Consider the following 126245-nt stretch of genomic DNA (forward strand, 5'->3'; position numbering starts at 1 on the left):
TATGTCGTGCTATGGAGCTTATATTGTATACTGTACTATGGAGCACACACTGCACTGTTTGCTTCAGTGTTTGCCCTACGAAAGCCAATTCATCATTTAAAAAAAAAAAAACCCACAGTGTGTCTCTCAGCTTGTGCGCCCCAGATGGATGTGAACCTGGTGGCATGCTGCTGCTGCTGCTGCTGGGTGGCATACTGGTGGAAGTGTGGAAGTATGGAGAGTTCAGCATAATCCCCAGTGTGACAAGCTCTGCAGCTACAAGCTCATTTTTGTTCCTCTGGTGTCAGTTTGTGCAGCCGCCTACCCCCCCCCCCCCCCCCCCCCCCTCTTTAAATCCAAAACTGTCCTATAAAGGAAGTGAGAACATTACTTTGGAGCAAATTCAGAAGTGGTCAGAGTCATGTACGTCTTATGATCTTTTGATTGTGTATTTATGATGATGATCAGCTCAAACGAGCATATTAAATCAGCGATGGAAACTTCATTGATGTCATTGATTAATGGGTTTTCGGTCACTTAATTGTAATCTAGTGTAGCCTATGCCAGTGGTTCTCAACGTGGGGTCCGGGGACCACCAGGGGTCCTTGAGGGGGTTCCAGGGGGTCCCCAGCAAATTGATGAATTGTTAAACTTCACTATTATTTCATTTACAAGAAGTTAACACAATTAGAGAATGTAGAAGAATGACTGTTTTGATCATAGTTTCTCTGTTATCTCTCTACCTACAATACAGATTGTCATGGGATTCTGGACAAAATCATATCTAACAATAAACATATTCTCAGATCTGGGTCCGAGAGACAAAATCTCATCAAATGGGGGTCTGTGGCTCTAATGTGGACTAAATTAAGGGTCCTTGATATGAAAAATGTTGAGAATCACTGGCCTACTCTTTTGCTATATACTAAAAAAATCCTTTTCTCTTTCTTATGTATTATATTGTTAAATAATGCTGTAATTGTGCAAAAAAAAATATAGATAGCACTTGATCATGTGTGATCATGTGATCTGGAGTCTTTTTAAACACCTGTGATGCATCGGTGCAATCAGCAAGCAAACCTGAGGAAGCAACAGGCGACATGCGTTGGGCGTCTTGACTACTGCTCAGCTTTGGAAAATGTTTTCAACTGCTATCAGAAAGATATGTAAGGTCTGATTTCACAGGGTTCAGGCGATATTCAAAATGTAATATTTGCGATACTGTGCCGCCCAAATATCGCGATATACAATATTATCGCCGGGGTGGGAGGGGGATTGTTTTGGAGTTTTTTTCCATTGTTTTTTTTGAGGGGGGGGGGGTATTTTAGTTTATTTCTTCCAAATTACATCAAATTTATAGGCTATAACAATAATTATTATTATTAACAGCCTAGAAATTTGATCTTACTATTCAAGCATTGGAGGAAACAATGGCCATTTGGTATAATTTGCTCATTCCTGCTATTTCCATAAAAACGGGCTGCTTGTGGAAAAGGGAACCCACTTGAATTAAAAAAAAATTCACTTCAGGTATGATTATTATTATTATTTTTTTACTATTGTACCACGAGTAGATTATAGGGGAAATATCGTGATATTTTGTGATAATTCGATAATATCTAATATCATCCAAACCTGTCTTTCACCAAACGTTGCACGGCTCAAATGAGCTGTGTATATATATGAAGTGTTTTTTTTCTTCCTCCATTTCCCAAATCAAATAAGCAGAGAGCATCGTGGCTTCCCGGGCGTTTACCCTGATGTGATGCCAGGCCGAGGAATCAGGGAATCAACTTCCTTTGGAGAGGGCCGTCCTTCAGTCAACAGGATAAAGACCGCAAAAACAAAGCCGAGGCCGGAAACCCGCTGCCAGCGCCCGGCTTTACTCAACCTGCCAATTAACTGACTGCGGGCCAAGCGATCGGCGGCCAGCTCCAGAACGAGCTTTTCCACAGGTTCCATCGCGGAATTCGCCTTATTCTGTGTTTGGAATACATGAAACTAGACACTAAACTCGTACATTTACGTTGTACATTTGGGGGGGCGTTTACTGCAGCTGCTGCTCTTATGCAGAACGACTGACAGATGCAGCAACAGTTCAAGCTTCAGTTCATGTATCATCAGCATTACAAGCAGCCAGTAATGACAAAACCACAGCCGCGAGACAGTAGAATAAGTAATACAGCATCCTTTGGTCCCTTGACTATTCATGTATCATCAAGAATAGACAAGCGCTGCCCGGATAAAGAAGAGCCAAGCTGATTTCCCTTTCTTCCCAAATATAAAAATCGACCTATCTGCCGTATGTGAGGCAGCGTTTTCCAACAGATTGGGGCACAAATCAGCTTTGTGCCCCGGGAAGGTGTCAGGTTGGTGAGGATCTATATTGTATTTCCAGCGCTTGCGTGGTTCTATGGTGGAAGTTTGTCTGCTTTTTTTTTTTTTTTGGGGGGCACAAAATACAGCTTCTCTGCCGGCTCTGACTGTTACTTTCACTGCCCTCTGCAGGACATCTGAGAGCTGGCACCACACACACACACACACACACACACACACACATACACACAGACTGAGACATGCATGCCCTTTTACCCTCTTGGTGTTGCTAGATGAGCGTCCTCTGCAGGGTGTTTGCTATTGGATGGCAGCTTAAATACATTAAATCACCTGCATTAGCATTTGATGACACAGTGCCTATCCTCTTACTGGCATAGATTAATAAACCAATCAACACATGCAGCACTCCCCTACCCAGGGTTAACTTCACACACACACACACACACACAAATATACACCCCCTTCTCTCGCATTCAACCTCTCTTTCCTTTCCGTTCAAAGTTCTGCGACAATTAATCACACAATGCAACATAACGCACCCGGCATGGTGTTCCCTGGGCCTCTAAATGGGGTAAATAACCCCGGCGCTCACCATGCGGGGAGACATTTTGTCAAACAAATATGATCAAAACAAAACTAATGACGTGTAAATTGTTTATGATGTATTCCGAAAAATGAGCAGGGCCCCGGCGCGCTGTCTGGGAGTAATCACAGACACGAGGAAGACATAATCAGGAGGAAATGAATATGAACATAGTCGGAGCGCACTTTGACACTCCGCAGAGTGGTCTGGAGGTCTGGGATACAAATGTCTGGCTGGGGGAAAAAAAAAAAAAAAAAAAACAACAACGCGCCCCCGGAGTCTCAGCCGTTTGCGCTCGGCGAGAAAAAAAAAAAAAAATGCCGTTTGAATAGTGAATGACTGACACAGATATGAGCGGCGTGTACTCGATTTCATAAAAAGAGCAATGACAATGCGGAGCGGAATGTTATTTGTAAAAGAAAGGGAGCCCGTATTGAATTTCCCCCGAACCGGCTTGCTATTGTACAGCGATTCAATAAACGCACGCCGAGTGTATCATTACAATAAATTTCAATTAGCGGGCGCACACTGGAAGCGCCGTTTGAAAGTGTTCGTGTAAAATGACAGAGGAGCAATCGGAGGGCAATTATGGTGCGTTAAACAAAAGTGAGTCAAACTGACTCCACAATTAAATTTGCAAAGTGTAGTTGATTGTTTTAACACGTAGACGGTCGTGTTAAGGTTACAATGCAAACACTATAGGGGTAGTGGCTAGGGTTGGACGGATGTGGTGTTTTGAAGGCGGATACTGATACTGATACTTTTGGTTGAAGTATTTTGTACCAATATTCAATGTCGTTATATTTGACCATTTTCAGGCAAAACAAATTCCAGGCTTTCAGTGTTTCCCCCAGAATTTTGGACGTTCAATAGACAACCAGTGTAGTATTGATCAATTCTACAATAAATATGTAATCAATCAAACTGCATCATATCTATCATATCAGAGGTGGACCACACTGTCTGGACCAGATCTGATTCTTAATAAAAGGCCAATATCGGCCCCATATATCGGTCTAACCCTGTTAGTGACAATGTTTTTAGTGATAGTAGTAGCAGTAGTAGTAACAGAAGCAGTAGTAATAGTAGTAGTAGTAGGAGGAGAGGTAGTAGTGGCAGTAGTAGGAGGAGTAGCAGTACTAGTAGTAGTAGTAGTAGGAGGAGGAGGAGGAGGAGTAGTAGCAGTAGTAGTAGGAGTAGCAGTACTATTAGTAGTAGTAGTAACAACAGTAGCAGTAGTAACAGTAGTAGTAGTAGGAGGAGGAGTAGCAGTACTAGCAGTAGTAGTAGGAGGAGGAGGAGGAGGAGGATAGGTAGTAGTAGCAGTAGTAGTAGGAGTAGCAGTACTATTAGTAGTAGTAGTAACAACAGTAGCAGTAGTAACAGTAGTAGTAGTAGTAGGAGGAGGAGGAGGAGTAGCAGTACTAGCAGTAATAGTAGTAGTAGTAGTAGTAGTAACAGTAGCAGTAGTAACAGTAGTAGTAGTAGTAGTAGTAGTAGTAGGAGGAGTAGCAGTACTAGCAGTAGTAGTAGTAGTAGTAGTAGTAGTAACAGTAGCAGTAGTAACAGTAGTAGTAGTAGTATGTAGGAGGAGGAGGAGTAGCAGTACTAGCAGTAGTAGTAGTAGTAGTAGTAGTAACAGTAGCAGTAGTAGCAGTAGTAGCAGTAGTAGTAGTAGTAGTAGTAGTAACAGTAGCAGTAGTAGCAGTAGTAGTAGTAGTAGTAGTAGTAACAGTAGCAGTAGTAACAGTAGCAGTAGTAGCAGTAGTAGTAGTAGTAGTAGTAACAGTAGCAATAGTAGCAGTAGTAGTAGTAGTAGTAGTAGTAGTAACAGTAGCAGTAGTAACAGTAGCAATAGTAGCAGTAGTAGTAGTAGTAGTAGTAGTAGTAACAGTAGCAGTAGTAACAGTAGCAGTAGTAGCAGTAGTAGTAGTAGTAGTAGTAACAGTAGCAGTAGTAGCAGCAGTAGTACAAGTAGTAGTAGCAGCAGTATTGTAGTTGTTGTAGTAGAATGCAGTATGGGTGGTGGTGGTTGTGGTTGTAGGTCAGGAGTCGTGGCCAGCCTGCCTCCCCGCTGTGGGCTTCCTTCGCTGGGCTCTGCTCCCGCTGCAGAGGCCTTCCCACCTCCGAACGTGTGGCACTGCAGCTGCAGTATGACATGTGCAAGACCAAAGCCGGTGCCTGCCAAGGCAGTGCATTACCAGCGCTAATCCCGCAGGCTGAAGCAGAGGATCTTACATCGGAGAACAATAGCTCTCCTTCCCCGAGTCTGACAGAGGCACACACACAGCAGAGATTTGTGGAGGTTTAGCGCGGGCCTCGGGGTGCTGCCCGGAGGGTTTGGGACTGGACGAAAGGTAGGGACACACACTGTTTTGGGAGAGACGATAAGAATACACCGTGGGACGAGTAAAGCCTCAGAACTGGGAAAACTCCATTATTTGGTGAGGTAGTAGCAAGTCAAGTCAAGTCAAATGTATTTGTGTAGCCTTGGGAAGGGGCCTCACAGAGAGGGGATCCCCACTTCCAAGTCAGTCACACCAGTCACACAAGTTGAACACCATTTCTTCTAGGGGATTGAGCGGGATGGGAATTCATCATCCAACTCATGTTATGCTTTTATTCCTCTCTGTCTTCATCGACTTCTTCATACGTGTCTGAAAAAAACAAATTGGCGGTTCTCCCCAAAAAAAAACACCACTCTGAAACACTTCATATTCAAAATTGACATCTTTCCATTAAAAGCGAGCATACGTTTAGGAGGAACTGAGCATTTCTCGTATTCAATACTGTATAATAGAACATCCTCCTTATTTCACAGGCAATGTATCACGCGCGGCGTTGCCAGATTACCATGGCGCAGATATCCAGCGTTGCCCCTACCTGTTTTGATATCGATGTAAATGGCTGTGTTTGAGGCTCGAGGAAACATGATTTCTCCGCACAATCTCCCGGCGCAACAGATGGATTTTCCCCCCTCCAGGAGCCCCGAACGAAAGAAAAAAAGAACATTCAATATGTAATTACCTTCCATAGACATCGTCACGCTGTTGTCAAGGATTCAATATGCGCCCATGACACTCGCAGCGTAACGCGAAAAGGAAATAAATGTTTGTTTGGCTTCGCGGGGGGAGGGGGGGGGGCGGTTGGGGGTGGGGAAACCACCTTCGCCGTTCATCATGGGAAGCAGGTCGAACCCCCGCCTGGCGCAAGAGGGGGGGAAACGTCTCACCATGCCAACGAGTTAATGCCCAAGTACTCCCTCCCTCCCCCCTTTTCAACACACACACACACATATCCCCCCACCCCCCCCCCCCCCCCCCCCCCCGTCTCCATGCGGCATTTTTTTTAATGGTTGCGTGAGACTCGCTCCGCAATATTTTTTTATTTTTTTTATTCTTATTAACTGCATGGGTGCAATTTATTTTCCTCTCAGGCGATGGAGGTGGTTGGGAGAGAGGGCGACTCTGGTCGGAGCTGATAAGCTGCGGCTCACAAGCAGGGGCCCTGCTGGAGGGACCAGATTTACCAGGAAGACAATGTCCACTAGGTCAGACGCACATGCATGCACGCGCACACACACACACACACACACACACACACACACACATGGTTGTATAACTGTACTTGTGAGGACCTTTAGTGGCTACATGCCTGTCCTAACCCTAACCGTAACCCCTTGAAGAAGTGAAGACCCAAATGTTGTCACTTTGAAGGACTGTCCTCAGTGTGGTCCTCAGAAGTATGGAAATACAAGGACACACATACATGCACACACACACACACACGGTTACATAACTGTACTTGTGAAGACCTTCCTGGACTACATACCTGTCCTAACCCTAAACCTAACCCTAAGACCCAATGTGGTCACTTTGAAGGACTATCCTCATTTTTCCTCATGTGGTCCTCAGAAGTATGGAAATACAAGGACTCACATGCACACACACACACACATGGTTGTATAACTGTACTTGTGGAGACCTTCCTGGACTACATACCTGTCCTGTCCTAACCCTAAACCTAACCCTAAGACCCAAATGTGGTCACTTTGAAGGACTATCCTCATTTTTCCTCATGTGGTCCTCAGAAGTATGGAAATACAAGGACTCACATGCACACACACACACACACATGGTTGTATAACTGTACATGTGAGAACCTTCATGGACTACATTCCTGTCCTAACCCTACATCTAACCCTAAGACCCAAATATTGTCATCTAGGACTGTCCTCATTTTTCCTCATGTGGTCCTCAGAAGTATGGAAATACAAGGACTCACATACATGCACACACACACATGGTTGTATAACTGTACTTGTGAAGACCTTCCTGGACTACATACCTGTCCTGTCCTAACCCTAAACCTAACCCTAAGACCCAAATGTGGTCACTTTGAAGGACTATCCTCATTTTTCCTCATGTGGTCCTCAGAAGTATGGAAATACAAGGACACACATACATGCCACACTAGGGCTGGGCGATATGGACCAAAAATCATATCTCTGTATTTTTAGGCTGAATGGCGATACATGATATATATCTCGGTATTTTCTACGAAGTGGGATAAATGTTCAGTTGTAAGTTACACAATGAGATTTTTGATAAATAATCATCAGTATGTGGATATAATGACTAAGTGGGTAAAGGCAAATAATAGAACAGCTAGAACAGTCTGGTAAGTTCAGAAAATGACATCACATTACTGTAATGCAGCCTTTAAAACCAGGAAAAGACACTTATGCCATATCACAATATCACAATATCCAAAATCTAAGACGATATCTAGTCTCATATCACGATATCGATATAATATCGATATATTGCCCAGCCCTAATGCACCACACACACACACACACACGGTTGCATAACTGTACTTGTGAAGACCTTCCTGGACTACATACCTGTCCTGTCCTAACCCTAAACCTAACCCTAAGACCCAAATGTGGTCACTTTGAAGGACTATCCTCATTTTTCCTCATGTGGTCCTCAGAAGTACGGAAATACAAGGACTCACATACATGCACACACACACACACGGTTGTATAACTGCACTTGTGAAGACCTTCCTGGACTACATTCCTGTCCTAGCCCTACACCTAACCCTAAGACCCAAATATTGTCATCTAGGACTGTTCTCATTTTTCCTCATGTGGTCCTCAGAAGTATGGAAATACAAGGACTCACATACATGCACACACACACACACACGGTTGTATAACTGTACTTGTGAAGACCTTCCTGGACTACATACCTGTCCTGTCCTAACCCTAAACCTAACCCTAAGACCCAAATGTGGTCACTTTGAAGGACTGTCCTCATTTTTCCTCATGTGGTTCTCAGAAGTATGGAAATATAAGGACTCACATACATGCACACACACACACACACACACACACATGGTTGTATAACTGCACTTATGAGGACCTTCCTGACTACATACCTGTCCTGTCCTAACAAACCTAACCCTAAGACCCAATGTGGTCACTTTGAAGGACTATCCTCATTTTTCCTCAAGTGGTCCTCAGAAGTACGGAAATACAAGGACTCACATACATGCACACACACACACACACATGGTTGTATAACTGTACTTGTGAGAACCTTCATGGACTACATTCCTGTCCTAACCCTACACCTAACCCTAAGACCCAAATATTGTCATCTAGGACTGTCCTCATTTTTCCTCATGTGGTCCTCAGAAGTATGGAAATACAAGGACTCACATACATGCACCCACACACACACACGGTTGTATAACTGTACTTGTGAAGACCTTCCTGGACTACATACCTGTCCTGTCCTAACCCTAAACCTAACCCTAAGACCCAAATGTGGTCACTTTGAAGGACTGTCCTCATTTTTCCTCATGTGGTCCTCAGAAGGATGGAAATACAAGGACACACATACATGCACACTAGGGCTGGGCGATATGGACCAAAAATCATATCTCTGTATTTTTAGGCTGAATGGCGATACATGATATATATCTCGGTATTTTCTACGAAGTGGGATAAATGTTCAGTTGTAAGTTACACAATGAGATTTTTGATAAATAATCATCAGTAATGTGGATATAATGACTAAGTGGGTGAAGGCAAATAATAGAACAGCTAGAACAGTCTGGTAAGTTCAGAAAATGACATCACTTTACTGTAATGCAGCCTTTAAAACCAGGAAAAGACACTTATGCCATATCACGATATTACGATATCCAAAATCTAAGACGATATCTAGTCTCATATCACGATATCGATATAATATCGATATATTGCCCAGCCCTAATGCACACACACACACACACACGGTTGTATAACTGTACTTGTGAAGACCTTCCTGGACTACATACCTGTCCTGTCCTAACCCTAAACCTAACCCTAAGACCCAAATGTGGTCACTTTGAAGGACTGTCCTCATTTTTTTCTCATGTGGTCCTCAGAAGTATGGAAATACAAGGACTCACATACATGCACCCACACACACACATGGTTGTATAACTGCACTTGTGAAGACCTTCATGGACTACATTCCTGTCCTAAGCCTACTAACCCTAAGACGCAAATATCGTCACCTAGGATTGTCCTCATTTTTTCCTCACGTGGTCCTCAGAAGTACGGACATACAAGGACACACATACATGTACACACACACCCACACTACCCCTATCCCTTCACTTCGCTCTCCCATAACAACATGTACGGGCGGTCCGGTAATTAACCTTTTCCGGCGAGCGAGTGAGCGATGATGATTACCGTACGTGGCGCGTGTGCGTGTGCGCGCCACATCGGCGGCGAGTTCAACCCCCGCCGCCGAGTCATGATTATTCAATTCGGCGGCTTGTTTGTGTTTATGAGTGGGACGGAAACAGCGTCGCGGCGATAAGGGAGAAAAACGACGGCGGCGCACTCCGCAGTCAGGAGCACAGAGACGTCTATAAACGAAAAGAAGCACCGCGCTGTCGGAATATGACAGCCAATCCATCAGAGAAATGGAGGCTCTGTCTAAAGCGCCGAGGAGAGAGAGAGAGAGAGAGAGAGAGCGCCTAGAAGTTTTATAAATAGTTGCCGCATTTTTAAAGGAAATTGGAAGTTGTCAGACATATGCCATCTGCATTTTTTTTTTTTTTTTTTTTTTTTTTTTTTTTCTCGAGCATCTCTCTCCGATAGATGCGCTCCTGGAACGTGATTGAAACATCACAGCATACAAAGTGGCAGAGCCGAAAGCCAAGCTGGAAACTGTTGGATCTCCTGGGGCATTAAGATGAGGGGGGGGGGGGTTCACGGCCCGGTATCAGTGTCAAGGAGTAAGGGCTAATGAATAGAGTTTCTTTGACACGTCCTAGCCTTGCTTTTACCTAACTTTAGACCCCTTATACTGTCTATCTATGTGTGTGTGTGTGCTTGAATATCTATCCTTATGAGGACATTTGAGGAAAACCCGTTAAAGTGAGGACATTTTTGCCGGTCCCCATTCTACAAAAGGGATAGTGAAGGGTTAGGACTTAGGTTTAGTGTTTAAGGAATGCTAAGGAATGCTAAAGTGTTAGCATGGAGCACTGGAGCCAGCAGTCTAGCGGGGACACATGGATGATTTTGGTGTCTATGTTGTCATCACTTAACGGCTAAATTGACCAATGGGACGAGCTCCCAAAACGTCTGTGTATTCCTTGAAATCTAAACATGTTAGTGAACTGAGTGAAAAAATGAAGGTAAACCCAAACAACAGTATCTAGTTCTCCATCTTCAATAGATTAATACATTGCATACCTCCAACAAGGTGTACTTAAATACAAAACCACTAAATAAAATCTAAATTAAAACTTGCCCAAAAACTTTCTGACACAAATTCAAAATGAAAATAAAAATACAGTTGACATTGCACAAATCACTTCTAACTGTGGTGAGCATGTGTGCACAATGGAGACTCTATGACTCCATGCGTCATACTAAGACAGGTATAATGACAACACTAGTTCCAGCCAGATGAATTCATCAAAATCAAATTTGCCCTAGTGTGCCCCACATTGAATTGAAAATTGTCAGTGGGCAGTGAAGACGTTAATATCAGCGGGAGCCACAAACTGAACTTCAAAGATGTGTTGCACTGTGTCTAATTCTCCGCTGACGAAAAAAAAAAAAAAAATGTCAGAGCAGCCATTGATTAAAGTTGACTACTACTGCAAGTGAATGCTAGACAGCCACGCTGAGGAGAGGTAGCCAGAGGGCTCGGACTAAATGGGGCTACATGAATCTGTAGGTTCCCTTTCATCTCGCTTATGGTACCATAGACAGCAGTCCAGACAAGAAGCCTTCTGTGTGGAAGAGGCAAAGTCAAGCCCCTTTGACTCTGGATCACAGCACAAACACAAAGCCGGAGAGTGAATCCCATCATCCTCGGTACACGCTGAATATTTATGCCATCAATTCCTTTTATTCAGCGCACCACCTCCAGTATTTTGCGAACACAATTGTTATCTATTAAAGCAGGTTTCATGTTACACTCCCTCAAATATATCTGAGAAGGATTTGTTGTTGATTTGGTATTGAATTATAGAACTGTGTGTACACTGTTGGTGGGGAGATAACAGTGGTGAGAGTGAACCCTAGAGGATTACAATAGTCATACATTCTCTAATTAGAGTAATTTCAATTAAATGAAACTGCAGGGAAATTAAATATTTGTCATTTTGTTGGGGAGCCTCTGGAACCCCCTCAAGGACCCCTGGAACCCCCTCAAGAACCCCTCAACCCCCCTCAAACCCCCTCAAGAACCCCTTGAACCCCCTCAATGACCTCTCAAACCCCCTCAGAACCCCTTGAACCCCCTCCATGACCCCTCAAACCCCCTCAAGAACCCCTTGAACCCCCTCCATGACCCCTCAAACCCCCTCAAGGACCCCTTGAACCCCCTCCATGACCCCTCAAACCCCCTCAAGAACCCCTTGAACCCCCTCAACGACCCCTCAAACCCCCTCCATGACCCCTCAAACCCCCTCAAGGACCCCTTGAACCTCCTCAACGACCCCTCAAACCCCCTCAAGAACCCCTTGAACCCCCTCAACGACCCTCTCAAACCCCCCTCGAGGACCCCTGGGAGACCCTGGATCCCAGTTTGACAACCATTGTATTAGATGGTAAAACAGTTTGTTCTATGCTCATCAAGTGCATTATCAGATTTACTTTAGTCTGAGCTGAAAATGACTATTCCTGAGATGTAATGTGTTTTCACAAACCCCCTCAAGAACCCCTTGAACCCCCTCAAGGACCCCTCAAAACCCCTCAAGGACCCCTCAAACCCCCTCAAGGACCCCTCGAACCTCCTCAACGACCCCTCAAACCCCCTCAAGAACCCCTTGAACCCCCTCAACAACACCGCAAACCCCCTCAAGGACCCCTCGAACCCCCTCCATGACCCCTCCATGACCCCCTCAAACCCCCTCAAGGACCCCTTGAACCCCCTCCATGACCCCTCAAACCCCCTCAAGAACCCCTCAAGAACTCCCTCAAGGGCCCCTTGAACCCCCTCCATGACCCCTCAAACCCCCTCAAGAACCCCTTGAACCCCCTCCATGACCCCTCAAACCCCCTCAAGAACCCCTTGAACCCCCTCAACAACCCCTCAAACCCCCTCAAGAAACCCTTGAACCCCCTCCATGACCCCTCAAACCCCCTCAAGGACCCCTTGAACCCCCTCCATGACCCCTCAAACCCCCTCAAGGACCCCTTGAACCTCCTCAACGACCCCTCAAACCCCCTCAAGAACCCCTTGAACCCCCTCAACGACCCTCTCAAACCCCCCTCGAGGACCCCTGGGAGACCCTGGATCCCAGTTTGACAACCACTGTATTAGATGGTAAAACAGTTTGTTCTATGCTCATCAAATGCATTATCAGATTTACTTTAGTCTGAGCTGAAAATGACTATTCCTGAGATGTAATGTGTTTTGCTTGCCTCTGAGGTAATTGGTTACCTGCAAACATTATATTGTATTAAGATAACATCGCCAGTGAGACAGCAATACAATCTGCCAGCAATTTCTCCAGATCTAGTATGGTGGGCTGAAATGTAAAGGCACTCTCATGAAAGATAAATGGGCAACATGGTGTCACATGATTTACACCATATGAATGGATAAATATTCCAATTTAAATGCAAAATGTTGAGGTGGTGGGAGGCTGTAGATCAATGGAAACATTTTTGGTACACTTTACCCCAGGATTCATAAATAACATCCGACGCAATTACTCCTCTTCAAATGAGGTTTTAAACCTTATGTGTCACGCGGCGTCCTTATAGTAATGTTTTTATTTCCTAAACCCTGTGTTATTCTTGCTCCCGATGTAATTGCTTCTGTCCCCTGGCTCATCAAGCTGACTGATATCTGTGGTGGGACAGTTTCTCAAGATCTCAGTGAGCGCTCTGCACTGGGCCTGCGAAGCCTCTCCTACGCCCCTCCTCTTAAATCAAACTTCAGGAAAGTCGCCATCTAGTTTTTTTATCGGCGGCGGTATTTCATTCTGCCCCCTCGGGAGTAATGGGTTGAGGTTAATTATCAATGTATACAGTATGTTTGGGCGCCCCATTTGTCCCTTTTAAGTGACTAGGGGACTCACTGGATTGCAAAGCATGCTTAGGTCCCATACGTTCTAATCACAATCTGCTGAATGAACAGTATGAATAGTCATTTGTTCCATGCGTGGCTTGAAGCTATTATGTTTTCTGGCATTAGGCAACTTCACACATTGGCGGCTCCAAATTGCACCGAGAGCTAACAGTTTGAACCCAGAAATCCTGTAAGATGTCGCCAGTGAACTGCACACAGCTCGCTCATCTTTACCAACCTGGTTGGTCTGTGATGCTTTAAGGTACCGAAGAGAAGAGAGAAAAAAAAAGATCTAATGTGGAGTCCGGCTTTCTCTGGACGGATCACTGCACACTGCCGTTTAGGAGACAGTTTGTAATTCGCTCTTAAGTTTCAATTTGTCACGTCCTGTGGGGACAAGTGTACACACCCGGCACCAGAATCGAATTTTCCGCATCTAGGGGTGAATCTCCAGGCCTCAATCAGTGGAGATGGAGACACTCTTCTCTGTTGCTAGCCCCAATTTGTGATTTAGGCTGATAAGACGGGTGTGTTTTTACATAAAAATCCTGCCTAGCGCAGCTTTAAAATCCCATTCTTGATATCCAGATGCTCGCTCAGCATGGTCCTTGTTCACAAATTGCATCTTCGGGAGGCCCAGTAGAGGCCAGAAGCACCTTCAGTAAAATTAAACTTCTCATCTCGCCTATTGTGTGATTTGTTATTGCATTATTCATACGCGATGTACAAGAATTGTCTTGAACTGAGATCTGGTTGGAAAGCAACTGCCTACCTGTGTGTGTGAGAGAGAGTCTGTTAAAGGAATAGTTCACCCAAAAATGAAAATTCTGTCATCATCAACTCTAAAGAACAGGTCCCCATTGACTTCAATTGTTTTGGAGAAGGCTGCTACCAAGTTGTGCTGGCAACCTCCCTGTGTGTTATATGGACTAACACATTTCACCTGTGTTTCATTTGGCTTGAGGGTGAGTAGATGATGACAGAATTTTCACTTTTGGGTGAACTATCCCTTTAAATGCACACTTGGACTCACTCGCATTATCACACCGACCTCGGCCATTTCAGAGCCGCTTCTTGTCGTTTCCTCCTCAAACCATATCGTCCTACGTAGAGCAAAGCGGGGCAGAAAAGAAAGCGATGACAACGCCGATAGCAGCGATGACAGCGATGGCTACCGCGATATCCCCAAAGTGTTCTGATGCGAGCCAATAAAAAAAAAAACTACCGCTTTTTCCGGTACAATACAGTGCCATTTGTCATCAAGCAAGGACAGTTGTAATCATCCCTTTTGCTCGCCTGCCCCATCAGTCTTCCCCTTACCGTGTATCAGGATCAATCTAGGCTCATTTATTTTAATCGTCTCCTGTTTGCTAAACTGGCAAAGTCAAAGGAGGACAGTAGAAACAAACCTCGTTTTTGAAAATGAGCCAAAAGCGGGTATCTGTGCCAGTGCATCTTTTTGAACTCGGAACTTCCCCAGCTGTGAAGGAATCCATAAGAAAATTTGCATAGGGTTATTGCATTTTTTCCGAAAGACAATAGAATCCAACCAAATTGCGGAAAGGCTGATTTCCACAACTCAACAGAATCCAATGTAGACCAGTTTTAGAATTGTTTTTGATGCTGCTGGGCAGTCCAATAGGATTGATACAGTTATATTTGGATAAAAATACTACAGGTCTTGGATTGTACAAGACTTTGTACGACTTTGATTCTGGGACTCAACCATTGGTTCCACAGTATGACAGATTCCTTTAGATTCTAAAGTATTTTACCCTATTGGATTCCCCAAATGTTTGTTTGACTACAGTCACAATCACAGTCCTTTACTTGTTCTGTGCTGAGATCTGTGAACAGGACACACCCTAAAACCTTGAGATTATGATATACAGTACTGTGCAAAAGTCTTAGGCACATGTAAAAAAAAAACATCCATAAAGCAAAGATGCTTTCAAAAATAATGAAATGAAAAGTTTCTCCATCCATATCAAAGAAATGTACTATAAAGAGCAGTCTACTGACACACTAATGCAGAAAAATAAACATCAAATAAATAAACATCAAAGATACATTTTATATAAAACTGTATTTGATATTAAAAATGGGATTTTGAAGCCCATACTGATACCAACATCGATTGAGTGAAACTGCTGATATTTTGTGCCAATATTTTGTGCTGGAATTCAATATCTTTAAATTTGACCATTTTCATGCCACAAAAAAATCATTATTCAGTGTTTCCCCCAGAATTGTATTCTTGTCAGGGTGGAAAAGCCTCTGAAACAGCATTTAGACCATCATGGGACACTAAAACCCTCCACTGAAACCCAGGATGCTACTACTACTACTGATAATAATAATAATGATAATAATAATAATATGTGGCAAATACATGGTATATCAGTCTAACCCTTTATATAATTCTCTTATAATTCAACACAAACACTCAACATTCTCATTTTACTTTACCTGTGCTCTATAAAACTATGACAAAAGTGACTCCTGATTCAGTATCTTTACTTCAGTTGTTCAAAGTTGTGAACGTAAAAAAGAACAGAGAGATAGGAGATGAGACCCTCGCTGTCCGACCACACTGATTACAGTAATCCCTGTAATGGAAGGCGACTGTGCAAAGAACCCCCAGGGCCTGTTTTTATAAAGGAGATCTAGCAATAGAGCATCCAGTCTAGCGCTTACCTATGGTTCTGTGCAGATTGCCGATAGCAGATTAAACAAATGAATGTCATTATTGCTCCCCAAATAATTCATTCAATCTAGATAAGTAAGGTGGCTCTCAGCAGGGAGGAAAAGCCTCCAGTTCTTTGAGGGATGAAGGAAGTGGAAATCTGCTTCCTATAAAGGTTCAATGATGTTTACATCTGCTGTTAGTTGCCTTATGTTGCTTTGAAAACTCACATATATATACAAGTGGTGAACTGAACTGTGATCAGTCTCACAATTCAATTCAATAGGCTTTATTGACATGAAAGTTAAGAACAACATTGCCAAAGCATTAAGATACACATATCACACTCTGTATCAGTGTGTGTGTGTGTGTGTGTGTGTGTGTGTGTGTGTGTGTGCTGGATTGACACGCCACCCTATTATGACTATCAATAGTTCCAACAGTTCAACAATGAATACAGTTCAGTAGGAATAGTCTCTCTCTCTCTCTCTCTCTCTCTCTCTCTCTCTCTTGCTTTATCTATCTGTCTAGGTCTATCTATTGCTAGAGATATCGATATAATAAAATAGAATAAAATAAAATAGAATAGAGTAATGTTTACTGAGTTTCAATTTCTTTCTCTTTTGCTTCACCACAACAGATAATGTAAGGACATTTCCATCATCTGTGAAGCACCAAATATCCTCAGCTGTCGCCATGGCAACAACATCCAGTGACGTCTGCACGTCACTGTTGTGTGTTTTCCGTTGTCCACATAACATGCTGCTAATGGGAGACCTGCCTTGTTCCCTGTAGTATAAACGACACAAAACCGATAAAGTGAGTGTTGCTTTACACATTATCATTTTCCATCAAGCCTCAGCGCGATTTTGTTCAGTGGGAACTGTCCGCATACCAATACAACAACGTTATTTGCAGACTCGAGTTATTGCTCATTAGCAGCTAGCCGGCTAAACTAGCCCAGCTATGCTTTGCGGCTAGCAGTCTGTTTTGCTAATAATGCTAATGTGATGCGTTTGACGTGTTGTTTGGTATTGTGCTCGGTCTGTTTTGGTCAGTCTAGCCCGGTTATTGTTCCATTATCTTATAGTTTTAACCTTGTGAAGCAAAAACACACACGTGTATTGTGTTCAAGGCGCTCTAAAAAGAAAGTTGACTTACGGGACTGCTGCTAGTGCTAAGCTAACTCGCTAACCAGAGTTAGCTAATAGCTACCTGGATGCGGTAGGTGGTGATACAGCTGCAGTACAGTTAGCAGCAAACCAGAAACACAATAAGGCTGTTTTACTCAATTCAATTCATCTTTGTACGCGAAGCTTGTTAAACCGAGTTCGTGTGGTGGATTCTTGGCCGAAAGAGCAAGCCATGGCTGCGGCAGTCTGCAGCCTTTGTGTTAGCTGCAGAGATACATGGTGGTGCTCTTTGTTTGCTAGCAGCTTGTATATAGCAGCCGCACTATGGATTTGAGAATTGTTTATTAATCTCAGCCCAATCACACTCTCACATTTACCTAGTATGAAAGCCTTTGGAAACCAAATTTGATTAAATGTATAGTTTATGGTTGGCCCCGGACATATTGTTGCAACTATTAGTAATGTGGTGGTAAATACAAAGGTCGGTAAACTACAACTTCCAGTCGGTGAGCATCGTAAGGAAACGACCACCAATACAGACAAAAATCAGTTATATTTTCAGAAAAGCATTAGTTTATGCTTTCCCTTTAAAGTCCTATCATATAACTTAGGCCAGTGGTTCTCAACGTGGGGTCCTTGAGGGGGTTCCAGGGGGGTCCCCAGCAAATTGATCTATTGTTAAACTTCACCATTATTTAATTTACAAGAAGTTAATACAATTAGAGAATGTAGAAGAATGACTGTTTAGATTTTTTAGATTCACTGTTATCTCTCTCCCTACAGTACAGATAGTCATGGAATTCTGGACAAAATCATATCGAACAATATAAGTATTCTCAGATTTGAGTTCAGGAGACAAAATCTCACCAAATGGGGGGTGGCCCTCATGTCTACTAAATTAGGGGTCCTTGATATGAAAACGTTTGAGAATCACTGACTTAGGCTGCATCCTGTCTTACAGTCTTATCATATAATTTACATCAGTTTGATGCTACTTATGATGATATATCCTATTTATTTAGATCTCAAGTTGTTGTCTGAAAGGGTTGGAAAACTAAATAAAAAGGAAATGCAGTTAAATCAAACTGACCCATAACCATGCCATTTCTTTGAATTTCACAGTTTCAAGATGGATTTTCAGATTTATTTGAACAGCGTATTCGCACTTTCTTTGCCCTGTCTTAAAGTAGAGAAATGAAGGAGTGCATGCTTGCGTCGGAGGATTAGGGCCATGTGAAAAATGTATTTGAGTGAGTTTAAAGTCAGACTTGTTAGATTCTGAGGATAAAGTCAGAATGTGGCTTTTAAGGTCAGCCTCTGAGAATTCTGACTTTGATCTCAGAATTCTGAGATTATTTTAAGAATTCTGAGATTAGAACTCAAATATTTCATGTGGCCCTAATCCTCTGCTGCATGTACATGTTGTCAGGACTCAGCATGGGTCAAAAATAATCTACAAACCCCGCACTGTCCTCTTACAGGGGTAGCTAAGTATTAAACTTTTGTTATGTTTTTCGGTTTCTGGTACTTGAGAATTTATTTGAAGAGAAAAAAAAAAAAATACATTGACCTCAGGAGAAGATGGTAGTGCCGCCCACCTCTTTTCCTCCATATGATGCTGCCCTTTCCCCTTTTTCTGTCTGCTGCTCCTCCCTCCTCCAGCACCTTTTCCTGACACTAGCTAATACAGTGACATGAAAGCCAACAGTGGGCGACAGCCCTGTTATTCCAATCCTTTTATTTGATGACTAATACATTTCCCGACTTACCCGATCTTTGCTAAAAGCTAACAGAGTAAACAAGCAAAGATCTTCTCCATGCACCATGTTAGCTGATAACATTAGTGCATTTGTCGCATATTTAAACCAGAGCTCTAGCCGCCTATCGCCTGGCCAAGATGTTTTTCTGAAGTGATACTGCCATAACCCACAATATACAAGCTATTACTCCTCTGATATATTGTTGGATGCTGGTCATCATCATCACTTAATCTAGGATACCTCTTTCTCTTGTGTGCAGTGCTGTACTATATCAGTAGGTAAACATTGGAGCTGTCATTTCCTGCATCTGGCGAGCGTGTATCGACTTGACCATACAGAGAATTGTGGTCATTGTAGTCATAATTACCACATATTGTGACCAAGGCAGCGGTCTAGGGATCCTATAGCTGGCCGAGAGGTGTGGCTACATGGGCCGAAAATTCAGCTCCATGCCATGCACACACTTCATGTCTCCATGAAGCATTTTGTACCAGAAAGCCTATACCCCCATAGCAGGGCCTGTTTCTTACAAATACTACAAATCATATGTAATTGTAGTTCTACAGAACCTCCAGCCTTTATGAAGGAGCAGCTCTTTCATACTTAAAGTATGAAAGAACTTCATACATTTGAGTTCATGTGTTGCAGCAAACCACACATTGGAATGACAATGACAAATGTAAAATGCAGCAAGTAGTTGTGTACCACCATAGTATTTTAAGAGTTACGATCATACAGTGGCTATGAAAATCAATTGTTCATTGTATTTGACATGAATATATATAATTCCCTACACTTGGCTGCAGCTATTTCCTTATTACAGAAGTTGTGGAAATCAATGTCTATTGTGTTTGAGTTCACAAGTAGTATTTACCATCTGAAAGCTGAGGTGAAGGGTATTTTCTAGCCGGAAGCTGGTATTTGCCATCTTTCCATATGATGTGAATGCAGTATCAGTGGGAGCATGACTGTTACTATTCAGACTAGGCAATCAGTGTGCAGTACAGTGATCATACCTAGTCAAAATCTGTTCTGGATTTGTACCATATACGATACGACATGAGAGAATCACTTTATAAGTTATTTACTTGCCGATAGAAATTAAATAGAAATTCACATAGGCAGCTACTAATAGAGTCAGACTAGAGTCTGGCTAACTATTACAAAACAGTTTTATGCTGGGGCATTTAGACCAGTGATTCTCAACCGTTTTCATGTCAAGGACCCCTAATTTAGTCCACATTTGGGCCCCGGACCCCCATTTGATAACATTTTGTCTCTCAAACCCAAATCTGAGAATATTTTTATTGTCAGATATGATTTTGTCCAGAATTCCATGACTATCTGTATTGTAGGTAGAGAGATAACAGTGCAACTATGACCAAAACAGTCATTCTTCTACATTCTCTAGTTGTGTTAACTTCTTGTAAATAAAATAATGGTGACGTTTTACAGTTTTTCAATTTGCCGTGGACCCCCTGGAACTCCCTCAAGGACCCCCGGTGGTCCCCGGACCCCCCGTTGAGAACCACTGATTTAGACCAGCTATGGGAAAATATGGGATTTTTAGGAAAGAGGGCCATTTTATGTCGAGTGTGAAAAAACATTTAGGACCTGAGCAACCTCAAACGGGTCAAATATTTGAAACCATATGCAGATTTTCTTTTTTTTTTCCAGGTTTGGCCAGTTCAATCAGATAATACTGCTTTTTTCCGAACGGTAATGATGATTGGGTCTCCACAGTGATTCCATCCCACTGAATTTATTCTCCTTTCTTAGTGGACCGTGGCTTGAAGCGCAGGCAGGTGAAGCCACTTGCTGCCTCACTGCTGGATGCCTTGGATTACGACAGCTCGGATGACAGTGACTTTGAAGTAGGCGATGCCTCAGGTAATCACAGCCTGTGTAATTTCTAGCATCCTTTAACCTATACATACATTTTTACATCCTTCATATTTTTCCTCTTAATTTGCAGGGGGCAACATAGGCATCTGATCTTTGTACTGAGATATGATATTTTTCAGCATTAAACAATAAGCACTGTAAGCTGGGATTGTAGTAATGTTAGCCAAAAGTAGCCTATGGTTATATTCCGGCAAAAACATGACATCTCATCACCTACAAAGGTAAGACTGATATACCGGTTTGCCTATATGTTTGATGACATATTGGGCCTTTCAGTTAAAATCAGATATCGGCAAATATTTCCCACTGCTGATATAATGGAGGTGGGGATATTATTTTCCTCAACAGCTTTAGAGCTGCTAACCAATCTAAACAAGTGTGGCTTTCAATGGAGAGTTGTAGTTTCCCATGATGGTCTAAATACTCTTTTCAGAGGCTTTTATACCATGACAAGAATACAAATATTGGGTAAACAGTAAATGCTTGTTAATTTTTTTTTTTCGTGAGGGAGGGGGCATGGAAATTAGCAAATTTAAATAATAATGAATATTTGCACAGAATATCTGAATATCTGAATATATATGACTTCTTTCGGCGGCCAAGGAATTGCAACGACTTAGGGTTAGGCACAGCTTACAGTGGCTTGTAATTGATATAAATCCTGAAGTCACATTTTCACTTTTCATTTTGAGACGGGTTAACTAGCCAATTAGAGCAGAGATGCAACAGAAACTTTGAGTGAAGAGTTGACATCGTGATGCAAAAATGCTGGAATAATATTGCTTTGCTGAGTACAGAAAGCGACTTTTGAAAGTAGGGCTTAACGATTTTGAAAAAATATCTAATTGCGATTATTTTGACTGATATTGCAATTGCGATATGATTCGCGATATTAGATGGAATGATCATTTTTACATCATTATTCTCATTTTCATTGGAAAACGTATTAAAATGATTATGGTGTGATTTTTGCGGGGATCTGTACCAAACAAAGATGTTTTCTTAAGTCTGTAGAATATGATGTGTAGGCCAGGACATCTCTGCAGCACCACAATATTTCCTTTAAAATGCTATTTTGACACATTTCACCTTTAACAAATATTGCGCCTCCTGCGATTTGAAAATTGCAGTAGGCCATATTGCGATTTTGATAAAATTTCTATGAATTGTTCGGCCCTATTTGAGAGCCAGAAATCTCACCACCTGGCAAAGTAATCATTGAGTCATTGGTTTTCAGAGTGACTTCATTATTCCCGTTTTGACCGTGTCATCAATGTGTTGTCTTCTAATAGGATCAGATGGCACAGGCAATGGGAGTGATGAGGAAGGGTCTAAAGCGAGTGCTGCCGGTTCAGACAGTGACTCTGATAACATTGGCTCTGCAGATGATGGTATAGACGAGGAAGAGGCCAAAGAGCTGGCCGCCGAGGACACTTTGACCGAGGACGAGGAGAAGACCAAACAGCAGCCGTCCTCAGACAGCTCCGCCAAAGACCCCCCCGCCGCCGCGCCCCCGCCCAAGAGCCGCCGCAAGAGCAAGAAGCCCCCGGACGCCGAGGCCGCCGCCCAGGCCACCGTGGCGGGCGGCGGCGGCGGCGGCGGTAGCGGTAGCGGTAGCGGCAGCGGCAGCGGGAGCGGGAACGGGAACGGGAACGGGAACGGATCCACCCCGCCGTCGGCGTCCGGCAGCGTGACCGCGGAGGAGGCTCAGGCCGAGCCCAAGAAGTGGAACTTCCGCCGGAACCGGCCCTTGCTCGACTTCACCACCATGGAGGACCTGAACGAGATGGACGACTACGACAGCGAGGACGACAACGACTGGAGACCCGCGGCCGGCAAGAAGAAGAGCAAGGCGGCCGCCCAGAAAGGAGGCACCGAGGAAGAGGACGGCGGCAGCGCGAGCGAGGACGACGATAACGACGACGACGACGACGATGATGATGACGATGACGACGAAGACGACGACGACGACAAGGAAGACGGCGATGACAACAACAACAGCAGCAGTGACAGTGACAAAGAGGTGAAGAAGCCCAAGAAGAAGGCTAAGAGCAGCAGTGCTTTTGATGAGGAGCTGACTAATGACAGCATGTCCCAGGGAAAGGGCAATGAGGTTAGTGCACCACTAATGATCTACTGAGCATCGGAGCAAAGACATTTGCATCTTCCTCCACCTTGTCCTTGTTATAGAAACCACTGCAAACGAACTTGGTCTTTGGCCTGCACAGTAGCCACTTTGTTTCGCCGCATAATACCAAACACAACAACATTCAACAAGAGTCACAAAGTCGCCGTATAATCCAGTGAGAAGTTTAGATGCTATCAGAGAGATCCCCAGAGAACGGCTCTGGCTTTGCGGTAATCGACTTAGCGTAGTGTCCATCATCATTGTGTATGGGATTTGCTAACTGCCAATAACTGGATCTGTGGTCAGAGAAGAGGGGGTGGGGGTGGGGGGGGGAGATTGTCAGTGGCTTTACTGTGGCTGTGCTTCCCGATTCCCCAGGATGCCTTGCTGGACAGAGCCCAGACCTGGAGCGCTCAGCGGATGGAGCACATCCTGATCTGCTGTGTTTGTCTGGGAGACAACAGCGAGGATGCAGATGAGATCATCCAGTGTGACAACTGTGGAGTGACTGTGCATGAAGGTAAGCGGCAGGGCGAGGACAATCGCTTTGCCAATATGTGGTGCCGCATTTGGCCTTTCGTTAAAAATCAGATATCTCCCAGTCACTGTTGTCCATTTCGATATGATGGGGGCGATATGATTACATATTTATTGCAGAATTGATCAATACTACACTGGTTGTCTATGGGAAGCCCTTAACCTGGATTAATTCTAGTGCAACATTTTGATCAAATTATGCATCATAATGATTTTAAATTTTCTAATTTAAATATATTAAATATCAATACAAAATATTAGGGCTGCAACAATTAGTCGACATAATCGACCAAATCCATTATGCAAATTCGTCAACGTAGATTTTTGTCATCGACGCGTCACTCTATCTTTACGTTTACGAAAATAATCTTTAGATTAATCAATCAGTCGAAAAAATATTTGACAGATTCATCGATTACCAAAATAATAGTTAGTTGCAGCCCTAAAAAAATGATGTTGATGTTGGCAGGTTGAATCAAAAAATATCAGTATCGGCCTTCCAAAACGCATCTTGGTTGATTTTGTTTGATTATTTGATTTTTCTATTTATTTAATTGTTCATTCAAGTTTTTGATTTGTCTTAGGCTTCTATACTGTATATATAGGTAATACTCTGGTAACATGAGAAAATGCCTTTCCTTCTTAGATTCAGCCTGTAGAATCCCTTATCCTGTGATATTGCATTATCATCATGATCAGGAACTGGGCAATAGAGACTGAGGGAGTAAACTTCCTCTTCTCGCTTTATCAGCTGATTGTGTCTCTGACTGGTTGGAAACAAAATCAATGGCTTTTTAAATCGTCTCTTGGATTTGGCCTCCTCTTCCAGACAGCCATAGTTAAGGCTGACCATGCGGGGTGGATCAATGTGACACTGCTAATTTTCAATCTCTTCATTTATTTATTTATTTGCCCTCGTTTTACTAATTTAAAGGCACCTTGAAAAGACAGGGTAAGAATATACCGAAAAGAGCGTTTCTTTTAATATGGACAGGGAATGTTGGCAGATGGTTTTTGAGACTTTTCATTTGGCAAATACACAAATATTAAATTGATATAATGACCTGAAGACTGCCTCATAATATTGTGTTCCAAGGCAAAAAAAAAACGCAGTTTCATTGAGTCACCATTTAAAAAATAAAGCAAAAAACAACTTCCCCTTTGCATAGTTGAAAAATTATGCTGTAATGGCTGACACTGAACATATTGACTGGTAACAGACATCCATTGAGATATATAATACACACACATACACACCCACACACACACACCTTGCCCTTCCTATAGAAACAAGCCACTTTATATCACCGTGATTGGCTGCACTGAATCACGGGTTAACCTTGGAGCAGCTAGAACCTTTCACGTGCAAGCAGTACTTCAGAGCAACTCATGAGATACTCTCAGACAGATAGTCTTAACACACACTCACTCACACACGTGCACTCGCACACACACACACACCATTGAGGGGTGGAAACACAGGCCTAATCACCAATTCTCTATAGGCAGACACAAGATATTAGGAGCAGGTCTTACATTTATCTTGTTCCCTTCGTTCGTTGATATTTTGTTCCTCTGAGACATGTTTAATCTCCCTGAAAAGACACAGAAGGGAGACTAAGTGGTTTGCAGTGGAGGCTTGAGAGAGAAGAGCAGGCAGCGGCGGCACTTGCGGCCAGTTCTTATCTTCCTCTCTCTGAAGACGTGAACGGTGTCCTTTTTTTTTTTTCCCGTGGCAGTACAATATGGAACTTAATTCTACCAATAAGTTTACGTTCTTGTGTTCTTACACTCAAAATTGGAATTGGAGGTTTAATGAAAAGCCGAAGCTATTTTTTGTCAAGATATATCATCTTATCCTTCTTTACTTGAGATCCCCGAAACAAGCTAAATTGAAACTTGGACACGTCTGCTCCAATTGTGTTTATTTTCCTTAGATTAAACATGGCTAATGCTTGGTTACAGTTAGAGAAGAAAATATTCCAATTTCCAAACTGTGACTCTTTGTAAATGAACTGTAATGGACATTTGGTTTGTGTTCAAATATTACTGCCATGATATTGGCTGGCTAAGAAAGCATGTAGGCCTCGTTAACTAGCGTTGGAATGCACGTTTGGTAGCAGTCCTTATTTTCTAGGGTAGGATGATCCCTCATTCCAAGCATTAACTGCTAACAAATTACAAAGTTAATTACAATTACAGCATTGGCCACTCATTCTTCGAGTGGCCTTGCTCCAATTGGGCCACGTTTGGCTACTTATCCTGTTAGCTAGGCTAATTTTCTCTGCCAGCTCTGATGTGTCCAGTAATGAACATTGCTTTTCTATTTCACTACTCTGTTAGGGGACTGCTTTCAGTCCCCCACACCAATACCTTACCCTTACAGTTCGCTTGGTGGTTAGCCAAGTTGGCCAGGTGAGCTATCTATCTGATTTCCTAGGCTAACGTCCCACTCCGAGGCTTGTCCTACATACATATTAGTATAGAGTAGCCTCTGGAAGGCTTAATAGTATTTCCCAGTGCTCCCAATCCTCCACACAGCGCCACCCATTTAGCATGCTTGTTGACACTAGGTCGATTGGCGCACAGGGGTGCTCCTGCTCTCTACCGATTGATGTTTCAGCAGTTTGGGGCTAGCTAGCTGGTGACTCAGAGTGTTCTCGCTTCTCTGCCTCCCTATCCGTCACGTAGCCCAAGCATTCTTGCTTGTTGCTATTATACAGCTATTCAGCGTCATCGCTACTTTTAGCCATTTACCATGCTTGGTTCACACATGCATGGCACCTCTCCAGGTGGATGATGGCCATGAGCTTCGTCTCATGTCTATGAGTAGAGCATTTGAAACAGGCTCTCATAGATGCTGAACGAACATGTTTAAGGTGGAAATCAGATGGCTTTGGTATTACGCCAAGGCCTAACATTTTGTTTCCCCCGAGGAGGCTCTCTTTCCAAGTTAAGTAGGTGGTCAAACTGGCTGTTTTTGGCCCCCTCCCAGGTCGAGAGGGGAGTCCAGAGCAAGCCCATTGAGAGCACTTAGGGCTTACATAGATTTTAATAGAAGTCTTAGTCGGACAGACCATTCATTTGCAATGATGTGTGCAACAAAGTTCAGCCTCTTTCTAAGCACAGGCTTTTGCACTGGATAGTGGATGTGATTTTGCAGGTCTACAAGTCCTTCCCAAACCTGCAGTCATGAAGGCCCATTCAACTAGGAGCATCTCCATGTCATGAGCTATCCTGAAGGGTCTTTCACTGGCAGACATACTATGTGCAGTGACCTTGGTTTCACTGTGCACCTTTGCCTGTTCCTACAGGGTCAGCGTGGCTGCCCAACATGCGGCTCTCCCTACCAACAGCTACAACTGCTTTGTAGCAGGTATTTGTTGGTTCCTCTTGACTCTCCTGGTATGAGCCACCCAGTGTTAAACACTGCCTCTGGCAGTCAGGAAGAATGAAGCAGAATGAGAGTTACAAATGTAACTACAATTCTAGGAATTCTGGATGACCACCAGAGTTCTCTGTCAGGGGTGTTGTAGGGGCGTTGTGCCCTACATCATCAGCTGTCAAGCTTTGTTGGTATAATTCCTCTGCTATGTGTGCACAGGACGATATTATCCAGAGATAAACACTGCCTCTGGTGGTAATCCAGCATTCATAGATACATTCCTAACTCTTGTTTTGCGGTTATTTTCTGTAGTTGGTTTAGATTACATTCTCACTCCTAACGAACCACACAGCAGTTCACTTGGAAGAGGATTGAGACCCACATCTTGAAGCGTCCTGGTGTGGTTATTTGGTGCCAGCCGAGTTCGATCAGCATTGTTTTCATGCGCCCAAATGATAAACTGCTCCAAATGCTTGGTGTGAACGCGCTCTTAGTCTAGGATGAGGCGGAGAGCAGCTCTCCTTCATTGCCCTTAGAAGCATTGCAAGCTATTCACGTTTCTACCCCGTGGTCATAAGAGTCGGGCAAGGCTGCCATCTCCAACTGAACAGACAGCTGTTCCCCTGCCAGCCGCCTATGTGCCAGCTGCAACATGCTGCCACCAACCTTAAGGGAGGAGGTTTGATTGGAACAGGAGGGGGGATGCCTTTGTGTCACAAATGCTCACCTAAGCCCTATGCACTCACTTGGAAAGGTGACTCAGAAATGGGGGGGAAATTTGTCATATATGTACATTATACTAAAATGCTGGCATGAAATTGATAACATCCAGTGCCTCTTGAGGACTCTTGCCTAGGGCTGAAACTGTCTAGAATTTAGAATTTTTATTAATGTAGACTGATGTGTGTGATTTGCGGGGGTGGGTGGGGGGATTAGAAAATGTCTACTGCTGCAGCTCAATAACAGCATTTCCATTGCAAGTATGACAAAAGACTCTTCTCTGTTGCAACAGCTAAGCCTACAGTATTCTAGGGCTGGGCAATATGGCCAAAAGCTTTATCATGATAATATTTTTCATATTGGTCGATAACCATGATTATTATTTCTGTTGTTTACAGGCTATTTGTTGCTCCTGAGTAAAAGCTGAAGAAACCATAAGATACAAACCATAAGACATATTTTTTTTCAATCCTATCATGGTTCGTTTAGTAGATCTGTAAACTATAAAATAGATCCATCAGAGTTTCACAGCGATTATTTTAGGACGCAGTCATCCCACAAATAAAACCTCAAAGAAATGCAAGGGGCTACATTAAGCATGTTAAAGGAAAATAACAGTCTGGTTAAAAGAGAGTTAGAAATAAAAGAAAAATTAATAAAAGTACAATAAGATAAAGTCAGAGACGAATTAAAACAAAATTAAAAAGGATTAAAATGGGGATATATAGGAGGAATTAAATAGATAACAGAAAAACTACATAAAAGGTTGCCTGTAAAAACATGTTTTAAGAAGTGATTTAAAAAGTGATGCTGAAGTTGGGTGGAGCCTGGGCCTGGATGGCAAAAATCTTGGATAATATACATATATGCATGGCCAGCACATGCTAAATGTCCCGGCTTCTGATGCAGTATATAGTCCAAATTCCTCACTTGTGGTTAGTGAATGGCATGTTCTTCTTCCTCCCCTTTTCTGGTAGTGTAGTAAATGTTCCAAGGTATTGCAGCCATTAATGAATTCAGGCCTTTCTGTGCATTTATCTCAGGCAAAGTTTACCTGGAATCTTGCCACCATGAGATCTAGCCATTTGATTATGAATAACTGCTGTGCTGAGGCAGGCTAGTTTGACCTGGCACTGAAGTTGTGTCCTTTCTGCTCGTAAGCAAGTTTGTTGATTAGGCCGCGTTTTTATTAGAAACGAGTTTGATTTTATGATTTTTTGAGTATGCATCTCAGGAAGTCCATGAAATGGTAGGAAAATGATTGGGTAGACAGAAATATCTTGTTTTTTTTCGGGGGTGACAAGTGTTTTGGAGTTGGTTTCTCGAAGTAAGATAAATCCTCTGCTTGTATAGGTCCGCCAATACCAATTTTTCAGAACAAGTACTAGTGCAGTCATTCATGCTGCCTAGTATAGAACAGTTACAAAAACAAGTACATCAATTGTGTGTATTGTTTTATTACCTCCGCCAAGGAGGTTATGTTTTTGGTGCCGTTTGTTTGTCTGTTTGTCTGTTAGCAGGATTACGGAAAAACTACTGGCCCGATTTTCATGAAACTTGGTGGAAGGGTGTAGCATGGGCCAAGGAAGAACCCATTAAATTCTGGAGTGGATCCGGATCCGACTCACGAACGAACAATAATAGCACGAACCTTGGCGGAGGTCTGCGCTGTCCGAGTGCCCTTCTAGTTTGATAAAAAAAAATTTAACACTGATGAAACATTGCTTATTGACAGGCTCAGACTCAGAATAGGTTGTTGGATAAAAACAGCTTTTTCAGAATAGGTTAACAGACACAAGACACAAGACACATGTTTGGAGTAAGGGGCGTGACTCCCACTTTTCCCCCACTGGAAAACTCTCGCTCTCTTGCCGTTAATAACAGCTGTCGCTATCACCATGGTTATTGCTCACTCCACCTTCACGTAAAACCAAAGGCTGGACGCAACAAGTCCAGGCGAGTTCACTGCGGGATGTCGAAAGGCATTCTGGGAAATGTAGGAAATCACTGACTGAAGCAGAAGTTGGAGAGGCAGGTTGACGAAAAGTGGATACAACAAAAAGGTAAATTACAGCATTTCATCACAAAATAACTCCTGGAAAGCAGTAAACATCACAGATTGATGATATCTAATAGTGTAAGATTATCTGAGGGTGGATTAGGTTAAAATGGATACAGACAACTTTTCAACTTTCCCCCCGTTGTCCCCCCCTAGCGTTTCCAAGTGGTATTGTTGTTTGCGCCACTGTCGCAAAGACAACCGGATCGCCTTCCCTTAGAGCCTAGCTCCATGCAACAGAACAAACCATCTGTCTGCTTATCAACTCCTTGATCATAACACAATATAGTAACTTTCACCACTGCTCATTTTTAGAAAGGCCACTGCAAGAAAACCTGTTCTTTGTTTAGATTATCGAACGGACAATGGATCATTTGTTTGTTTCTGGCTGCTAGTTGCAGCCAGAAACAAACATAGATGTTTGTTTCTGGCTGGTCCTGGCTTCCTTGTAGCTCCTGGTTCGTTTTCTGGCTGCTAGCGGTAGCGTTAGCAACATGGCTAATGCTACTGCCACCAATAGCTACCAAGGAAAACTATCCTATTCCTGTTTTGGTTGCGCAATGGATGACGCAATTCCGTTGTGCCGTAAATGGAGCCTTCATTCTCCCGGGAGATCGTACCCGGTGGCAGACAGAATTGCATAGTGAAAGCGAGGCTTATAGAGAACCAATCTAAACGCCGATGGTGTCATTATTCTATGGCCATTACACTGTGCAATCAACATTTACTTCATAATGATAAGTTAAAGCAAAAAAGTTGTCTATAGGGTCTTTAACGGTTAAAGAAACGCTTATTCAGAATAGGTTAACAGATGGAAACAGCTTGTTCAGAATAGGTTAACAGATAAAGAGCATCGGTTTCGCCTAATAAACCATACAAATGACGTAAAGTAACGAAACCAGAATCAAGTGTGCTGATAACATGTTAGCTCACACAAGGCAACACAGAGTACCTTGAGTCTGGTTGAAACCTGGCGCCCTCGACGTCACTATCATAAAACGTTAATCGGCGCACCCTTGTACGGGGAACAAGAGCGCGAGTTTTGGCAAGACCGAAGAAAGAGAGAGTCAAACAAGGGAGGACTCGTGAGGTGGAGATGAGAGGCGAGCCGTCGTTATCCGGCCGCTCTCGCCGCTCGTCTTTGTTCTCCGCCGCCCGTCGCTCCTCCTCCGCCACGAGAGGAAGAGGCCGAGACGAAAGGCGGGCGGCGAGGACCCGGGTGCGGGATCAAAAGCCCCCGACGAGCAGGCGTCCAAAGAGCCGGCCGTACGCGCGGAGCTCATCGAGGAGTCCCGTTCCCGCCGACCTGCCTTTTGATTATCCCACTCTGGCCGGAGATCATTAACCATACCGCCGGCTCTCTCATTGCTTTTATTTGTTTTTGACTGTAAATGCTAATTAAGGCCCTTTTTTTCTTTCTCATTAAACTTTTTCTTCCCCGACTGTTGTGCTTTCCCATTTTTCTTTCCCAATACGTTGCGGTTTCAGTTTTCTTATTTTGTCATTAGTGGGTAATGGTTCCCCCTGTCATTCAATGGTGGGAGGCAATAAAAAAAAAAAAAAAAGGTTCTTTAATAAATGACCGTCATGTTGTTGTTAATAGGCCTTTTCTGATTCTACCACCAATTATATGGAAGTGTATTGATTTCGGTTAGACTCTTAATGAGTTCTGGACTGTAAACTTAATTATCTCCGTAAATGTGCTCAAGTCATTTACGTTGTCCCAGCTTATTTATTCAAATTCATACTAAGTGGAATAAGTTTCAGAAGACTTTAGACATCACACTAACTACTCCATTGACTCTGAGTACATATGAAACGGAATAATTACATCGTTTTTTGTTGTTTTTTTAAATGGGGATGCATTTTGTTTCCTATGTACTACGGAGTAATAATTCACTAAATGATCTGAAAGAAAGCAGGTGGCACTGGTACTCCCATATGTCATCTACAACCTTTTTGTTTTTTTTTGCCTTTTCCCCACAACTGCTATGCAAACCACCAATTGCATAATCTAATTAGCTTTATTTAGCGATCGCTGAGGCCGGAAGCCGGATGCGCTTTGTGTTTTGCGGCTCGGCCTGTCTTCTTCCAGGCTGATTTTACTTAGGACTTCTTTATACGAGCGCTTTCGTCTGTCTTGGAAAGAAACATGTTACCACTGATGAGGAAATTGAACTGAACTAATCTAATGGGGCTCTGAACAGCTTTTCATCCTTCAGAGAAAAGGATAATCCCGCTAGAAGCAATGTACAAAGACCAATTGTGATGGTTTACTTTTCAAATATTAATTACTCAATTTAGACTTTTTAGAGATTATAGTAGTTATAAAAGTAAGAGTGCCTAAAAAATATATTAGGCTTGCTACATACTGAAATATGCCATTGACATCAGGCATCAGGGATAGTGAATGATTTCCATGTAGAAATGTACTTGAAGTATGTTAATTGTATGTATTGAGTATCACAGTCTCAGCCCTTATGATAATGGTGTTGCTTTACCTCACAGTGATGGAGGGAGACACGGACATATTATTGGGCATGTTGATAGCTATAGATAGATTATTAGTATGAGACTGCTGCCAAGATGAAAATGGGAACCATCAATGCACTGTCAGAATAACAGATGGCTCGCTCACTATTATGAGGTGCTCATCACTTTTCTTTTCATCCCATGGACAAAAACACCCCCCTTCATTACCTTCATATTGTATCACCATGCGCATACACAGACATGATTTCATATTCTCACCCCTTGATGCATTGCTTTCGTCGAGGGCAACGCAACCGAACGCAACCGAAACCCAGACCTTTCTCACTATTCAATCTCGATGCATTTAAAAGTACTACTCTCGATTCAGTCAACTCCACCCTGGCCCCCTTCTCTTTTACTGCCAAGCTCGTCATTTCCGACAAGGATAATCTTTACTTCTGGGATTACGAAGCTATCCTGTAGTCATCACTTTTTGTCAGCTTAGCTCATATTAGCCAGCAACCCGTGGCTTAGCGGTCTGAGCTTTGTATCTCAGTTCAAAAGGAACATCGGAGATTTGTGCAACGGTTCAGCCGTAAGTCGGTTAAACCAGCGCGGCGGTCGTTCAGAACCCCAGTGCCACGGTTCACAGCCCAATCAGTATTAAGTGCCCAACTGTTGCCAGAGGTATTCCAGTAATACCTTTCTTTAAGAAAATAAACGTTGAGTGGAGCTATATCGGAGCAAGCGGGACTTAGCCTCCTGACCTTGCCGCGTACTGTGTGGGGGGAAAATGGAGGTAAAGATGTGTGGCGGTTTTCTTTCATATCTCGCGTGGGTAGATTCTAAGCAGTTATCCCCATTTGAAGGTCAGGACATAGCTCCAGCTGTGCCTTAATTGCCCCATTCACGTAATCAGCGGCGTGATCGGTGTAATCCCGGCTTCGAGTTGTTCTCAAAAAGAAACCGGCAAGCCTGTAAAAACCGACAAGACACAGCCCCCAGCCGCTGAGGAGCAGGGTTCAAAATTAGCGATTCACCGTGACACGCGGCGGCCGGTCTCTCTCAATCAGAAAAGGACATGCACACGCCAAACAAAGCGCAGAGCTGAATAAACAGCTCCGTCCGCCCCGGTGTTTGCCTTCGATGGGCCACCTGACTCCCCAGCGTGGCACACAGTGACGAGCATGCAGAACACTGAGCTTTTGATTTGCGAGTCTTTCCCATCGCTCAGAAAGCCCGAAGGCCGGTTGACTGAATTAGGAGTTAGCGCGTTATCTCCCCAAACGGAGGCAGAGCACTGATTGCTGCCCTCATTGGTAGCAAGGAGCACGTTTTCTCGGTGTAATAGCCGCCGTAGAAACCGCATCAGCCGAGTAATTGTTTAGGCAACCTCAGAAAATTAACAGGTCGGCTTTAAAATGCTTTCTCGCGGCTTCTTCTTGCTTCTCTGAGGGCACTTTTTTTTTTTTTTTATCAAATGTTCAATTTGCGGTGCCGCTGCGTCATAGTAGATTGACGGCTTTAGACAAGAAAGCTGTTGGTTCTGTTTGTCTCACCTTCATTGTCCTCTAATTGGATCCCAGATAGACATAATAGCAAACCACATGGTTAGATATACTGTATATATGCACACCCCTTGATTTGAGTTAGCTGATTACGGGGCATATACCGATGCGTCATTGGCATTGGCGTTGGCCGACATTTCTCCTCTCATAGAAAATGAATGGGCTTTCTTGTAAATGCACCTTGAGGGATAACACACTTATATCGCAGTTGGAGACAAATACCCGCAATGATCTCTTCACATTCAGTTCTGGCAGGGTGGAACTACTTTTGATACAGCTGTAACTGTAGTGATTGCGGCCATATAAAGCGTAAAAATACAACGCACACATTATTTTAAACGATGGATTATGTTAGTCAAGGCAGCAGTGCGTCCCTGTGACCTGTTTTTAATGTGTTTTTGAAAGCGATGGGAGCCTCTGACTTCTGGGAGGCAGGGCAAACCTGCTGTAGAACGGACAGTAGGAGCCTTTGACTGTGGCAAATACATCACTGGGTTTAGACTTTTCATGGGCATTAATGGCGATAGGGAAAAAAACAAAAATAACACCGGTGTCATCCTTTTAAGAATTCAACGACTAAATGAGTTTTGGCAATTGGAAAAGGTTTAACCAATCACCTCAGGCACGGTGTTGTTTTTATGCTCCCTGTTTTGCAGGCTGTCTTAAAGGAATAGTTCACCCAAAAATGAAAATTCTGTCATCTACTCACCCTCATGCCAAATGAAACACAGGTGAAACTTGTTAGTCCATATAACACACAGGGGGGTTGCCAGCACAACTTGGTAGCAGCCTTCTCCAAAACAATTGAAGTCAATGGGGACCTGTTCTTTAGAGTTCCGAAACAAAAACAAGCCAAACAATCACACTGTGAATAGAAAGACCTATACACCATTATTTGTTGCAAATCAATCCGCTGTAGTTAAGATTTGCACTAAATGATGGTGTAAATATACTGTAGGTCTTTTTGGAACTCTGAAGAACTGGTCCCCACTGACTTCAGTTGTTTTGGAGAAGGCTGCTATGGAGTTGTGCTGGCAACCTCCCTGTGTGTTATATGGACAAACTTCACCTGTGTTTCAACTGGCATGAGGGGGAGGAGATGATGACAGAATTTTTCATTTTTGGGGTGAACTATTCCTTTAAAGTCCTTTGCGTGCCTCTTTAGCCGCTGAAAGGTACGAACAGTCAAACCTCGAGCCTGTGTTTCTTCTGGTTCTCGGCTCTAGTGACCGGGTTGGACTGATGTCACCTTTAATCCCGTAACGTAACGGACGTAACGCTATACCCACCCAGTCGTTTCCCGTGTTTTCCAGGGTGCTACGGCGTGGACGGCGAGAGCGACTCCATCATGAGCTCGGCCTCGGAGAACTCCACGGAGCCGTGGTTCTGCGACGCCTGCAAGAACGGCGTGACCCCCAGCTGCGAGCTCTGCCCCAACCAGGACGGCATCTTCAAAGAGACGGACGCCGGGAGGTGCGGGGGGGGGGGGGGGGGGGGGGGACACACAATGACCACACGGACAGCTACCCTTTTTTTAAACGAGAGGTGTGGAAAGCGTTTGGGAAACAAATAATTGCTATTGACCTCCCCCCCCTGGTCAAAACGCCGCAGGCAGCCCCCCAAAAAAAAAAAAAAAAAAAAAAGCTATCTAAATTGTGCATACATTCAGTATTGGAGAGAAAAAGAAGTTGGATTAAGGAAGGGGGGAGAGAGAGAGCGAGAGAGAGAGAACTAGAGTGGAGGAATGAGAGACGGGAGGGGGGGGAAGAGGGAAGAAGAGAGAGATAGAGGAAGAAAAGGAGAGAAAGGGAGTGAGAGAAAAGAGTGTGTTATGTGGAGCGTGGAGACTTCAGCCACGTTATCGCTGATAGTGCTCCTCAGCCAGGCTGCACCCGAATTTACTACTTCACTAGAGCATGAAAAACACAGCAAATTAAACTGTGAAGCGCTCGCTTGCTAGAGATGGATATCTTTATATTGGACTTCGGATTCCCTTCCCTAAAGTCCGCATTTGAAATTGTGTCACACCAAACTGTAGCCCAGAGTTTTTGGGGGGCTCCATAAATCTCTGAATCCTTTCCGCAGCCAATTTCACGACGGCAAAGTTTCTCATTGTCTGGAGTAATTGACCTCACTTAAGGTCCTAAGTGGGGAAAATAAGCCCAGTTGCAGATTTGGATCAAATTGATCGCGGTGTTACTTAAAAGCACGCAGAAATCAGTTTTTACCTGCTGTTACTATTCATCTTAAAATGTTTTCGTTTTCTGAATTTCACACTAATGCGTTTTGCAGGTGTGTGTTCTGTTTTAAACAAGCCCGGTTATCGGCCGATTTGATGTTTTTTTTTTTTCCCCTCAATTTCCTCAGGTGGGTGCATGTGGTTTGTGCACTTTACGTCCCCGGGGTAGCTTTTGGAGACATAGATAAACTGCGACCAGTGACTCTCACAGAGATGAATTATTCAAAATACGGGGCCAAGGCAAGTACTCCTTCTTCATGTTGATGTAAAATGCTGATGTTCAGTGTGAATCAGGCTGTAATGACATGTATTAAATCTTAAAATCCTACCTCATTTTACTTAGTGTATGTATCCAAGTGTATTGATCATGTATTCTTGCCTTACCGTCCACTGCTGTACATGATGTCCAGCTAAACTAGGTCACTCTCATAGGTATTCTAGCTTGAACGTATTTTTAGGGACACTTAAGCTGAAACTCAACTTTTTCCTTCGAAGGGAACGACTTCAAATGAGCGCAAGCACTTCAAAAGGTACTCAGAGTCGTTTGAAGAAAGTGCGTCTGATTATTTTAATTTTGAGAAGTCACGAGGCCGTGATCAGATAGGCCTTCCTTTCTTGCAGCCGCGAGCGTCTCTAGCAGCAGAGAGAGCAGGAGCCCGAAAAAGTTCCATCGTTTTCATTTTATTTTTCGCATTCAAAAAAAGAGCCTTCCTTCTCTCAGCCTCAACTTGAAGTCTCCCTGTTGTTGTTTCGGCTTGGCGTAGGAGTGCAGTTTCTGCGAGGACGCCCGCTTCGCCCGGACCGGAGTCTGCATCAGCTGCGACGCAGGCATGTGTCGCTCCTACTTCCATGTCACCTGCGCACAGAGGGAGGGGCTCCTGTCCGAGGCTGCAGCGGAGGAGGTAAGAGAAGCAACACGGGCCATTCAACTCCTCATCGATATTGGCTTAGGGAGAAATTCTACCTTCCCCTGGAGTTAGCGTTCAGCCGATAGGGCTTGTCGAAAGCTGGTAGAGGTATGTTTGGATTGAAGGTTACGATGTTTATATTTGATATTGTTAAATGTGACCATTTTCATACCAGAAAGTTACAAAAAAAATCACAAGTATTCAGTGTGTCCCCCAGAAATGTATTGTTGGCAGGGTGGAATTGCCAGTTAAACAGCATTTAGACAAGGAGACACTACAACCAGTGCAGTATTGATCAATAGATATGTAATCAAACTGCATCATATCCCATCTTTAATGGCAGCCCCATTAGGGCTGGGCGATATGGTTGAAATCAATATCATGATAATCATAAGGATTTTTCTCGATATCAATATATATCATGATATGGTTCATGTATGCAAAATCACGTTAAATAATCAAATGAATGTTCATCTCATTGAACCGAATGGTAATGTTAGGTGTGATGTCAAACAAAACTGAAATATTCAAATAATATTCCTACCATACCTCATTTTATGAGAGTTTTTAAGTAAAATTTGCTTGTCATCATGAATTTAGACTGCATAAATGTGTGTCACTATCAAAATATCTTCATATCATCATGATATGATTCCCCTGAAAGACAATAAATGATAATATTGAATTATCCCCCAGCCCTAAGCCCCATATATCAGCAAACTGATACTGAAACTGAACTGAACTAATTCTTGAGTTGGACCTGTATCATGTGCCCCCCCCCCCATTTTAAAATAGTAGTTTGCCAGTTCTCCAGTTACTGAATAGTAGATGAGGTTTGGGAAGCTCTGTCTAATAATCAAGGATCAGTATCATCATGCTTATCCCAACCGCATAATTAAAGTGCACAAGTGTTGTTGCTGCTAGATTCAACTGGATTAGAATGAGCTAAATTAGCTCCTTAGTCATCACAAAATAGACTTAATAAGTCAAATTATTTAGTATTATAAGTCATTTCAGCTTGATATAGGACAGTGAACGCTTTGTGTGATTTTAATCTCAGCTAAATGAGTGAACAGAATCACAAGCTAAGTGGTTTCGATATCGATATAACGTCTTTACAGTTGGACTCCTTTAACAGAACGCATTGGGTATTCACGACCACTGACCAGTCTGCAGTGCGGATCATGTATGCACCATGCATCACTTATTTCTGCACGATATAAGCATCCAGAAAAGTGCCTACCCGCCGCAAACCACTTAATCCAGTCAACTGTGCAAAGGGCCCCTATCAACAGGTGAAAGTGCTGATAGCATCCACTGAAACACCCTAAGCCTAAATGATTCCAGGAAGCCAGCAGCTGGAAAATGCCTCTTGCTTTTTTTTTTTTTTTTTTTTTTTTTTTTTGGATTTCTCTTACTCTGACAGAGTGAGAAATGGACAGGAATAGAGAGTGTAATAGGCCAGTGTTAGTAAAAGTAAAAGGTGTAAAAAAAAAAAAAATGTCCCTGTTGTTCTTCACCGCTTACAGTACCTATCAACGTGTGTGTGTGTGTGTTTCCTCAGGATATCGCCGACCCGTTCTTCGCCTACTGCAAACAGCACGCGGACCGCTTTGACAGGAAGTGGAAGAGGAAGAACTACCTGGCCTTGCAGTCGTACTGTAAAGTCTCCCTGCAGGAGAGAGAGAAGCAGCTCGCCCCTGAGGCTCAGGTGAGCTGTGTGTCACTCATCCATCGTCTTTCATGTCAGCTGCAGCAGTGGTGGAAAGTCACTAAGTACATGAACTCAGGTACTATACTTCAGTACAATTTCGAGGTACTGGTACTTGAGTATTTCCATTTTGTGAGAGATTCTACTTTTCCTCCGCTACATTTCAGAGGGAAATCTTGTACTTTTTTCTCCACTACATTTATCTGATGGCTGGAGTTACTAGTTACTTTGCAGAGTAAGGTTTTCCATGCAAAACATATGATAAGTTCATATATATATATTGCATTGTTAGTTTAAACTCCCCAACAGTATATGGAGCAGTTATACCCACAACATTAAAATACTTCTTACAGGTCAATGCTTCAATAATTTAACACTCTGACAGAATGAGTCCTTTTACTTTTAATACTTAAGTACATTTTACTGCTAATACTTCTAAACTTTAACTTTTAAGTAAACTTTTTGAATGCAGAACTTTTACTTTTAATGGAGTGTATTTCCATTATGGTATTGCGGCTTTTACTTATTTGAGTACTTTTTCCACCACTGAGCTGTAGTGGCAAAATCTTGGAAAAAGAGTGGGGACGTTTTGCCAGTTGTCACTTCTTCAAGAGGTTAGTTCAGACGGGTGGTTCTCAACGTGGGGTCCGGGGACCACCAGTGGTCCTCGAGGGGGTTCCTGGGGGTCCCCAGCAAATTGATGAATGGTTAAATTTTAGCTTTATTTCGACGTTAACACAACTAGAGAAGGTATAAGAATCTATTTTGATCATAGTTTCTCTGTTATCTTTCTACCTACAATACAGATAGTCATGGAATTCTGAATAAATCATATCTAACAATAGAAATACTCTCAAATGGGAGTTCGTGGCCTTAATGTGGACTAAATTAGAGGTCCTTGATATGAAAAAGGTTGAGAATCACTGGTTTAGACTTAACACTTGGATTTAGGGTTATGGTCAGAATTAGAATTAGTCCTTACAAGTATAATAATACAAATGTGTGTCTCCCTACCCCCCCCCCCCCCCGGCAGGCCCGCATCACCACCCGCCTGCAGCAGTACCGGGCGAAGGCGGAGCTGTCGAGGAACACCCGGCCCCAGGCGTGGGTGCCCCGGGAGAAGCTGCCGCGCCCGCTGACCTCCAGCGCCTCGGCCATCCGGAAGCTGATGAGGAAGGCGGAGCTGATGGGCATCAGCACGGACATCTTCCCCGTGGACACGTCCGACACCAACGCCAGCATGGACGGCCGCCGGAAGCACAAGCAGCCCGCCCTCACCGCCGACTTCGTCAACTACTACCTGGGTGAGGAAGCCCTGGTTGAATTCTCTTTATGATCTGAAACACTTACGAGTTTAATATTCACATGCAAAAATAGAAAAGTAGAAAACGATCAGTGTGTTTCCCCCTAGGATAAATGCTCAAATTTGACACCCGTTTTTTCATATTCCTAATTCGGTTTCCTAAATTGGAGTATGTTTTATTTCAGCTGAAATCTGATGCTTCCTCTTTCATACTCATACGCTTGAAAAAAAAATGAGTCTAAAAGCTTAATTCTGCAATTATGGGACAGACAACAAATTCAGATTATAGACTATTGTGCTCAATTTTTTAGTTTTTTAATTAGGATGTTAAACTGATAAGAGTCACATGGCCCTCCTGTACATGGCATGTTCTTCTATTTGTATGGAGAATTATTCCAGATTAAAAGCCAGGCTTTATCAATCATGCATGATACCTTCATTAATAACCATTATTTAAACAGGGAAATCACACAGCACGGCTCTCTTTTATAGAACTAACCGCTAGGCATGGGACGATATGAAAATATCATGTCACGATTATCCTGGCCAAAATAATTGCCATTCACGATATTATCCCGATAATCATCAAAATATGCTTAAAACTCTTATAATGGCACTAAAACATACTGGAATCACTTTACCTTACATTTTGTTAAGAATCAAATATTTTTATTGCGTCATAGGACACATATCTTTTTTTTTAGTGAACATCCTTTTTAGTGAAAAACAAACAAGGACAAATTCAGACTCTCGCCAACACCCAGCAGGTAATCACAATGAGAGAGAAAAAATCCATTAATAAAAAGAATCTACCTATCAACCTGATATCCAAACATTCATGGTTCAAAATAAATCAGGAAATGAATAGGACTGTACGCTAGTGAGCTAGACAGCTTTTTCAAGTCACTCATGAGGATATTCACGATTATCCCGATAATGGAAATTCACCAAGATCAAATTATCCTGAGTGTTTTTATCGCGATAAAAGATCAAATCTCATATCCTCCCATCCCTACCAACCGCACACTGTCTCCAATGCAAGTTTCACATTTATTGTGCGTCACGATAAACAATAAATGTGAAATTTTGCAAACTTGCGGAAGCTTTTCTCTTTGAATTCATAGTACTGACATTAAAAATATGAATTTGGGAGCAAACATTTGTTGGAAATTTAGACATAATACAAAAGGAAGATTACAATTGGACATAACAACAACAAAACATAAACTTTCACCTATTTATTTGCAGAAATTACTGGTCTAAAGTGAGAGAATAGGATAAGAACATTTTGCTAATTCTGATAAATCGTTCCTTCTGGCGCCAAATAATCTCGTATAACAGTGGGTAAATCTATACAGGAATGACATGTGGCATCATAATGAAAACACGGATGCTGTGTTATACATAAAAAACAAACAAAAGAAAAAACAGTCCAAAGGGGAACAGCATAGGCTTCCATCGCCTTTTGCTGTTCCTCACAGTTATTAAGTTATTGTTTCCCGCCTCTACGATAAAAAAAAACCCGAGGTAGCCCGGGCAGAGCGTGCCAGACTCATGTAGACATCCAGCATGTAGCCGTGCATAAAGGCATCCCCCCCCCCACCCCCACCCCCCACCACCCCCCCCAAATGAATGATGATGATGCCAGCTGCGGAGGAGACGGGCACGCCAGTAACCTTGAAGAGCACACTCCATTAGCCCTGCAGCAGAAGGCCTATCTGCCATCAGTACACACTCTCTCACGTGCTTTTTTTTTTTTTTTTTTTTTTTTTTTTTTCTTGTGTATAGATTGCGATCGTGCTATTGATTTTTTTTCTCCCTCCCCCCCATTGATATTCAGAGCGGAACATGCGCATGATCCAGATCCAGGACAACATCTCGGAGCAGAAGAGCCTGAAAGACAAGCTGGAGAGCGAGCAGGAGAAGCTGCATGTGGAGTACAACAAGGTTAGCAAGAACAGAGAGCCACCTTACCCCCCCCCCCCCCCCAAAAAAAAAAAAAAAAATACCAAAGGGTCATTGCAGTACTGAGTATTAAGTATCATCCGGCATCAAGCATCATTGCCTTTATTGTTTGTGAATAATGTGCGACTTAACTCGTAAAAAACTATTTCACCGCGTTAACTACTGCTTTACTGTGCAACGTGATCATAAAAAAAAAAAGGCGAACACTCCTCTCCTCTCCTCTCCTCCTCTCCTCCTCCTCCTCCTCCTCCTCAAAACACGGCGACCTCTGCGAAGACGTCGGCGTCGCTCCATCTGTCAAAAGACGCGGAAAGGGAAATAAAAAAAAAAACAGCCGGGTAAAAAAAAAAGTCAGAGGAGTTAATGTTGCGTTCAGTCTTTTCTGCCGCCGCGTGTTAAGCGTTATTAATGGAGTGTGTGTTGCTAATTGCGCCGCTCGGCTTGCTTTTACGCTGCCCCCCCCCCCCCCCCCCCCCCATACCCCCCCTTCGCCCCCGCCCCCCCGGCCTTGGGAGAGAGAGAGAGAGAGAGAGAGAAAGAGGCGGCGGCTGGAGGAAATGTCGTTAGAAGCCCTGGCTCCGGCTGATACAGTTGCGAGGTCTTAACTTAGCGAAAGAGGAGGGGCCCCCCCGTCCCCCCCCCCCCCGTCCCATGCAGACGATACGAAGTGTTGCATTTAAAGATTACGGTGGCCCCCCCCCCCACCCCCCACCCCCCGTAAACCTGGGCGCTTCGCTTTTTACTCTCCACGACTGGAATCGCTGATAAAGTAAAAAAAAAACAACCCTGGGAATGTTTGGGAGATTTACCGCGTTTCTGGATGCAGGGGGAAATAATTTTCACCCCCCCCCCCCCCGCTCCCGTCCCTCTCATTCCCGGAGCTTATCTCGTGTTTAGCATCAAAGTGACTCCTCAAGTGTATGCCACATGATTTCTTTTTTTTTTTTTTATGTCAAACCTAGGCGAGGCCCCTATAGCGACAGAGTTCTTCGCTCTTGTTCAGGGGCCAAAATGACCCTCCTGCCAAAGAGACCATAACAGTTATATTCAGTCTTTTGGTTTGGACTGCGAGCCAATCAAATCAAAACAAAGCAATGGCTCTATATGACACAGGCCTCCTGATTGGCTGCCTGTCACACTGCTCTACACTAAAGTTCTGTTTCTCTGCTGTCTGGGTGGTTAGCCTGCCACTAAACAAGTGTGTGTGAACGGGGTGTATAACCGCGAGTACAAAAGTGTTTGAATGTAAGATTTTAGAATTTTTGAAAGAGAGAGAGTGTGTGTGTGTGTGTGTGTGTGCTAATAGGGGCAGAAGCTCTACCTAACGTTATCTATGCCCTCCTGCTGTGCTCTCTCCCACGCAGCTCTGCGAGTCTCTGGAGGAGCTGCTGAATGTCAACGGGCAGCTGAGGAGCGAAGGCCAGGCCATGTGGACTCTGCTGGGGGGCGTGCTAGGCCAGGTACCCATCGCTCCCCCCTCCCCCTCCCCCCCCTCCCTCCCCCCCGTTCTCTCAATCCGCCCCGCTCTCCTCCCCCCACCGAAACGATTATTTGTTTTAAAAAAAAGTTTGAGGAAAAGGTCCTCTTTATAGATTTCCTTTTTGAGCTTAACAATGATTTGTGACGGAGAGGAATCCGGATTGCAAGTAGCAACCCACACGGCCCGCAGTGGGGGTAATTCTCCAGTCTGTAATAGCCCCGCTGTTTGTAAAAATCCTTTCATTTGCACTAACTGATTGACCTGTCATTTGCCATGAAGTCAGACCTGACTGTGAAGGTAAAAGCTGTCTCCCGCTTCCCGCTCCCATGGCAACCGCATCGCCAGGATGCGCCACCACAGGTGACGGGTCATTTAATGAGTGCGAAATGCAATCTGCAGAAGTAGACTGTGAGATCTCTGTTGTTTTGTTTTTTTTGTTGTTTTTTTTTTGTTTTTTTTTTGAGGTAACGGGAGTGTTTTGGAAAAACTTTTGAGTGTTTCTCTGACGCAGAAAGCATTCACGCACATAAGTGTGAATTCATAATTGAGTCCAGGGTCTTACAATCTGAGCTGTTACCAGCAAGTCACACAGATGTCAAGTCGTGTCCAGATGAAGGAATTACTAGAGACTCACACAACAGTTGTCTCAGTATAATCCTCATTCCTAATATAGATGGAATAACACTCATGAGCAATTCCTTTAAGGAGCATTGAGCAAAGAGTAAAACACCTTGCAGAAGTTATAGTCATAATAACAGTTCTACAGGTCTTCTATAGTTCAGCCCCAGTGATACAGAGGTTTTCCATATTGAGCATTGGATTCATTTGACTGTATATGTATCAATCCCTTCCAGGTATTTGTTATTGAAATTAAAGCAAATGTGTAAACTGATCCCCACAATATTTGTGAGAACTTGTATGTTTGCAAAATAACCCCAATTTTCAAAAATCAACAGAGCACTTACAGTTTTGGTTAATCACCGCACTTCAGTTGCATGCAATTTTCCAATCAAACCATACATGAACACACTATGTTTACCTGGGTCTTCTTCTTCTACTATAAATAACAAGCCATTGGAGCTTTATAGAGGGAGGAGATGGAGGATTCAGAATACAAGGAGTCTGAGTCACTTTGTTTTTAATTTATAGTTTCCATTTATCCGGAGCATTCGGGTTGCATGCTATCTGTCAGAAGAACATAAAGTCTTTCTCAACCATTAAGGAGCATTCTGTAAATGAAACCATACAGTTATGAAATCATGGAAAATAATTCAAACGGACTGATTTTATTTGGTTCTTACTGCGCTGCTGTTGAGCTTAAAGTTTATTTTATAAAGACTGGAACCCAAGCAGCAGTGTTTTACTTTGTCGTACCACTGAGCTCATGATTTTTTTCTGCACGTTTTCAAATTCCATCACCATTTTTTTGAGAAAGGCCACCACAAAATCAGGCATTTTCGGTGGCAAAAATCACAAAAAAATCTGTGAAATCCTGGAGATGACATTCCCACCGGAGTTCTATTGCTTACCCTTAGTCTTCTACATAGCCTCACTCCAAACACTTGTGCCCTAAAGCCCAGTATTCCCAACAGTCACGTTTCCTCTTTTTTTTTTTGCCATATTGTGTGTACATCTGCGACCCGCTCATGTCCCCGTCCCCCCCCCCCCCCCCCCCCCAGCTATCACAGTCATCCATGTCATTGTTACCAGACATCAGTAGGTGCCGCGAACTCCCGAGACTTTACAGAAGGTTATTGGAGGAAATTGAAATCATATCCCCCCCCCCCACACTTCCCACGGCTCCTGGAACCGCACGTGTAATCAATCCTTTTCGAATCCCCACCTATATATAAGCGGCATAGAAAGGCTCGATTAAAAGGCGCGGGTTGTGTTGAGAGCGTGGGCCGCACAGATAAACGGCGAAAGCGATGTAGAGGAGGACGGGGGGGGGGCAGCGGGGACGGGGCGAGGACTAGGAGGGAGAGCGGCGGTGAATCCGCAATGGCCGCCATAAATCACCTAATTAGAAACATGCAAGGTTTAAGTAGCAACATCAGTCACACCGCCGCGTGCTTTTGTGTCATCTATCTGCTACATTTTCATCTCCTATTTGTCATCCTGCCGGGTGCATTACCAGAAATTATTGATGTCCCCGACCGGGACTCGCATCCCTCATCTCCCCCCCCCCCACCCCCACCCCCATACACAGTTTTTTTTGTTCCGGACGCCCCTGGGAGTCCGGGCTCCCTCGGCAACTTGCAGAAGAAGAAAACATTAAGAAATATTTTCATCCGGACTCTGTAAAAAAAAAAACTCGACGGGCTCAAACTACCTGCTTCTCATATGAATTCGTTTGCCAGTTGACTGATCTTAGCAGTGTGGTTCTCAACATAGGGTCCGGGGACCGCCAGGGGTCCTTGAGGGGGGTTCCAGGGGGTCCCCAGCAAACTGATGAATTGTTAAACTTCAGCGTTATTTCATTTTACAAGAAGTGAACACGGTTAGAGAATGTAGAAGAATGAAGTTGCTTAATGCTACACCGGTTGTCTATGGCAGTGGTTCTCAACGTGGGGTCCGGGGACCGCCAGGGGTCCTTGAGGAGGGTTCCAGGGGGTCCCCAGCAAATTGATGAATTGTTAAACTTCATGATTTTGTCATTTTAGAATGACTGTTTTGATCATAGCTTCACTGTTATCTCTCTACCTACAATACAGATAGTCATGGAATTCTGGACAAAATCATATCTGACAATAAAAATATTCTCAGATTTGGAGAGACAAAATCTCATCAAGGGTCTGTGGCCCTAATGCGTCCTTGATATGAAAAAGGTTGGGAACCACTGGTCTATGGGAAGCTATGATTTTAATGAGATATTTTGATTTAGTGTCCTGTTATCAGTGGTTCTCAACATGGGGTCCGGGGGACCACCAGGGGTCCTTAAGGGGGTTCCAGGGGGTCCCCAGCAAATTGATGAATTGTTAAACAGCATTATTTCATTTACAAGAAGTTAACACAGTTAGAGAATGTAGAAGAATGACCGTTTTGATCATAGTTTCTCTGTTATCTCTCTACCTACAATACAGATAGTCATGGAATTCTGGACAAAATCATATCTAACAATAAAAAATATTCAAGCTAGAGGTCTGTGGCTCTAATGTGGACAACACTGGGGGTCCTTGATATGAAAAAGGTTGAGAACCACTGTCCTAAACCACCGCATATGAAACGGAACTCTCAGGAACCAGACTCACTCAGAAGGTTTTTGCGCGGGGAAGAGCCGTGCGCTACATTTCCAAAGTGACCACATCAGAAAGCCATGCCATTCACTAAACCATGCACAATGAGTGGAAAGCTGCCCAACAGCACAGGTCTAAAAATAATTAAAAAAAAAGCTGTGTGCCTGTCACGGTCATGCATATGTAAATTCTATGTAAATCTGATTATTTCCCCCCCCCCACAATATTTATTTGTAGGCGAGGCCAATGCAAACGGAGACAGTGGCCTTAGACTGTGTTCACTAACACTCCACAACACCGACAGCACATATAAGATCCCTTGAAAGGTGGAGTAAGGACTTCACACAAAGAGCATCAAACATTGGTCAGGAGGATAGGAAGCTAGAATCTCAGATCAGATTAGATGGGAAGCTGGGAAATTTCTCTTCCAGCTTGCAGATGGTGATGCAGCTATTTGCTTGTGCACCGCTCTTTTCAAGGGCTCGTTTGTGCCACGGCTTCACTATAGCGTAGATTTCTTTGCGAATAAGTCGAAAACTCTCTCGGCTCAAGCGACTGAGGCACAAAAAAAAAATGCAACGCAATTTCAGTGACTCTGAGTCCTGAGTTTTCCCTGAGGGCCATAGCAAGTCACGTGACTCCAGGCTACCTGAGATCACTCCCTCAGCTCACCACCTCCGTATAAACCGTTATGCTCCGAAGAGGCCAGATGGCTTCGGGCTGGTCCGTGTACCTGGCTGTCTCCGCTCACTATTTATAACCCATACCTTTAAACTTCATCTCTCTGATACACCCTGTTAACGATGTTCAAACCGCTCTATATCAGCGGCGGAGAGACTTTTTTTTTTTTTCCTCCTACCGGCCGGACGCGAGGAGACAGCAGCCCCACAATTAGGAGATAGCCCCCGCAGCCCCTTGGGCTCTGGTCATCCTGCCCCCCCCCCCCTCCCCATCTGTCAGGGCCCCCCTGCGGGGTAGCTCCCGGACCGAGCGCGCTCAGATTAGAGCTGCCGCTGGGGGGAAAGCTTGTCTGTTTAGTGACAGACTCGGTCCCTACGAGATAAGTTTTCTAATTAACCCGCGCGGCAGCATCGCACCCGTGATACAGGGGGAGAATAAACCGGCTCTCTGTAGGCGCCGGTCCCGTTCCACCCCCCCCCCCCCCCCCCCCGCCACCTGCGACAGGTTCCCACTGTCCGTCCTTCACTGCCACTCTCTCACGATGCTGCTCTGAAAGGAACTTTTACAGCACGGCTTTGTCTCGGCACTGAGAGCTGTTCCAGGCTGCCGAAGTGGGCTGTCACTTTTTACTTTGAAACGTTAACGCTTTAAAGGAATAGTTCACCCCAAAAATGAAAAATTCTGTCATCATCTCCTCCCCCTCATGCCAGTTGAAACACAGGTGAAGTTTGTCCATATAACACACAGGGAGGTTGCCAGCACAACTCCATAGCAGCCTTCTCCAAAACAACTGAAGTCAGTGGGGACCAGTTCTTCAGAGTTCCAAAAAGACCTACAGTATATTTACACCATCATTTAGTGCAAATCTTAACTACAGCTGATTGACTTGCAACAAATAATGGTGTATAGGTCTTTCTATTCACAGTGTGATTGTTTGGCTGTTTTTGTTTTGGAACTCTAAAGAACAGGTCCCCATTGGAGTAGATGATGACAGAATTTTCATTTTTGGGTGAACTATTCCTTTAAAGCTTTAAAGGTTCGATCAAAACCAAAGCTAGCGGTTTTAAAGATGCTTAGTTTAATTTCCTGTTTGCTTGCCTCTGTTTATCACGATGGTTCTCAAAGTGAGGTCCGGGGATCCCCAGGGGTCCTTGAGGGGATTGCAAGGGGTCCCCAGCAAAATGAGGAATAGCTTATTATAATTCACTTGAAATTGTCCCAGTTAGACAGTGTATAAGAATAACTAACCACTAACCACTCCCCATGTACAGTACAGAGTAGGGTCTATAATTCAATACTAAACCAACAACAGCAAAACCTTCTCAAATGGATCCCTGGGACAAAATCATATCCAATGGAGCCTTAGCCGTGTCTATTTGGAGTTCTGTAATATGAAAACGTTTTTGAACCTCCAGTTTATTCTTTCTTATTTTAATAGAAACTGAATGCTCCCGCTGTTCTGAAAGCCCCCAAAGAGAGGAAGCCCAGCAAGAAGGAGGGAGGAGCCCCAGGGAAGTCATCCAGCCTCCCAGCAATCCTCTACAGGTGAGCACACGGCCTCTGGGGGGGGGGGGGGGGGAAGCATAACCAGAAGGCCCGCTCCTCAGTGCCTACAGTTATCAGTTTGTTTCTGTTTATACACAGGAGTATAGAAACACATATAGCATCATTTGTTCATCCATCACGTGATATCTCTGACACCACCGGCTGGATTTTAATGAAACTTGCGTCTAAGCATCTTCAAAGTTAACACTGATTGGCTCAAAGGGGGGGGGTGCTATAATTACAGGTCAGAATAAAAAAGAAATATTGAAAATGTGATTTGCTGCACATATCCAGCTTTCTTTGCTCTACAAATTTGCCTCCAGGACCATCATTGTACGGCATTTTAATTTTCCACCATTTTCAGTTTCTTGGGAACCGTTTTTCCCCACTCAGGCTTTTTCATTTATTTACTGATTGGGTCAAGGGGTTACTGTGTCATTTGTACAATGAACCCGTATTAGGGCTGAACGATTAATCGAAATTTTATCGAAATCGCAATATGGCCTACTACAATTTTCAATTCGCAGGAGGCGCAATATTTGTTAAAGGTGAAATGTGTCAAAATAGCATTTTAAATGAAATATTGTGGGGCTGCAGAGATGTCCTGGCCTACACATCATATTCTACAGACTTAAGAAAACATCTTTGTTTGGTACAGATCCCCGCAAAAATCACACCATAATCATTTGAATACGTTTTTCAATGAAAATGAGAATAATGATGTAAAAATGATCATTCCCTCTAATATCGCAAATCATATCACAATTGCAATATCAGTCAAAATGATCACAATTAGATATTTTTTCTAAATCATTCAGCCCTAACCTATATGGAATGCCATAAATGCCACAAAAGAAAGACTACCAGACAATGTAAATGGCCTTACAAAATATATCTGAGTTGTTCCATAGCCGACTGGAAACTTTGACCTGTAGAGCTTGTCATTCATTGGCCCAAAGCGGGACCTGCATCATTGCTGAGGGGGGGGCAGCGTGTTTACTTGTTTCCTTGTCGGGAATGTTTCCCCTGCAGCTGCGGGATCTGTAAGAAGAACCAGGACCAGCATCTGCTGCTGCTGTGCGATACCTGCAAGCTCTACTATCACCTGGGCTGCCTGGAGCCGCCGCTGACACGCATGCCCAAGAAGACCAAGAACAGCTACTGGTAAGAGACACCGCTTCATACAGAGAGAGAGAGAGAGAGAGAGGGGAGGGGGAGGAGGTGGGAGATGTGCATGGGAAAGATGCAGTGTGTAAGGATACATAACACATACGCACACACACACATATGCAGAGAAACACCCACATACAGAGAAACAGTACACACAGCTTTCCTTTGCAGAGATATTCTTTATGGTGCATCAAATAGGGTTCCATCGATATGGGTTTTTGAAGGCTGATGCCGATATTTCATTATTAGATATCTTTAAATTTGACCATTTTCATGCTCAAAACATTCCAAAATAATTACAAGTATTCAGTGTCAAGGTGGAAAAGCCTCTGAAACAGCATTGGGACACTATGACCTACTCTCCCTTGAAACCCAGAATGATAGTAACGTAATAATGCATATTCATGCATTATTTGTGTGGAACCTAATGAAATTTATAGGGGCTTCCCATAGACAACCAGTGTAATATTGGATCAATTCTACAATAACTACTACATTGTATCCATTATATTGGTGGTGGACGACCCTGACACTGATATCCAGTTTTTAATAAAAGGCCAATATCAACCCAATATATCAGCAAACCCATACCTCGGTCTAACCCTAAAAGCAATACAATATAAGCAACGTTATTTGGGCAATACATATGGACTGGGTGGTGGTAGTAGTAACACATTAGGGTCCACAGTTTGTTTATTCATATTAGGCGTGACATTTCAGCCCAGTCAGTGGCAGCGGGATTATCAGATGAAGGATGCTGAGATGGTGAAAATGTCACAGTCTCGTCTTCTCAACTACCGGAGTTCCTTATCTGGCGGAGAGACACAGCCCTCTGGTGCATCTGTTTTCCCATACTTGGTAGTTCTATTCCATCTCTGTCACTTAGTAAACCACTGCTTCGGCTGTTTTATGCAAACAGAAGTCTAACCTTTTTACTCACTCTTTTGTAAATTAAGGATGTGAGGAGGAGCAGCTGGCGCTATAATACAGGGTGCGTTATTTGTTTGTGTAGCACAGTCTTTGTCTGTGACCGGCGTAATTCATTAAAATTATGAATAAGGGGAGCGTGATGCTGTTCCACTTTATTGGGTGAAAATTAGAAAGCATTTGAACGATAAAATTGTGTGGGAGCGCGAGTCATACCTAATTACAAAGATCTGCACACGCGAAAATCCAGAGAGACAGGGCGGTGCTGTACTCTTTTGTGGCAAAAAAAAACAGACAAAGGAGTGGAAAGTTGCTTGTTTTTGTGAAACTGGGATCAGCAAATTAATTTGGATGGCACTCTCCGCGCCCAGGTCCAAGTTTCACTCCATGCAGTAAATATCATCAGCAGATTCAATTTTGGTAAAGTTTGGTAGTGGTAGATATTATAGAATTTACAACACAGTATTGATATACAATAAGGGTCACTAAGTTAAGGGTTAGTTAATGCTTAATACGCGTTAACTAACCCTTAATTAACAGTTAACTAATGTGTCTGATAATCATTTACTAATGGTGTTCATGTTAACTAAGGTATTAATTTATATATTATTTAATAGTCATCTTTATAAACTATTAAATCATGTATAAATTAATACCCTAGTTAACATGAACACCATTAGTAAAGTAGTTACACCTTAATTAACTGTTAATTAACTGTTAATTAAGTTAAGCATTACAAACATACTTATTAAGCATTAACTAATCCTTATTAAGCATTAACTAATCCTTATTAAACATTAACTAACCCTTAACTTAGTGACCCTTATTGTAAAGTGTTACCCAGTAAATTACACACAGTATAGATATACATTATACAGTGTATCTTTTTAGTATTGTGGTGCATCATTATGTGAACTGAGGGGCCAATTGAACCAAAAACATATTTATTTATTAGGCAAATTATTGTGTAATGCAGAATAGAGCAGAAATGCACAATACACAAAGTGACCATAATATATATCTACAGATGTTTGATAGGGTTGTTGATCAACATCAATGAAAAGCCAAATTCTTGGCTTTTTGGAGATTTTGTGGCTTGAAGGTCCCATATGGTGTAAAACAGGATTCCCTTTGCCTCTGTGATGATAAAGGAGTTGGATGGTCTATCTAAACATGGTGAAAGTATCAAAACACACGGTCGCCAACTAAATCCACACAATCCATATTAGTGCAGCGAGCCTCTAAACGAGCCGTTTGGACTTCCGTAACTTTGTGGCGTCACAAAGGTTCGCTCATTATCATTTTTGTAAGAAATAATAGACTAACAAAGTGTTTTTTTCAAAGCGGTTGAGCGGTTGTCATTGTTTATTACCGGAGAGTTTTCCCTACCTGTAGCTGCCGGGCCGCGGCGTCTCACGTTTCACTCTCGAAACGGTTAGCCAATCGGAACAGAGGGGTCGTTAATATTAATGAGCCTTAAAGACACAGCGACAGAAACAGCCTGTTCTTGGTAAGACTCAGAGAGATGCTGGAAAATGAACGTGGAGAAATGGATTGAGAGTGTTTTTGGTTCATGACACCACACACACAGCTTTGAATGGACCTCAAGACAGAAAGTGTAGAATATGGGACCTTTAAAGATGCCAACCATTATTATGGAGCAGACGTAGTTTGATCAAGCAGGGCCTCCATACTTCTTGAAGCCACAGTGTAATGATTTCTCAAGTGCTACCTACAGGAGCAGAATCTTTAGAACAATGAAAAAATGTGACCCTCTCTTCTGTAAAAGATTGGGTTACAAGTATCAATATCAGAATTTGCAGAATCGATTCGGAATCGGAAAAAATACAATTCCAACCTATCGGTGTATTGATTTTTTTCCCCACCCCGCTCTATTATCTACCTTTTGTTTTTCCACCTCCTGATCAGAACAAGTCTTGAAAGCCCCGTTTTCTCCAGGAAAGAGTAAAGATTTTCTCCTCAGATAATAAAATCAATACGTCGCAGTTGGGAGAGAGACCGGCTCTTTTCCTTCCCCTCAGGCAATGCTCGGAGTGCGACCAGGCCAGCAGCGATGAGGCAGATATCGCCATGGAGACGCTGCCCGACGGCACCAAGAGGTCCAGGAGGCAGATCAAAGGGCCAATCAAATTCATCCCGCAGGAGATGTCGCCGGAGCCCAAGAAGCATCAAGTAAGAGGGCGCGGCGTTTTTTTAATTGACACACCGTAAAATGTCAGACGTGATCAGTAGAAATATTAACGACCGAAACCGAAAAACTCTTCTTGTTTTTCCGGGCCAAAAATCAGATCTCCATAAGCTCAGCCCGTCCTTCACTCCACTTTAGAGCGTAATTGATGTCAGTGGCCGGGCTAACGTAGACTGAAGAGTTAATTCACTGACTAATTGATGGATCCGTATTGATTACAAATAATTAACTTGAGTTCTCATTAGTCTCACGCACCCCTTAAGGTTATCAGTGTCGTGCAAGGTCACAGTATGTTCCCTTGACCACAAAATGTCAATATCGCTGTCATATAAGGGACTTTTAATAGTAAGTGTTCCAACTGTTTCAGCAGTATTTGTACAAAACGGACAAATCCCTGCACTTGAAATCTGCTACAAACTTCACTACTTTTAAGAGAGTTACCAAATCCTAGTTAGTTCAGCAACATGTCTAGTTTTCTATAGTTATGTTACTACTAAATGTGTGTTTTATGGTATCTTCTTGTACTCAGTTTACCTTTTTTTTTTTTTTTTTTTTTTTTTTTTTAAAACCTTGTGCTCTATTGCAGTGATTCTCAACCTTTTTCATATCAAGGACCCCTAATTTAGTCCACATTAGGGCCACGGACCCCCATTTGATGAGATTTCGTCTCTCGGACCCAAACCTGAGAATATTTTTATTGCTAGATATGATTTTGTCCAGAATTCCATGACTGTCTGTATTGTAGGTAGAGAGATAACAGTGAAACTATGATTAAAAACAGTCATTCTCCCACATTATCTAATTGTGTTAACTTCTTGTCAATGAAATAATGCTGAAGTTTAGCAATTCATCAATCTGCTGGGGACCTCCTGGAATCTCCTAAAGGACCCCTGGTGGTCCCCGGACCCCACGTTGAGAACCACTGCTCTATTGTATCTTGCTGTACTCGGTTTACCTTCTTTTTTACCTCGCTGTTTTAATCTCTTATTCTCACAAAAGCCCTTTAGGGACGGGTGTTGCAAATTAGCATCCGCTATAAACACTATGATACTTGCATCCGATAGCAAGGTTATTATAGTTTTGCATTTTTCATAAGTTTTTATTTTTATTTCGTTTTGACTGTTTGTTTTCAATTTCAGTTTAGTTTTAATTAGTTTTTAAAGCGGGTTTGCTAATTTAGTTTTTATTGTTTGAAAATGCTTAGTTTTAGTTTAGTTTTTATTAGTTTCAGTGTTAGTTTTAGTCTTTTTTTGTAATATGGGGTATTTGTCAGGGGCGAGATTCAAAAATTTAAAATAATAGGCTTATGTATGAAATAAATTGACAAAGACGAAAACTAAAGACATTTTCTCTATAATTTTAGTTTATTTTAGTTTGTTTTGTAAACACTCAATACAGTTTCAGTTACCTTTTTTTTGTAAAGCCTCGTTTTTATTTTTATTTCCGCTAACGAAAATGTTTTTTCACACCTGGTTTTCGTTATTTCGTTAGTTTTCGTTAACGATAATAACCTTGTCGGATAGCTGTTCTCAGTTTGTCTATGTATATTGTATCTGTCCGTATCAAATAAACCATAAATAAATGTATAATGCAGGATGCAGAAACCTCTTAACATTAGAAAGGCTAGAAAGGCTGCAGCCAAGCACTGATGTCTGCATCCACTGCTCCTGAATATCCAAAATGTTATGACATTTCTCAATTTTAATGGTTTTATGAAAAGAATAAGTATCCAGTAATTTGTGCATGTGACAGTCACAAAATTGCTAAAGGTTGCAAAAGAGGGTAAAACACAAATAGGCAATAAGTAAAATGGCTATGATTAACTAAAGGTTAAAATAATCTTAGTGATATAAGTCCACTGCTTCCTTCATGGAGTGCTTGGAATGCACTTTTACATACATACAAGTAATCTATGGAGGTAGAATTCTGTCAATAGTAAATAAATATAAAAGTATAAACGACAAAAGTGAAAGTAAAAAAAACAAGCCACAGATATGTAGGCAATATGCTGCGTTTATTTTTATGAATATCAATTTGCATTCATTCAAATGCCGAACAGATTGACAGGTGTTTTTTGTTTTTTGCGGATAATAAAATGTATTTGTTTTTTTCACTTACGGATCACGCCACACACGTTTGTGAATTATAATTTTATATTTATTTATTATTGATAGAATTCTACCTCCATAATCTCCCCTCTCGCCCTAGGCTGTGATCACGTAGGAGGTTGTTTTTTTTTTTTTGTTTTTTTTTTGTTTTTTTTCTGTTTCTCCTCATCCTCTTCTTCAAGAGCAAGCAGAGCAATTACTAATTTCCTCTGGTCCATTTTTTTGTGTTTTTCAGTATTTCTTTGTCACGTCGCGTTATGCTCGCTAAAGCTAATTAGATAGCTCGCAAGTTGTTGTCACACTCTCCCAGCTGAGCTTTGTGTTTGAGCAGGAGAAGAGAAGCCTCCTATCACATCACGGCCTCACAACTCCAACCACACAATACACATCAATGGAGGTTTGAATGAGCAAGTCACACAGTTGCCCACCACCGTATAACCGGGTTGCCCATCTCCCGTCTGTCCAGTCCAAACGTTCCTTCCCCATGCCTAAAGCCTAGAGGCCCCGAAGTCTTCATCTGCATCTCATCATCATCATCATCACAATAATTTTTTCTGAAGGCATGTCAGCAATCATATGTGTGAAATGAGTTTTGATCGTTTTGACGGCATTCACTGTCTCAGTGGATGAACGGAGTGGCCGTCTAGTTGCAGCGGAGTGCTAGAAGAAAAGAGGGAGAGACCGACACCCTGTAGGCCAGCGGTTCTCAACGTGGGGTCCGGGGACCACCAGGGGTCCTTGAAGGGGTTCCAGGGGGTCCCCAGCAAATTGATGAAGTGTTAAACTTCACTATTACCTCATTTACAAGAATTGAACACAATTAGAGAATGTAGAAGAATGACTGTTTTGATCATAGTTTCACTGTTATCTCTCTACCTATAATACAGATAGTGATGGAATTCTGGACAAAATCATATCTAACAACAAAAATGTTCTCAGATTTGGGTCCGAGAGACAAAATCTCATCAAATGGGGGTCTGTGGCTCTAATGTGGACTAAATTAGGGTCCATGATATGAAAAAGGTTGAGAATCATTGCTGTAGGCTATTGGAGAACATTGTCACAACTGTCTCTGTATTTTCCAAGTAGTTTTTGTTTTAGTTCTAAAAACGCAGGCATACACTAATAAGGCCAAGCAACACTGAGAGGTATCAGGCCACTGCTGACTTATAGACTAAGTTATGAAACCATATGCAGCACAGTGGAAAGTACAGAACAGGGCAAAACACAAACAGGCAATAAACCAGTATCATTAAAATTAACAAACTAAAAATATATATATATACTGTATATATATATAACAAACTCAGTCCACTAAATCCTTCTTATAATGCTTAGAATGCACTTTTATGTCCTGACTTTTTCCTCTCTCACCATATTCCTCTGACCAGTACTCATGCACAGCTTTGAAGTTTCTTGTGAGCAAATCTCAGCTGAATTTCAAGCGGTTGCGCTCGGCCTTCTTCTTCCTCGTACATCAGGCTTGTCACTGTCACTTCCTCCAGCGATGGCTGCATGACGCCTGCCAATATGAACAAGACACACAGCGCAAACTGCTGTTTCTACCGACCTTTTTTTTGGTTTTTGTGTAATGAATTAAACCTGCCTTGTCTCTGACAATATGAGGCGGTCTATTGTTCTGAAGGCACGTCAGTAATCGTATGCGTGAGACTGGTTTCAGTAGAGTTTTGATGGGGCTCATTGTCTCAATGGATGAGTGTAATAGTTGAATAGTGCTGGAGGAGTGGAAGGATTTTTCTGGTACTAATGAGGGTATTTTATGTGAAGAAAATAGTCAAAAACATCTGTGTTTGTTTTCCAAGTCCATTTTTTTAGAATTCTAAAATGCAGGCATGTAAAGGAAAACCTTTAAACCATTCTTGGATAGTCTTACACTGTTAGATATCATCAATCTGTGATGTTCGGTGCATTCCAGGAGTTATTTTGTTATGAAGTGTTGTGGCGATGGGCAGTATACCAGGAGGAACGATACATCGGTAGAAATCTGTGCCAAGGTTTAGATTCGCCCATACTGTTTCTGCCAGATGAGCCAGAGAGGCTGGAAGTGGACAATCTTAGGCTGGACATTAGCCATGCAGACGTATTTATGTTCTACAAACCTAAAGTCAAGCTGTTTGTCATGAGTTGCATAATTGCTGAAAACACATGGGCAGGGCTGCTTTACGAGTAGCACCCATGTGCGTTTGTTTATGTAAGCAGAGACATGGAGCTTGAGGGAAGTGAAGGCAAATTGAGTTCAAGTATACCTTGATGTATACCATTATGGTCCAACTTTTTAAACTATCATGATATAAGATTTAGGCCATATTACAAACCATTAAAGTGGTGTAATTTACTTTTTTGGTGTACCCACTTTAGGGCTGCAACTAACGATTATTTTCTCTGTCGATTATTTTCTCGATTAATCGATTAGTTGTTTGTTCTATAAAATGTCAGAAAATGGTGAAAAATGTGGATCAGTGTTTCCCAAAGCCCAAGATGACGTCCTCAAATGTCTTGTTTTGTCCACAACCCAAAGATATTCAGTTTACTGTCATAGAGGAGGAAAGAAAGCAGAAAATATTCACATTTAAGAAGCTGGAATCAGAGAATTTTGACTTATTTTTCTTAAGAAATTACTGAAACCGCTTAATCGATTATCAAAATAGTTGGCAATTAATTTAATAGTTGACAACTAATTGATTAATCGTTGCAGCTCTAACCCACTCTCCCTCAATCTGCCTCATCTACCATTTCATTTAGTGACTTCCTACAGAAATCAACCTCCACCGATGGAGCGTGAACTTGCTTTCAGTCATAGGTGGACGTGTGGTCATATAAATACCAGCTGTTTCAAAAAAACGTATGCAATTTTTTATAACAGTAATAATGAAAAACAAAGCAGTGTAATTTTTGTCATTTTAGTAATTCAACTCAGTCATAAAATTTCCAGCCATGACATAAAATGTACCTAGAAACAGGAAAAATACAAATGCGGAAGTACGTCGAGACAAGTGGTAAACGCTGCAGTGAATCCACCGAAGACATTAAAAATCAAAATTATCGGCTATTTTCTACTTACATAAAGTGAGTTGTGACTGCTGCACTTCGTTTACGGTTGATTTTAAATTCAGTTTTTGAATGTGGCCGTTCCAACGAGTTAAAACACGCGAACGCTTCCAAGTTGTAGCAACCAGATGCCGTCCCATTCTCACGCTTCTTCCCATATGACATGAATGCGGCATGGAGAAACCAGTCTCTCTCCTCTCCTACGATGGATTTCTCCCCGTATGACTGTTGAACGTCTCTTGGTGCAAAATGGCGGCTCTAGAAAGAAGCTCCTGGTCTTTCGTTGTTGTTTCAGTTGAAATAATCTGGGCATGCTGTCACGAGCCAAGACGATTGGCCGGTTATCCACAGGAATAAGAAAAAAAAATACACCACCAAACAACTAAATGGACCCAGAACTCGAGGCACATCGTGTGTGCTTTAAGGTGGATTGTGTTTTTTTCTTGGAAGGCAAAATATGTAGGAAAAGTCTTGGAACTGGATGAGAAATGTATGTTTTACATCACATTACATATGGGCTCATTGGCTGTCTAATGTTAAAGACTAAAGATTTCGGAAAAGTTGTGGAAGGATGAGTACATTTCTTTTACAATGCTGAAGAAATGTAATTACTCAATCTCAGTCTTTCTCAGTGTTTTAATGCAGTGGTTCTCAACGTGGGGTCCGGGGACCACCAGGGGTCCTCGAGGGGGTTCCAGGGGGTCCCCAGCGAACTGATGAATTGCTAAACTTCCCCATAATTTCATTTACAAGTTAACATAATTAGAGAATGTAGAATGACTGTTTTGATCATAGTTTCACTGTTATCTCTCTACCTACAATACAGATAGTCATGGAATTCTGGACAAAATCATATCTGACAATAAACATATTCTTAGATTTGGATCAGAGAGACAACATGTTATCAAATGGGGGTCTCAATGTGGACTAAATTAGGGTCCTTGATATGAAAAAGGTTGAGAATCACTGCTTTAATGGATACTCACATGCAAATGAGCTATTTCTAAAAACATCCAGGCTCAGACTATTCCGAACTCGCCATGTTGCCACAAATCCTCTAGCTGATTTCCCGGTAAGACTTTTTTTTTTTTTTTTTCCCCTTTTTACCATACAAGAGCCACAGTATGCGGCCTGTGTCCCTATTTGTGGCTGAACATTCTGTGTCCGCCAGCGAGAGCGAACGGAAAACCTTTCCACCCCTCCATGGATCCCACTTATCTGTCCCGACCACGCTCTGATCCTCCGATACCAGACCCGCCTTCCCCCGCTCCCTCAAGAAAACACTCAAGATTGATATCTTAACACGGGACGGATGGGTGGGGGGGGGGTGGGGGGGGGTGGGGGGGGGTGGGGGGGAGCTCCAACCTTTTCCTTTGGTTCTGTCTTCCTCTTCCCCTTTTTTGTTTTTACACCGTCAATATCTGACCCCCCCCCCCCCCGGCTCCCGCACACCCGAACAGGACCGACCGCTCAAACGACAAAGCAAAAAGCTCCTCCTGTTCAAATAAGAGAAATGAACAAAGAGAAGGCAGGGACATGTCTCTCCCTCCGCTCTGTCTATCCGTCTCGGAGTGGAGGGGGGGGAGCTGCAGAAGAGTGGAGGAGCGCAGTGCCAGTCTGGGGGGGGGGGGGGGGGTTAATGTATTTTTTTTCTGTTCAGGTTTTTTGGAAACCCTGGGCCTAGAAGTGCGCCGAGGACCCTGCTGGAGTACTCGGGGGGATTAAGCGGCTTTTTTTTTTTTTTTTTTTTTTTTTTTTCTCTTTCCTCTCCTCCTTCCTTCCCCTCCCCGATTTCTCTCGCCGCCACAACCGCCCCGGTCGAGGCACTTCAGTAGCAGCATTTATCTTCAAATGCAAGGCGCGCGGTGGCAGGCGCTAAAAGGGGCCCCTGCTTTGCATTTTTAATGCTTTTTTTTTTTTTTTTTTTTTTAACCAGGGCACCCAGCGTCTGGCACTCCTCTAAAGCCGTGTTTCAATTTATCGGGGGGGGGGGGTGGGGGGGGGGCGGCTAATCGACCTCCCGCTGGCCTTTTCCGAGGACGGTGGCGTGAAAAGGAAGGGTGTGTCGATGTGTGTGCACGCGCATACACACACACACACATTTGGCCACGAGGGCTAGCGTGGCCCCGGGGCCCCCGCCGTCCCTGCAGCCGAGCACTCCTCTGGCTGTTACTCAACGCCCCCCCCCCCCCCCCCCCCGGTAGTGGGGTAGCGCCTACTGGAGGAGAACCTTTTAAAGTCAACCTGTGAACTGAATTTTATTTCGCATATAAGACGTTGTTGCAGCTAGTAAAAATCAATGCTCCATAGCACACTCGTCCTGATTTTTTTACACAACACAGCCCCTCTTAAAGATAGAGCCGATCTCAGGGCGTTCTTATCTTTAAGCCGGCATATTCAGACCAAAAAAAAAACAAAAAAATCACTGAGTTTCATGCAAGAACCGCGCATTAACAGATCTGCTCTTGAATGTGCGTAATGGAAAAGAAACCCAACCGGGATTTTCTCTCAGTATATCGTGGAAAAATGTTGATAATGACCATTCCGTAGCCCCCGGATGCTGCTTTCTGTCTGTTTCATTTTCCCTTTCCCTTTTCCAAGCCACCATTTTGCGAACTTCTAAATGGGAGAAAATAGAAGCACAATCGTTCTGATAAGTGGCTGAAAGTTGTTTAATGATGATGTAATGGCACCAAGTTTGAATAACATGGAGGAAAAGTCATGCTACAGATGAAGGTTGTGTTTGGCATTGACCTACAGTACATACAGGTTTTTTTTCTTAACATTGAGGATCCGTTTAGTCAGATTCGGCTATTAACAATAGATCAATGTCCATTTCTTATCTTTATTCTTTCCATTCACAAACGATTCCTTTTACGACACGTTGACTAAAGTGCACACTTTGCAGCCAGTGGTCCTTTCACTTTGTTAAAAGTCCATACAGCACAGTGTAAAAGCGGTGTGAGATGCCAGTAATAAATCAGCTGGCAAGGAAGATACCCAGGTGTCTTGGTCCAACTCTTGATCTGCCAAGTATGAGGAAATGTAGGCATGTCCTCACTGAAGGTGTCACCTGAAGGCATGCTGCGGCAAAGAGCGGGCAATGTTGAGATTATATTAGAATACATTAAAAGTTTCACATATCTCACATTTTTTGTTTGTTTGTAATGCATTTTTCTCAAGAATTTAAATTGAAGATATTTAGAAAAAAAGAGGGAAATGTTTAAGGCTGGGTATTGGCAAGGACCTCACGATACGATACGTATCACGATACATGGGTCACGATATGTATCACGATACATGGGTCACAATACGCTACGTATCACGATACATGGGTCACAATACAATACGTATCACGATACATGGGTCACAATACGATACGTATCATGATACATGGGTCACGATATGTATCACGATACATGGGTCACGATACGATATGTATCACGTTACATGGGTCACGATATGTATCACGATACATGGGTCACGATACGATACGTATCACGATACATGGGTCACGATATGTATCACGATACATGGGTCACAATACGATACGTATCACGATACATGGGTCACGATATGTATCACGATACATGGGTCACGATACGATATGTATCACGTTACATGGGTCACGATACGATATGTATCACGTTACATGGGTCACGATACGATATGTATCACGTTACATGGGTCACGATATGTATCACGATACATGGGTCACGATACGATACGTATCACGATACATGGGTCACGATATGTATCACGATACATGGGTCACGATACGTATCACGATACATGGGTCACGATACAATACGTATCACGATACATGGGTCACAATACGATACGTATCACGATACATGGGTCACGATACGATTGTATCACGATACATGGGTCACGATACGATACATATCACGATACATGGGTCACGATACGATACGTATCACGATACATGGGTCACGATACGATTGTATCACGATACATTGCGATACGATACATATTGCGATACATTGCAATACTCTACATAATTTACTGAAAATTTACAAATACAGCTGAAAATACAGCTGTGTACCACCTGGGTAGTCTAATATGTACGCATTATATTGATAACTCAGCGGACAAATTGAGTCACAACTATTTAATTCAAAGGGATTTGAGGGAAATTTAAAGACATTTTAAATCTTTTAAAACATTTTTTAATGTATCGATACGAGGGGCTGGAAAATCAATACAGTATCATGGAAAAAAATATTGCAACACTCAGCTGTATCGATTTTTTTTTGCACAGCCCTAGAAATGTTTATGCATGGTGCTCACTGTGTTTTTAACTGAACATGGCCACTTGCATCTTCTCTTCAAATCTTCTGATATCATGCTCTTCCTAATGGGACGTGATTCACTGCTACCTGCAGCCACCCCCCCCCACGGTGCTAACATTAAAACCTCTCGTATGAACATATGCCATTAGTCAGTAGGAAATTATGAGAATGAAGTTAATATGTCTAGTTGCTACCAGTTCTTATGCTCTGTTAATTTTTCTAATCCTGTGTGAAACGATTCATGGTTGTTAAAGATGCAACGATGTACTTAATTAAAAGATTGATTTTTGCCTGAGTCTTCTAAACTGCCCGCAGTTTTTAATTTCCTCACCTGAGCAGAGCCTGTGATTAGGAGCTTGTGTGTGTGTGTGTGTGTATGTGTGTGTTTTGTCAGCCGACGTGGAGCCCGGGAAAAACCAGGGGCCCTTTTAACAGACGACTTTAATAGAGACTACTTTAACGGAGAAATTATTAAATAATGTCGGGGGGGGCCCTTTTTGTTTGGTGGCGCCGTCGCAGGAGGAGCGGCGAGGGGCTTCAGGAGCCAATTGGCAACGTTCTTGCAGTTAGCATTCATAATGATAAGTGCTCCATCTGGCGAGCGGTGGCAAGCCAAAGGCGACAGATGGAATTGTTTTCACAATCTGTTTAAATATGTTGTCGATTCTTCTTCCCATTTTAACCCCCCCCCCCCTCCCCCCTCCCCCCCCCCCCCCCCCCCCCAGCAGCTCCATCACTCGCTCGCTAGCGTCAAGGAGGAAGATGTTTGATTTTTTTTTTAAATTTCCTTTCATGTTCCGTCCCATCTCCCCCCCCCCGCCTGGCCTCTGTAGATTCGGGAGGGGGGTGGGGGGGTTGGGGGGGGGGGGGGGTTGGGGTGTCGCTATATGACTTGCTGTGTGAGCGGTCAGCCGTCAGTCCCGCGTGTCAGGCCGCCTTCATCCGGAGTCTTAAAATAGATCAGTGGTTACGCCGGATCGATCCGTCTCTCCGCTCTGTCTCGACTCTCCAGAATATGAACCGCAACACCCTGGCAGCCATTGTTAGGTTCTTCGTTTAAGTTTCCCCCTACTGTTTAATAGGCGGGATGGGTCAAGAGAGACTGGCACGCAGCCTTAAGAAAACCTACACACCGATATTCACAGCTAAAACACACCAATGATAGACATTAGTATGACACCAGACATGCCTTTATGGGACGCTTCACGTTACCTTCACCTAAAACCAATGCTTTAAAGAAGACTGTAATGTATAGGGCTATGTCAGACTGGAACAAGCTACCACTACATTTAACCCAGATTACTAGTAAGATCAGTTTTAAAAAGAAATTAAGAACAGCAATCATTCAGAAAGAAATCAGCTACATATGATATTCTGTATGTGAAGGTTGATTATATATGTGGTGCTAACTTAGGTAATGCTTCACTGTGCACTAGTAGTGTCGGGCAGTTATATATACTGATATATACCTAGTTTACTTATTCTATTATTTGCTTTAACCATTTACTGTTGAGGTTTTTTTTCTTATTTTTATTTCATTTTGTTTTGTTGATATTGTGGATTGTCCATTATGTGATGTGTGTTTGAATGTCTTGTCTTGTCTTTTGTGTGGACCCCAGGAAGAATAGTTGCTGGGGATCCTAAATAAAAAAAACAATAAAAGACAATAAACCCTGTGTTAAGGAGCTGTTAACCCACTTAAAAGAAGGTTAAAAACAAAGAGTTTTTACATACATAGACTTATTTTTTCTGCGATTCTGCGACAAATTTAGGAGCACACAGTGGGAAGATGAAATGACTTTGAACTAGTGCATCATAAAGTAAATTTGGGCATTGCTTAAAAGTCCTCATTTCTTGTTTCACAGAGAACCAGGGGCCAGAAGAGGAAGAGGGTGCCCATCTGTGAAGACAGAGACGACAAAATTGAGGTTTGTCACTTCATTCTGTTACGGAAAACGACTGCATTTCTTCCAGCTTACACAGACATCTTCAAATCCTTGATTATCGAATTCAGCTCTTCCAGCTTCACTGATATTTGCATTTCCTGACACATCCTTTAATTGCCTCAGCAATCCAGGTCTATGTTCATTTGGGTTAGACCAACATATGAGTTTGCAGATATATGGGGCCGATTTTATTAAATATCACATATCAGTCGGTGTCGTCCACCTCTGATACGATGGAGGTTCCTCCCTGACCGCAGTTAGTGAATATATTTTTATTATTATTATTTTGATATCGGAGAAATGGTTCATTGGTGTCATGTGGTGTGGGAGGATTTTACTTAACAGTAGGGCTGGGCAGTATATCAATATTATATCAATATCGTGATATGAGACTAGATATCGTCTTAGATTTTGGATATGGTAATATCGTGATATGGCAAAAGTGTCTTTTCCTGGTTTTAAAGGCTGCATTACAGTAAAGTGATGTCATTTTCTGAACTTACCAGACTGTTCTAGCTGTTCTATTATTTGCCTTTACCCACTTAGTCATTATATCCACATTACTGATGATTATTTATCAAAGATCTCATCGTGTAAATATTTAGTGAAAGCACCAATAGTCATCCCTACAATATTGTTGCAATATCGATATCGAGGTATTTGGTCAAAAATATTGTGATATTTGATTTTGTCCATATCGCCCAGCCCTACGTAACAGTCTGTAAAACCTCCAATGAAACCTGCCTCACCCTACCTATCCCACCTAAGAGAATTTCATTAGTCCGGCTTTCAATGGAGAGTTTTAGTGTCCCATGATGGTCTTCAGAGGCTTTTCCACTCTGACAAGAGTAAAGTTCTGGGGGCCCAAAAAAAAGGTCAAATTTCAAAATATTGAATATCGGCACAAATTAATGGGTATCAGCAGCTTCAAATCCAAAAACATCAGTATCAGCTTTCATAAACCCACATACGTCTAGGGCTGCAACTAACGATTATTTTCATTGTCGATTAATTTCTTGATTATTTTCTCGATTAATGGATTAGTTGTTTGGTCTATAAAATGTCAGAAAATGGTGAAAAATGTGGATCAGTGTTTCCCAAAGCCCAAGATGACGTCCTCAAATGTCTTGTTTTGTCCACAACCCAAAGATATTCAGTTTACTGTCATAGAGGAGGAAAGAAACCAGAAAATATTCACATTTAAGAAGCTGGAATCAGAGAATTTGGACTTATTTTTCTTCAAAAATGACTCAAACCGATTAATCGATTATCAAAATCGTTGGCGATTAATTTAACAGTTGACAACTAATCGATTAATCGTTGTGGCTCTAACCCACTTTCCCTCACTTACCTTTACCTTACCTTTTCATTTAGTGACTTCCTAGAGAAATCAACCTCCACCGATGGAGCGTGAACTTAATGCTTTCAGTCAAAGGTGGACGTGTGGTCATATAAATACCAGCTGTTTGAAAAGAACGTATACAATATTTTATAACACTAATAATGTAATTAAAATCGTTGGCGATTAATTTAATAGTTGACAACTAATCGATTAATGGATTAATCGTTGCAGCTCTACATATGTCTAACCCTACTGTCCATGTTCATGAATTTTTTTTTTCATGAAATAATATCGGTACCCCCCCTCGACCCCTACCCCTCTCCCAGAACCTGGGAGAGGGGTAGGGGTCGAGGGGGGGTAGGGGCCCATCCCCCTTTTTCCATCCCGACCACCACCAAGCCCCTCACACACGGCGTTCCGGTTCTAATCAGCCGCTGTTTCCATAGGAACCGGCGCCGCGGGAACGCCGGCAGCGCCAGTCCGCACTGCAGAAGAAACCCAAAGCCGACGACACCAGGACCGAGTGCACCACCTGCAAAGGGCCGGGGCGACAACGAGAACCTAGTGAGGTGAGGGGGGGGGGGGGAAACGTGTGGGTGGCGGGGGTGTGTGTGTGTGTGTGTGTGTGTGTGTGTGTGTGTCACATGTGAGGCAGCCATATCCTCCTGATGATTAAAGTTCAGTCTTCATTAGGCTCCCGCCGCCTCGGCTCCGCAGAACGAGGGGGCCGAGGGTCTCCGCTCCGTAGGCCCCCCACCCCCACCCCCCTCCCCCCTCTCTCTCCCCTCTCTCTCTCTCTATTGAACTGCCACATACATTTGCACAGTTCATTAAGGCGTAATGAATAGCACAATTTATTCCGGGCCCTCTCCTCGGGATTTCAGGCGCCAGGCACCCGATAAAACAAGATTCTCCTCCGACTTTGTAAATCTGTGTGAAAAAAAAAAAAAAATCTAGATTACAACAGGCACCCATGTCATCACACTCGTCATTAAATGAATTTCTTACATGAAATCCGTCTCCATTCCCATCAGACCTCTGTGCTCTGGATGAGTTGATGTCATTTGACTAAACAGGATTCCCTTCCCATGTTTCTCTCCCATATGGTCTTCCCCAAAACTGTCACTGGCTCATTGTAACTTTAAGCCTTTTATGACTAAATGAATTATGTTAAAGCATAACTCAAGCCATTTTTGAGCTGGATGCATAACTCCATCAACCAAAATCATGTTAATTGCTTCACTATAGAGCTATTTGTCCAATACTATACTGCTATATATTGGGTCAATGGACACTGAATCCAAAACATGCCTTTTTCAGCATATTGACGTTTACTCTGTAATGAGACATGTATATATTTACTTTTCAGTTTCTCCATGACCTGACCACTTTAACTATCTCTTTTGCCATGCTTTACACAGTGTTGCATGCAGCCAGGCAGCCGCAGCCAGCCAGTAAAGAGGGAACAAGGAAGAGCAAGGCAGCATCAAAACTGTACGAGAAAGGCATGACTTATTTTTTTTTTTTTTTTTTTTTTTTTTTTTTTTTGCACCCAGGCAAACAACATTTAAGTAGCTCTCTAGTGAAGCAATTAACAAGATTTTTGTAGTGTGATGGAACTAGATGGGGGGGGAAAAAGGGCTTTAATACCAAAAGTGTTCTGTGTTTTTATTTTTAGTGGCCCCTTAGGCAGCGTTTTTTAAGGTGTAAGGTTTGCTGGTCGGGGGGTGGGGGTGAGTGGTGTGAGGTGTGCTGCCCTGACTCTTTCTATCTTTGCATTGCACAGGTTGTGAGAGCCGGGGCAGCCACCTCACCTCAGCCTCCTCCCCCTCCCCCCCCCGTAAAAACTCGGGAGCAGACGACCTTTGGGCTTAGAGACATGAGAGAGGCAAATTGAGGCGTTTCGAAGAACGGCGGTCGCGGGCATTGGGGGGGGGGGTGTGTGTCGGGGCTGGCTTGGAGGAACGAGATGCCGCACCCCCACCCCCCACACACACACTCCCTCCTCCTCTGACGTCACCTCCCCCTCCCCCCCACCCCTCTCAACGACCTCTGATCCAAACCGGACTGGTGAAAATCGGGTGAAAAGCGTTCCCCGAAATCTGAGAACAAGGAATCTTTGAGTGTTGCTTTGAGCCAATAAGGTTTGGTTAAAAGTGGGTGACTCCGAACGGCTTGAACACACTGCGAGCAACTCGGTCCATGTGTCGCTCTGTTCCGACCTCCGACTGCATCTACAGAGTTTTCACCAAGAGAATTAAAACAAAACAAAAAAAAGCAATAAAAATGACTTCAGAGCGTGCCGTTTACCCCACCGATGGATGCAGCCTTTCCCCCAAGCATCATTGTTTAGATGTTTACTCCTAGGCCTTTTGAACGGCCGTAATCAACTTTTCCATTTTGCACCAGGCTGAGCTAATCATGCAAGCTTGCTGACCGTCCCGACACAACAGCTGAGTCATGACCTCTATAGGAAACGAACGCACTCGTTGACCGCGTTGCTCGCAGTGTGGAAGCACGGGGAAATGCTGCAAAAAAAAACCGGCTGCACTCTTCTTCATGGACCTCCAAGTGTCGCTATAACGGGCGAGGCCTTCGCATCACCCGTGGCCAAATCTGTTCTGACTACAGTATATGAAGGAGGGACGGAGCTCATGCCGGACTCTGGACTCAACGGGAAAGCAAAAGTGAGAGAAGTTTTTTCCTGCCCATCCTCTCCTATCTAAATCCTCTCTATGTCTCTAGGTGCTCACCCGCATACAACGATATATCTGAACTGTTCTTGGGTCAGCAGGCTCGTTTCTCATTGGTACTACGACAGTGCTCTGCTCTTTTGACCCCCCCCCCCCATACGGCTTCTCATCACAGCCAATCAGTAGTATCGATTGAAAGTCATCTCCTACCCGAGCATTTCGACGTAAATTCCTTTTTAATCGCAGACGCACTTGAGCCCAGGCTCGCCCTCCCCCCCCCCGATTTCTAGTGTGGTGTCGTGTTTTCTTGAGTAACCAGGAGGAAAAAGAAGTATTAGGAAACGTGAGTGTTTTTTTGTATAGAAAAAGCGAACCTTTTTCCCGGTGTATCAAGTGTAGCAGTGCAGCAATGCTACGATAAAATATCTGTAGTAGAAACAATAGGCTAGTTAAGGTAATAGTAATAGTACTTAAAATGTCTTTTAGTGTCTTTAGAAGTCTTCCTCTCTCCCTCTCTCCATATCTCGAAAGTGACAGCTGAACTGACACCTCCTCAGACAGAAGCCCAGCTCTGTCTCCATGTCCCCGGTGGCCCATAGTCAGCGCTGTCAACACACCAGCTGCTTTCCTGGTCTGTCAGGGGGGGGGGGCTCATGACAAGTGTCACATCCTGCCCTCATATGTCACTCTATTGCCCATCCAGGGTCCCCTATATGCATGCGTCCGGGAGCAGTCGAGCCCAATACGGCTTTTACTTGCTTTCAGCCCCCCCCCCACCCACCCACCCTCTGGAAAAGTCCGTCCAGAAACGAAGCCATGCTGGGTGTTTTTTATTTTTTTATTTTTTTTTTCGGAGATGAGGAAGATCCCCGATCCCCGATCCCCCGTCCCATCACTCATGCCCCCGGTCAATTTTCCCCCCAAAAAAAAAAGGACTGCTTGTCAATGCTACGATGCACGGCTAAAATCTATTTACCCCACATTCTGTACATTCATTTTAAACTGAAAAAAAAAAAAACCAAGTGATGTGCTCTTGTAGCGTTTTGAATGCCAGGTAGCTTCGTAGTGTGATGATGTGTACAGTATTTATTGAAGAGGCCGCCCATCCTTTTCTTTTTCGTGCCTATATACTTTATTCTATATCACCCGCCTTCTTGTGTTGTGAACAGAGTTGAACTCTCATTTGTGACGTCGTCTTGAAATGCCATCTTTTCTTTACTCGCATTTATTTGTTTACAGACATGCCTTTAAGGGATTATTTCTGATTTATTGTGTAATGTACAACTGTGATATGAAGTAAGAATGTGAATGTTGCTGCTGTTGTGTATGTGAAGTGTCTCGGCCTCTGGCCCCTAGCTCTCCAAAATTAAGCGGAGCTTTAATAAACTCTTGACTTTTTCACCTTATTGCCACAGTGATAAATGAGTGTCAGCCAGCTAATTAATTGTTCTGAAGGTGCGGCGGCGGCGGTCCGTTTGTGCGTGTAATGCCCTCTGTCATCTGTGATTTATCACCTGGGAAGTGGCCTTGTCGGGGGGGGGGGGGGGGGGGGGGTGGCGGCTCAGATGAAACGTGGCTATCCAGCCCGGTATACCACATACTGAACTGATCTGTCTGTTTCACCACAGCCTGGATCCTCCCGCTGCACTCACTACCAGGGTTTTCACCAGTATGGGGTTTTTGAAGGCAGATACCGATGCCAATATGCTTGGTTTGAAGCTGCCAGTAGTCAATATTCTGTATGTTTAATTTTGACTGTTTTCATGCCAAAAAAAAAAAATTGCACTGAAAGTATTCAGTCTTTCCAGCAGAATTGTATTATTGGCAGGGTGGAAAGACCTTTGAAACAGTGTTCTCAACCTTTTTCATATCAAGGGACCCCTAATTTAGTCCACATTAGACCCCCATTTGATGAGATTTTGTCTCTCGGACCCAAAGCTGAGAATATTTTTATTGTTAGATCTGATTTTGTCCGGAATTCTATGACTATCTGTATTGTAGGTAGAGACAGTCATTCTTCTACATTCTCTTATCGTGTTCACTTCTTGTAAATGAAATAATGCTGAAGTTTAACAATTCATCAATTTGCTGGGGACCCCCTGGAACCCCCCTTAAGGACCCCTGGTGGTTCCCCGACCCCATGTTGAGAACCACTGATAACAGGACACTAAAAGCCATCCATTGAAACCCGGGGTAATAATAATAATAACATATTCATGCATGCATTTTTGGAAGTCAATCAAAATATCTCATTAAAATCATAGCTTCCCATAGACCAGTGATTCTCAACCTTTTTCATATCGAGGACCCTAATTTAGTCCACATTAGAGCCACAGTAGGACCCCCATTTGATGAGGATTTTGTCTCTCGGACCCCAAATCTGAGAACATTTTTATTGTCAGATATGATTTTGTCCAGAATTCCATGACTATCTGTATTGTAGGTAGATAGATAACAGTGAAACTATGATCAAAACAGTCATTCTAAAATGACAAAATAATGAAGTTTAACAATTCATCAATTTGCTGGGGGACCCCCTGGAATGCCCTCAAGGACCCCTGGTGGTCCCCGGACCCCATGTTGAAAACCACTGATAACAGGACACTAATGACACTAAAGCTAATGGGGATCCTAACAAATAAACAAATAAATAAACAAATAAAAGCCTCCATTGAAACCCGGGGTAATAATAATAATGTATTCATGACGTATGCATGTTTGGAAGTCAATCAAAATATCTCATTAAAATCATAGCTTCCCATAGACAACTGGTGTCGTATTAACTCAATAAATATATATGTAATCAATCAAACGGCATCATATCCATTATATCAGAGGTGGACGACACTTGACTGGACAATATCGGATTTTGAATAAAAGGCCCATATCAATACATTGGCCCAACCCTACTCACTTCAATATGTTCTTCTTCTCTGTGTCCAGATAGAATAGAGAGGCTTTCATGGACAATCTGGTTAAACCACATAACAATATGGAATAGAGTTTTGTACTTTTGCAACAACAAGTGCAGAGGAGAGAAACAGAGAGATTCCGGCGCGGGACACACGGGCGCCCCGGTGACGTCCCGAGGGGCGAGATGGAACCAGCCCACCGTAGCGAACTGTAAACGCCCCCCCGATCCCTCATCCTCGACCCCCCCCCCCCCCCCCGGGGAGGTCCTCCAGAGACCTAGACGGGTGCACCCCCACCCCTCACCCCCGGCGGAGCGGAGATCAGCTTTTTTTTTTTTACTACAGCTGTGTTCCGGTTAGGGGATGAGACCCGAGGCCCGAGAGAGAGAGAGAGACACGGCGGAGGGAGGGAGGGGCGAGGAAAGAGAGAGAGAAAAGCAAGCGGGGAGGTTCTGGAAGAGCAGTAACCTTTTCCGATGATGAGTGCGTTTCCCATTACTGTTCTGACACCGGATCCGGGGAGATGATTTAATGGCGGCATTTTGTTTTTGCTGACTTCACCCTTTTTTTTTTTCTTTTTTTTTTCTCCCCCCCCCCCCACAACCACCACCACCACCACCCCCTATTAAAAGAGAAAACACAAGGAGTCGGAGGAGGGAGGAGGGGGGAGGGGGGGGGGGGGGAGCTGAGGCTGTGTGTGGGAAGTGTGGCCAAGCAGCTAAAATCTATTACTCCCCCAGCTTCTTTCCCCCCTGCCTCTTTTTTATCCCACTGATTCCACCGCAGTGTGTGTCCGCTCCGATGCGTCCTTAGGTACCGGCTCCTCTTCTTCTTCCTCCTCTTCCTCCTCTTCCTCCTTACTGGTTTCATTCTTTTTTCTTTTTCTTTTAACTCCACCGTGTCGCTTCCTACCCTCATTTTTCAACCACCACACACTAAAAGATGAACCGCAAAGCCCTAAGGGGTGGCGGTGGCTTATATCCTAATTAATTAATTGATAGCTTACCCCATCTCACACACACACACACACAGTAGTTTGAAGGGAGGTACAACATGTTTGTGGTGCTGTTTTGTGTCTTAGGGCTAGAGGACTTCACATAGCGAGGCACCGGGCAGAGCAGACTTTTTGAGTTCCCGGTCTAAGGCCCCCGTCCCGCAGAGTTAGAGGGCACGGGACCCGCTATTGATAGAAGCCCAGCGTGCTCACCTTCTCCGGGCTGCTGTGTTCCCGGTTCACTGGGGCCCCCTGCTGGAGCATTAGAGACACATCAGTCAAAAGTGCAAAAGTGCTAGGTGAGAGCTTAAGAGATCCCCCTCCCCTTTCCCTTTCCCTTCTCCTTTCCCCCATCCCAGCAGTGAATGAGTTGTGTCTAAATGAGCCAATAAAGGCAGCTGTCCCGCCACGGCTCCCTCCATAGGTCGGACTCCAGCGCGCCCATTCATTACTCCCCCCTCTCCTCTTGTAAAACAATGGCTCCTTAATAATGTTGCAGTGGCCCCAACAGTAAATCAAAAAGTAGGCGGCTTGCAAAGTCCGATAATCCACTCCCTTTCTATGGGAAGACACTAGCCGCACTTTGTCACGGATGAGAGTCAATGGCTGGGGGGGGGGGGGATGCTTTGTGCCTGTATCGATTTTTTGCGTCACGTGGGCCCCCCCCCCCCCGCTCCCGGGGTAATTGCGTTGCCCCACTTGTGATAAATCCACCGTCCTTGTTTCAGCCACTCTCGGGGCCTCAGGCGTCAGGGGCCCCCGCCAGAGAAGAGAGAGAGAGAGAGAGAGAAAAGAAGTTTTTTGAGGCCACAAGCTCACACTGTCAATACCTGGGCCCTCCTTTCGCCTTGTGCGTGGGGACACAAAGCAGGGGGGCCGTAAAGCAAAGCGAGCGTCGATACACCAGCCCACCCTCCACCCCACCTTCCCTCCCCCAGGTTCAATGTCTTTTCACGAAGAAGCTTTTTTTTTTTTTTTTTTTTTGCAATCTGGTTTGATTTCGATAAGGAAAACGGAGGAAAGTCGGGCTAACCGTCTCGTAGTTAATCCACAAAGAAGCTAATCAAAAATCGCCGAGCCAGCAGATTACGCCCCAAAACAACAAGTAAACACCATTTAATTGCATTTAACAGACATATAACCCTTAATTCTTTCTGTCTCTCTCTGTTGTGGGAGCGCTTATTATGGCTTATCTGATTCACAGCACACGGCGTGTTTTTTTTATGCTGATCAGCTGCCAGAGTGGAGAACTTAAGGGGCTGTGTGTGAATACCATAGATGCAGCTTAGTGTTAGTTAGTGTCATCATATTTGAGGTCCATGCTAATGGGCACTAGCAAATCACAAAAGTCCCCCCCAAAATGCAGATATCCTTGTGATTGGGGGTTCTAGCGGCTCCAGTTCCTCTAACTACTCCGCTTGCTTTTAATATCCAATTAAACTGGCTTAAGCACTTGGGGAAATCGATATGATTTGTCGCTCTTCTCCGTTTTTTAGAGAACGGAGACGGTTCAATTAGCGTTCCTCTCTCCGGTTTAACGTTTGGGCCACACAAGTGTAAAAAGAGCTCGCATCAATTCTGAATCGTATCCCTCCGAATCATTGATCTAATATCGCGGTCGTGTATCTGTATCAGTGTGCGATTAGCGGGTTAAGTCGACAGATCTTTTACGCGGGGGGGCGACGAAAACTCCCTCTCTGAAAAAAAAACAAAAAACGGGGGAGGGGTTGAAGAGGCGGATGAGATCAGATGAAGCTCGTCTCCACGGCGCCCGGGCCGTCGGGGGTGGGGGGGCCCTCTCGGAGCGGAGGGGTCCCGGGGTGACGCCGGAGGGGGAGCGGGGGGGGGGGGGGGACGCTCGGAGAACTTCACACAGAGATTAAACACCAGATGAAAGTGGACACGAATCGCCAAAAGCCGAGAGCAACATGTGTAGCAGACAAAAGCAATCAATCATGTCCCCTCCGCCACCTCACCTCCAATAAGATTACATCAATCAATAACCTCTTCTTATGAGTGATTGGATTTTGTCTGCTTCCAGAGTACAAGGGAGGGGGGGTGGGGGGGTGGGGGAGGTAGGGTGGGGGTGGAGGTAGGGTGGTGGTGGTTGCTCAATTTTCCCAATGATTAAAGCAGGGCCAAATTGCTTTGATAACATCAAGGACCTTGCTGTGGCTGGGTGTGTAAGGGCAGTGTTGGGAGCAGATAGAGGCCGGTGGCAGCAGGTGACTCAGACAGTGGAGAGAGCCAGATGACCGGCTGCGTTAGGTAGATCGGCCAGCCGGGATTCCGAATTACCTACCTTGGCTTTGGTGGAGAAATCAAAAGGGGCCAACCGCCCGTGTGTCTGTTGATCCACTGCATGGATGTTTAACCAGGAGGGACGGGACGATATATATCGAAATTCAATATATCGCGATACGAGAATGCGGCGATACGTATCGCGGGGCGGAAAAATGAATCTTGATATTAGCTCTGTGTTATTCTGCTGTAGTAATCACAAATGAGACGCTTGACCATGACAGTTTCACAAGCTCTCCATCCAAATTATATTATTGTCACTTTGTAATGACGTTTTTAAATTGTTGTTTACATTCTAGCGAGCCAATGACATCGCTAGAAAGATTTGTGGCTCGGAAATAAACAGAATTCTGCACAGTCAGAACTTTTATTTATTACATCGTATCGAATCGTAAACCCCATATCACATATCGAATCGGGTATTGAACCCAGCAAGAACTACATTTTCGACTCTACAGCCAGCCAACCAGCAGCCCACACTAGCTTCAGTCCAATTGAGAGTCCAGTTAGATAGATTTTTGGTTGCCAGTTTGAATCCCCACACTCTCCCCACTGAAACTCCCCAACTGTGGGTTGTACTGGGCAGCTCCCACTATAGCCACCAGTAGAAGACTGTGGCTGTACCTGGTCAACTCCCAGTGTGAATGTCAGGAGCTGTATGAATGTGACGCAGGGTGAAAAGAGCGTGGAGCTCAGTCCACTTGGACAAATAAAGGTTAAAGGAATAGTTCACCCAAAAGTGAAAATTCTGTCATCATCTAGGGGGGGAGGAGATGATGACAGAATTTTCAGTTTTGGGTGAACTATTCCTTTAAAACAAGAAAAAAAAGTTACAACCCCAGCCCTCTGCTCTCTATCCTCAGTTATGTAACTCTCCACTTTTTCCGGAAATGTTTTTTTGAAAAAGTGCATGTATTGTCATTTTGAAATCGAATTAACTATCCCCGCCCCCACCGCCCCCCCCCCCCCCCCCCCCCACCTTGCGCCCGCATCACTGAGCGGTGCTTTTACTTCCAAAAGATCTTCCCCCCCCCCACGATACACAACAAACATTAACAACGGGTTCATTAAAGGTAAAGTAATTAGGGGGAAGGAGCGCACAGAATCGTCGCCGTCTCGCTAAATAAAAAAATAAAAAAATAAATAAAAAAAAAGAGAGAAGAAGCCCTCCTGCGACTCTGGAAGGGGGCTTTCGAGTGTCTCCAGCAGGGAAGCGGAGGAGTTTTTTTTTTCGCTCCTTTTTCTCCCCCCCCCCCCCCGTTCGCCTTTTTTTAAGCCGGAGATTCATGTGAAATCAATTGTCGGTTTGTGTGCAACAATAGGAGCGCGGCTCATTAGTGGGAGCGCACACACTTTTGGGTCATTTGTCTTCTTTTCACTGGGCGGCCGGAGGGCACTTTAAATTCCCACCGTTTCCTCGGCAGATATGCCTGCTCAGCCCATCCGTGCTTCTCTCTCTCTCTCTGTGTGTGTGTGTGTGTGTGTGTGTGTGTGTGCGATCCACCTGCCTAGGCATATTCCCGCTAATGTGCAGCAGCTGTTAGCTTCTGCCTCTACAACTCATAAGATGCCAATTATCTATGCCAATTAAATTTGTACACTGTTTTTTAGTAAATCTAGCATGCTTAATTCGTAAACACGAGGAGTGTATTATTACACCTATTTAACAGGTTTCCTTAGCCCGGCGCCCGAGGCTCACCTTCAATGAGCTTATTAAGCCTTCGACCGATATGGGTTTTTTTGAAGGCCGATACCAATATTTTTTTAGACTGAAGCTGCCGATGCTGACGTTCAGTATCTTTAAATTTTGAATTTTTATGTTGCAAGGATTCAGTGTTTTCCCCAGGAGCGTATTAATCTGAAGCATTTAGAGCATCACGGGACACAAAAACTGAAAAAAAAAATTGAAACGCAGACTGATGCAATTCAATTAGGATTAGCAGCTCCTTCAGGCAGGGTTTTAACCAAAAAAAACATAATTGAACAATTAAATGTGTAAGGGAAATCAAATGTCATGTCATGTTTTTCCAGACTGTGTCTCATTTAGCTGTAGCCAGGAACAACATTGACTGAACCATATCTGATTTTTAATAAAAGACCAATATCCGCCTGTATATATATCTAATTTGAACAATCAGCCAGCTTATTCGCAGTAGCGAGTGATTCAAAATGTTTTGGATGTGTGTGTGTGTGTGTGGCGGGGGGGGGGGGGCTCAACATATAGGAACATGGCTGTGATGGAAAATATGTGCTTGTGCAATGAACTGGTATTTCCATTGATATTTTGTTTAGATTTTGTTTATATTTTAGTTCGTTTCTCTGTCTGTCTGTCTGTCAGCAGGATACCTCAAAAACCTCTGATCGAATTCCCATGAAATTTGGTGGAGAGACAGAGCTTGGTCCATTGAACGATTGATCGATCGAACGGATCGATCGACTTTGGCGGCGATCCCAGATCTGATCAGCGTTTTTCAGCCATCGCTATGAAACTTAACGGAGATAGAGACTTGATTCCAAATCCTAAGGAGATGATATTTGCAGGGTCTAGAAATGAATTTCAATTGAAGTGATAGGAATGATGTGTTTGGGTGTAACGGAATTGTTGGTCGGCGCTCTGAATGCCTTCTAGTTACTAATCCAACGCAAAATAACAACCTTCCACGAGCTCTTTCATTCTCATTCCTTCCCATGCCATAACGTCAGCCTCTTTTCATATTTCCCCCTCAATCAAACACCGAGCTTCGACTTTGCCATCCGCCATATTGCATTTCTCCGTAGAGCCATCAAGTCTGATATTATCAAACCGCTGCCTAATTCCTTTCGGCTCAGACATCCAACACAAAGCTGGCTTCACTGTCGAAAGACCGGGAATTGATACCCAAACACTCCGCCGCCATAAATCACGCGCCGACAGCTTCTTGGATACGGGCGTATAATGTGATTTCATTATATTCATACTGGAAAAAAAGCGCCCCGCATGGAAAGACTGCACAATCCAACGCGCCGCAAGAGGATCAATGTGGAGGAGCGATGAATGATCACCCATTGATTTCCCAATAAACCTTGTTCATTTTATTGACTGAGGCGTGAAAAGTGGATCAGCAGATTCCCCGAGGGCCATTGAATTCTGTGGGAATAGTTTATAAATGTGTCCAAAATCCCAGCCAGAAAACGTCTTTTATTATCTCAATTGAATGTATTAAAATGTGTAAAGTAGGGTTATTGGAGGTCTATTTTTTTTTCAGGTTTAATGTCAGGTAATGCGGGTTTATTTTCAATTGCGTTCCATTTTGATGCGGCTATAAAATTAGACAACGGTGTCAACAAAGTTTTTATATTTGGTGATATTTATTCAAGTTGGAAAATGTCATGAATTGTGTAGTTTCACCAAGAGATGTGAGTGGCTTTATTTTCCAATGTTGTACCGCATTTCTGCACTTCCAATTGGGCACATTATGCATGTCCACTCTTAGATTAATATAGAAAATCAGGCCCCTAAACATTTCATTTCCTGACCTCCTTTTTCTTATTCTGCTCAGTTTCAGAACTTTTGAGTCAGAAGTTGGCTGGTATGGCAGCTTTTTGTGTGTTTTTAAAAAAATCTTAAATCCAATTCCAGGCAGCATTAAAAAAGGTCTTAGAAGGTCTTTCTGAAATGTGCAGATAGCCTGGGTATCACAACATCCCAGAGTGAACTGCCTCTGTTGGTATGGGTGTGGGGGGAATTACTTTTTTGTGACTTGGTGGGTGTTTCTGAAGGCACATTCTCAGTGCTGGTCTTCAAAATCATCTCAGTGATCAACCAGTCCCATTTATGGATTAAACAAATTTACCCCTCAGTTTGCCATTGGAAGGATGTGTTTTAAAGCAGTACTCCACTTAGTTTTAACATGGGGGTTATTTGGCACTTGACCACCATGAAAACCAGAATATAAACTAATCACCAAGATTGGATGCAGCTGGACGAGTTTGTAGCGTTCAGATTTTTATTTCCCATTCATTTGAATGAGGCCAGAAAATAGACAACTGACATTTAAAGGAATAGTTCACCCAAAAATGAAAATTCTGTTATCATCTACTCCCCCTCATGCCAGTTGAAACACAGGTGAAGTTTGTCCATATAACACACAGGGAGGCTGCCAGCACAACTCCATAGCAGCCTTCTCCAAAACAACTGAAGTCAGTGGGGACCAGTTCTTCAGAGTTCCAAAAAGACCTACAGTATATTTACACCATCATTTAGTGCAAATCTTAACTACAGCTGATTGATTTGCAACAAATAATGGTGTATAGGTCTTTCTATTCACAGTGTGATTGTTTGGCTGTTTTTGTTTTGGAACTCTAAAGAACAGGTCCCCATTGACTTCAGTTGTTTTGGAGAAGGCTGCTACCAAGTTGACCAGTTCCAGTACCAGTACCAAGTTGGTAGAAATGTATTTTATTTTTCACAACACGGATAACTGCAGAACACTGGGATCCAATGCTGTAGTTGCACTACTCTTGTTTATTTCCTGTTTTCTTGTTTGACAGGAACATGTTCCTTTTTGGGTAGAGTGTCTGAGGACTTTTCCACACTGACAGGGAGAAATTCTGGAGGAAACAATGAATACTTGCGACATCTTTTGAGCAGGAAAACAGTCAAATTTAAAGAAATTGAATATCAGAACAAAATACTGACTATCAGCAGTTTCAGTCCAAAAATATTGGTATGAGTACCAGCCTTCAAAAAACCATATCAGTCACGGTATCCACAGGTCCTTAAAAATTTTGAAAAAATCTTAAATAATCAAATAAATTATCTAAATTTAAGGCCTTAAAAATAATGAAAATGTCTTAAATATATTTATCAGCAGTCTTAGTTTTGTAATGGCAGGTTTCTTAGTGTTGCATGTCCACTCTTTGATTAATACAGAACACAATATGCATCCTATCTGCATTACTAAACACAGTTGTCCTCTCAAGTCTTGTCATTTTGGGGCTTTTGGATTCTATCCAGATCCATTTGAATGAATAGGGTTTTTGTATCCCGTTTGCCAATTGTTCTGTTCTTAAAATGGGTTAGATAATGTAGGTAGAAATGACAAATGATGAAGTTATTGCATATTTTAACACATTACTGAATTAAAAAAATCTATATTTTGCCAACAACCATGGTACAGATGTTGCATTATCCTCACTTCACAAAGTCATGACATTCTGGAATGCTAAGCTAAGTATGACTAGTGATTTTTCTTTTTTTTTTTCATTGCAGCTTCAAAACCCATCAGAATCCACCTCAACAATAAAAGAGGCATTAATAGGGGGAATCCTCGAAAGCAAAAATAGTCAATATTAGCACTGGATGTAGTTAAAGGTATTAACATCATTAAGGAGCCAAATAAGGAATCCCTTATTTAGGATTCTGTCACGCTTGAGAGGACAGTTCATGTCCCTTAACAATCAATTTCCTGGTGTCCTTTCTCCTTTACTGCCCATTGATAGTTTCACAACTTTCATTAACTATATTCAATCAGAAACAGGCTGGTTTGCCAGCTTTGTTTCTTTATTTTGATTTTTAAAATTCAATCCTAGGTATCTTTGATAAGGTCTTAAAAGCCTTAAATTGGTCTGTCTGAAACCTGCAGATCCCCTCGTCCTTATTATTGCTCTGTTGGGTGTTTCTTTCTTTCCTCTCCTTCTCTTTGAAACGCCCCGCGCTGCCCTTCCTCGCCCTGTAATGGAGATGAATAGAGAGAGGGAACAGATTGACCTCCCTGGCTGTTATCGCCTTTATCAGATTTTCATTGTGGAGAATCTGAATCTCCTTCATTGATTAGGACATAATTGGGTCTAATTGTGGAGTGTGTGTGTGTGGTGTGTGTGTGTGTGTGTGTGTTTGTTAGGGAGGGGGAGCTTGCTGAAGGGCAGTCAGACTCATAAATGATTAAAAGAAAACTCTTTGTCTCATTCTGCTGCAATCACAGGTTCGCCTCTACTTGTTCAGATGCAGCCATGCATTTATGGCAGCAGTATATTCTGCATCATGGCAATATTGACTCTGCTTAGTTGTTTCCTGTTGTTAGGTGTTTTACTGGCTCTATACGAATAGGACATGAGAGTTATGGATGTACAGTGGCTAGAAGAAGTATTCAACTCTGCTTAATTGTACTTTTTGTACATTTTCTTGTGCTACAAAATTTGTTAAAAATAGAAATTAACACAAAATAATTAGGGATGGGACGATACATCGAAATTCAATATATCGCAATACAAACGTGACGATACGTATCGTGATGCAGAAAAATGAATCGCGATATTAGCTCAATTTTATTCTGCTGTAGTAATCATAAATGAGACGCTTGACCATCACAATTTCACAAGCTCTCCATCCAAATTATATTATTGTCACTTTGTAATGACATTTTTAAATTGTTGTTTACATTCTAGCGAGCCAATGACATCGCTAGCAAGATTTATGGCTCAGAAATAAACGTTATTCTGTCGTTATTTTATCATTGAACTTTTATTTATTACATCGTATCGTGGTTGTAATGAATCGTGAACCCCATATCACGTATCAAATCGTATCGTATCGTATTGTATCATGAGATAAACATATCGTCCCATCCCTAAAAATAATCTATCAAACTGGAGTGACAATTCAGGAAATGTATATGAAAGTATAAATTTCCAATAAGAATTCACTCCCTTTAGTCAACATATTGTCACAGAAGGAAAACATATAACATATCATTCTTCATCTTTAGGTAACAGTAAAGCATTTTGAATACAAATTTTACATTTTTTATATTTTTGAGATTTCTCAAATTTTATTCAAATTTCTCACTGGAAAGTCTTATTCCAGGTCCTTTTAGTACATATATACTATTATTATATTATATTATTATAGGACAATATAGGAGAGGAGGTGAATACTGGTGAAAACAAGGTTTTTCAGTCATTGGAATTTTGTACTTTCACATAAATTTCTTGAATTTAAAATCTAGTTTGGTTGGAAAGAGTACATTGTGTATATTTTAGCTCCCAAAATCCCAAATAAATGTATTTTGAGTTAATTTTGTAGCACGAGAAAATGCGCAAAAAAAGTCAAGGGTGAACGCTTTTTGGACGCCACTGTAACTACAGATCTTTGTTTGCATGATGGAAAATATTCGGTACCAAACATCGCTTCTGTCAGGCAAGGACAATTAAATAAAACCACGGTGTGTGTGATAGTCATCAAAACAGAGTCAATTTTCAGTGAAGTTGTTTGGACACCTCTTGCTCCGTGCCTTCAGCCGAGGACACGCAGGCCGTCCGGCCGCGGGACGCCTGACAGCCATTTATCTGACGCTAACAAGGCCTGTATTTATCCGGCCATTGATACGCACCATCGCACTACGCAGCTTCCGTGTAAGGTCGAGGGAGTCCGGCGATTAGAGGGACTTTTGAACGTGTTAAAAAAAAAAAAAATCCCATGACTGACAACGAACTGCCCCGTCGCCGTCTATCATTTCCCCCTACTGAGGCGGTTTCATCGGCCGGGGGAAGAGGGTTGCTTTTATTTATGGGGTGCGAGCCTGAGGCGTAGACACACACATGTACACACACACACACACACACACACACACACACACATATAGCCGGTATCTGAGGATTAACATCTAGCCCTGCCTCTGCCTCAGGTGTGACGAATGCCGGCTCTGCTATCACTTCGGGTGCCTGGACCCCCCCCTGAAGAAATCCCCCAAGCAGACAGGATACGGCTGGATCTGCCAGGAGTGCGACACATCATCCTCCAAGGTGAGTGTGCGCGCGCGTGTGTGTGTGTGTGTGTGTGTTTCTGGTGGGGGTGGGGTTGGGGAGGGGGCGGTAGTTGCGGTCGGGGGTTGGGGTTTGGGCTGGCCGGCTTTGGCGTCTCACATTATGAGAGCGTTAAATCGCGATATTTCACAACTTTTTCCTTCCTAGAACGTAACGTGTTAGCATGGTTGATTTTTCCTTTCCAAACTTTGACTCAATGGTACAGAACAGCAGGACTATTCATATTAAAAAGAAAAACAGACATTTTCCGTATGATATAGGGACGGGGCGATATATCGAAATTCAATATATCGCGATACGAAAATGTGACGATACGTATCGCGGGGCAGAAAAATGAATCGTGATATTCTGCTGTAGTAATCACAAATGAGATGCTTGACCATCACAGTTTCACAAGCTCTCCATCCACATTATATTATTTACACTACACTTTGTAATGACATTTCTAAATTGTTGTTTACATTCTAGCGAGCCAATGACATCGCTGGACAGATTTGTGGCTCAGAAATAAACAGAATTCTGCACAGTCAGACTTTGTTGTCATTGCACTTTTATTTATTACATTGTATCGTGGTCATATCGCATCGTGAACCGTATTGAATCTATTGTGAGATAAGCATACTGTCCCATCCTTAAAATGATATTATGGCAAGGTAAAAAAATCATGTTAAACCAGCTTTGGAAACCGTTTCGAACTGCTGTCACAAAGATATTTCGGTCCTGATTTCACAAAAACGATGCAGGCAGCAGCTATGGACGACTACAGATGCCGTCTCAGCTTTCATGTCGGTGCTTTATTTACAGGTTTTCAAACGTCAGAAAGGTTTGCTGGATGCAACAGCGTGCTCTTGTCAGAAACCTTGTTCGCTGAGAGCCACCGCAGAGTGTTAAGAAACACGTGTTCAGGTCTCCACTCACCGCTCCGACCTCGATAACCCAGCCGCTTCGCTCGCCATAAAAGCACTTCAACCCGGGAGGGCCGTCTCTTCGGGCTGTCTTAATTACAGGTCTGAGGGAAGTGGTGTGATTCATGTAGGAACGGGAAGAGCGCTAAGACGATGGTGCGCCTCCCCCGTCCCGGTCGTCGCGTCACACCCCTGCTTCCCCTATTTCTGGATGGAATATTTCTGCAAACGACAAATCGAAGACCCGACAACACGCGAGCGTCCTTTCACCCGCTGCAGCTGCATGAAAACAGATCATGACCGAGCTGTCCATCTCAAACGCTACTTAAAAAAAAAAACCCTAAAAAAACGGCAAGTCGCCTCAGCAGAACTTTACAAATTTAAATGTCTTTTTTTTTTATTGAATTACATCGCAATCAAAGGTAACATTTGGCTGCTTCTGAACCTAATTAATTTGATAAATGTATCCCCCCATTTCAATTTCTCCAGGAAAGGGCAGTCCGTGCTGCCGGGCTCTATCTATGTGGAAAACGGGGGTTAATTGATGTTGGCATAGAGGAAGTGGAACATAAAAGCCATACTGGAAATGCGGCATCGCAGGAGTAAAACATGAAATTATGAGGGAAAAATGAAAAGGTTAAAGCGCGCTTTAAGTGTTAGTTGGCGGGCAGCGGGGTTAGCACACATGCTCGTGGTTATTGCTGCTCTGGGGAGGGCATGGAGACGCAGCAGCTGCATAATTAGACATAATTGTGATTTTGCATCTATCGTGGTAAATGTTTTTTTTTCTTCTGTTTATGAGAAGTTATTTGGATGCTTACAAAAATGCAGCAAAGTCTAAAAATAGTCCTAAAAATATGTATTTGGTTTGTTAAGACAGTGGTTCTCAACATGGGGTCCGGGGACCACCAGTGGTCCTTGAGGGGGTTCTAGGGGGTCCCCAGCAAACTGATGAATTGTTAAACCTCTGCATTATTTCATTTACAAGAAGTTAACACGATTAGAGAATGTAGAAGAATGACTGTTTTGGTCATAGTTTCTCTGTTATCTCTCTACCTACAATACAGTCATGGAATTCTGGACAAAATCATATCTAACAATAAAAATATTCTCAGATTTGGGTCTGAGAGACAAAATGTCAATGGGGGACTGTATAAATGGGGGTCCGTGGCTCTAATGTGGACTAAATTAGGGGTCCTTGATATGAAAAAGATTGAGAATCACTGTGTTAAGAGTCACACTGCTCAATTCCAAGTGAACCAGAGCTTGTAAAGAAAAGTCACATGAACTCACAAGCAGCTTGTTTATTGGACAGTTTTGGTAGCTGTCATCCTGCCAGGTTAAAGGTTTCAGTAGTGGGGGAGACAAAACAAATCTGATTCCAGTCCCTTTAACTTTAGCTAAGCATGATGGACTTGTGTTTCTCTTCTTCTCTGGTGTTCATACCAGTTAAGAACACATGAAGAAATAGCTGCATATGAGCATCAGTCCAGACTTCATTTTGTTCTGCTAGACTTTCCAAGCATGAGGAACTGCTGGCTATCAGATGTCAACATCCGTCTCTTTATACCCATAATCCCTTGTGTTTTGGAGTTGTTTCTTGTACTTGGTTTGCTCACGTTCTCACTTCTAACGAACTACATGGCAGTTCTCTTCTTATACAGCTGACACTTAGTGCAAACTTATTCTTCCATCTTATTCTGTAGATTACTGGCACTTCATAGACTTTTTTATGAAAATGCCATTAAATAGTGCAATATTTACAAAAGATACAGCAGAAAAATAAGACCCAATGTTTTTTTTTAAATAATATATAGAGACGCAGAACTCCTAAGCAGACTCGTTGGGACATTACAGCCCATATTGTGCACTAAATCTACAATATGCGTCTCATAAAAAGGGCTATTATAAGTCAAAAGGAGAGAAGAAAGGCTTAAATTGGTCACCCGCTGTAAATTTGCGAGGATTGTACTGTTCTGAACAGAAGCGGCGGAGGGAGGAAAAGGAGCTTTTAACAGCGGTAGGTGGTGGAGGAGGAGGAGGAGGAGGAGGAGGAGGAGGCTGGGATTAAACAAGTCTTAGCTTTTTAAATGTGCTTACTGGCAGCCTGAAGAAACCGCCAGGTCCAGTCCAGTTTCATCACACAGAGACACACAAGAACACTGAGTGGGACTTGCACATAGACATACAGCAAATACACCTTGACTCAGATACTCTTCCCTATTGGACGGGTGTATCAAGCCGATATTGAGTAAAAATGGGTTTGATTTAGGGCTGAACAATTAATTGAAATTTTATTGAAATCGCAATATGGCCTACCGCAATTTTCCAATCGCAGGAGGCTTGTTAAAGGTGAAATGTGTCAAAATACCATTTTAAATGAAATATTGTGGTGCTGCAGAGATGTCCTGGCCTACACATCATATTCTACAGACTTAAGAAAACATCTTTGTTTGGTACAGATCCCCGCAAAAATCACACCATAATCATTTTAATGCGTTTTTCAATGAAAATGAGAATAATGATGTAAAAATGATCATTCCCTCTAATATCGCAAATCATAGCGCAATTGCAATATCAGTCAAAATAATCGCAATTAGATATTTTTTCAAAATCGTTCAGCCCTAGTTTGATTATATATTTATTGTAGAATTGATCAATATTACACTGGTTGTGTATGGGAAGAACTTCACCTGAATTGATTCTAATGCAACATTTTGGTTGGATCTGACAAGTATCCATGAATATGTTTATTAAGTATCATGGGTTTCAGTGGAGAGTTTTAGTGTCCCATGGTCTAAATGCTGTTACAGAGGCCTTCCCACTGTATGAAGAACAAAAGTCTGGGGGACATACTGAATACTAGGGCTGGGCGATATTGACAAAATCAAATATTGCAATATTTTTGACCCAATACCTCGATATTTTGGGGATGACTATTGGTGCTTTCAGAAGATATTTACATTTCACATGAGAAAATTTGGAGAAACAAGCTTTAGTAGGCTAATGTGGATATATGATGGTGAAGCAGGTAGAGGCATTCAGTGTTCATTTAATGAGATGAAATATCGGCACAAAATATCAGCTTCAATCCAAAAATATCAGTATCTGCGTTCAAAATCCCATGGCGGCCTAAACCTATTCCTCACTGTATCTGCCGCTTGAATCGCATTGATTTCCAATAATATACTATAATATTCACACATCATACTTTTACGCTGTAGACAAATAACGAGGACACAAATAGTGAGCTTTCAACCAGTCCCCCCCTCTCTCCCTCTCCCTCTCTCTCTCTCTCTCTCCCTCTCTCTCTCCACTGTGTCGTTCTACCGGCTCTCCGACATTAGGGAGTGTGTCATTCCCTCTGGAGTATCTCGTCCCTGTGAAGCGGCTCCCATCCTCCTCCTCCTCCTCCTCCTCCTCCCCCTCTTCCCTCCCACTTGTTTACATCAAATCCTAAAACCTCCCGGCTCCGGCTCTCTCTCTCCCTCTGCCCCCCCCCCCGCCCCCCCCCCCAAAGCAGGGCGACATTTCGGTCGGTGACAGCAGAGTAAAGCTCGGCGCGTTTGACGTGACAAATTAGCGTGAACTCTCTTACTCCATGCCTTTAGCAAGCGGGGCTCGCTAGTGTTCAACAGCCTCCGAGCCTATTCTAACAGTTGGTTATATCAATCTGTGCTTTTTTTTTTTTCTCTTCCCACTGCGGAAAGCCTGGTTTCTAGATATAACGCGTAAATGGATTCCGGATTTTTTTTTCCACTATTCGATTTTCGTTCATCCCGGCAACATTCGGAGAGGCATGTTTAAGCAACAAACGGATGAAAAGAAGCGACGCGTCTAAATCATTCCTAATATCACAGGGTCTACATTTTTCTGAGAGGCGGTTAGGAATGTGGCGGTTTTTTTTTGGGGGGAGAAAGCGCGGCGCACAGACCTTTTAAGGCGCGAGGTGCTCTGAGTGTCTCGGTAATAGCGGCGAGTGTGGGGAGATAATTGACTCCACTCAGGGCATCTAAAAAGCACTCTGAGATGAGAGCTGTATTTAAGGAAAGTTTTATTATCTGCTTTTAAATGCCAAGCCGCCGCGCCGTTTTTTTTTTTTTTTTTTTTTCTTTTTCTCGCCCGCGGGGGGAGAATGTTTCTTAAATGCCAGCGTTAAGTGCAGAATACTACCTGACCGCGGCGGCTGCGATTCAGCCCGCCCCGGAGGAGATAGTGGGCGGTCTTGCCTGACAGTCTGGTACAAAGAGCGGTACAGCAAGTGATTTGTCGAAGCTCCCCGCAGCCACCCGGCTCTTATCTGGAAGCGGATGATGTATGACATCTGAAGGGAAAAGGTGCACAGGAAGGAAGGAAGGAAGGCGGTAGTGGTATCTTACAGTATATATTGCGACGGCTGACCGCGGTCGCGTCTCCCCTCGTTTGATGGCCCCGGGGCCCCCGTTCAGGTGTCCTTGCGGGCGCCCCGAAAAGACAAAGTGTTCCCGAGGTTCGCTTTGAAACGGGGAGTAACACGGACGCGTGCCTGCGGTGTGATTTTTAGATGTTGGACAGGGTAGGGAGTTTGAGCACGAGGCCGACGTACAGGCACAACGTGGCTGGAGGTAGGGATAGACTGATAAGGTTCTCTGTAGTGATACCATACCGATATTTTAGGCGGAAAAAAGTGGGAGACAGCACTTTGACAAAGCAGATTCTGCCGATATATAAAAAAGGAGTCTCACTTTTTTTGCCTATTTACAACATATTATTATAGATTCCTCGGACCGGATTTCGGTATTACACTCGTTCAAACTGAAAGGTTTAATGCGGTGGTTCTCAACGTGGGGTCCGGGGACCACCAGTGGTCCTTGAGGGGGTTTCAGGGGGTCCCCAAGCAAAGTGATGAATTGTTAAACTTCACCATTATTTCCCTTACAAGAAGTGAACACGATTAGAGAATGTAGAAGAATGACTGTTTTGATCATAGTTTCACTGTTATCTTTCTACCTACAATACAGATAGTCATGGAATTCTGGACAAAATCATATCTAACAATAAAAATATTGTCAGATTTGGGTCCAAGAGACAAAATCGCATCAAATGGGGGGCCGTGGCTCTAATGTGGACTGAATTAGGGGTCCTTGATATGAAAAAGGTTGAGAATCACTGGTTTAATGAACATAAAGAAAGCGATTCGCTTAACCATAATTCAGCAACTTGACTAAGTTTTTTTTTATATGCTTTGTTCGTGTTCCTTTATGTGCTAGAAGTGTGATTTATTTTCAGACTGTTCCCCCATACAATGGCAGTGAATGGAGAGAAAAAAAAACACAATTCACCAATCGTTGCTACCGGAGCAGCAGATAACAGAATCAACAAAGTTCAGCATCACTTTAAATTATATGTCAGCAAACCAATATATCATGCTGACACCAACGTGTTAAAGGGAAGGTTCAGCGATAATTTATTTATAAGCCTAACCTATTAATCACTAATCACTAATCAAGCCCCCTCTTAGAATGTGCCGAATGATTTTACATTGGAGCTTGCGTTTCTGTGAAATCCGCAACCGCCTCCTATTATCATTTGTTAGCATGCTAGCACAAGTCAATGGGGTATGAAACATAACTCTTAACATCACTTCCAAGCCATTCCATATACTTCCATAGCTGTAGTAATAGTAAGAATGCGTAAGCACTTGAATGGGATTTTGAAGGCAATCCCATTGACTTGCGCTACCATGGCTAACAAATGCTAACAGGAGGCTGGTGCTGATTTCTCACAAAAACTCGGGTGTAAAAATGTTTTGAACGTCATAATAGTGGATATGGTTAGTGATCAATAGGATAGGCATCTAAAAATCACTGAACCTTCCCTTTAATGCCTGTAATGTGTGTACATTGCTTCGCCTACACACAGCTAGCATTTCAGTTATTTTCTGATTAGCTCATTTAACCATCATTCACTTTGGAAGGATACCTCCAGGGCTGTATTTTCATAAACGCTACTCCCTCAAATGCAGTAGTAGAAATAAAGTCCTACACTCTTGTTGGAGAAGAGGGTGCCTTATAAATGTTTAAAAGTCACCATACTGAAAATCTTTTTTCAGTAAAGCCTAATCAGCAGGTACTGTTGTGTTTTCTGTTGGGGTTTGGATTTAAACAGGGGATTTTTATATCGGTCTAAAATATCGACTTCATAATTCATTTTGAATACTTCCTTGAAAGATCCGTGGTGGTCTCAGTTATATTGTAACAGATAACATTAAAATACTTTTTTGTTAAATGTGTCCGGCATGAGACTTTTCAAAAGAGATTTCGGTAACACTTTACAATAAGGGTCACTAACTTAAGGCTTAGTTAATGCTTAATAAGCATTAACTAACCCTTAATTAACATTTAATTGTGTCTGATAATCAGTTACGAATGGTGTTCATGTTAACTAAGGTATTCATTTATACATTATTTAAGTCATCTTTATAAACTATTAATGTATAAATTATTATACCTTAGTTAACATGAACACCATTAGTAAATTACACATTAGTTAACTGTTAATTACGTTATTAAGCATTAACTAACCCTTATTAAGCATTAACTAACCCTTAACTTAGTGACCCTTATTGTAAAGTGTTACCGAGATTTCAGTAAATTATACATCCCAGCAACATGCAATGGCGCCAGTGTCATACAATCATAAAGAAAATTAATCAGTAACTTAAAAATGTTGTTACAGGGTGCAGTCCACGGAATTATGTTTTGAAAAGTGGAAAATCAATGGCATTGGCCTACTAGAATGTAAACAATAATGTCATTACAAAGTGCAAATAATCTAATGTGGATGGAGAGCTTGTGAAATTGTGATGGTCAAGCGTCTCATTTGTGATTACTACAGTAGAATAAAATGGCTAATATCATGAGTAATCTTTCTGCCCCGCGATACGTATCGTCACATTTTTGTATCGCGATATATTGAGTTTCGATATATCGTCCCATCCCTGCTGGAAAGCCCATGTAACAAAATGAAGCGAGGGCAAACCGCAGTCTGGACTCATATCCCGCTATTTCTTCATGTGTTCTTAACTGGTATGAACACCAGAGAAGGGGAAATTCCCGCGAAGAGCCCGGACAAGTCCATCAAGCCTAGGTAAAGGTACTGGAACTGGATTCTGTGACTGTTCACGGGGTGTTTTCTCTCACGCTCCTCCAGCTAAAAGGTCACAGTAAATGGGATTGTGCCTTCTGAAGTCGTGATTAATAACAAAATGTCTTTTTGAAGATGATTTGTCTCTTGTGATTTGTTTCGATTATCGAAGTGTTTGTAGAGCGTTATTAATTGTAGAGGAGCTTCGGGTTTACGGTGTCGTAGGACGACTCGGGAGCCGAGCGTCGGTGTCACTGCACGCACGTTCCCGTTGTGCGAAGAGGCAATAAAAGGCTTTATTAGACAGGCTTGAGTTCATTACAGACGCTGTGTTTCCCTCAGCCTGCCTGGCTTAGATAAACCTCTCACTGACCAAGGCCACATCCCTCCCGCTGTCACCCCGGGCCCTCGCCGAATTGATTTCAGTAATAAAGTGACAGTCTTGCCGTAATATACGGATGGCCTTTAATTCAAGCCTGTTACTGTGCCAAGGGGGGCGCTTGTTTAAGGCTTTATTTACACCCTGGTGGCACTGCCTGGCGCGCCCCCGGGGCCTCCGTGGTGAATCAGACCACAAGATCTGGGGGGGGGGGGGGGAATAAAAAAAAAAAAAGGTTTGAAATGCCAACAGCTCTTCAAAAGTCGCTCGGGCCGCGTTTTAAAAGTGCTCGACTGTGAACTCGTGTGGGATGCACTCCTTTAGCTCCACTGTGGACTCGCTGTCATCAAAAGGACCGCGGCCGTTGGAATTACCCGTCCGTGAAAGTGCGGCGTTTTTTTTCTTTCAGTTCCCCTCAAAGCCGTAGGCCTACTCCTACTCAGAGAAGCAGACGCTTGATTTTTGTGTTTTTGAAGTTCTACCGTGACCTCGGAGTGTTCGGCTCTAGTTATGCGCTCAAGGATCGGCTACAGAGCGTTTTATGAGTCAAACGTACCCTAAGTGTTTGTCTTTTTTTTTTATAGGGGCAGCAGTTAATGTACGTTTTGATGTTGTTCCCAATTCAGAGAAGATTACCTTTACACGCAGCGCCATCAATCAGAGGCTTCATAGCCTGACCTGTGAAACATTGTAATTAAGTTAGCCTAATTAACTTAATGAAGTGTCACACTTCACCGGCTTTACTATATAGCGTAAATTGAAAGAAAAATAGGCATCATTACTCATCAGATGTTATGGTATTTAGAGGGAGGCAGAGAGAGAAGCATTTTTTGCCAGCTTGTCATCCGATGGGTGTCTGTCTGAGTGGAAAAACCTAACCTATTGCCCGTTTATATATTCTCAATGAGGCATTTTTTCATTAACAGTCTGATTGGTTTCATCAGTATCTGCGGCCCCATTTATGAAATGAAGATAAATTCATTCGTTGGTTGTGATTCCAATGTGTTGCTCTCTACATTCTCCAGTCCACTGGTTCCCAACCTGGGGGTCGCCAAAGCTTCACGGGGGGGTTGCAAGACCTTCTTGGTTTTAAGGGGTGTAAGAAAACTTAAATATATATATACATATACAGTATATCTCAGCATTTCATTAATTGTTATTTTTAAAGTTTAGATGTTTTTTTAAGATATAAACGAGGATAAGGGTGCGGTGAAGACATGAACACAAGCTATATTCACTCTCTGCTAAACAGCCTCGTCCTGCATTAGAAAAGTTCACAGTTAAAACAACCAAAGAGCGTCAGGAAAAAGAAAACACTGAATTTGTCCAAAGTAAGCATAATAAGTATGTATGATAGTTAAAAATAAATAACACAGAATTGTAAAAAACATTCCTAAAAACATCAAGAAAACTAATCTCTGACGCAATATTCACATAATCTGCTCAATATTCATCCAAATTGCTCGTTTTACACAATCTTCCTGCAGTTGTTACGTTCACTATTTGGGTTAATTGTACAGTTATAAGTTGTTCTGTGCTGTTATTGTTATGCATTGAATATAATATGAAATATCCATAAAATATGTCACTTTCTCAGGGGTCGTCTGTTTACTCAGAGACAGAATAGGGCTCCCTTAAGGAAAAAAGGTTGGGAGGCACCGCTCTAGTCGATATTCACGTTTAATCTCAATACCGTACGGACCGGGCCGCGCGATCCATCCCAACAGGTTAAGGCTTTCGCTCAAGCGTGTGAAGTTCCTAAGAGCATGATAACCTCATCACCGCCGGTTGTCTTTTTTGGACGTGGCCAAAAGTTTAACCACAGTTTAACGTGATTTAAAGGCGAGCGGGGGGGGAGGGGGGGGGCAGCCAAACTAGCCTGCAGGGAGCGCATGGACATGGTCAAAGGGTGGCCAGGCTCCGCGGGGGAAGGCTGAAGACGAAGGGAAAATCAATGGGCAGGAGTCACCTCCATCACTTTAACTAGGCGCTACTAGACGCCCGCGCCCCCTCTCCGGGGCCAATTTGCGGGAGTAAACAGGAGTGTGTGATTGCCGCCGGGGGTCCCCAGTGGGCCCCGGCGCTCCATTACTCTGGGCCCCGGCTCCATTCTAATAACCCTCTTAGCGGGGGAAACGTACACGAGGCCACTTTCCGGACCCCCCCCCCCCCCTCGGTATTTTATGGCCATAAACACTGCAGCAGACACCAGGCAGCGGTACTGTAGGCCCTTCATCAAGATAACATTCCCACAAGGCCCTGGCTCCTGCTGAGTGGGTAGAAACCACGCTATAGTCTGATAACACTTTCTCCAGAGCTGGAGCTATTTTCTTCAATAAATATACATAATAAGCCTTACTTTAAGATTTCTGGTTGTGACCTGGCCAGAATTGCATATAGTGGTACTTTATCCCTATTTTTTCCCCCAACCTAAATGATTCAGACTTTTAGCCTTGTTTTTGATTTGAATTCCTATAAAACACAATGTCACTGTTGTCATGTGAAAACCTTGTAACTCCAACTTTGGTGATTTTGATGTTTTAACTTCAACTGAAGGATCATGATGTTCCTCTATAGACTGAGAAAATTCTTCAAGCTGATGAAAGCTTATCAAAACCCTCTGGTTAGACTAAAAACCAGGCTGTGTTTCTTTGTTCCTGAGATTTTTACACTTTGGAGTTACAAACTGTGACAGTTTGCTGTTGTTAAACACTCAGGCATAAAGTCATATATTGTATGATGACAAGTCCGCGGTCTTTCCATCATTCTGTACCGGTGTGATTAAACTCTTAAGAGTTGCAGCAATAATATTTACAAACACAGAAAATATAGTGTTTACATATAGTGTTTCAAAATCTTCAGATTCCTCACATAGTAGAGCACTTTCACTTTCAGCAAATTAAGTTTTCAAAATTTTGGAAATAAAAACATGGATGTAACTCACTCACTGACTGACTGTTTATATAATAATTGACTTAAACACTAGTAATACTAGACATAAGACTAGTAATAATGTACATAACATGAGTAATACTAGACATAAGACTAATAATAATGGACATAACACTACTAGTAGTGCATATAACACTAGTAATACTGGTAACACTTTACAATAAAGGTCACTAAGTTAAGGGTTAGTTCATGCTTAATAAGCATGAACTAACCCTTAATTAACAGTTAACTAATGTGTCTGGTAATCATTTACTAATGGTGTTCATGTTAACTAAGGTATTAATTTATACATTATTTAATAGTCATCTTTATAAACTATTAAATAATGTATAAATTAATACCTTAGTTAACATGAACACCATTAGTAAATTGCACATTAGTTAACTGTTAATTAAGGATTATATTATTATTAAGCATTAACTAACCCTTAACTTAGTGACCCTTATTGTAAAGTGTTACTGTAATACTTGACATAATACTAGTAATAATGGGAATAAGACTAGTAAGACTAGCAATAATAGACATAACATTAATAATACTGCACCTAACACTTGTAATAGTGGATATAAGACTAGTAATGCTGGATATAACACTAGTAATAGTGTTTGGGCCTGAGGCTATACTAGTAATGTAGTGACAATATTGTACAGCATTCATTTTTAGTCCTATAAAACACATACATGCAAGAGTTCAGTGTAATTGGATGTGTGAGCTATGAGTGTTATATTCACAGTAATTTAAGTTGTGTATTGTGTATGGAGGTTTGTGTAACGATGTGTCTAGGGTTAAGATGGGCTGCACTGATTCGCCCACAGAACCATGTGTCCAGACACACACTTACTGTACAGACACATACCGTTTAACAAAATGCTTTTGTGGAGGAGTGTGTCTCATCGATGCCATAAATCACACTAATGGGGATCGGGGGGGGTGGTGGGGGTGGGGTGGGGGGGGGACTCCTGTTCACAATAGAAAGGCTTCATAGACTCTAACCCGCCGAAGTCTCCATTCCTCTGCTACCTGTGAAACCCCCGGCTTTACCGCAGCCGTTTATGAGCAGATATCAGAGATCTTTAAGTGTCCCCCACACACACACACACACACACACACACACACACACACACACATACACGCGCACACACACCCCCCACCTGGAGCTGCAGGCCCTCTGTCTTTTTTTCTTTGTGGCCCGTTACAAGAACCTCCAGTGGGATCTGTCACCACACTCACGTTCTGGTGTTGCCTGTATCCAGTATCCTGTATACCACCGGTTCTCAGCGTGGGGTCCGGGGACCACCAGGGGTCCTTGGGGAGGTTCCAGGGGGGTCCCGCAGGAAACTGATGAATCGTTAAACTTCAGCATTATTTCATTTACAAGAAGTTAACACAATTAGAGAATGTAGAAGAATGACTGTTTTGATCATAGCTTCTCTGTTATCTCTCTACCTACAATACAGATAGTCATGGGATTCTGGACAAAATCATGTCTAGCAATAAAAATATTCTCAGATTTGGGTCAGAGAGACAAAGTCTCATCAAATGGGGGTCCGTGGCTCTAATGTGGACTGAATTAGGGGTTCTTGATATGAAAAAAGTTGAGAATCACTGCTGTATACAACTCAGTGTCCCATATAAACTGCATTAACCCCTCAGTCACCCCTCACCCAACCGTACCAAAGTCTCCTCTAGACTTATTTTCAGCTTAAGAGACGTTTTCGGTGTGTTTTCTGCTTGACATGTTGTGTCTTCTCAGCTCGATTCGGGAATAATAGCGGAGATACACAGCCAATTTGCCCACAGTGCCCGAGCACTCAGGCCCATTTATGATTCAATGCTTTATTCTAAATGCGTCAAATTGGAAACAGAGAGAAAGTAGCTCTCCTCTTCCCCCACCGCCACCACCATATATTCTCCTCTTGGAGGCATCTGTTCTTATCAGACGAGGCGATAAAAAAAAAAAAAAACCCGCTTGTGCATTTTACCTCTGATTAAATTAGGCGGCGCCTGGTATGTTCACCTCGGTATCAGTCACGCCTCACTAAAATGGAAATACGTTTCTTGGAAAGGGAAAAAAAAAAAAAAAAAAAAAAAAAAAAGGGACATTAATGAATGCCCTTTGTAATAAACGGAATGGGAATCGCAAATATGCCCAGTCATGAAATTTAATTGTGCTTTCTGGTGACTGGTTTGTGGGCGCTGGAGTGCGGAGGAGCGGTGGAAGTGCCGGGGGTGGGGGGGTGGGGGGGGGGGCAGAGGTGGTTAAATGTAGCGAGTAACGCGCCGCCGGAACAGGCTAATGAACCCACTGTTTATGACTGACTGCAATTGTGTCATCGCTCCAGTCGCAACAGGAGCTTTAAATCACGCCAGTGCACACGTATAGACACATGGACCTGCACACACACACACACACAGAGACAAACACACATGCGTTCAGAGCAATAAAGTGTCAAATAGGCTTTAGACGAAGAGATACACACTCCAGTATGTATTTCCATCTTCAGCACCATACTCCAATTTAGCACTGGCTTTATTGAATTTATCGAAGAACTCAAGCCTTCTATGGTTTTTAAAGGAACTGAACTACGGAAGAGGATTAGGGCCACATGTGAAAAACTGAGTTTAAAGTCAGAATTCTGAGAAAAAAGTCAGAATTCTGAGAGAATAAAGTCAGAATACTGATTTAAAGTCAGAATTTTGAGATTAAAGTCAGAAGTTTGAGTTTAATCTCAGAATTCTGACTTTATTCTCAGAATTCTGACTTTAAACTCAGAACTCAAATAAATTTTTGACATGTGGCCCTAATACTCTTCCGTACCGAACCCCAGTGCAGATTCTATGACTTTTTAGATGGTTTGGTAATTGGCTAAAATCCCACAAAGCTTCTCCAAGCATCTCTCTTTTATATGCAATGTTTTTAAAAGAGTTAAAGTAATAATCTGCAACATTTTCACCTAAATAAATGTCTGTTTTGCTGCTCTCTATCACCAATTGATATAATACAATGGTGATTCTTTCCCCAGTACACAGAAGAAGAACTGGATAGTTCGCATGAGCAGCGATAGCCACCATGGCTGAACAGACAAAGAAGAGAGAAACTCAAACCGCATCAACAGCAAATCCAAGGAAGAAGACTGGAACACACTGTCTGATTGACACCAGCAAAACACACGAGGATCTTGTGGATTACCACTCTAAAGGTTTTGGGAGGTGCGGGAGTCTTTCTGGGAGGTTTGATGTCTGGATGCGTCCATCTACCTGGCAGGGTGCTGCACCCATCAAAGGCGGGAGGACACAATAAAGCCGCTTTCCCCCCTCCCCCCCCGCTACATACACAACGCACGCGAGTAAATACAACGCGAGCGGAAAACACGATAAGGAAATAAGTCATACTAATTAGCCACTAATTCTTCTGAGGACTGCGTCGGCCCGATAAAAGGCGGCCAAAGCTTCTTAAAGTACATGCGGCGTTGTAAATTTAAATTCTTTTCGCGGCGTTATTTTAATCCAAGTTTACGAGGTTGATTGCGTTGGGGGTGTGTGCGGTCGGGGTGGTCGGCGTGTTGGGAGGTGTGTGTGTGTGTGTGTGTGTGTGGTGGGGAGGGGGGGTGTTCACTTCATCTTCACTGCAGTTGCATTGCTACAGGCGTTCCGTGCTGGACCTGGTCTTTGTTGCCACCTAGGGCTCAGTCTGCACTCTCCTTCCATCCCGGTGTCACATGAGAGAGAGAGAGAGAGAGAGAGAGAGAGAGAGAGAGAGATGACAACGCTCCGGCTCCTGCCCTTTAAAAAAAAAAAAAAAAAAAAAAACCCCGCCTCGACTCAATTAGAATGAAAAATGTGACATTTCATTATCATATATGTATATGTTAGCGCCATAGGGGGGCCCCGCCTAGCCTATGGGAAGTGAGTAAGGGGGGAAAAACAAACCCGCCCTTTCTCTCGCCTTTTTCTCCACTCCACTCCACTCCTCTCCTCTCCTCTCTCTCCCCCACGCCGCTCTCCCACCAGAGGGGGAACCGATGGAGATATCCCACAACGCCACAGAGCCCATCGGCTCCTCCGGGCCGTCGGGGAGGGATGGAGGGGGGGGGGGCGTCTACCTCTCGCCGCTTTGCCTCTCCGCTCTCCGCAAAAGCAAATATCACTCTGTCGGGGGGGGGGGGCACACTCTCCCTTTTCCTTGGTTCAGACATGCTCTAGTCTTTTAACGCCTGGAAAATCAAACATGTCTTGTAACAACAGCACCAACTGATATTAGGGTTAGACTGATACACAAGCCAATACTGTCATTTTTATGAAAAACTCGATATCATCCAGTCAGTGTGGTCCACCTCTGATATGATGGATATGATGCAGTTTGTTTGATTACATATTTATTGTAGAATTGACCAATACTGCACTGGTTGTCTAATCTGAACTGATTCTAATACGACATTTGCATCAGATTCCACACACGTATGTATTAGTATCGGTGATATTATTAGTATTATCATTAGTATTGTAGGTTTCAATGTCGAGTTTTAGTGTTCCATGATCTAAATCAGTGGTTCTCAACCTAGGGGTCGGGATCCCCCAGGGGGTCGTGAGATAATTTTGGGGGGGTCGCAAGATGATTTATGGGATAGGAAAAAAACATATTTATTCTATATAAAAGGTATTATCATGGCTATTTTTTCATGTTTTTCTCAAATTTTTGCTTTCCTTGTGAAACATTGAATAGTTTTCAGCCTCTGAAGGGAAAATCATTCTTGGGTTGAACTGTTCACCACTCATATGCAGCCTGTGCCGGGGGGGTCGCATGGTTCCATTTTAAGGGGTCATGAGTCAAAAGGGTTGAGAACCACTGATCTAAATGGTGTTTCAGAGAGAATAAAATTATTAAGGAAACACTGATTGCTTGTCATTTGTTTGGAATTTTTGGCAATAGTAGGCCAAAATGGTTAAATTTAAAGACATTTAATGCTGGCACAAAATATCCCTAGCTGATACACCTTGCAACTAATGTGAAAATAATGATCCCATTCTCAAAAAAACGTGTGCAGCAGTAGATGTTTCTGCTCAGCATAGTAATGCTGTCACACATTAAGGACTTGGGTTACAGGGTTATAATGTGCAGCAGCAGACTGCTGTACTGCAGTGTCTGATATGTGCTCTCTAACAGGGATTACATCCCCCCACAACTCCCCAGATACTTCCCAGGTGATATGTGTATTTCAAATATGATTAACAGCTAGTCTTCTCCATCTCTCTGACAGCTTAAATTGCGTGTCGCAGAGGCAATTTCTGTAGACTCACTCCATAAGCCTGACTATAAGGGCGGATAAATGAATAGTGGGTCCTAACGGAAGGCAATCTTGAGCTCTAGTATCGGCTCTACCGCCGCGCTCCCCTGAAACGCAAAGAAGCCGGAACATGAAAACAGATGAAGATTGCCCCGTGTCTCTCCCCGCCCCTCCCCCCCCCCCTCTCCAGCCTGGAAGACGCTCCGCAGGCAGGCAGACAGGCAGCGGGATAATGCCAGCGACGGCCAAGCGGCGCGGTAGCCGCGGAGCTCGGGCGCCCGTCTCCTCTCCCTCAGGCGGAAACGGGAATGATGGGTGGCAGAGGGGGTGGTAAAGAGAACATGAGAAATACTCTGAAGGTCCTGAGAGGCCAGGAGGACGGGTGTCACCCCTCTCCCCAGGGACAGACACTAAATCAGGGGAGGAGGGAGGCATGGGAGGCACAGCTCTGGCTTTATGAGATAGTTAGCATGCGGTGGCCCCACCTCCCCTCTTGTTTCCCATTTAAGAGCTGACTGGTCCTCCGATAACGGATGGCGCCACAGGTAATTGGAAAATTGGCAGGCTTGTCAGGGAGATTTGGTGGATGGCACAAGTGTATACGGCGGCGGAGTTCATGAGGTGTCACCCCACAGCTAGATTTATATCGCCCTATGGGCGAGCAGAAGAAAGTATCCAGAGTTCAGGAAAAAGTAACACATTTTTCTTCAGGGGAGACGGCATATCAAGATTAGTCCAGAGACGAAGACAAGGCTGCTGTTAGTAAAGAGATGATTTATGGAGCGCTCTTTGCATTAACCCTAACCCTAATTTATTATTTATTGAGAAGCCTGAACAGCTAACTAGCTCTGTGGATCCTCCACTTTAATTTATAGGCAGTAGAATCTAGGAAACACATGAGCTCCATCTTCCTCCCATTATAATTGACACTTAAAGTCTCAATTTTCCTTACTAGTCGTCGTTGAGCTACATGAGATGTTTTCCCTTTTAATTATACTAGAGCCTTCACAATCACCTGTTTTCGCCCATTTTATGAATATTGCTAGACAGTTAATTTTCAAAAGAATGCAATAGAGAATGTGAGCACAAATGGATTTGCTGAGCTCACTCTGTTGTGTAAATCTTGCACAGTCCATTGCGCTCCTCGCTGTATTCTGCCTGTGCACATAAAGGCCGCAGGTTTACAGACCCTTTACTTTTAAAAGGCCCCGATCTCTAATTGCTATGCGGCATCCCCTGTCGCAACACTGCAGCCCCATAACAGGCTTTGTTTATGTTTTGATTCACCGGATGGCAGATCTTATTTCTCTTTCAAATTGACTGGGCGAGCTTTAGATACAGTGCGTGACTGTATGACATCACTTTAACTTGTATTTTGAAAGGTTATCCGGATACAAGTCAAACTCTTAAAAGAATCTGTGCACCTAAAGTTTCTCACCAGGCTTTAACTTTCTTTTAAGATGAGATCATCTTTTGATTTGTTTTGGTATTTGCTTGATTGTTAAAGATGGTCTTATTCACAGTCAGTCATTCTTTTCATGTTTTAGAGGGAAAACGTCCTGTAGAACTGTGTTATTTGTCCAAAAGTCTAATAATACACGAGTCTGCAAGTGAAATTCTGCATCACAATCCACTGTTAAAAGATGCTATGAAGCTCTTCTTATCAAAGCCTCATTTTCCAAGTAGTCTTTTAAAAATAGCTTCCCCAAAGATCGGCATAGAGGGGCAAGGATCGCTCTTTTGAAAGTAGATTTCCCAACAATCGCTGTAGACAGGGAACAGATTGCGCCAGGTATGAGGAGAAATTATTTTGAAAAATCTTCCCTGTATATCCTAGCGAGTACACAAGAAACCCGCGCGGTACTGAAACCTCGATTCATCTGCTTTCAATCGGAATTGCAGGTGAAAGAAGAGAGGCCAGCGTGTGGATTCATGACGTGTTGCGGCCCGGTGACCCTAACTTGGTGATCGCACATTATAGTGTGTAGATGTGTTTATTAACCTCCGGAGGGGGGGGATAATTGTATCTGTCAGAGTCGTTTAATCGCCGCCGCAGCTCTCGCCGCTGTCACTTTCACTTTGTCTGCTTTGCTAAATCAGCTGGCTCCTCGGCCGGCCCGCCATGACTTATGCTCTCCGCTCTGTGGAAATGGCTTCCCATTACCTCACACGTTGCCTTCTTTTTGTTGGTTCTAGGACTGACATACATGCTTTGAGGGAATGCTGTGTTTGTAGTTACTAAAAATGAGGACTGGGACCAGTTGCACAAAACACCTTAAGTTTTCTCCTTAAGTATGACACTTAAGGCTTAATTTCTCCTTAGCTGAGGGACTTACTTAAGGGTGTTGCACAGAATCTCTTAAAAGGTTTCCTTAGTTAAGGAAAAACCTTGAGACATTTACTACATTGAAAGAGATTTTACAGCGGTAAAATTCTACAGTTTCCATGGAGACCGTTTGTTTGCTTGCACTTGCGCTTGTAATACCTGTTATCGTCTCACAAAGTTGGCCTATAGATAGTAAAAAAAATGGCAGAAGAAAAGAAGACAAGAACACCAAATTGGTCAGAAGAGGAAAAGATTATACTTCTGGAGGAATACAATAAAAGAAAGCACATACTAAAAAGTAAATCTGATCCACAAATAACAGCAAACAGAAAACAACGAATGTGGGAGGAAATTGCAACAAAAATTAATTCAAGAAGTCTGGTGAATAGGTCCATCCAAGAGGTCCAAAAAAAATATAACAACTTCTTCATTTATTGCCATAAACTCAGCCATGTTGTGGTTAAGATAGAGTCAGAGGTACCTAGTTTTTTTCCTTACTTTGGTTGCTAAGGTCTTTTGTGCAACTAACTTTAAGGGACTCCTTAAGTATAAGACCAAGATGAGGAGAAAACCTTAAATACTTAAGTGAACATTTTAAGGAAACCTTAACTCGGACTTTAAGGAAAATCTTAACTTAAGGTGTTTTGTGCAACCAGCCCCTGGTCTTTTATCGACGTCCATTTGATAAATTACTCTATACTGGGAGACTTGATCGGTCAATGTCCGCAACACACGATTTTCCAGAAACCACTGATCGGATTTTGGTGGAACTTGGGGGAATGGTACGTCTTAATAATTATACTGATGAGTTGGACTGCATCCTTGATGGGGGACAATTTCAGCTAATCTAGGAGGCCAATGGTTAGGGTTAGGTTTGCAGAAAGCTATCCCATGACTCTCCCTGCCTCATCCAACGACTGGACAGTTGTTCAGAGAGCCACTGGCAAGACCGTCGCATGTCATCAGAACGCTCCTGTCCGTGCAAAGCTCATAGATATCACTTAAGACTGGGTAATAGGCATGGTCAAGGTTCTCTGGAAGCAAGCAGTTGGCTGGCTTTGGGCATGAGGTCCCCATGGTTGGGTTTAGGGTATGACATCTGGTCGAGGTTGTCCATCCCTTACGTGGTCCCGGTTGTCCAGAGGCCAGCAGGTGGTTGGGTTTAGGCATGAGGTCCCCATGGTTGGGTTTAGGGTATGACATCTGGTCGAGGTTGTCCATCCCTTACGTGGTCCTGGTTGTCCAGAGGCCAGCAGGTGGTTGGGTTTAGGCATGAGGTCCCCATGGTTGGGTTTAGGGTATGACATCTGGTCGAGGTTGTCCATCCCTTACGTGGTCCCGGTTGTCCAGAGGCCAGCAGGTGGTTGGGTTTAGGCATGAGGTCCCCATGGTTGGTTTAGGGCAGTGATTCTCAACCTTTTTCATATCAAGGACCCCTAATTTAGTCCACATTAGAGCCACAGACCCCCATTTGATGAGATTCTGTCTCTCAGACCCGAATCAGAGAATATTTTTATTGTTAGTCATGGAATTCTGGACAAAAACATATCTATCTGTCTGGTAGGTATAGATAACAGTGAAACTATGATCAAATAGTCATTCTTCTACATTTCTAAGTGTGTTAACTTTTTGTAAATGAAATAATGCTAAAGTTTAACAGTTCATCAATTTGCTGGGGACCCCCTGGAACCCCCTCAAGGACCCCTGGTGGTCCCCAGACCCCACGTTGAGAACCACTGGTTTAGGGTATGACATCTGGTTGAGGTTGTCCATCCCTTACGTGGTCCCGGTTGTCCAGAGGCCAGCAGGTGTTTGGGTTTAGGCATGAGGTCCCCATGGTTGGGGTTAGGGTATGTCTTCTGGTCAAGGCTGGGTTAGGGTTAGGGTCTGTATTGATTTGTGAAAAAACCAACGCATTTTGGCAGAAAACCAGAAATGAGAGACAATGGATCTTAAAAATGTCATGAACCCTTGATGAAGGCTGTGCAATAAGGTACCAATAAAGACATTTTTTAAAAACCTCCATTGGTAGGGGAATTTGTTCTTCCTTTCTAACTTTTGTCAAGTTCACGCACCTTGGCTGTAAAGACCAAGGTAGCGGCAATTTTGTTTTTCATCCGCGGTGGACGACATGTTTCACAATTACCTCGTTCTGTATATGTGACAGTACGATGTTTGATCTATTTCCAGGAGGAAGAGGAGGAGCCGCCGCCGGAGGACGACGACCCCGTGAAAGAGGAAGCCGCCGAGCAGGAGATCCCGAACTGAACGGAACGATCGGGAAACGGACGCCTCCTAGGTCCTCGTGGGGTTTTTTTTTTTTCTTTCCGTTCGGACGATAGCACACGGGAATTTTTTCTACCGCATCGCACAGTCTCGACGTTCCTAGACAGCCAGCGAGAGTTAGCTTCCACTCCGCGATAGTTTAGCCACCCGAGGAGCGGCGGGCGTCTTTTTAGAAAATACTGTAATTAAAAAAACGGTGGTATGTTTAGATTTTAAGGGGTAGAGTTTGTATTTTGAAACGGACGGAAGCTGGAGACGACAACGCCGACCCCTCCTCCCCCCCCACCCCCACCTCACCTTGTTCAAACATCTTCATGAAGCAGCGTGGCAACGTCGTTCAGCCACATCTTCCACCTCTATAATCTCGGCCCCCGGGATAGATTTATGATTTCAGGGGCGCACCCACCACTGTGGTTATTTTACAGCAGAGATAAACACACGGGGGGGGGGGGGGGGGGGAAGCATTTGGTCGGACGTGTCTGACTGTTAACGGCCGACCGCTTGATGTATTTACGAGTCCGACCAGACATTTTCCACGCAATCTATTTTCATACACTAATAATCAGCATTACGGCGCGTACGCACGGAGTATCCTCAGTGTCCTGTTTACAAGACGAAGCTTACCAGAGCGGTGTTGAATTTTTTTTTTTTTTTTTTTCCCCTCTCTCGAGGCCCCGCGTTAAACACCTCTCTCCCTGCCAAGCACACTGACGTCAGCGAGTTCAAAACGCGCTCATCGATCCGATCTCCATTTCTACTGACTCTGTAGTTTTTAGGATTTTATTTTTGTATTTTACGCCTACGTAACTGTCCGTGACACGCTACTAACCGAACACGAAGGGGAAAACTCTTCCTACTCCTTCCATTTTAAATGCTGACAGTCACATCTCTATTGTGTGAACTGTTGAGTCTCATTCCAGGAGTTTTAGTTTCCCCTGTTAAAAAAAACAAAACACTTTTTACCTTTGATTTACAGTATCTACAAGTGCTACACACCAGTATATTTCTTTATTGGATTTGTAATAAAATGTTCCATGTGCAGCTTTCAGGAAACGTGTCTACTCAGAGTTTGTATTTAGATACTTTGTAAATGTTAAAGGAGAATTTCTTTTGGCCTTTTTTTTGTCTTTTTTGTTTTTTGTGTTGTTTTTTTAGCCACATGGTTCTTTGACCTGGTAGTAGTCTAAGGTCCAGGTGAACTAGTGTGGATGGTTCGGCTCTCTGGTAATAATCACTCCCACATCAGCATAGTTTAGGGACTGATAATGGCAAATTAAAGCCATAGAGGCAGAAACAACAGATTTCATGGCCAAACGATCTTCTTAAATCAACTGCAACACTTTATTTAACACTAAATGAGGTTGATTTTACCCGCGTGAAGCGTGTTCACCTTTCCCCTAACAACACCCATTCCCTACGCATGAGCAGTGATTACATTTTCAAGTAGTTTTTTATGACTATTATCAGAGAACCAAAACATGCAAATTTGATTTCATCCGGACCAGAGACTGCAGTCCGGCCAAAGAACCACCAGACTCTCATATTAAATCTGGAATTATCCCTTAAAGTGCCAATAAATCTGAATTGCAAAAATGTTTGCTTCTCTGTCATTGATAGTCAATGCACATTAAAAGCGTTCAGCCTTTTTGGTGTCGATGCCTGACTATGGTGAGATATGAGAATGACAGTCGCCATAAATTATTATTTAAAAATATGACATAAAGCCAGAATATCAAATACAACAACCTGCAGAACAGGACCCAAATTGCATTCAACATATTTGTGATAACAAATTGATTAATTGCTCACTGAATTTGATTGATGCGTTGAAGGCAGTCTCTTTTTTTTAAACATATTTTCTTTACATTTGAGCAAAATCTCAAGGTACACGTGAACCACTCTTCTAAGTACTGGAAGTAACTCAGGCCATTAGAATGGCATTTGGCAGGAATAAAAAGATAGAAAAGAAACTCTAAAATGTGTTTGCCACGCAACTCCATGGAAAATGATCATACAAAACGTATTGAGTACTAGATAACGTTTCATGAGATCGCACACGTTTCACTGGGCCTCCGAGTCAAAAGGGTTTCCCTCTTAATGCTCTTAATGTTGATGATTATATTTAGGCGACACAAAAGACTTTCAGCCTCCCATTCACACACAGGCCATGTACTCAGCGGGGGGAGGAGTGTGTGTGTGTGTGTGTGTGTGTGTGTGTGTAAGGGGGTATCTTGACAATCCTCTCACATTCGGCGCATCGCCTAATTTACACTTCCCTTCCTCCTGTCTCTGTTTTTTCACGCACCAAAAAAAACTAAAAAAAAAAAAAAAAGCTTTCAGATCTTCATATTCCATCACCTCTCAAACCCCGGACGTCAACGCTCTAGCATTTTGACATTAACGCATCGAGGGGTGTAATTCCAATTTGTTTCAAAGGAACTATTAATTTGCCCATTTCAAGGCCAGGCAGGAGGGAAGCCCTGTAAGACCGCTGAACCGTGAAAGACATTATCTGGAGGCCTCCGATTTTTGGTAAAGGGACGCGCAGGATTGATGGCGGGGAGGCGGCGGCGCCTCGCAGCCGCTCGAGCCGGGCTCCCCGCCGCCGAGCTCCCAGCATGCCATCTGAGAGCGATGTCATTAGGCCTGCGATAACAGCGATGGGCACGTTAATGACGGAGTGGCCCGCTCTGCCACCCGGTGCCCCGCCAATCTCCCATTTACACCCGCCGCATACTAAACAGGTTCTAATGATAGAGATATGCAGAGATGGAGCGGTGCTTAACAGCCAGCTCGAGAGAGAGAGAGAGAGAGAGAGTGAGAGAGAAGAAGAAAAAAAAAAAACGACTGTCTTTATTGCGTTTTCACGTTCAGATTACATCCTCGCCATCACAGCACACAGACTTTCATGGCTACTGAAGCAGTTGAATGTGATGCCTCTGCCAGCTGTAATGCCCTGATATTTCTCCTTATACAGTATTCCCCTCCCCCCCCCCCCCCCCCCAAAAAAAAAAAAGTGCTAAAGTGCAACAATAAACCTGTCTGCGAACACAACAGAACCTTTTGCACATCCTGTATATCTGCTGTAAATTCACATACTGTTTTCTCCACATTCTCATATCCTTCTTATTTCTACTTTCCACATTTTTGTCAGTTACATTATGTTCAATATCCCCTATTTGCTCTATTAATGTATTCTATTTTCATGTGCTGTATCACTATATCACTTTATCCACCTTTTTTATTTACCACTACATCACTGTATCAAATTCAGGGTATCTGCAGGTCCTTAAATATCTCAAAAAGTCTTAATATAAAGCATCTAAATTTAAAGCCTTCAAAAGTATCAAATGTCTTAAAATCCAGTTATTAGAGGTCTTACTTTTCCACCATGTAATGACAGGTTTCTTACGCTTTTTAATACAATGAGTTCTATGGCTGCATTGGGCACCGGCTACATGGACGAGACTTGTTGGGAAAACAAAATCATTGCTGATTTTGTTATTTTCATAGCATTTGTTGACGGTAAGCAATGCAAAAACACCGGCCTTATCCTTTAACACTTAATTTCCCGTTGTCCTTTTTCTTATTCTGTCCATTTATAGTTTCACAACTTTCATTAGCTGTGTTCGGTCAGGAACAGGCTGGTTTTGACAGCTTTGTTTCTTTTTGTTTTTAAATTGATCTTAAATGCAATTCCAGGTAGTATTAAGATGTCTTAAAAAGTCATAAATTTGGCTTTCTGAAACCTGCAAATTTTCAGCTATACAGTTTGCTGCTGCAAGGCCCCAATTTCCTCACGGGGATCTTTGTAGTTCCATCTTAATATATATAAGATATTGAAAATGATTAAAGAGGAGTCATTTAACCACAATATTACTGTATGAAAACAACCAAAAGCACACTATTTTTTTACACACTAGAAAAAGTCACGCACCAAAGGCAGCAATTTTAACAATTTCATATGAATAATTGTTTTGCTACTCTCTATCACTGATTGATATAACAAAACAGTGATCCAACCTATATCCAGTTCATGAAAGTTTTACATTTGCTGTTCTGAACAGCCGGTGTCTGGTTGGTCTTTCCTGGGAAAAATCCACAGGAAGTGATGCGTTTTGCGTTTCCGGTTCGTTTGGAATAAACAGAAGAAGAAGAACCGGGTAGTTGAGCATGAGCAGCGATAGCCGCCGTGGCTGAACAGACGAAGAAAAGAGAAACTCAAACTGCATCAACAGAAAATCCAAGGGGAAAAGACGTCACAGTGCTGGACACACTGTTTGATTGACAGGTGATCTGTGGGAGGCTGAGCAACAAAGATGGAGGCTAAGTAAAGAAAACAAGGAACTAGAGGATTACCACTTTAAGAACAGGCTCCTAAGTAAAGCTGTGGAACGTTCCTGAACGGGAATGCTGCTCCTGATAAGGTTGCAGATTGATCACACTGCTGGATCTTAATCAGACAGATCTTTGTTCTGACAGCGTTGACCTCCATAACTCAGCCCCGCCGCCCCCACCCCCCCCCCCCCCCCCCCCCCCCTCGCTGCTGTCGAACACGGAGCTTGAGTTACAACGGCAGATATAAGATTTGCTCTCGTGGCGACATTTACCAGAAGATGAGAGTATTTTTTATTTTTTTTATTCTGCGTTTCTCAGTTTTAATTGCGGAGGATAATTCCTGTGATAACATCTCCTCGATGTGGTAAAGGTGCTCGGGTGACCTTTTCCAGGTTTGCTGTGTTATGACAGTCTTTTTCTGCTCCTTTATTGCTCTGACTACATATACTATACTGTGTGTGTGTGTGTTGGGGGGGGGGGGGGGTCTTGTTTTACTACTGTTGTGAGGACCAGTTTGAGTTTTAGACCTTTCGGAGTGAGTGCGTTTTGTCGGTCCTCATTTCTTCAAGGGGCTAGATTAGGATTAAAGGAAATAGTTCACCCAAAAATGAAAATTCTGTCATCATCTACTCACCCTCATGCCAGTTGAAACACAGGTGAAGTTTTGTCCATATAACACACAATTTAACACAGAATTTTCATTTTTGGGTGAACTATTCCTTTAAGGCTTGAATTAAAGCTGCAATGTGCCACTTTTTTTTCACAGTAAAATAACAATAAATAAATGTGATATATTCTGTATTATCAGTCTGTGTGTTTCTGTGACCTGTGTGTTCATGCCTGAATCCTCCCTGTTGTCTGAAATTGGCTTTTCAATGATTTTGAGATGTTTTGGGGCGTGTACTGTACCATTTGGCCAGTGGTGAGCTGGTTGTGGCTATCAAGGTGAGGCTAATGCTGCGTTCCATTGCACTCGGAACTCGGAAAAAAAAACGACTTCCGACACGGAAAGTGCAACAGAACGGTCGTTCAAGTTGGAGTTCCCAGTCGGAAATTCGGGCAAGATCCATTCCACAAGAGTTCTCCGACGTAAACTCAGATGACATCACAGCAGTACGGCGGCGCACACGGTGAAAAGTGAACTGAATCCCCTTTGCATCAATTTGTACTTAATAAAACTTATTTTTACTTGATATGTAGTTTTTGTGATACGAAAACGTGTTGTAACAACTTTGTACTTTCCATTTGTAATGTAATTGAGTGACTTGTGCTTCGTTACTAGATAGAAGTCTTTGCTAGCATGTACTAGCCTGCTAACGTTACTAGAACATTGTCAGATAGCTAACGTTGGGAGCGTATCTGTGTTCCCAGGGTCCTAAGTTCCCAGGGTCCTATGTTCCCAGGGTCCTAAGTTCCCAAGGTCCTATGTTCCCAGGGTCCTATGTTCCCCAGTTCAATATTCTGTTAACACACATTAACCCTCCTATTGTGTTCGGGTCAAATTTGACCCATTTCAACTTAAAATATTTCATAAATATTATCCAGTTTTCTTTATTGGAACAAGGCTTCAAAACAGCTATACAAACACAACAAAACCAGTGGTTATCATTTTATTTGATTCTGAAGGTCTCTAACCCTAACCCCTAAATAACACTACTACTCCTACTACTACTTCCTACTTCCAAAGCAGCTGGAGCGAGGTGCAATCTATTTACGGTGGATGGCCAGTGCCTAACCTGGATAGCTCTGGTAAAAAGCCCCTCTGTTCTGTGAAACAGTTGTGGTCAGAGCTCTGGGTAAACATCTGCACACAACCAACCTAACCCTAACCCTAGAACTGGGGAACATAGGACCCTTTGTCATGTTCCCATTATGTGCCATATAAATCTGGGGAACATAGGACCCTGGGAACATAGGAATGACTCCCTAACGTTAACGGGCAAAGGGTGTTGCGACCACGTTTTCCCGAGAAGACGCACTGGAACATATTTAGATTGGAAGTCGGTAATTCCGACTCGGGAACTATCGACTTCCGCCTTCCAATGGAGTGCAGCGTAACAGCCACAGAGCAGGAAGTCACAGCAACAACAACAATTGAGGAAAGCAGGAGGAAAAGAAAGAACAGCGAGGCTAAACGTTCCACGCATGCGGAGGCTTTATGGATGGCGTTTACCTCAGCCACAGGCTAGATGACAGCTTATCAAGAGGAGTGACAGGTGCTGAGGCGGGAACTTGACCAACTGAGACCAACAATACACTTCCTGTCTCAAGGAGAAAAGTTGCATGTAGCAGCTTTCAAGTGCTAATCCTCAAGTTCTCCAAGGTCTCCATCTTTGTTGCTCAGCCTCATCGCTGTGGTGTTTCTGTATCTGCACTTCCCAGAGACCACCTGTCAATCAAACAGTGTGGGCGGAGCTTGGATTTTCTGTCGATGTGGTTTGAGTTTCTCTTTTCTTTGTCTTGTTCAGCCACGGCGGCTATCGCTGCTCATGCTGACTACCCAGTTCTTCTTCTTCTGTTTCTCCCAAACAAACCGGCAACGGAAACGCATCACTTCCTGTGGATTTTTCCCAGGAAACAGCTGCTGAAGATGGAGACAAAACTGAAAAAACGAGGAATCTGAGGATTGCCACTAGTCTATATTGAGTTCCATGTGTTGCACGGGGCTCAGTAATGGTCCCCCCACCTCCGTTCTCTCCCTTCAGATCACTCAACAGAACCAACAGCCCATAATTCAGCCTGTTCCTTTACCTGCCGCTGTTATGACAGCTCCAACAAGCAGCAATCAGAGCACTTACGCAGACCGCTTCATACTTACGATGTATTTATACAGCTGATTTTGCATAAGTTGGATAAGGGCGGTAGTTCATTTTATATAATTTGTGGCTGAAAGAGGCGCATTAGCTGAATTACAGAACTATTGTACATCTAAAAATATTCTTTCATTTTTGTATTTTATAGCTGTTTCTCTTTTATTTGTGTGGATTTGGCGTTGCTGTAAAATACCTTTTTACATTTGTATTAGGGATTCGGATTGAAGCTGCCAATAGCCAATATTCAAGATAGATAAATTTGACGATTTTGGCACCAAAAAAATTTAAAGTACTCAGTATATCCCCCGTAATTTTATTCTTGACTGGGTGAGAAAGCCTCTGAAACAACCGTTAGACAATCATGGGACACTAAAACATATTCATGCATATGTATTCAATCAAACTGCATCATATCAGACGTGGACAGCACTGACCGGACCAGATCTGATTTTCAATAAAAGGCCAATATCGGCCCCCGTGTATCGGTTTGCGTCCTCATTTTTATGGACTTCTCTTCCTGGTGTGGGAATGTGCTCATGTGGGCCTGTGAGCCAAATACTTCCCGATGTGAAGGGAGAGATGTCTGGGAACGAGGCTTGTCCTTGGTACATGTCAAATTTACACCCACATAAAAAGGTAAATACCCTGCAAGGCTGCACAGATACCAGGTGCTGATTGTCCTCCCTATTACAGCTTTATGGAAGGTGTAATTCATACAGACATCACCCACCAGTGAGCCTTAACAGAGAATTGTCTTTCCCCCCCCCTCTAAAAATTATCAGGCCGTACCTCGAGAAATACCCCGACCGGTAAAAGACCCTATAGCGAAAGTGGCTGGAGATGATGGAGAATTATGTGCTGCTGACGTTATCTGTTGCTGCAGGTAGAGTTTTTTCCCCCCCATTTCTAATACTGTTGTGTGTGTGTGGGGGGGGGAAACACTGTTAAAAGTCCGGCCCGTGTTCAGCCTCATTCCCGTTTGAAGAGTCTCCGTGAAATGACATATTCAGCAGTAGTGCATTCATTGTCTGTAGCGCACCAATACTTATCAGCCATAAACTGTATTATACAGTGGGTAGAGGCTCTCGGTTGGGGTCAGTAACACTACCCCCCCCCCCCACCACCACCACCACCACCGCCGCCACCTCCCCGTCTCATAAAACACCCACCTTTAAAGGACACAGCCGAGCATGGCGGATCAACCTAATGCCGTTTTTCCTCGCTTCGCCAAGGACAGACGCATCACTTATGTCTCCGTTCCTCCGGTTCTGCCGTCCGAACTCTTTGCCTTTCCTTAGCAAATCCTTAGCCGTATCGCCAGGGGCGGTCTTACCATCAGGCAAAGGTAGACGACTTCCTTGGGCCCCACAAAAGACAAGAATAGAATTAATGGAAACCTATTTTTAATCAATTTGTTATTGAAAAACACCCCTGTTTTCATTACAATACATAATTTCAATCCTACTCCCTACTACTACTGCTACTTGACTTTAAGCTCATTTTCATTGACACTGCATCAGTAGTTGAGCTACTACTAAGTTAAAAACATTTTTTTTTTTTTATCAAAGCTACCCAAGATTATATATAGAAAGAAAGGATTAAAAAACACGAGAGTTGGGAGTCAGGGGGGCCCATACTTGCCTTTGCCTAGAGCCCCCAAAACACTAAGTCCGCCCCTGCGTATCGCAGAGAGCTAGACCGATATAGCACTGTGCAGATACTGGCCTTTCAATAAGAAATCGGATATCGGCCAGTCAGTGTCGCCCACTGCTGACAGGATGAGTTTCCTCAACAGCTTCAGGGTGTCAGCCTGTAAAACCTGTAATGAAACTCCAATGAGCTGCTAACCCTCTTAAAAGAATTTCATTGGTCTGGCTTTAAGTGGAGAGTTTTAGTGTCCCATGGCTAATAGCCACTACTAACGCTAGCTTCTGCTTGCTATGTTAGCTAGTGTGCTAATGTGATAACAACAGGACAGTGATGGGTAGCTGACCAGAAACCATGGTTAGCTAACAAGCTGACACAAAATTGATCAGAGATATTGTGACAAAATGATCAATTCCCAGTCAAACATGTCTATTCAAATATGTATCCGGTTATCCAAGCCCTGTGGATCTCCAATATGGCTGCCAGATGGTGCATTAAGTCACTTGAAAGCCCACTATTGATCTTTAATGTCTATTCTAAATTTGTACTTTTACTTATGGGAAATCATATGTATTGATATGAATATGATTGAACTGAGCTGAATGGCTTCACCTGTGACCTGCAAACATGGGGTCATGGCCTGTGAGGCCATAAGAGGCATGTAAAAAAAAAAAGGAAATATTAAAGGAATAGTTCACCCAAAAATGAAAATTCTGTCATCATCTCCTTACCCTCATGCCAGTTGAAACACAGGTGAAATTTGTCCATATAACACACAGGGAGGTTTCCAGCACAACTCCATAGCAGCCTTCTCCAAAACAACTGAAGTCAGTGGGGACCAGTTCTTCAGAGTTCCAAAAAGACCTACAGTATATTTACACCATCATTTAGTGCAAATCTTAACTACAGCGGATTGATTTGCAACAAATAATGGTGTATAGGTCTTTCTATTCACAGTGTGATTGTTTGGCTGTTTTTGTTTTGGAACTCTAAAGAACAGGTCCCCATTGACTTCAGTTGTTTTGGAGAAGGCTGCTACCAAGTTGTGCTGCAGCCTCCCTGTGTGTTATATGGACTAACACATTTCACCTGTGTTTCATTTGGCATGAGGGTGGGTAGATGATGACAGAATTTTCATTTCTGGGTGAACTATTCCTTTAAGACCACATATGTTCTTGTGGCATAAAAAAAACTGTCCCAAGACCCTGATAATGGCTTAGGCTAATATACTGTATATGGGTGTTTTTTAATGTCTTCGCCATCTCAAATTAAAGGCTTTTTAACTACATACAAGTGCCTGGAAGAATGCATCTGTGGTCACAATATTTCCTCTGTGTCTTTCCAGTACATTTCCCGGCCTCCAAGAATCGTCGTTTGGGGAAGCCTGGAGAGTCTCTTTCCCTCTGTGGAAACATAACAGGGCGTACAGTATTTGAATCCTCATTTTTTTTGCACCCAAAGATACACGATTTGCCAAAGTAAACAAATCACTAGTTCCGGGGGCTCGTTTTTTGCCAAAGTCTGCATTTCAGTCGCAGTTGAGGTTACTCTGTCTCACTTAAGCCTCGTCCTGCCAGCGTTTGCCTGAGCACTCTTATTAAATCGCCGTAGTGTTGTAGCTCTCTCCATGACCTGCCAAGGATAAAGAATCTGTTTACTGTAAATTGCGCCCCGCTCCCTCTCAAATACCATCTGCTGCCCGAGCCGCGCTGCGCTCGCAACCTCTAAAAATAGACCTCCTGATTGGCTCCCGAGGAGATGGGGGGTCCACATCGGCCCGGAACCCCTCGACACTTGTTCAGGAGTCTGTCTGTGAGTTACTGCCGTTTTCACCCCCCCACCCCAACCTGGCACACAAGTCGTTTCGCTAATTTGGGTGAAAATCTAATGAACCTGGTGTGTTTGTATTAGGGGTTGGACCGACTTGGGTTTTGAAGCCCGATACTGACACCGATATTTTTTGGACTGAAGCTGCCGATAAGCAATATTGTGTGCATGTTTAAAGATATTGGAAAAAGTCTAAATTTAACCATTTTCATGCCAGACATTTTTTAAAATTACAAGGATTCAGTGTTTCCCCTCCAGAATGTTATTCTTGTCAGGGTGGGAAAGCCTCTGAAACTGCATTTAGACCATCATGGGACACTAAAACTCTCCACTGAAACCCAGGATAATAATAAGAAGAATAATACATGTATACTTCAAAAAATGTCTCATTAGAATCAACCCGGGTTGAGGGCTTCCCATAGACAACCAGTGTAGTATTGATCAATTCTACAATAAATATGTAATCAATCATATCAGAGCTGTATGACACTGACTTGGTGGCATCCAATTATTAATAAAAGGCCATTATGGGGCTCATATGTCAGTCTAACCCCACAGCCAGACCTCCTCCTTTATCCATCTTGGGATAGTCAATTGCCTGCCTGTGCTCGATTGGGAGTGACAGGCTTAACCGATTGTGGGTGAAGTGCGCCTTTTAAATAAATATCTCGTTTCCAGTGTGACCCCTGCCTCACTTGACCCAATATTAAACCAAACCTATTTTAGCGACTCAGAAGGTCAACTGGATTTAAGAATTAACGTGTGAATTATATGTGTTTTCCTGGTTTCTTGATTTCTTCCCAGATTGGAACATGGCTGCGCTGCCTTGAGCCTCCTCTCCTTTTCGGGTTGGTACAGTCTTAAAAATGACAGATACTTGAAAATGCCCTCTGAAGTGCAGAACTTTTCTACCGGTGCAGATAAAGCAGCTCCTAGAACGAAAGTAAAAAAAAAAAAAAAGCTGAGGAATCTATAATAATCTTCCAGAGGCAGAGCCCATATCTCCAGCTCTGCACATATTTAAAGGTCATCGGTGGTTTTACAAGTGGAGGTAATGGCGTTCCTACATTTCCATGAATTGGCTGATCTGTCACTGAAGGCTTGTTTATGAGCGGTTTGTTCCTCTCTCCGCTCCTTCACCAAGCACGGTGCTCATTCCGGCGCCCATAAAATACACAATTGCTCCGATTCATCACTGAATTAGTGGGACGCTGACAGGCCCCGCCAAGCCGGAGCGCCGCCGCTGATCCAGGTGCAGCCGCAAACTATTATTGTATTAACTGATTAGTCGAGACTGTCATCTTTGGGTAATTGCGCCGATGGGGGGGGCTTGAGCTATGCACTGTCCCGCATTCGCTACATATGCGGCTATAGTGTTAGCGTGGCCAATAAGGTCCCTGGTGAAGTGTTAATGCAGCAGTTAGGCTCCGTTCACACCGCAAGACTTTCGTGCTCAATTCTGAATTGCTGCTCATACTGTTATTGAGTCTTTTGTTACGTACCTTAAGCTTAAAGAGTAACTAAACCCCAAACCCAAATCTGTGTAAAGCCTGACATCTAATGGTAAAAAGCATGTTACTGAAATTGTCATCTGCTATTGGCTGATCCTTGGTGCCATGTGATGTCACCTTCTATAGAGTACAACAGGTGAAGATCAGCCAATAGCAGATGGCAATTTCAGTAGCAAGCTTTTTACCTTAAGATGTCAGGCTTTACACAGATTTTGGCTTGGGGTTTAGTTCCTCTTTAACATTTATAAAACTAAATAGCTCTTTATTGATTTTTAGACAGAAAGGAAAGGTCATCAAACCCACCGAAATGAAAGGAGTTGAGATAGGAAGGGTTTAAAGCGACAAATATTTAGGTGTCACTATTGACAGTAAACTGGATTGGAAGGAAGACTCCAACATTTTCAAGAAAGCACGTCTATATTTTCTTAGACAGCTAAAAAAAAATCGTTCAATGTCTGTAATAAGATGCTTCTTATTTATTTTGTTTTACAGCAGTGTGGTGTGTAGCGTTTTCAGGTCTAGATTCTAATAAGAAATCCGAGCCGTATGGACACCAAAGTTGAGAGGATTCTCCAAAATTGTAAACATCTTCTGCACTACTTTTTAATTCATCAGAAGTGCATCTTCAGCAATAGTTTATTTCTCCTGTCTGTGGCACTGAAAAATTCTGTCTATCTGCTATCATATTTTTTAACTCAGACTCCTGACAAATGGGATGACACTATATTTTATTATTGATGTGCATTTGTTTTTGTCTCTGTACATTTGTATATATGCCTTTGGTATTGTTTATTTCCCTCTATTTTGTTATTGAACTGATTTTATTTCTGTATTTTGTTTTCAAAAGGCCGTAAACATGACATGAGAACTTCTTAGGGATCAATAAAGTACAATGTAATCTGATTTCTTTGGATGACTGTGCATATTTATCCTACGATGTAACTCATATCTGATGCCAATATGAACTGACAGCGATGTGGAAAAGAGAAGAGAAAATGCAGAGTAGCAAAAAAAGATGTCACATGCATTTTTGTTTCCAACACATTTCAGAGTTTTGAGTCCATGAGCAAACTCCATAAAACATAATTAAAAAAATAATATGACAAAACTTAGGAAAAAGCCTCCGTCGGATGATTTGTGATCAGTGATTTGTAGTTTTTGGCTGAGCACCCAACCAGAAGAAAGGTTATATACGATGAGGCGCGCCTCCTATATGTTTCATTATGACAGCTGTCTCAGGTGAACGCTGGAAGATTTACATGTTGTCATGGCGACGCTGGCAAATTCCAATGCCAGCGTTCAAAGTCACATGCGGGTCACATGCCTCAGGGCCAGATGTTGTGGCACATATCCACGTGGATCGGATCAGAATTGAAAAAAAAAAGCGACTCCTTGTTGCTTTTTGCTGTTCACGCTCTGTGTCACTTTCGGCTGCAGTGTGAACGCTGCTTTAAGCAAGTCGGTGACTCAAATGAATCATATTGCCTGATTGCTACACTGCTGTGCTTCATGCACATTTAAAAACCAGAGATGATGTTGTTCAGCACCTTTTAGGGCCATTGAAAAAAAAAAAAAAAAAAATGAAATCTATATCCCCTGATCATCATGACTTTAATATCATTCAAAGTAGCCGGACTGATGCAGATTTTTTGCTCCCATGGTCTCTTTACCACAAAACCCACCGGACTGACAGTGAGGGAAAACACCCATTTAAGCCGAGCGCCGTGCGGAGGACAGATACCGACGCTCCTCCTGCCGCCTGTGTACAATATTCTGAAAGGTCGTTCTTCTTTGCCCAGCGAAGTACACTTCTTCTTCTATCTCTCACCTCCAGCTCTGCGCGGGGGGGGGGGGCGATAGCGTTAAAGGTGCGCGGTAATTTCCCCCCCCGACACGTTCTCATCTTTATCTCCCTCCCTGCTAGGTTTCGCTCCCGTACACACCCGGAGAGCGTAATCTCGCATTTGTTGTAAGCGCTTCGTTTTTAAATGGAGGCCTTTTCCGGGGGTCGTCGCTCTCAAACACCAAAGATCGGGGGGCCCTCAACCTACATCGGCCCCTACATGAGGCGGAAGCAGCCGCTGGAGGTAATGCACCATCTGTATTCATAAGGTTGCTGGAAAAGGAATTGGATTCAGTCTCTTACACATCATCGTCTTACCCCTTTCCTCCTCTCAATCTTTATCCTCTCCCCATTCAACAGTTTTCACACCACTTGGCGTGCGACTGATAAAGTCGACGGGAGGGTTAAAGTCAGTTCTGACTTCTAATCCATCATCGAATTTGACCGCTGTCAGAGGCGCGTACGACGGAGAAAGGAGAGGTGCTCAGACACTCGTACAATAGGAATCGTCTTCTCTGTCACAGGATGAAACGGCTTGGAACTAGCTGAGGATTCCACCGATATGGGTGTTCGAAGGCCGATACTGCTGTTTTGTAACAAAGCTGCTGGTGGATTTTGAGGCAATATTCAAGATCTTTCGAGATGTTCCACCCAGAATTGTATTCTTGTCAGGGTGTAAAAACCTCTGAAACAGCAGTTGGACCATCATGGGACACTAAAACTCTCCACTGAAAGCCAGACTAAGGAAATTCTTTTATGGGTAGCAGCTCCTTAAGACATGGTCACCCATCTCACCTATTCATAATGTTTTTTGTACATTTTTGTAAGTTTCTGTAACTTACAAAAATGTACACAAAACACTGAGCAATTAAAGGAATAGTTCACCCAAAAATGAAAATTCTGTTCTGAAATACAGGTGAAATTTGTTAGTCCATATAACACACAGGGAGGTTGCCAGCACAACTTGGTAGCAGCCTTCTCCAAAACAACTGAAGTCAATGGGGACCTGTTCTTTAGAGTTCCAAAACATAAACAGCCAAACAATCACACTGTGAATAGAAAGACCTATACACCATTATTTGTTGCAAATCAATCAGCTGTAGTTAAGATTTGCACTAAATGATGGTGTAAATATACTGTAGGTCTTTTTGGAACTCTGAAGAACTGGTCCCCACTGACTTCAGTTGTTTTGGAGAAGGCTGCTATGGAGTTGTGCTGCAACCTCCCTGTGTGTTATATGGACAAACTTCACCTGTGTTTCAACTGGCATGAGGGGGAGTAGACGATGACAGAATTTTCATTTTTGGGTGAACTATTCCTTTAAATGAATCAATAAAATGTGCAAAGAAAATCAAACTTCATGTCATTTTTTCCACTGTTTTTCTGCAGCTGTGATCAGGGAGGAACCTCCATTATATCAGAGGTGACTGATATCATATATTCAATAAAAGACCAATATCAGCCCAGCAACCAATATATCGGTCTAACCCTACTTGGAATGAAATCGATGGTTGCAATGGCTCTCGTTTTTGGTGTCAACACTCCCTCAACATCCCGCACGACATCTGTACAACTTGCAGCAGAACACAGGTAGGATTCAGAGCACAGATTTCCGGGCGAAACTGTGCAAGAAGCGACAACACTTGAGCATTAGAATGTGCTGGAGCGGAGTCAGCTGGCTGCGGGCCTCCCAGCTAGCGGCGGGGAGGCTCGGCTGGACGGCTTCAGCGGACTGGAAGGCAAATCACATCACACCCGCCGTCTGAGCCGCATACGATAAGGCTTCATTACCATAAGTTTATTTTCTCCTGTTGAAACGGCGGCTTGAAACAAAGGGCAGTTGATTATTTTTCCTTGATCAGTGTAGCATTCAAGGCGTCTGATTTGAAAAGGGGGGGGTGGGGGACGAGGACAATGAAATCCCTCCTAGGGAAAGGGGAAGGCTGACACGCATACAAGGCAGGGAGGACGGCTGGATTCTCGAGGTGGGATCGGCCTGTCCAGCCTCCACAATGGGCCCCCGAGACGAGACGGACACACAAAAGAGCCGAATCTGACAGTCCGTCCACTCCGCCGGCCACCGTCTCCTGAGATGACGAGCTGGCTGCCTGCTCCTCACCCTTCACAAAAGCCTCCTTCAGCATTGTAGTGAATATTTGACAGATTTGACACATTAGACACAGTTCACAGAGCTATGGCCACGCACGGGGAATAAACTCGTTTAAATGGGGGGGTGAAACTCTACAGTATGTTGATGGGGTTTTTTTTTCTCCGTGTGAGCGTCCATGCGCTGGTGTATTGAAACCGCAGTGCTTGATCTTCTGCCCTTTGTCTTCATGGCAGATTGGAGTTCTTAGTTCTTACAAATAGTTCTTACAAATACTTCTCAGAGGCAGAGCTGCTCTGGAGGCAGAAATAATCTCATTGGTCGGGTTAAACCTCAATGGGCTGGGCCAAGGAACTGCAGTTCTGGCCAATGCTTAATTTGTACCCTGGCGGAAATGGTGGTCGCAGAGCCACACAGGCTGTCTGCAGCGTCCTCAGAGGGTTGCAGAGAGTCTGTAAATGCACCTCGCAAATCTAGAAATGTTGAGAAATCGGCAAAATTCTGCAATCCAATACTCAAGAATGCACCAGAAAATGGAAAAAGCTGAGGGACAGATTTGTTAAATCAAAGAAGAAGATGGCTAAACAAAGGAAGTACATGCTCTGCACACCGAGGGTGCAATCATGGGGTGCAATACTAGAAATACAGATGTGCAAGATGCAGACAGGAGTACACTCGCATTGTGTGGTACTGTGAATCAAGAAGTGATGTTAGACTGAAGCTCAGTGAAAAGGGCAGGAGAGGAGGAAGCAAATATTAAGCCTAATGTTCTTGCTACCAACTGAAACTTGCAATCTATCCATACTAAGTTATCTAGGTTAGCTAGTTAGCCTATGACCTTCAAGTTCAAACTAGCCATACTAGCCTATAGCTATCTAAGTAAACTAGTTAGCTAGCTGCTGACCTTCCAACATCATGAATGCCATGGTCAAGAATGAACGAAAACACAAAATCATTGCCATTTATATTTTTATTTTGACCCAAATTCCTTCTTTGCCATTCAAGTTTGCCAGTTAGCTAACTTGCGCTCCGAAAAACTGGTCCTTAAGCTCCGCCCACTGAGGTTTAACTCGACCAATGAGATTATTTTTGCCTCCAGAGCAGCTCTGCCTCTGAGAAATGTTTGCATGACTAAAACTACAATCCGTTTTTTTGCAAATCTGCACGTTACAAAAGCAGACAACCAGAAGAGCGACAAAAAAACATTCCTATTCAGCTGCCGTTTGAGGACAAGTGTGGAAGTGTGTGTTTAACCTCAGAGCGCCGACTTGATGTGCCGAGGACTGATTGGCTGGATGAGAGGGCCCTGATTGGGGCCAACTCTCACTAACTACCCAGTAATTTGAGGCTTGATTGGTTGGGGTGTGAATTAGAGTGAAGGGCAAAGCAACCTGTATGACAGCCAACACCATGGACAAAGACGGAGTGTTTGTTAACAGGAAATGCACATGGCGAACTTTGACTACAGTTGATGCAGTCACGTGTGTGTGTGTGTATTGGCAGGCAGACAGCGATGTGTTGCATTATCTTTGTGCTTTGATAAATAGGGATTAGCATTATGCACGGAGCCGCTTCTGAATGGAGAAACGGCAGCATTGCTAAGAAGGCTAGAAAACAGAGGATTACAAGAGGCTTTTTGCACCGTAATTTGATTTTAAAAGAGTCTTACCTTTGTTCTATGTGCCCAGTTAGGATGTGGTGGGAGGTTGAGATTAGCAGGGAGAATCGAGTTTGTGACAAAGCCAATTAGTCGGAGTTGAAACGGGGCCAACTGCGGTTTCCTCTTTGGAAAAGCCGCATTTAAAAGTAAAATTCACTCTGTCAAGCAAGGAAATGTTTCAATTTTATATTGTAATTTCACATCAATAAAGAGATGTGAATTGTATGGCATTGTGTTGCACCGTGTATGATTAGACGCAATGCACGGCACGCATGAAATGTCTGTCTGACAGCAAGCGGCACCATTGAGAGAACACCTTGGACAGATCTTAGTGAGAGATCCAGTAGATTATTTCATCCATTTACACGTTTCACTACATACTGAAGACATTTTGGTCTCAGCAGGAGGATTGCTGTTCAGCTTCAGCTATCTGCCTTGTGGTCCTATACTGCCATCTGCTGGATAAATACAGTCCTACAAGTGAGATCATGCATTGTTCATTGTTTCTGCTACATGGAATTGAATTTAAGACCAATTTGAAAACCCAAATAAAGAAACACAGCCTATTTCTGATTGAACATAGCTAATGAAAGCTGTGAAACTATAAATGGGCAGAATAAGAAAAATGCATATTAAGATGCATATTTTACTATTAACCCTGTTCTGGATTAATCTAAGAGTGGACATGCAGCACTAAGAAACCTGTCACTACATGGTGAAAAAATAAGACCTCTAATAACTGGCCATTTTAATACTTAAGGGCTTAAATTGAGATGACTTTGTAAGGATCTGCAGATACACTGCTCCTTTACATTTGAGCCATGAAATTACACATAGCAGGGAATCTTACAGCATATCCCTTTCATGTTGTAAAGCTACAGTATGTTTGACATGCACTTCAGTTATGCCATAAGTATGTATGTGTTATAATCTGTGCTCGACTCGATGCAAATCCCCTACACCACACTTACAAGTATCAAAACTAGAAGACCTACATTCCCTATGCAAATGAATGATGACTTGCCTCCATCTTCATTTCGACTCAACCCCCTATTTGGTCTTTCTCTTGATGCAAAATTACGTATAAGTATAAAAGTATAAGTATATAATAAGTGCTCTTCTAGAAGTTCTAAAGTAGATAGAAAAACTAATGGTATCACCACTATTCATGGTTCTTTCATTTCCCCTTTATTATAAACATGATATTGCAGTAATTATAGCTTGACACAACCAATTTGCTCTGCAATAAATAAAGTGATTTTGAGGGGCACCTTGTGTGGGTTTAGGTAGCTGGCAAAACATCTTTGTAAATTTGAGATAAACTCTTCGAAAGAGAACTAAAAATATCAAACTTCTACCAAAGAATGAGGGAGAAACAGAGACAGAGAGAGCAAGAGAGACATTGAAAGTGTGTGTGTGTGTGAGAGAGAGAGAGAGAGAGAAACCGCTTTGAATTCACAGACCTGAGTTTTTACAGATGTTTGCTGCGATGAAGAAAAATGAACAGCTGTGTACAATACTTGAAGTGACTTCTGAGTCCAATCATCTGTGAACTAAATTCAGCACAGTTTGTTGCTTGATCTTATGTCAAAAACTCAGAATACTCTCTCTGCATGGTTTTCTTTGATAGAGCCGTGACTTGTCTGGACACAACAGCAGCTCGAAAGAACTATTTTCTTATCATATCATGACTACCTGGTTCAGGAAGGGGGCTGATGCCATGCTGGATTTCCATAGAGAGTGGGCCATGCTGGGAATTGTCAGTATTTTGGATGCAGATGGCAGGAGTGTTTCGTGTACCGAGGACACCCCTGTCTCGTCTTCGAAATGCTGGACAAGAGTCTGCATGATTTTATGAAGGAGCAAGACGGCGAGCCCCTATCTCTCCAAGAAATTAGACCGATTACGAAGCAGCTGGCTACGGCCTTTGCAGCTTTGAAATCAATAGGTGTGATCCACGCAGACCTAAAGCCAGACAATGTAATGCTGGTGGACTGTGTGGACCAGCCATTAAATTGACTTTGGTCTGGCCATCCCTGCCTCGGAAGTGAATCCTGGGGAAACCTTTCAGGCGCTTTGCTACAGGTCTCCAGAGGTCTCCCAGTCACCGAGGCCATAGACACGTGGGCCCTCGGGTGCGTCATGGCCTACATGTTCCTGGGCACTGAGCTCTACGATTCACGCAGCAAATATGACGCAATACGAATCATTGTGGAGATGCAGGGACTTCCTGAACAGCACCTGCTCGATGCCGGTGTCTATACTGACATCTACTTCAAACGTGACCCAGACGTCTGGAGGCTGCAGACACCAAAGGAGTTTAAAAGCGAAACTGGAATCAAGTCCAGAGCGAGCAGGACTCACATGGTGGATTGGCTCCCTGATTTGATATACCTCTACCCATAGGAGGAGGCAGAAGAGATTGAGCATGAGGACATGTGGGCATTCATAAACCTCTTGCAAATGATGCTGGAAATTGATGCTGAGGAGTCACGCCCATCGACGCTCTGCAGCATGAATTCATCACTATGAGCCACCTGAAGGACTTCTTCTTCCCTGGCCATGAACATCTGCACACTGCGGGACTCGGCCTGTAACTCAATCCCCAGTGTAACCAGCAGCGAAGAAGACGTAGAGGTCCAGGATTTCTCTCGTGACAGCTCTTCACCTGCAAATGAATCTGATGACAGAGCTTCAGTCATCTCTGTCCCGGTCGACAAGGCATCTGCTACCGCTGTCCCGGTGGACAATGGGTTAATGGGTTAAATGCAGAAGATTCATTTCCCCATGGGGATTAATAAAGTAGTATTCTATTCTATTTTATTCTATTCTAATTTATAAAGAACAATTTGAAGCAGGGAAATTGGGAGGTCGTGAAGCAGCATTTCTAAGTTTGCTGCTACCCTATGATTTGAGTCAGTGGAGGGCAGAGTGATTTACCCTAAAATCCATCCAGATTTTAACATAATCAACTCAATAACATTTATTTTCATTGGATGAGCTTAGTTCTCAAATAAAATTAAAACCTAATCAAGTGAGACTTCTCACCATAGTCAATATTTACAAAACTAGAAGGTAGTCTTATTCAAACTCAAACTGAAAAGTGACAAAGAAAACAACTAAATCAACTAACTCAAGCCTATACTCAAACTTCAATGTAACTACATATATATATATATATATATACATATATATGTATGTATGTATATAGATTATGTTTAGATAGATTATGTTTTTGTACATGATCCCTTACTTTAACATTGTCTTTCATAAACGTAAAACGTAAAGAAGTTAGAAACAGTACTGGTATTTTCTGTGCTATTTTTCCATTGGCTGAACAAAAAAAAAAAAATTCTTAACCTTTGATTGGGTGGGCAAGACACACCTTCCTATAGCCACCGCCGGCCTTGGATAAAGCTTATTCTAATGGTTTCATCATTCAGTTCTCTCATCTTAGCACTTGTTTGTTTAATAGACATGTAGGTTTATGTATGGCACTTCTGTAGTTTGTAGTTACACACAGTATGGTAGTGGTTCTCAACGTGGGGTCCGGGGACCACCAGGAGTCCTTGAGGGGGTCCCAGGGGGTCGCCAGCAAGTTGGTGAATTGTTATTGTTATAATCAGAGAATGTAGAAGAATGACTATTTTGATCATAGCTTCACTGTTATCTCTCTACCTACAATACAGATAGTCATGGGATTCTGGACAAAATCATATCTAACAATAAAAATATCTCAGATTTGGGTCAGAGAGAAAAAATCTCATCAAATGGGGGTCCTACTGTGGCTCTAATGTGGACTAAATTAGGGGTCCTTATGATCCTCTTCAGGGAGGGGGAGGGGGGGACAAGAAGCAATGAGGCTTATGGGAAATGTACACTAGCACTAACAATACCACTGGTACGGGATAGAGGCTACCAAGGTATCAACATTCATTTGATGATGATATATTGATGTTAAAATTGTGTGGTCAAAGTGTCTGGTGGGTAAATCAGATCTATCAGAGCATGTTTCTTGGAATGAAACAATTGATGAATCTGATCTCCAGTCAGTACCGCAGTTGGAATATTTATTGGGCAGTAGGTGCCAGGCAAAGTAGAATTGCCTGGAGTGCAATTTAGCAGTACAGCAGTTGCAGATTGTCACCAATGGAGGGCACACTTGTCACAACCACAGACAACCCCAAAGCACAGTGTTCAAGAAAATGAGTCTGATGTCAAACAACCCCGATCCTGAGCCACACAGCCTTTCTTTCAGTTGAGGGAATGAACTGATTTGCTGAAATGACCCTCATGTAACCTATAGGAAGCCACCAGGCCTACCTGGACCTCATGGAAACACCCATGGACTGCGGGGCTGCAGGATTTATCATTCACACATTCCAGAGGGCGTCTCTTTGGTTCTGCTAATAACTTTATTTAAATAAGACACAAGATCTCTATGTTGAAAAATACAAAATAATCAGCCACACGTGGCCATCCCGATACAGAAAACAATAAATCATAATGTGGCATCTGGGCTGGGTTTCC

The 126245-nt window shown here is 43.1% G+C and overlaps 1 protein-coding gene across 1 annotated transcript; it reads left to right on the forward strand.

The window, feature by feature from the left end:
- The first annotated feature begins 16943 nt into the window (after positions 1 to 16943).
- phf14 (PHD finger protein 14) lies at positions 16944 to 104393 on the forward strand. The gene is given in 19 exon segments (XM_071543918.1): positions 16944 to 17008; positions 20862 to 20972; positions 22280 to 23100; positions 23494 to 23635; positions 35170 to 35329; positions 36224 to 36335; positions 36860 to 36997; positions 38568 to 38714; positions 39748 to 40018; positions 41858 to 41964; positions 43347 to 43442; positions 48818 to 48924; positions 49957 to 50088; positions 53064 to 53229; positions 64586 to 64648; positions 66455 to 66544; positions 66546 to 66577; positions 82573 to 82690; positions 103874 to 104393. Coding segments are annotated over 19 exon segments (2892 nt in total). The 5' UTR covers positions 16944 to 17007; the 3' UTR covers positions 103952 to 104393.
- The last annotated feature ends 21852 nt before the right edge of the window (positions 104394 to 126245 follow it).

This window comes from Centroberyx affinis, unplaced genomic scaffold (assembly GCF_046629955.1).
Source record: "Centroberyx affinis isolate AG114_WGS23_722 - 3 ecotype Tasmania unplaced genomic scaffold, CSIRO-AGI_Caff_v1 ptg000241l_1, whole genome shotgun sequence".
Lineage (NCBI taxonomy): Eukaryota > Metazoa > Chordata > Actinopteri > Beryciformes > Berycidae > Centroberyx > Centroberyx affinis.